Raw genomic sequence first — 144,179 nt, 5'->3', positions numbered from 1 at the left:
ATAAAGAAATAATTCACCGCCGCCTATGACGATGATGCCATCGTCCATCGCGGTGTTTCACATTAGCCATCGTACGATGCCAAATTGGTTGACATCACCCAACCCTAGTGTAGATGCTAATGTTCTATGTCAATAGATTGAATTGCTATCAATTCAATGACCTATGCTAAGCTAAGCTAAAACAGAGTATATAGAGCAGGGATGTCAAACTCAATTCCTGGAGGGCCGCAGGCCTGCACAGTTAAGTTCCAACCCTAATTAAACACAGCTGATCAAACTAATTAAGTCATTCAGTCTTGTTTGAAACCTACAGGTAAGTGTGTTAAAGCAGGGCTGGAACTAAACTCCAGGGCTGCGGCCTCCAGGAATTGAGTTTGACATCTCTGATATGGAGGAATCCGAGAGTAAAATTCAATACCTTTTAAGACCTTTTTTAAGACTCTTTCCATATATTTTAAAGACCTTATAACCACATTTCAACCAGAAACACTGGTGAGATTTTAACTTGCAGTATATTTACTAAATAATAATGTAAGAAATTAATTCAAAACTAAAACATTATTCATATACTGAATAGAAATCTATTAAATCTAGCTAATTCAGCAGGTTGGCGCCTATAGAGCTGCAGAAATAATGGTGTTGCCTTGATTACTGCAGTAAACAAAGCAGCATGATGTCAAATCTAGTATGATTTCATTGATTTCATAAACTACACGGCATCCTGATATTCGCAGATTTAATTCAGGCAGACTTTAGCATACAACCATACATTACATAATCAAAAATTATATAAAATGTAATACCTTTGCAAAATAGCATTAAAGACTTTTTAAGGGCTTTAAATTTCTCTACATTGATTTATCAACTTTTAATACATTTTAAGACCCCCGCGGACACCCTGTAAAAGTGCTCCGGTCTGACTCTGAGATTGGCTAAATAGATTTTTAAAATTGCAAAATTCAAGCGTAGGTGACTTTAGATGTGAAAAAAAAGTGGAGTGTTCCTTTAATGTCTGGACAGATTTCAATAAAACGTCAAAAAAGAGATGAAGAGTGCTCTAGTTAAGATCTTGAGCATCTTTACCCATCCAGGACACATTAAATACAACCTAAAGCAACTCAGTACAGGCCTGGTAGGGTCCCATCATTTAAAGCAAGCATTAATAAAAGCGGATGGAGCCTCAGTGCATAATCACGACAGCGTAAAGTAATGAGGCTACACACTGACTTCACTCTAATTGCTGTGACAAATGCCAAGCTTCCCATTCCCGGTACAGCCTTAAGGGCAGCTACAGCGAATGCAGAATTCTACTGGCCAGCTAAAAACCTTTGCACCCTAAATCCTTGCTTTTATACTGCTGTTATGAAAAGACAGATAAAATTGCATAAATGACTAATATGTATACATTTGGACAGCTTGTAGTTCAGCTCTTACCTCCGTATGAATGGAAAATTGACAGATGGACTGCCAGAGACATTTCTGGGACTGTCCAGTGGACTGCTGCCTGTAGAAAACACACCGTTCATGGTCAGCATGCACATTATCTTTGGTTTATATAGTCATTGGATGCCAAAGTGGTTGAGTATTGACTAGCACTCAGTTGACAGGCTTTATTGACATAGTGATACTGGCACTGGAATATTCAAACAGTGGGATGGATGTGTAAGCATATTACGCTACCCCACGTTTATCATCAGGCACACTGTGAATCAAACATCTATCATTATTTTAATTACAAGAGAAGTAATTATAGCTACCAGTTGGCAAATGAAGGGGTGAGAGAGGTCTTGATAGAGTAGGTGAGGGAGCCAGACTCTTCCTCTTGTTTCGGTTACTGAGGAAAGAAAACATTTGTTAAAAACACAATGTTTACAGCCCTCATTATTATTATTACAGGCTTCTATATGAATGCCGTTCTTAGTACCGGACCAGTCTTAAATGTAGCATTTATATAACTATTTCACAAGTGGTGTAACTTAAGCCAGTGGTCCTCAACCTCCAGGCCTCAATTGGTACCAGGCCGCACAAAAAAATCATGAATTATTTCCATTTTATTTATTATCTGAGTCTGAACAATCTTTTATTTTGAAAAATGACTGTATTTTCTCGCTTACATCTCGCTCACTTGAGTGCCCAATTTTAACCCACAGGCAGCAAAAATAAGTAAGATACAGACGTCTTTGGAAAGTTTCTTTGCGAAGGAGAAAAGGCCCAGAAAACAACCCACAAACTGCCAAGGAATGGATCTGCAACCCATTTGTCAACAAATCAGGTGAATCCACCATGTCTGTGCAAGAAGATCAACTGCTGGAGATCGCAAATGGCGGTGGCCTTTTAGGGGCCTTTCACATATCGCGTCTTTTCTAGAGTTTGCGAAAGTTCGTTATTTTCAATAGAGATGTGCGAGTTAGCGCGGCTTGCGTGCCCAAGCGGCGTGATTTTCCAGACGCACCCAGTTGAATGAACCCAATGAGTGCACCGCGAGTCACGTGACAAGAACTGACCAATGAGCTTCGGCTTGTATAGAATTTACACATTTTGGTCAACTAATTATATCTCAGACAAACACAGAACACCCAAACACTGCAGTGCTTTGTCATTTTATCCATCAATAAACCATCAGCTCGTCACCACCCCCACCCCCACTCATTCTGCCGTAAAATTGTCAAGCAATGACCTAATAAAAAGGTTGAGGACCACTGACTTAAGCAACGTTAAGTGTCTTCAACTTCTTTAAAAGTGTAATCTAATTTACCAACAATGTAGTTTAGACAACAATGTTGTTTAGCTGACTCTATTTTATCCAAAGGCTTAGGGGTTCTAAACTTTATACTGGCACCTATTGGCCTGGATGTATTAAGCTATTCTTTATAGCCAGACTCTAGTCATTCATAAAATAAAACTCAACTCCTCCAGGCACTTTTTTTTTATTAATACACATGGCTCCTGACAAGACACTGGTGTCTAATTAAATGAAAATATTAACCTGTGCAAAAACATTATCTTTAAATCCACACAGATTCAACAAATGATCTTGAGGGCATTCAAAGCAGTCTTGAAAATGAGCTTCTTGTTGCATAATTATGTATTTGTCACATGAGCTGATGCTGTTTGTTTACAAAACAGTGGCTGTGTTGCATTTTTATTAAAACTATACTTTTTGCTGTTTATTCTGGTAGCTCCAACTGACCAAGAGCCAGTTCTCATGTGACAAACACATCATTGTGCAACAGGAAGTTTCAATTATGACCCTAGTGAATGCAATTAGAACCATTTACAGAGTAGGGCTGGGCGATTTGGCCTACTCATCTAAATCCAGATTAATTGAACTTTTTAACTCAATTACGATTAATGAACAATTACTTTATTTATTTCATTTTTTTGCCCTCATAATTCACTGATATGTTTTGTACAAAAAATATTCTCACATGTAATGTTCTCACAAAGTATGCAACCACAAGAAGGCTGCGCCGGACCATACCCATGCGTTCAACGCAGAAGTATAAAGTAGCATTAACACAGAGTGGCGTCATGTGAAAGTAACTGAAAAAAATGACCTGGATAAAATAGATCGATTACAGGTTCTGAATGTCGATTTTAATTACTTTTCGATTAATCGCCCAGCCCTATTACTGAGTCTGTGGATTAAAAATTGTAATGTAAACAACACACAGATAAATTACTTTGCTTTATAAGACTTCAGGGGAGAGGCAATAATTTTGGTTTGTCTGTATGTTTTTTAAACTCTAAAAGTGTAGGTAGCTGTTGACTTACATTTTATGAATATCCAAAGACCAATCTGACCTCCAGCTATAAATCTTTGAGCTTCTACAAAAAACTCATCTGTATCTTGAATGACCAAAGGGTGAGTACATTTTGAGATGATTACATTAATTAGTAAAAAAGTTAATTATTTAGCAGATATCTGCACATTTAAAAATGTTTCTTGTATTAGTTTATCTCCCAAACTATTTAACAGAATGCTGAGCCGTATATTACATTAAATATTAAAACAATAAGCGCCTTATTTAGCCTCAACGCCCATTCAACTTCTGATTAACTTTAGCCTAAGTACTATACACTAACTATACTTAACTTGACAAAGACTTAAAACCAACATATAATTAAATGGCACAGTCATCACAAACCCCACATACAGACGGCTGGACTGTATATAAACATTAAACACTAGCAATCCACCGCCAACAGGACAATGAGGAGCAGCAGACGCTCAGCCGAACATGGGCCACGTTTACTATCGGAAACAAAAAACAACTGGGTGGAAAAACAAAGTATATGCTGTTCACAGGGAGGTCGTTAAAGCACACATTATCTCATATTTCACAAGTTATTTCGTTTTTTAACAGTCTACATTACCAAGCACATTTCTGGCGCTGGCGCCTGTGGAATTTTTTCAAGTTGAGGCAAGTTCTGCGGACGAACATTGATAAATAACCACAATGAAAACATACAGTAATATGTCCCATTACCTTTTAGGTCGTTTGACTAAACCTCCTGAAACGAATTGACTTTTATAACTTGGACACACCGTCCAGTAATTCCGATCAGACATGATGGTGGTGTTGGTCTTCGTTATGCCCGCAGTTCACAGATCCTCATGGAAGATTTACCGCAGCATTGCGACGCGTAAAAGCACTGAAGACGCCTAATGTAATTCCCGGACGAATTCCATGTCGACACGGACTCCATAGCATGCAGTACGGGGGAACAGATAGAAAGAGCCTTAAGTACAGCACAGCCGATGCCATCACCGCGTTATTTTCTCACAAGTGACACATTGCCACATTGCTTTGGAAAAGGCCATCGCCTGGTTATACTCGAGTCCTGTCACGGCGAAACGGACGCGGCTTAAAGGTACCGCAAACACTGTAACTGTAACCGCTTCAAGTTTAGGGCAACAATAAAGGAAAAGCGGGTGCGCGGACTGGAGGAAGTTGTCATAGAGTGTGAGTCAAAGAAGGGGTTATGGAGGGCTTTGAACGTCACCGTGCCGGGCAAATAAACCCGCCTCCTTGAACTCAGCATGCGGAGAGTGTCCCATACTGGTAAAGCAGTGTAATAGGTTAACAATGCTGCTTATGGTTGTCAAAAGTCCCAAACTTTTTGGGATCCTTTCCTCTAATATGGATTTAAGACTAATGTGTGTCCAAGCCGAAAAGGGGGTTTCAAACATTTGTATTTAGCCTATATATTATATATATATATAATATATATTTACTTCATAAATTTCCACATTTACTAACAGATGTATGGTACACAGAGATTTTTCATTGGATATACAAAACAACTTAAACAATTGTGTTTTTATCTCCAATAACTATATATAAATCAAACTGTGAGCATGTATACATTTGACACTTTAAGTGTTTAAATGTATATTTTACCAGTATTTACAGAAGACACCTACTAAAATGTCATTCAGTGTAATACCTTAAAACCCAAAAAATATTATCCGGCTAATTTACGACACAAATCATTTGAAGACATATTAAAACAAAAGTCTTTAGGGATCACAATGCAGCCCTAAAATATTACTGCAATGTTATATTCATTATATGTTATTCCACTATACTTCAAACTAGGTTTTCCACTAACCACAAACCACTGTCAGCAAAAATTTTAATAATATAAGATATTATAAGATGTACCATGATTGGTCATTACTTTTTACTTACTCCTAGGACGTTTATATCGAAGTTGATATTTAGCTGCACCGTGTTGGTGTTTCATATTATCTCATTTTTATGAGGTGGGTCATTAACCCAACGCTCAACCACCAACCTGGAGGACCAGGACATACACTTGACCCAGTGAGCTTCTTGCTGTGAGGCGACAGCGCTACCAACTGCACCACTGTACTGCTTACTTTTTCTTTCATTCATTCATTCATTCATTTTCTTTTCAGCTTAGTCCCTTTATTAATCAGGGGTCGCCACAGCGGAACGAACCGCCAACTTATCCAGGACTTGTTTTACGCAGCGGATGCCCTTCCAGCCGCAATCCAACACTGGGAAACACCCACACACTTATGCACACACTCACATACACTACGGCCAATTTAGTTGAATCAATTCACCTATAGCGCATGTCTTTGGACTGTGGGGGAAACTGGAGCACCCGGAGGAAACCTCCACGAACAAGGGGAGAACATGCAAACTCCACACAAAACTGCCAACTGACCAAGTCAGGGCTCGAACCAGCGACCTTCTTGCTGTGAGGCAATTGTGCTACCCATTGCACCTCCGTGCTGCTGCTAGGCTGAATTATATTTTTATAATTCATTGATTTATATAATAAATAATAATTTAATGATTTATTATTAATCACTGACATTGACCATAGAAAAAATCAATTTTTTCTATGGTCAATGTCAGTGATTAATAATAAATAGAAAGTTTTAAATGACAAAAATAAGAAAAAATATCATATTATTATAAGTATTTTATATTATGAACTGATATAAACAGATAAATATTTACAGAAAAAACAACTTTTTTTGCAGTTTTATTTCTGACAAATGATTTAATGCAAAAAAAAAAACTTTCTTAAATGCTTTTTGGACCAATACAAGCAGACATGTAAAAACGAGTTCTTCTTTGTGTGAATTCAAATTCAAGCAAAAATTTTGAATTTTATGTTTCTAAACCCTTCAATGGAGACAAACTTAATAGTTTTAGATAAATTGTATCCCATTTAATATTCAACGTCTGAAAATAAATGGTTTATTTAAAGTGATATTTCAGGTATCAACAAAGACAAAATACTTGACACAAACCTTTTAAACAAATGTATTCTGGTGATTTTATGTGGTGAGAAACGCCAATATAGAAATGTCCAAATTGAAAGTAATGAATGATGTAAATGCTAATAAAATCACAGTGACAATATAGTGTAAAGAAAATAAAAGTACTCACATATTTCCTCTCCGAGGAAGGCTCAGTTCCTTCTGAAAAGAATAAAGATTGAGTTAATAAAAAAGAAGAAAAAGAAAAACCTCCAGTCACGTTTACCATGCAAAACAAACTTATAGACAAGTGGCCTGGGTTATTTTATGTAAGCGAAGTATTCAGCAATCAATTCTGCATTTAGTGTTCCTACAAAGCAAAGAGACCCTGTATTTCTAGTGAATTAAATTAGTTAAAGGAGTTATTCCATTATCAACTCGCACAATAATTTACTGAACTAAACTACAGCCTTGACCTTTGTGGCATCGCCTTTCAACAGTTAAATGAAATTTGTAAGGGTATTATAAGAGTTTTAATCCTCCAGTGTAAATGAAAGATGTTTTTTATTCAAAAAGCATTCATGTTTTGTTTTTGTTTTTCAGTTCAACAACAACTATACAGTCTAATATAAGCATCCACATCAACACACAATATTGATCTGTTTATGATTGGCTATCCGCTGAAGTTAATATTGCTGAAAGGGTTCATCTAGGTTCATGTCATTATTGTTATAGCTGTGACGTGTGCTCCAATATTCCTTTAAATTTAATAATAAAAAAAACTTTATTAATAACCTTTATATAACCTTTATTGTTATTTATACACTAAAAAAACCTTTTGGGTTAAATGTGTCCTATAAATGTAATTAATTACAAAATGAACCAAGTGGCTGGTTTTGTCTATATTTGACCCAAAATTGGGTTGAAATAGCGCAATATTTTTTAGTTATCAGATGTGAGCAGGTCTTTGATTTAAAGTCTGACCCACATAAATGTGACACAAATTAAAACAGAGCCAGTTTGGCTCGTATTTCTGGATTTTATGAAACCTGTCAGTTTTATTGTCACTGATTTTTGAAGCATTCATTCTAAAGCTTTAACAGTCTAAAGTTGTTTTAACCCAGATTTGGACAAAACCAACCGTTGGATTAAATTTCAAAATTACCAGTTGTTATGTTGTTCATATTTTACCCATATTTAGGCTCAATCAACCCAGTAATTTTAGAGTTAATGTATTAAATCATACTCTATATAATAAGATGATGATATAACGTCATAAAGCTCTGCCAAGGTCCTAGCCGGTTCAGAAAACTGAAGCTTTCAATGTTTCTTTGTCCCTTCTTGGCTGGAGAATCACTGTCAGTGGGCTGAAGGCCACTGAATATTTGGATGAACTTCTGAAAGATTAATCAGGATGGATGAGGCCAAACCAATGCATCATTAGTTAAGGCTCGAGTGTGTTATAATACTGCATGGTACAAGTTATTTTTTTAAAACCTTCCATGTTTACGTGGATAAGATATGTCTGTCCATGCTTTCAGCTCTAAATAATGCTCAGAGCAAATGCAAACCCAGTAAAATCAGAACGATCATTACATTACTAGGATACGCTCACATGAAGGTTTGTCTTTGGATTTAAATCTGCCAGTCTTCAGTTTAGGAGATGTTTGTGTCAGCACTCATCATTTTATTTCATAAGTGAATTTTGGCTTTTACTGGGCTTTCATATCCCAAAGGGGACGGTCAATCTAGAATAAGTGCAGTCGCTCTCAATGAGTGTCTTGTAAATGACCAATAACAAAGGTTGTCTTGTTTATTCTCCAATCATTTCATGCTCAACCTTCCTCAAGAATGTTTACGCTATATGTGAACAAAGGTACTCTTTTGAAAGATCTGCATTCCAAAAATCTGCATAGCTTTTGCAGAACTTAATTTTTGACTATTATTTAAATTATATTTGTTTGTTTAGCTACAGTATGCCAATGAATTTTAATATGAGTACTTTAATATGAATCCTTTTTTATAAGACATCTGAGTTTCAAGTCATTTCACCTTATATTATACTAAAAGCACTTAAAATCAAGTTGAATCTTGTTTAACTTGGTTAAAGATAAGTTTAAACGTTGTTAATGTAAGCTAATAAACAAATGATCCTTAATTTTTTTCAAAGTACTGGCCAATATTTGTAACTTGCTCACTTCTGTGAATGATTGTCTTTAAAATAGTCAATAAAACACTGTTTCGGTCTTGTTTTATATTAGCATAGTTCTAAGAAAATTACAGTCTAACATTTTTGTCATTATCATTAGACATTATACAAAACAGTGCCTTCACACGGTCAATTACTGTCAGCTTGTAGCTGATTTGCCGATGGTTTAAATTTGATCAAGTTTTTGGCCAATAAATATATTCGGCCAATACATGTGCATCTTTAAACACTTATGAGCAATGAATTGAAGTTTGGCTTTATAATAAAAAAGAAAAATCTTCTATAATCAACAAATATATGTACTAATAATATCACTCAATGTTGATATGCAAAAACAAAACTCTAAAACATGATAGATTGCACACTTTATGCTGTATGCAGTTGTGAATGATGCAACGGTACAACAGTATCTCTGTGTAACAGGTTAGACCTGACATACGGAACATCAGCCAAAGTTGCCACTCATTATTTACAATGGGAGGTTCAACTTCAGAACACACAAGTTGAACTTAAAAAAGTACAATAGAAGTAAAATCACAAACATTAATGACCCTCCTCTTGAAGAATCTATAGAAATTGTAATTCAGTGAAGAAAAACATTATTTATTTTCATTTGTTCATTCATTTTCGGCTTAGTCCCTTTATTCATCAGGGGTCACCACAGCGGAATGAACCTCCAACTTATCCAGCATGTTTTACACAGCGGATGCCCTTCTAGCTGCAACCCAGTACTAGAAAACATCCATATACACTCATTCACACACACTACGGACAATTTAGTTTACCCAATTCACCTATAGCACATGTCTTTGGACTGTGTGGGAAACCGGAGCACCCGGAGGAAACCCACGCCAACATGGGGAGAACATGCAAACTCCATACAGAATTGCCAACTGACCCAGCCGGGACTCAAACCAGAGAACTTCTTGCTGTGAGGCGACAGTGCTAACCACTAAGCCACAGTGTGGCCCCATTATTTTTATCATGTTAAATCATACATACATGATTTTTATAATGTTGCATCTGATTTATTTGCCAGATGGGAAAGATTGCAACTTTTTCTAGATCAACTGCTCCCACAAAGACTGAACTAAATGGGACACACACACCCAAACCCAAAACTACACTGTGCCCTTAAAGAACACGTTCTACATTTTCCAAATATATTAAAAAAACACACTTAATTGTTTTTATCTTTGTATATAATTGTTTTTACCTAAATTCTCGGAACAAAATTAGTTACAGCTCAAAAGGGCAAATATTTAATCAGCCAATCACATGGCAGCATCCCAAGTGCATTTAGGGGTGTAGATGTGGTCAAGACGCTCTGCTCAGGGTCAAGCTGACCATCAGAAGAAAGAGGGAAATTTTCATGTATATGTTTAGTGAGAAAATGTCAAGCGAGTAGTAATTCTGTTCGTGAAAATGCTTTGTTGATCCCAAAAGTGTCCTGTAGTTTTACCATTTTTAACAACAGTACTCTTTGTATTGGACATTAATTTACACAGCTAAATTAAAATAAATGATACAAAGGGGTTTTTTGTTTGTTTGTTTGTTTGTTTTTGCAGTGATTATACAGTTTAACCATTTTGGGTTTCACAAAGAAGTGATTATATCTTGAAAGAGCATTTTAATAATCTAAAGAAATTTTTTTTTCACTCGATAAAGAACATTTTGTGGAATGAACAGTTAAACATGGGGATGTTATTTAAAAAATTAAGACACTATAGTTGTCTATACACTATATTTACCATATAGTACAGTGTATATATAGTATAGTACACCCCATTTTGAAAATGAATTTTTTTATCCATTTCTCGGTGAGTATAGGCAATGTATTTTGGTGCATTTAAATAAAACAGATTTATTAAACAGATATATTTATTAAAATAATATTTTAGTAACCAAACATATTTAGATACTGAAAGATAATAAAATTTAAATTCAAGCTAAAATGTACAATCTACAAAATTTCAACTAAATTTATAATTTTTTTGCTTTTCTTGATTTTTCCTCTTTTTAAATTTGTATTTAATATTTTTCCATAACATATAAATTTGGGTGTACTAGTTTTTGGACCGTTATTGCAAGTTATTTTGTTAGATAAGCTCCAGATTTGGCTTGAGTACTGACTAATCTAATGTATATCCACAAATATAATATTGTATAGCTTCCTATTAAAGATATGAATTTAAAAGATGAACTTATATGTACTGAACACTGTATATATACAAATCTAGCACAAAAGCACCATTAGAGAAAATGAAATAAATAGCATGCACTGAAAAAGAACATGCACACAAACATTTCATCGGGAGCATCGTGCATAAAGGAGAAAAGACCCGTCTTTCCATCATAAACAGAGCATAACAAATGCCATAATCACCATGGCAACTGCTGATCAAACGTGTTGACTTCATCTGGCTTTGTAAAAATGAAAACGGGCATAAAACAACCTTTTTATTTAATGTTACGGATATGAAAACATATTTATAAGGTATGTAAATAAAAGAGTTTATTTCTAACACTCCTCGTCACGTAAATGCAAGCCATTGTAAACACTACTACACTATTTTCTCAACAATGTATAAAAACAAACGCATTAACGCGTGATATCAATAAGAGAAACCAACAAAGATACAAAAATATAATCACAAGCTGATTGATACTCCTGAACCACTAAATTTATATTTCATATCTTCTACCAAATTCTTAAAAAACTTGTCTCGCGCACAGTCACTCTTACCTGCAGACCACGCCGCCGAAGTATATTTGGCTCGTCCATTATGCGTATATTTTGTCGCTTTCCTATTGTTAATTTAACCCATCTCGCAGTGATACATGTGTTTGACTCATGAGATCTCTAACCGGGTTTCTAGTCACCCAGTCCATCCCTGAGGCAGCGAGCTCGCTGTCACCTGACCAGAGGATGAGAGAGTCTGCGAGCAACCAATCACAACACGCCAATCTGTGCAATTAAGGCGGAGGCGCCGTCAGTCGGGTTGTTGTTGTGTCGAGAAGTGTAGTCCACATAGCCTATATGTGAATCTGGATGTAAGTATGTCGTTTGTTTTTCATAAATGTATTTGTTAAAGCACACTTCCTCTGTGTAAAACAACTGTCTTACCATCCCATTTAGATGAATAACATCGTGCTTTATGCAATGATATGCAAATGAGACATTACAATTCTTTACTTATAAGTAGGGCCAGACGGAATCTGCGGACGTTTTTTGCTATTTCTGCGGAGAATTTTGGTAAAAATCCGCGGATTTCTGCGGAATTATTTTGGGAGTATCGTAACTAAAATCTTAATATGCGAAATAAAAAATAATATCCTTTTAACTTGTATTTAATGTTTAAAATGCAAATCCAATTAGATTCACTTTCTCTCATATATCTATTCTCTCATATATCTACTAAAAGACAGAAAATATTACTGTACAAACTGCATTGTACATAAATCAGATGAACATTTTCATATTAGTCAATAAATATTACTGTAATTAATTACTGTAATTAATTAATTACTGTAAAAAAACTGAATAAATATAGATTTACACACATTTACTCAAGTAAATAAACAAAAAGAATTAATGATGGGCTGGAAATCTGCGGAAAATCTGCAGAAATCTGCGGAAAATCTGCACGCGCAGATTCCGTGTGGGCCTACTTATAAGATATATATGATAAATTGCGAACTCAATAAGGCGATTGTCCAATTGGGACTCTGTACTGAGCACAAGGGTGATTCTAAAACCTAGACATTTTTTCAGCTTTTACAAAAAGGGTGATTCTAAAACCTAGACATTTTTTCAGCTTTTACAAAAAAATTGTTAGATTTTTGATTATTTATAAAATGTGTCAGGCTTCATATTTTCATAGATCACAAGATGTGATCCATAACAATACAATATTTTCTGTAAAAAGATGTGTCTTATATTGGCAAAAATCCTGATTTCTTAATGGCCAAATTAGTCAGTGTATTTTACCAGCATATATCATGAAATCTAAATATTTTATTTACATTTTCTTTTGGCAATATTATAGTTATTCTAATTGTTTGTGTTTATTCAATGTGGAAGTGTCAAGGTGATAGAGCTTTTTCAGTAGCAGCTCCAAGACTTTGGAACGATCTTCCACTCTCCATAAGAACTTCTCCTTTGAGTCTTTTCAGAGGTCACTGAAAACACACTTAATTTCTTTAGCTTTTAATCATGTGTTGTGAGTGTATGGACTTTGGCTCCTTATGTGTTTGCATGTATTATGTGTTTTTATGAACAGCCCTTTGGTAAAGTTAAGTTAAAAGTGCTCTAGAAATAAATTGAGTTGAGTTGAGTTGGAATGAGGAATAATAAGTGATAGAAAACAGTCAAACTACTTGCTTTGCAAATTGTTTTCATTACAGTACATAAAAATAATATAATAAAATAGTATGATAAGAAAATACAATCTCATAGCAAGAAGGTCGCTGGTTCGAATCCTGTCTGGGTCAGGTGGCATTTCTGTGTGGAGTTTGCATGTTCTTCCTGTGTTGGCGTGGGTTTCCTCCGGGTGCTACGGTTTCCCCCACAGTGCAAACACATGTGCTATAGGTAAATTGAGGAAACAAAATTGGCTGTAGTGAGGAGTGAGTGTGAATGTGAGAGTGTATGGGTGTTTCGCAGTACTGGGTTGCAGTTGGAAGGGCATCCATTGCATTAAACATATACCAGAATGGTTGGCGGTTTATTCTGCTGTGGTGATAATAAATAAAGGACAAAGCTGAAGGTAAATTAATAAATGAGTGAAGTTTGCAACATCGAGCAGCAAATCGTAATATTTCTATATGGCTAAAATCTATGAAAGTCAATGAGAATGGAAGTCTCAACAAGATTTCAATGGCTGCGCCCACTCAAAAGAATAAGGTCAACAATGTACTTTTCTAGTGGTAATTAAGTTATTTTAAATCTAATATCTACTCAGATAGTATGCAGTTTCCACCGTTCTATTTGTTTCTAAATTAAACAGACGTTTTAAATGAGTCATTTGAATAAATGATCCATTTCATCAGGCCAGTGGCAGCTCAAGATCACAGTAAGAGAGGCCAGGCTGGTGCCACACTCTAACATTTATATTACCCTATACTCAGTGCGAGCCGAGTGTGCCTGCATCGTGCTTTTGAAACACAGCAGATAAAATGTATTGATATTAATATTGAAAGTGTGATTCTGTAGTGCAAATTAAATGGACACTTTACTATCACATTTGTGAATAAAACAAATAAAACAGCCACAAATCATATAATAATGACAACATTACGGATGTAGTACATCTGAAGTCCATGAATACAGATATTTAGTGGTCATTAAGGTAGTTCAAATTTATAAATGCACTATTTTTTTAATGAATCAACTGTTTTGAATGAATCATTTGAAGAAATGAGTCAGTTCATCAGGCCAGACAATGAAAAAACTTTAGAAATCATAGTTATTTTAATAAAGCTTTGATTTTTCATTTAAAATTTTTCAAATTAGACATGTTTTGTGTAAGCTCTGGGAGTCATACACAATATTCATTCTTTTTCCACTGCACCATGACTTTATATTGTATACTGTAGCATATTTCTGTTAAGTGACAAGACTTTTGTCTTAGCAAAGTCAGACCTTACTGTCTTAATTAAATAATTAAAAATCAAGGCATGATCATATTTTATTTAGGTAAAATAAGCGTAATCTAGAGGCCTTTACCCTTCATATAAGCCACTTCTGATACCAAATGATCAACTAGAAGTCCAGTTATTATTTGTTGTTCCTAAAATCTGGATAAGCGACAAGACTTTTGTCAGGTAGTGTAGAGTTAATTTACAGATTTCTTCCTGCTTATAATATTGTTTCACATGCAAATACACAGTGTTATTGTTTAGGCTCAAGTCAAAACATTTGGATGAAGGATGTAATTATATATATACAATATTGGAGGCACCTAAGATCAATTTCCAAGAATTTTCCAAGAATTTATGTCAATGTGTTTGTTTTTGTCATGTATTTGAGTCATGGCATGTCATGAATTTTTCGGTAATTTTCCATATGCAGTAGACTTTTGAATTATGAAACATGTTGGGTTTTGCAATTTTTCTAACGAAGTATACACTGATAACGATTGTAGTTTAACTGTAATTTTATATTATGTCACTGTATTTTAAAGTTGCATTGTGAAAATGACTGTATATTTTACAGTAAAGATTTACATACAATTCTGTAAATACATACACAGCAAGATAAATGGTGTTATAAATATAAATACAGTATATTAGCTGTAACTGATTTACAATAAGTTACTAGCAAACTGCTGCCAGTATGTTACTGTAAACTCTATATGACATTTTTAACAGTGTATTCATTTGTAGCAGCAATACTGGATTAATCGGGCATTTATGTTGGCACTATTAGTCATGTGAGATATAGTCTGCTGATTGATTATTGTCTGTCACCAAGTGGCACCACAATGCTTTGATGTAACAATGGCACATTGATTGAAATAACATCACAACCCTGCATGAGTCGCTCTTTGTCTCAGTCTGCTCTACTTTTATGCACAGAACACAGTCTCTAAATGTTTTTTAAGTGACCATGAAATCTCTGATGTTTTTAATATTCATTTACATTTAGTCATTTAGCAGACGCTTTTGTCCAGGAGGCATTCAGCAATTCAACAAGAAACGGCAACACACACAAGAAGTGCTAATTATACAATGGAACTGTTCAATAAGGTGATTCAAATGCTTTTGAGTGGACACATAAAGTGTTTCTTTTATAATTATTTTTTAGGGGTTTTCACCTTTATTTTTGACAGGACAGTAGAGAGAATTGACAGGAAAGTGTGGGGAGCAGAGAGAGGGGAAGGATCGGCATAGGACTTCAAGGCAGGAATCGCCGCGAACACCAGAGTGCATGTGTCAGTGCACTTTCCACTACGCCACAGGCACCGACACACGTTTTAATGAACCAAATGGTTGAATTTAGACTCATTTGAACCATTTTGCTGATTTATTTGTTTGTTAGATTTGTGTATGTGTGGTTATTTGTTGTGGTAAATGAAGGGGAGTGCAGTCTTTACAGTCGACTGCTTTTTGTCTCTTTCTATTATAGCGTCTGGAGTACTGTGTTTCTGGAACAAAGGCAGGATCATTTGTGCTTGTTAGAGTTGTTTGAGCATGATATCCAGCCTCTGAAGCTGAACTTTTCCCCGCTTCCCTCCCAATCCATAATTTATTAATGTCATGACATTAATATGTTTATTTTGACATTCATCAATGTCATGAAGCTCTCTAGCAAATGAGGGTCATTTTTAGTTAAGAAATACAACGTTTTAACAAATGATTTATTGATATTTTATTTTAAAAGAATCTGTGATGGCAATGATTCTTCTTTTTTTAATATTTATTTATAACCACGGTGGCTCAGCGGTTAGCACTGTTGCCTCACAGCAAAAAGGTCGCTGGTTCGAGTCTGTGTGGAGTTTGCATATTCTCTGTGTTGGTTTGGGTTTCCTCCTGGTGCTCTGGTTTCACCCCACAGTCCAAAGACATGCGCTACAGGTAAATTGAGTAAGCAAAAATTGTCCATAGTGTGTGAATGAGTGTTCCCCAGTACTGGGTTTGCGACTGAAAGGGCATCCGCTGCGTAAACATATGCAGGAATAGTTGATGGTTGTGGCGACCCCTGATAAATAAGGGACAAAGCCAAAGGAAAATGAACGAACGGATGAATATTAATTTATTAAAGGAATACAAGGGAACGAAAGCTTATTTGGTTGCAGTTTTCAGAGGATGTACAAGTATACATCTAAATTTACGGAATTTAAAAAATAAAAAGTTGTGTAGTCCACTGTCACAAATCTCTTCATGTAATATGAAATGTTGTATTTTGTAGTATTTCAAAGCTTCCACTAGAGGGACTCATTTATTTGTATTCATCTTCAGCCAAAACACTGTCTGAAATCTGAAAGTGTCAGATAGTGTATTATGTGAGACTTAAACCTTTAGTTCCACAAAATCTCACATAATGTGGACCAAAGGGGGACATATGGGCAAACACTAAAAGTAAATAGTACTTTAAAAAGTACATTTGCAAGAATGAAAACATTATTTACTGTATATGATAATTAAAAACACCCAAACTGTAAGTACACAATCAAAACACCACACCACATTTTGTTGCATTCACTAAATAACAACAAACTTAGGAAGAATCAACACCTGTATGTAATCAGGCTGACGAAAAAACACCCTAAAATGACAGAAACCATACCTGAAAAAATATTTTAACTGTAATTTAATTGATTGATTGATTGATTGATTGATTGATTGATTGATTGATTGATTGATTGATTGATTGATTGATTGATTTACCTGGTTTACATCGTTTGAGCCAGGGGTGTCCTGGAGGGCCGCAGCCCTGCAAAGTTTAGTTCACCCCTGCTTCAATGCGCCTATCTGTAGGTATTGAACAATCCTAAAGCACTTAATTAATTTGATCAGGTGTGTTTAATTAGGGTTGGAAGTAAACTGTGCAGAGCTGCGGGCCTCAAGGAACTGAATTTGACACCTGTGGTTTGAGCACTTCATAACCACCAGGGGGCGATTGAAATGTTTTGGCGTCACTTTTTTATGGAAACGTGAAGCAAACCTGATTAACCCCTTTACTTATGTAATCACACAACTGCCCTGTGTCGTGTGGCTGCCCTATCATTAAGGGTATGTTTACATGGCAATGATGTGCTAAATCTGGGGAAAAAATTCCTTTGGTTTTTTGAAAAGAGGTCAACATTGTCAAAACAATCCCTGTCACGTATCAATGCAAATGACTATAAATATTATATTGTGACTGTCTGCCAGCCAGGCCACATATTGGCAATGCATTTTTGTAAACAAACACCACATAAATATTCTTGTTATCTGCCATTTTCATTCAATTGTCAAGTACTTATGCATAAAATTCAATAACACAATGTACTGTGATAATGAACATGAATGATGTTGTTATGATGGACACTTCAAATTCAAATACTTTGAATAGTTATTATTTTAACATTTAGAGTGCCTTTTAAGAACATTCAGATTTTATATTCATCACAGAATAAAAAGATTGAAGACTCAAAATGTCTTTACTTTTAAAAAATAAACATTTTCATATGTGAATCTGGCCTACAGCAGAAATTGTTATTTATTTTTATTGGCCTAATGTTTGTTAATGCTTTACAATAATGCTCATGCTGTTAAGATTAAACTAAACTGATGATTAAATAACTATTTGTAGTTGGAGCAATAGCCTAGTGGTTAGTGCGCCAACATATGGTGCTGTAGCACATCAGGGCATCCTGAGGTTGAATCCTGTCTCGAGGACATTTCCCTACCGCCTCTCTCTCTATCCAACTTCACTTCCGGTCTCAATACTGTGCTATCTATTTAAGTCAAAAAGGCGAAAAAAAATATTTGTTTGTAAAGAATTCATTATACTTGCGTATAGTAATTTCTTATTTAATACTTAATAACTCATTTAAAATGAAAATCCTAACTGTTTGATTGGAGCTAATAGCTAATTAAGCTAACATCAGCATTGTAACTTCTGTTTAAAAAACAGCTGTTTGTTTTATAACTCTTAGTGTTAGTAAAGGTACTGTATGTAAGTTTTTGACTCTTTTAAATCATAAAAATACCATAATATGTTTGCAGATATTTAAGAAACATGCCAAGTGAACATACTTAATTATGCTGAATGCTGAAGTCAGATATTCTGCTTTGAAAACATGTTTTCGGTGCCGGAACGGTCTCTTTGTTTTGGTCATTTTCACCTGCGCAATGCCAGTTTAGCCGATTATATTTCAGCACCCGGTTTGGTTTGGTGGAAAACAGCGTATTTCATTCATTCAGTCAGAAAGGCTCTCAAAGTATTCGTCCGTGACCGAAATGCGACCTCCGTTGGACAGTAGCAGCCCCTAAATGATTCAGTTCCACATGAGGATATTAATTAGCAAATTATATAAATATTACGAACGTAAACATTAGGTGAGCAGGTTACATTGTAACCCCGTGTATTAACAACACACTACGTGACGAGATTTGCAGTGATAAGCAGTCTGGCCAGACGAAACATGACAGAAATGTAAAAATACAGCTATTCAGAAGCACAGAATATGCACTTACTCGCAAAGTGGTAAGATTTAAAATCTATTAAATACATATTAACCCTCTTTAACATTAATCAGTGTACTTGCTAAATCACATGTTTAGTTCTGAAGTTTAATTTCAAACGGTTTATTTTATTTTCAAGATCTGCTGCTGCTTTATGGCAATGAATGGCAATGAATGTCATGTAAAATGGCATTCAAACTCACATTATTAGCATTTAACACTGAATAAAGCACATGAAGTTTACATGAGGTGATCATTGTCATAGTTTTCTGTTGTTCACCTGTGAGAAATACAAGCTGTCCAAAAATAGAAAACGTAACTGTTAACGTACATCACACTGCTTTAATGGCAACTGCAGACGTGATGACCTAATTAGAAATGCTCGACTCTGTAGTTCTCATGTTATATCAGGTGAGTTCATGCTAACGTTATGCTGAATCATACACATTACTCGTTTTTGATTGCAGAAATGATTTCAGCAAAAACAGTTACATATGGTTAATTAAACTGCGGACACTGAATGCTAAGAATGTAACGTGATCGTGAAAATGTAAGTTATTTACATTGTAAATAATGTAAGTTTTTTTTTCTTCACTTCCGCCATTAGTGAAGTTTTTTTTCCCTCTCCGCTGTCGCCACTGGCTTGCATAGTTCAGGATCTATAGAGCTGCGCATTGTTGGATTTGCTCTTCAGTATTTGGACTCTCAGTAGTGATTATTAAACCACACTGAACTGAGCTAAACTGAACTGAACTTAAACACTACAAACTGAACTACACTGTTCCTATTTACTGTGACCTTTTATGTGAAGCTGCTTTGACACAATCTACATTGTATAAGCGCTATACAAATAAAGGTGAATTGAATTGAATTGAATTGAATTGAAGTTATTAAGGTAAAGTTGGTTTTATATTCACACATTCATTCAGTGACAACTTGTGACACACTCCCTATATTGCTTACCATGGCACTTTGAATGTTCGGTCTGAAATAACCTGCAAGTGTGACTTGAAAACAACATTAACACTGTTTATTTGACTGTGAACAATGTTGCACTTTGATAGTCATTGGCTGCTAATATGATTTCGCTATTTAGAGTTTGCAAATAATACTTATGAAATTATATTATTAAGGAGAAAGTCTGAATGTGCGAATATAAAACCAACTTTACCTCTATGTGTAAGTTCACATACCCACAGGTGCAGTTCGGTGTCAGAATGCAGTTGTTTTGCTTGTTCATGATTAATTACCCAGGGCTTGTACAGTTCCGTCTTTTTTCCTTTGTCTTTTTAGCACTACATAGTGTTGAATCTGGTAACGTTAATCATGTAACATTATTTCTTGCACATGACCACACAGAACAACACTGTTGGCATCCAAAGACTTGTAGGCCTTTAACTTCTCTCTTATAAAATCACTTAGAGCTTCAATGAGATTGTATATTTCGGGTTGGATGCTCATTTCGTCTTATCCAATATTCATTGGGAGGGTGCTATCGCAATAGACCTGTCAGACGAACGCAGCTCACTTTAACGTTACTGGGTGACAAGCTGTTATAATACGCTGAAAGCATTATGTAAATAATATATATAATATGTAATCAATATATCTTATTTCTAAGACAACAACAAACTCTGTACCGCATCACATGTCATTCCCCTCGATGTAAATGCTAGCGCTCCAGGTTTTTTCTGCCACCTCTCTGCGCGCGCATCCCTGAATGTTTACAAATATGGTAATTAGTCTATTCTATTACTTCAGATACATATCTTACTGATTACAATAAAGCATAGGCGTAGCGGACTTTTGTAAAAGTGGGGGGACGGCTGTATGAGATCATACGTTCATATAATTATTAATCACCTGTTTCTAAATGGTCTGTCTCTAAAAGTGAGGGGAACGTATCCCCCCGTCCCCCACGGTTGTTACGCCCCTGCAATAAAGGAATACTCAGAAATGTAGAGTTCCTATATTAAACCAATAAATGTAACCTAATTGCAGTATATGAAAATATTGGGATTATAACATAATAAAAGTCATGACATCGCCATTTTCACAAAATCACGACTGCACAGAGACGACTGGGGTATTGTTTTCAAAAACCAAAGTGCTTTTTAAACATTTTGCCTCCAAACGCATTACAAGTTTCACGTTCTTAGCTGAAACGATTTTGTAAAAATACTATCACAGTGTCCTCATTGATATGTATTATCAGAAAGGCTAGTTTATCTGTGATGTAAATCTGGCGAGGGCTCCTATAGTTTACAGAATTTTGGAATTCAGTGTAAGTGTCTATTTTTGTAATTTAGTTGTAAATTAACTGAACAAATTGACAACGGGGCACATTTGAAAACACTCAAACGTCCCCTTTAACCTGTTGCAGTGGCAACCTGTGTGACACCGAGAGTGTTAAGTCTACCCTATATTTAGGTCAATAAATGTACTTTGTCTGGTGTAACATATGGTGTGTTCTCAAAAAAGTTCATTCTGGGTGTGTGTTGAGTTCTTATGGCAACTTTCCTACATATTTTAAATAGTCATCATATTGTTTGGCTTCAAATCAATGACTCAGAGCGGCACTCTTGGCTTTGTGACAGCATGAATGCCGCAGTGTTTGTTTGAAACATACCTAAAAACCTTTCACATACTTTTAACCTCAGAAGACTCGTCTGACCATGTGATGCAAAACACGTGACTAAGTAAAGCTGTGGCGTTCATGCAAAATTTTCTGCTTGAGTTTTGTTTAGGTCTGTCGTGCTTTATTTTACTTCAGTGAGATTTTTTCAACTGCTGACAATTGTTTGACAAATTGTGCTCAGCATATATACAAGCACACCCCTCACAAATCTCTCTTTTAAATTCATATTTTTATTAGGAAGCTATACAATATTATATTTGTGCATATACATTAGAGTAGTGAGTACTGATGCCAAATCTGGAGCTTATCTAACAAAATAGCTTACAATAACGGTCCAAAAACTAGTACACCCAAATATATGTTATAGAAAAATATTAAAAACAATTTTTTTTTTTTAATAAATTGAAAAATGTATTTGAAATTTGTAGGTTCACTAGGTTGTAATTTATTTTTGCAATATTCTGCTTGAATTTAAATATATTATCTTTCAATTTCTAAATATGTTTGGTGACTAAAATATTATTTTAATAAATAAATCTGTTTAATAAATCTGTTTTGTTTAAATGCCCCAAAATACATTGCCTATATCAGGGGTTTCCAAACTCGGTCCTGGAGGGCCGGTGTCCTGCATAGTTTAGCTCCAACTTCCTTCAACACAGCCCCCTGGAAGTTTCTAGTATACCTAGAAAGAACTTGATTAGCTGTTTCAGGTGTGTTTAAGTGGGGTTGGAACTAAAATATGCAAGACACCATAATTTGGCCACCCCTGGCATATATTCACTGAGAAATGGCTAACATTATTCATTTTCAAAATGGGGTATACACAATTACGCAGAGCGCTGTATCTTGGATCATTTTAAAATGATCATAAATGTCATTATAAGCATTATAATTGTTGTAATGATTATAATCAATGATTATAATCATTTTATTATAACCTCTTGATTGTTGTTACTAGGTTTATGCATTAAATATATATATATATATATATATATATATATATATATATATATATATATATATATATATATATTATATATAATATATATATATATATATATATAGCTTTTATGTTAGTTATTCATGGTCATGTTGTAGCTCACAGTGCATGTTAATTTTCAAAAACAATTTGGATTAGAAATAATAATAATAATAATAATAGTAATAATAGTAATAATAATAATAATAATAATAATAATAATAATAATAATAATAATAATAATAATAATAATATTAGTAATAATAATAATAGTTGATAAGAATACTAAATGTTATCAATCTGAGGTGCCGAAACTAGGACCCACGGGTCAAAGTTGGCCCATGCTAACTTTTGATTTGGCCCACCATCCCATTTGAAAACAAAGGGAGAATGATGGGGAAGTGGTTGGGCAAATATTTTTTTGACAGAGATTGTCATTTTGAATTTAATGTAACCTTTTTTTGTTTGTTTTGTAATTTATTTCTTTTGTAAATGAATCAGATTTTTTTTAAGGCAAAGGTTGGTGCAGCTTAGTGGATTCAGCATTGAAGTACATTGTTATTAATGACATTGCTTATGTTTTTACTGTAATAAATTCATTATAAAAATGTAAAAATATGCTGCATTAGTTAATATTATTTAAATCAATATTTTGTAGTTATTTTTAAATATTAGGAAATTACCAAAGGAAACTTCAATGTAATTATATATTAAATTTAATCTAATATAATATAACAGGCATGTTTACCTTTGGCCCACAGCCCTCAATCAAGTTTGGTTTTTGGCCCTTCATAGGATAAAGTTTGGGCACCCCTGCTATAAATGCATTATCTAGTTTTATTTTATACATGTCTTAAATATTGACATTATCATTATTTGACTTTTTATCATGTAAACAAAATATTTTAAGATATGAAAACTATAAAAAAACAAGTTCAGACTATAAGACAATCAAGAATTCATATCTTTCAAAATGCAGAAGCATAGTACAGGAATAGAACTTAAAACTCTCATACCATGCTTATCTTTCATGACCTTTATGTCTTATGACATCACGGTTATGTATGTGTATAGATATTATCAAACATTAAACATGTTTGAACGCATTTAAAAATACTGATGCTGAACAAATGTGCCAATGAATTTAGTGCGTGTGTGTGTGTGTGTGTGTGTGTGTGTGCAGGACCAAAGTCCCAAGTCCAGGACGAACTTCATTTGGGGAGACATAGGACTCTTCTAAAGTCGTATTGACATGATGTCATTGGCGAGGGAACGTGTGCTTTCTGTGTGGGTGTAGATGAGCAGGGTGAGGCGTGGCCTGCACCTGTATAAATCAAAGCATGTCTGGAATGTCATTCATTGCACTGACCAACACAAAGACGGCACAAACAAAAAGAGCTTGCCATGCAGAACTCAGTCTTTCTGCTTTCCGTCGGGGCTGTTATTTTTAGCTCTTGTCTGAGAGAGTCTACGCCGCTTGAGCAAACATACAAGGGCCTTCAGCTGGAGGCTCTGAAGAGCATTATTCTGGAGTACCTGGGGATGGAAGCGCCGCCGGGACCTGGAGGAAGAGTTTCCCATCAGGATCTGGTCAGGATGTATCGGCAGTACAGGAGGATTGGACAACTGCTGAAAGGAAACTCAAGTGAAGAGCAGGAGATTCAGACAGCAAGAAGAGCCTCTACAGTGCTCTTTCCTACAACAGGTAAGCTGCCAGTGGTTGTGTCAAGTTAATACAGTGTAATTGTCTAAATTAATCAAATATTCTGTGTGTTGGGTGAAGTTAAATGTATCTGAGGACATTAATTTTGTATTTGTACAATTTATATATATTATATATATTTATTATATATTATTATTATTATATATATACTACAGTATTATTATATATATACTACAGTATATATATATATATATATATATATATACTGTATATATATATATACTGCAATATTGAGTTGAATATCGAGTTTTATTCACCATAGCTGTAATGTATTTTATACTGTATAGGCCGCTTATTATATTGCCTTACAATAACCCTACTCCTAAACCCTCAAAGGAAAGCTGTCAAAATTTGAATGTGAGGTGTGATTAAGCGTGATTAACCTATTAAGTATGCTTTTTAAGTATTTTAATTATGAGGACACGAGGTATTGTAATACCTACACATGTCATTTTACAAACATGTCCTCCTAAAGCACATAAAGCAGCACACACAGACACATTGCTTTGGATGATAATTAAACATTAAAACAGCACTGCAATGTTTCAAAATGTTGATGATATTTATATTACATACCAACGAAAACCAACAGTTATAATATTTGTGATATCCATCATTAAAAATGATCACAGACTAAGCCATATTTTCCTCATTTTACAGATTGTTTATAGGGTGTGTGCTATGGAATATATATAAATGTCAAATAAAATAGTTTTTTTTTAAACTAGTTTTAAAATAATTCAAATTTAATAACATTTCCATTTATATATTTATCTTTTATATAACAAAATCTATATGTACTGAAAAATAGTACACTGTAAAAAAATATATGATCAATTAGGCATACAGCGTATGTTTTTAGTTCATTGTAACTTGTTAAACTAAGTTAATCACGTTCAAACTTAATTTTAGAAGTTAGGCAAGCCAGTTTAACATAATATGAGTTCAGCGGTCAATTTGATTCAGCTTAAAAATTTAAGGTAACCAGGATTTTTTTTTACAGTGTATAAAAACTACTTTCACTCAGAGGCTAGTACAATCGGCAAATAAACACTAAAATAATAAAATTTTTATGTAGAAAATCTCAAATTTTTAAACTACTAATTTTTAGCTACTTCACTGTTCATTTACATTGCGATTTACATGTAATTTTAACATGGGATTGCACAACCAAATATGTTTTATTATGTTGATTTACTTAAAATAAGTTAACAATGTTTTAACTTAACTGAAGTGAGTTTAATGTTCTTTTGTATAGGCCTATTTAGCATGTTTGTATTTGGTTATGCATGCATATTAAAGGGGTGGTCCACTGCGATATCATATTTTAAACTTTAGTTGATGTGTAATGTAGCTGTGTGAACATAAGCAACATCTCCACATGTAAGACGCTTAAAGTTTAATGCAAAGGGAGACATTGGCTATAACAGAGTAAGCTTAGCAGAGCTTACTACAAAAAATGCATCTGGGTTAATGATGTCATAAACCCTTCAGGTTACAAGCATATACACTCCGGGCAGTGAAGGGGTGTGGCCAGATATGCTGTAATGTTATAGCAGAGATGCTTCCTGGTGACATATAGCCGATCTGTTAATCACAGCACATTAGCACATGTTAGCTGACCAGTTAGAGCCTCTTAAGGGCAGGATTTCGGAGGAACTAGGAAATATGATTGTCGTTTTCATGTTAGCTCAGTAGCTGTATATAATTAAAGTAAGATATATGGAAAAATAAGTGTAGCATGAGCACACATTGCTTTAAAATAAAAAATACACTCTGGACCACCCCTTTAAAGTGTATCATGCATCACACATTTGTTCTGCATTCTCAAATTAATTCGTTTCTTTACTAATTCTCCAGTGCAACCTCTGAATTCCTCCACGGACTCTAGTCAGCAGTGGATCAGAGCTGCTTTCCACAAGAGCTCGCGCGTCAGGTCTGCAACAAACCTTCAACACGCCAAACTGCAAATCAAGAGGCCGCACGTGCACAGAACAACACCCGGCCAGCCTTGGCTTTCAAAAGACATTGTGGTCAGAATACACAAACCCCCTGCTTTTCATACTGACACCATATTTCACACCAGAGACTCGATTTCTCGGGAAGTCAGTCTGGATTTAACATCTGCGGTGCAGAATTGGCTCAAAGACACAAGTGCTGAGCTTTTAGTTGTCGAAATCTGCCTCCTCAGAAAACAAGAAGTGAGCACACAATCCACGCCTCGCTTTATTTTACAACTCGACCAAACGGTGAGGAGAAACAAGAGAGCTTTGTCTACCAAAGAAGAAAGCGTCGAGGATGAAGGACACTGCAGGCGCAATTCATTGAACGTTTCCTTTAAAGAAATCGGCTGGTCAGACTGGATTATCGCTCCCTCCGGCTACACTATGCACTACTGTGATGGATCCTGTCCTCATAATTATAAACCTGCTAGTATGCATACTCAGGTTAAGTCGCGCTTGCATCTCATGTCCAAAGGAATAACACACGGGCCCTGCTGTGTACCGGCCGCCTATGAGCCGATGGTTCTTATGCACTATGACAGCCGTGGAAAGTTGAAGTTGACACCTTTTAATGATTTGATAGTTAGCAAATGCCACTGTGCATGAAACTGCAGCATGCGCTGGAGGCTGAACATTAACTTGTGAACTGAGAATATGAAAGCGAGTCTCGAACATTCTTACACTCATTTGGTTACATTCCTTTGTTTTATTATACATAGTTTAAAGAACAGATGACGCCTGCTTTTAAGCGAACACTGAGGTGTTAAATGTGTACTGTATTTCATATGATTGACATGCTGTAAACTGCAATGTCATACTATTTATTTTAATTTATTTGGAATGTTTTGTACCGTTCTCACCTGTTTGTCATTGTGCTGAGTTGAGGAAACGTTTTGTGTTTTTGAATGATTGTTAATAAAGGTCACTTGTGTTTTCAGTATGGATGTGTAGTGAAAATGGGTGAATTGTTTTCACCAGTGTTATTTTAGTATAGATTAACTGTTGTAGTTTTTTTTAACAGTTTGAGCTATTTTTTAATTTTATGTTTGTATTTAAAGGGCACCTATGATGAAAATCTACTTTTGTAAGCTGTTTGGACAGAACTGTCTGTGTCCACTATCATATTGGAGTGATATAAACACAGCAAGTGTCTTTTTTAAATTTCCTGAAGGTAAAATAGGACCCAAATCCCAGTGATTATGAGGCTCACTGCAACATGATGTGTAATTTTCTTCACCCATCGAATTGTTTGACAGGTGCCATGTCTCCATAATATCATGTACACACATGTCCACAGAACATTTTTTTGCAAATAAACTGGGATTAAAATAATTGTTCCAACTCTCTGTGATTTTTATACGTTTCAGAAATTATAAATTGTTTTTAAAACAGAGCATGTTCGTAGTAAAGACAGTAAAATCATTATCTAATTCTTAACCGCTATAATCAACATGGCTGCATGGTGTCAGTAAACACGCATATGTGTGTGTTTGTACTGTAAACACATTTGTGTGATGAGACTCATCATTTCAGAAAGGCTTGAATAAACGCCACCACAAATACATGGAATAAAGTGACTTGGTATTTTTGCATAATCAGCTGTATTTCAGTTTCATCCGTGTCTGTCTCTGTCACTGACTGCTGTTTATCTGATGTAATGCAAGAGAAGCAGACACAAGCGGTGGGTGGGAAGAAGCAGCTCATTTGCATTTAAAGCCACAGGCTACAAAACAGCTACACTGTACTCAGACACCAAAATGGGCAGATTCTGGAGGCTATAATAAATAATCTGATGGGTATTTTGAGCTAAAACTTTACAGACAAATTCTGGAGACGCCAAAGGCTTATCTTACATCTTGTAAGATGGGTAAAATAGGTGCCCTTTAAAAAAAATGAACCATTGCTTTTATTTAGGTTTTATTTTACTTTAAGTTTCGTTTTGTTAAATTTATATAACACATTTATTAGACCAAACAAACACACACATGTACAACTATCTTTCTTGGGAACTTTCCATAGACTTTTTTATACTGTACAAACTGTATATTCTATACCACATACCCATAAATACATCCCTTACATGAAACAATCTGCCTTTAACATTTTCAAAATACTTCATTCAATGTGATTATTGAGCTGTTTTTCTCATGGGGACCCCCAAGGTCATGTCTCATGTCCCCACAAGGTCAAAAAGTACTGGTAATACTATACAGTACATTTATGGACAGTTGGCCCTAAACGTAAGGAATACAAAGTACACACACAGATAAAATATAGACAAATACACTCACTGGCCACTTTATTAGGTACACCTGTCCAACTGCTCATTAACGCAAATTTCTAATTAGCCAATCACATGGCAGCAACTCAATGCATTTAGGCATGAAGACATGGTCAGGACTATCTGCTGCAGTTCAAACAGAACATCAGAATGGGGAAGAAAGGTGATTTAAAGTGACTTTGAACGTGGCATGAGTATTTCAGAAACTGCTGATCTACTGGGATTTTCACGCACAACCATCTCTAGGGTTTACAGAGAATGGTCCAGAAAAATAGAAAATATCCAGTGAGCGGCAGTTCTGTGGGCGCAAATGTCTTGTTGTTGCCAGAGGTCAGAGGAAAATGGCCAAACTGGTTTAAGCTGATAGAAAGGCAACAGTAACTCAAATAACCACTTGTTACAACCGAAGAATGCAGAAAAGCATCTCTGAATGCATAACATGTCCTACCTTGAGGCGGATGGGCTACAGCAGCAGAAGACCACACTGTCAGCAGGAAACTCAGGCTACAATTCACACAGGCTCACCAAATATGGACAATAGATGATTGGACAAAGTGCCTGGTGTGATGAATCTTGAATTCTGCTGCAACATTGAACATGACCATGGGTTCACTGTCCTCAAATGGCCTCCACAGTCACCAGATCTCAATCCAATAGAGCACCTCTGGGATGTGGTGGAACGGGGGATTTGCATCACGGATGCTATCATGTCCAGTACCTTGTTGAATCTATGCCATGAAGGATTAAGTCAGTTCTAAAGGCAAACGTGGGTTCAACTCTAGTAAGGTGCACCTAATAAAGTGGATATGTGTGTCTGTGTGTTTGTGCATGGTCTAATAAAGGTGGTGTTCTATAAAGTGTATTTAATAAAGATGATTAATCTTTTCTGAAGATATAACTAATGACCTTGTAATATTTTCAGTGATGTTGAGCTGTTCTGATAACTCAGGTATTGTTAAAAGCTTTGAGTACACATTTAAATTACCATCTTGTGCTATTAAATTGTGAAAAATAGACAGTTTGAATGAATCATCCGTATTACTCATTCAGATCATATGACCAATAAAATGAATTCACGCACAGATAACCGTAAATTACTGTCTTTTACCTTAACATTTTACAGCATCCATTCGAGATAATATTTCAAGGTAAGGTCATGCCATAAAAGACATTCATCCATGACTTCCAATTTTCCATATTTATCCATAAAGATAGGCCGGATCTGTAGCCTTGAAAACACACATATGTGTCATTGGCCTTGACCAGAGGGTGAATGATCTCTGAATCAAACACAGCCGAAGTACAAGTTCATTTGTGACTCAGTATTTACATAATACTTTGTAACTGGCGGCATTGTAGTCCATAAAAAATAAATGTTTTTGATTTTCCTGTGGTAAACATTTTTAGATACAGTATGTGCTGCATTGTTTTGACAATGTAGTCATTTCATCAATAATAATTACAATCACAATTGCACTGATTACAATATTGTACATAATTCAATCATTTCATAGATAATCGTTATAACAATAATGTCCTCTAACTGCTGTCCATAAATATTTATTGTCTTTTGATTTTGCTGTAGTAAACATTTTTATCTGCTGAATTGTTTTGATGCAATGTTATCATTTCATAAATTATGACAACAATAATAATCATAGTTATCACATAGTGAATCATACAGTGATAAAGACTTCTGTGTACTTCTAATCAATATAATTGTAATTTGAGACAAATAAATGACTTACGCAACAGCTAAACTTTTAGCAGGTTTAAATCAAGTAAGAGAAAACAATCTGGTGTAAACAAGAAATGCTCTCTGCTTAAGAATGTGGGTACAATAGGATTTCTGGGTGTGTCTAACATAGATTAGATTAAATGTGTGTCAGTGTTTGAAGCTAATGAATGCCTACAGCAGTAGAAACCTGAAGGTTCAGCTATTTATTATTTATCTGTCTATAACTATTCTGTCTGGTTCTCGAATCTGATTGGCTGATAGCCGTGCGACATTCTGCAATATCAGAGCTCCTACAGCCTCCTCACCCTTCTGTATTACTCCGCCCACAGAGAGCGACAGCTGATCAATAAACTCACTACAGTCACAAATATTGCAGCTGTTGGACAACATAATGCACTTCTGAGGCATTTTAAGGTGTGAATGTAGTTGTTTAGATTGCAACTATGCAGTTAATTTATAAGGATAGTGCCTATTTTAAATATAATTGCAGCACGTCAGCATCCATCAGCCTGTCATTAAGCAGAGCAAAGACGGATGACGTTGTACATCCACAAGACAATAAGCCCTTAGAAAGGAAAGGATTGGCATAATTTCTAACTACAGCTGATCAAATCAATATAAAACTGGTGAGTGACTTTCTAAGTCAATCTCTCTTTTTTGTATGTTGTAGTGCTGTATTTATACCACAGTAATTGTAGTGTATTGAGTGAGTGATGGCACTAGGAATGTATGGATTTTGTGTTGGCCACTCTTTGTATAACCCTGAGTTACTGTTTGGTTGGCCATCTGTTTGTTTTCTAATGAGTCTCCTGTTTTTGTTACTGCAGACTAGTTCAGTAAAGCATGTGTTTAGCATTTTTCCTTATAGCAAACACAACAGTGGTGATTGCATTGCTTTGGCTTTTTCGAGGTTAATTATTAAATAATTAATACTGGGAAATACTGAGAAATCTCTGTAGACTGATGGCATTTCATGCCGTTCAGTCTTATAATCTTAAAATGTGAGCAAAATCATCTGTTTTGCCATCACTTTAGACATTACGCTAGAAAATCATTCAAACACTAGCTCTAAAATGACGTTGGTGAATTAGTAACAGTTTCTGCTGTTCTGATGTCAGCTGCAGATGTAAAGGAATGGCGGAAGAAAGTAGTTCCTCATACAAAAGGGTTTTTTGACTCTTGTGTTTGATTTTCTTTTTTATATACACGATTATGCCATCGAACTGTTGTATAAACGCAATATCACACTCATAGCAGTGTGATGTGGCTGTATATCATTACTGGTGGGACACTATGGCACTCGGCCTGCAGCCTCGTCCTAACGCACGCCTCCCACCAGTGCCGATTTACAGCCATATCGCACTGCTATTCATGTGATATTGCTCATTTATATATATATATATATATACTTCTGTATTTTACATAACAGTTTTTTTGGGGGGTTCTTGTATCTGATTGGATGAGTGGTCTTTATAGTAATTCAATATCGGGAATCTTAATCTTTGCAAAACTCTGCACCTTCAGCTTTGCTCATAGAGAATGTCATGTCGCAGAACCCTGATTGAACATAAGACATATCATTTATTTTGGATATCTAATGGTCAAACTTTATTAATCTTGACAATGCTACTTAAGTTTTTAATTAAGAACTACACTAATTGTTTGTTCCACAGGAAACTTTATATTTTGATGCAGTCTTCAAACTCTTTTATAATATGCAGTTATTTATTTACTAAATATTATTGTTCAATAAATGATATCTTCTGTAATAATAGCATTAAAAACTTTAAAAATGAAATAGAAAAAAGGAGAGTGTAAACAAGGACTTTAGTTTTTTGTTGTCGAAGGAAGTATAAATGAGAGATACTCAAATGGTTTGAGGAAATCGATTGTGGCAAAACATTTAAGTTGACTAACTTTATTCTTTTGAGTTCAGTCAACTTAAACCATTTGCTGCAATTGGTTTCCTCAAACTGAGTAGCTTTACAGTTGTTTGGGATCAATTCATTTAACTGAACTCATACAGATTTAATAACTAAACTTAAAATGTTTAAGTTACTAATAGTCTAAATGTTTGGTGATATGAACTCAAATAGTATAAGTGTATATGATCCAACATATATAAGTTTACAGTACTCAAACCATTTGGTTTCAAAACTCAAATGGTTTGCCGCAATCGGTTTCCTCAAACGGTTTGAGTTAACTTAACTTATCTAGTTTAACAGTTTGTTTATACCACAAGAAAGTATCTTTTTCCTCATAAATAACACTATGCTCTACTTAATACACAACTGCAAAGAACAAACACAACATAGTTTTGTTATTAGTTCTAAAGTGATGTTTTTGAATTAGCTTTTGTTATGTGAAACTGTCAACTTTATACTTGAATCTACGGGGGAAGGTAGTACTTCCTCACACTAAGGCATCTAACGGTTGAATTAGCTCAATATCACACTTGTATCCATGTGATACATGGCATGTGTGAAATTGCTCATGTATCATATTTCATATTGGCCCTATAATAAAACTATTTCATGTATTATTGATATCAGCATAAATGCTATTTAATTAATGGAGTTTGACTGACCTGCGTCATGTTTGCGTCATTATGATAAATTGTAAAACCCAACAGTCAACTTTATCAAGTGAATTGAGTGTAGTGAACTCAACATTTACTAAACGTTGTTTGTACTCATTTGATAAGAGTTTTGAACTTAAAGGTAATGAGTTAATTAAATACTTCATTACTTCAACTTAAATGGAGTAAGTTCAAAGTACTCATATAGATTAGTTTTTGTAACTCAAATGGTTTGTAGCAATCGTTTTTCTTAAACGCGTTGAGTTGCCTTAACTTATTGGGTTTTACAGTACTCAGCTGGTTTGAGTTCTCTTCATTTATTGGGTTTTACTGTCCTCAAACTGCTTCTTTTACTCAAATGGATTAAGTTCACAGTACTCATTAGGATTAGTTTTTGAACTTAAATGGTTTGTTGCAATCGATTTCCTCAAATGGTTTGAGTTACCTTAACTTTTTGGGTTTTACAGTGTAGTATTGAAGCCCCATCAAAGAAACTATTCTCATGCAGGAGATAAGCTGATGTAAATGTGTGTGTTTTGTATAAAAAAATTAAAATAAATATAAAATAATAATATAAAAAATAAATTATAAATAAATATTAAATAAATAATATTTATATATATAAATAAATATATATATATATATATATATATATATATATATATATATATATATATATATATATATATATATATATATATATATATATATATATATATATCGTATGGCACATAACAACTTGTTTTCTTATTCCAGCAGGAATTTTTTGATGGCTTGTAATTCATCACTTCAGTAAAATTCAGTAACTTCGTTAAAAAATATATATACAACTTTATTAATATTTCTATTCTGTGCTAACCATTTTAGAAAAACAACAAGGTACTCAAGGTTATTCTGTTTTTGGGTTTTATCTATAATGCTTCATATACATAAAAAGTTTACAAAGACATTTTAAATAGATGACAAGTTTTATAATTATACAGGAAATGCCGAGACATCCACAAATTTACAAATCCTTTCACTGGAAAATGATGGCTACTTGACATGAATGATTATTCAAACTTTCTCTACCTGCCTGGTTTGTCAACATGTTAGATAAACATACCGCTGACTGACAAGGATGACAAAGATATTTTATAAATCAAATGTTTGCCAGGAAGAATAATAAGACATAAGATGTGGTGCAATGATTCTCTCACACATGAGCCTTGTTTTTGAGACCTTGTGAAGGCAGTGCTGCCATCTGAAATATACAGCTGAAAAAAAATGAACATTCACTGTTAACGTACTTAAGATTTAGCGGACTTCTTCTTCAGGTTAACAATTAAGAGGATTATTAGCTGAAAATGTGGTCATTTTTTATCACAACACTTGTGGAGTCACAAATCCATTTGCGAGGCTCCTGATGATTCTTTGAGGTCTAATGGAAGTAAAGCTAATAGACTATAACAAAAAAACTGAACATTATTTACATCAATGTTGTACATTGAACATTATTATACAACATTATGCAACACTTAAGAAGTCTGGCCAGTTTTCAGAGGATGTGGATTAAAGGTATTAAATGTTCAGTGTTTGCTCAGATCAAGCATTTTGCTTCATAAGACCTCAATGTAGCAATGATAGCATTAATTCGCATTTCATGAACCACAGAGGACCACAAGTTTACGTTCTACTGAAGGAAAATCATCCACATTTTAAACAGCGTGAGTACATTTAACAGCAAATTGTCATTTTTGGTTAACCTGTCCCTTTAATGGGACTGACTCAGTATAATGTTTCTGATGCAATTCTAATGTAATTTGTAAGAATAGCCTTCTCATGACTACTGAGGTAAATTAAAGTTTATTTAAATGATCAACCATCTCATCTAAGATCTAAGAAGGAAATGACGCAGTAACTTGTTAACAGGATATGCAGCAACTGAAAAAAAACTACATTTTAGAGAAATGTTTATGATTAGGTCAAGCTTTCTCTGTCTCTCACTGGGACATTTTGACACCGAACTGCCATATGAGTTGACCTACTGTCTAATGTTCCACTTCTTTCATTTAGTCATCTAAGCTAATTTGTAGCTAACTTTTTTGAGAACGGAAGCCGGTTTCAATGAGTCACAGTGACATAAAGATAAAAAGACACAGTCTGGATGATTATTACAGTCAACAAACAAATATAAAAAGCATGAGAAACAAGATTCTTATGAAATATGTGGTGTGTTACACAACATGGACACTCTCTACCATTACTGCAGTTTGGGCTTAGTGGGTTTTTAATGTTTGTGCACAGATGATGATCTGTAATACAGTAAAAACTGTACTTTTGTGAAATAATATTACATTTCTTTTTTACATAATGCTTTAGAGATCACTCTATGCTGATTTTGAGCTCAAGAAACTTGTCTTAAAACTCTCAATATTAAAATAGTTGTGATGCTTTTTGTTGTTGTTGTGGAAACTGTAACAGATTTACGTAAGGAAATAAGTTTGAAAATATGGGCCAGCATTTCAGGTGGAAACCGCTAGATATGTTGGTCAACCAAGCCAGCATGAACCAGTCTGTACCAGCATGAAATGGCCAGAGACACCTGTTAAACTGTGATCAGTGAGGTCATGATTATGTTTTGCTGTCTCACTGAGTTCAGTCAATAAAGAAAAGGTTTGTTGGTGTAATGTTTGTGAGGGCATTCCAATCACTCGGTTTAAAATGATATCTTGGAATAAATGTTTTCTACATGTCTTTTAAAAAAGTCCTGATACACTCTTTAACAATTTAGGCCTTTAAAAGGTCATATATGAAAGCATTATTTTTTTTAAATGTTGCAAATGCACTGCAAAAAGCAACAACAACATCAAAACACTGCTCTCCTGTATCCATACAAATATCTAAAAGTCTTTAAATCAAGATACACTTCCTTGAGATGCAAAATAAAGATGTTAGATATTGTTTTTTACTAAATAAAACAACTGGTGTTAAGCAAACAAGAACAAATATCGGTTATTGTAGTAGAAATGACTTAAGTTAACTTTCAGAGCCCATTGACAAATATTTGTCCTTGTTTTTAACATGAACTCTTTTAGCATTTCTATCGGTTTCACAGAAACGTTTAGTAAATGTATCAATTTAAGAATCTTTAGATGTTTGCATTGGAAAACAAGATTAAGATCATAACTTGTTTTAGAGCGTGTTCAGGATGTACTGTGAAAGTTATTTCCATATTTGGATCACATTTATTTCAAGTTTAAACTCTTTTATGTAAAATAATGTAAAACTGAATGGCTATCCGGAGTAAGTTGTAACATATCTTAATGGGAAAGTTTACCCACAACTGAATATTCTGTCATTCTTTACTACTCTTTTACTTGTCCCAAACCTTTCAGACTTTCTTTCTTCTGTTGAACACCAAAGAAGATGGTGTTTACAAACCTGAACCATTGCCTTCCATAGTAGAGTATTTGTTTTCCAACAATGGAGGTCAATGGTTACTGGTTTACAACAGTATTCTTTTGTGTTTAACAGAAGAAATAAACTCATAAAGGGTTGGGACCACTTAAGCTTGAGTAAATAAAGAGTAAATGTTCCTTTTTTTTTGGTTCTGGCTGGAACTATTCTTTTAAAATGTTTATAATACAATAAAAGAATGTCTGGACCCTATACATTTCCATTTAGATAACAAAATGATATACAGTGTTCTTGATTTTTCCCCTCTGAAACTAAAGACTTACTATTTCACATCATGCCAGCACAAATGATTCCACTTTACATTTCAAGAAATAATACTGGACAGCAAGCAATGTCAGGCGTTCAAGCGTCTGGCATGATGTAAACATCCTCAGAGATTTCTGTCTGATCTGGGTGGAAGAGGGCAGGATCGTTGCTGTAGATTGCATCATGCGGATCACACTGCAGGTGCGCCTGGTGGACTCTGAATGGGGGCAAAAGTGAAATTCAGCTCATGAAAACCCACCAGCAGTTAACCCAGCAAATGTTACAACAAAATGAAAACTCCTTTCGTGTAACTCTCGCTGACAGTTACCACTATTGCCACACGTTCATGATGTCAGCGCGATCTTGCAAAACAGCCAGCAAATTAAACTTAGCGGGAATTTCCATTCGACTTCAAAGCCTTTGCAGTTTTCTCATCACCCAGTTTCTCACAGTTTTGACTTTTGGGTCACACATGTATTTTGGATTATTAATTTGATGTTCTGTTCACTTCAGTAACTTTGGTATTATGTAGACTCGATTGTTTGTTTATGGTTACTAGAATAATGTCTGTGAAGGGACCATAAAAACAAAGTGTTAGCAAGTAGAGAGTCTCTTAACACTGTAAATGTTTATAATTGGCATTGATGGTTCAATGGGGAACCATTGACCTCCAAATAACCTAGGGTCTTTATAGGAAAAGCGTTCTTAATATTATAAATTGTCCTTCCCCTTTAAAAATGTGGAACCTTTTACTAAATGGTTCATCCATTCAAAATATAACACTGTATAACCAACACTCTTCTTGGCGTCTTTATTTTGAAGAGTGTAATGTCTGCTGGATGTTTAACAGATGAATTACGAACATATTTTGATATTTTGAAACATATAAAATATTTTGAAACATATTCAAAATAGCCTGTTCTTTACCTGTGCTTGTCCTCGTGTTGTACAGCACTCCTCTGAAATTGATTCTGACTGGAGTGTCCGCTCTGAAAGTTCTCATAGATTGGGCTCTGTGGTGTGGCTTGAGGCCCTCCGGCGTAACCACTGTATGGAGAATCCCTGGAATGACCCATGTGGCTGTTATCTTGGCTCTTAAGTTTATTAGATAACTCAACGTTAGAAACCGATTTTCTGCGTCGAAACCACAGTAGTGCTGCTATCCCCACCAGCAGCAAGACTATGAAGAATAAAGGCAAGCCAACAGCAAGTCCAAGAGACGATTGGTTTTCAGGAGTGCAACTGTCTGTAGAATTACCTCCTGAGCAAGTGCGATTTACATCCATGATCTAAAAACGATTGATGAATTGTGTTATTGTAATCTACAGTGAAAGCAAACCCTCAAAATAAAGTGACAATTGTTTTAGTGCAGTTATGTATGCTGAAATTTATCAAACAATTAAATATATTAACTTCAAATAAAATTTTGATAACAGAAATATCCTTACCGTAACGTGTAGGTGAACTTATATCACCTATGTCTGACAGTCTGACAGCTGGAAGAAATGGCCAAACTGTCGTTTGGTGTTTCTTTTTACAGAAAGCCATATAAAGTTCCTCTTTCAATTCAGAAGTCATGCAACCTGGAAATCCTCCCCACAAACACAATCATTCTTCCTGTTGTCTTCCTATAACAGTTATTCGTTTGTTCTGAAAATGAGGTTTGTGGGTTCATTTTAATACGAGCTATAAATGATATGCAAATATCTGTCATGAAGACATGCCAATTGCTGCATATTTTTAATCCAGTGTGGATCACAAAGAGTTTCAATAGTTTATCCAATATATGAACGCTGGTAACAGTGCCAGAATAACGCAATGTGACTAAAAATGAATAGAGAAATGAAAGCTGCTTGACCAGATGAAGGCTTCAAACTGAAGTAGAAAAAAAGCTTAACTTGTGAAAGTAACTCAAATCTTCTTTGTTATGCTGATAGACACTTTATACATCCTCTGTAAAAAGAAGGAACTAAGTTATGCTAGCATTGCAAGACCAGTTAGCTCAAAAATTATACCATTGCTTGCGTTTTTTGGGGGGGTACTATTGTACAATATGTATACGGTTTTAGAAAAAGGGCAAAATAATATCAACAATGTAAACAAACAGAAATCAATTATACAAACAAGCAACAAATAGCTGATCGGTGGAACTTGTATCGCCCCCTGGTGTTACAAATAGTGCATTCACCTTCAAAATTATTGAAATTTGTGTGATTATTTTAGGTTACAATGTGAAGATGGAAGTTCACAAGTCACTTGTTGTGTCACTTGTCAGTGGCCTAGCATTTACATATTACATTTCCAATAGCAGCTAGGAAAACCCCTAACTCAGATCCATAATTTACATCCATGGGATGAGGAAAATTATGCCGGATTCCTTGGAAATTGTGTTTTTTTTTAAGCTGTTATGTAAATAGATCAAACAAAACAGACACTCGTGTTTAAATATTTAGCCTAGTTTAGTAGAATAAACGTACAAACTGGATTTTCCAGTGTTAGCTTTGCTCAGATAAACAGGGGCTAAATTAGTGAGAAAGTTAGCCTGTAAAAACAATAGCTCCACCTTGAGGTTGCCAGGATTTCACTTTTCTTTCTCTCATTTTAGGAAGAGCTTAACTGCCGCTTAAAGATGTTGTTTGATTGATTGACGAAAAAAAAAAAAAAAAAGATAATCTGAAGTAAAACGCTCAAACTAAAAAATATTTAATGCTTGGCTACTGAAAATAGCACTATCAATGAATTAAATAGCAATATGAAAAACACAAGTGTGTTTTTTTTGCCTGCTTATCTCTGTGAAGCTGCTGTGACACAATCTGCACTTTAAAGCAGTATAGAAATATGACATGACAGACACGTCTGCTTGTCTATTATGAAACATCTCGCTGACTGTTATCTCAACTATACAGAACTTCTGTTTCTCTATTACAAATTCCCCAGTGGCTGTATAACACTTCCTTCCTTATATTAGGTGTTTGCACTGATCTGTTTACTTTACAATAGTTGATGTTGATCTAATTCACTGCGTGCTAGCTACATTTAACAAACCAAAAAGCAACAGCCTAACTAAACATCACAGAACGATTTATCTTAGCACGTAAATAAAACTGCATCACGAACAATGAAATATTAAACCTCTGGTAGAGTGCAGACTGAAGTTCTCCCTACAAAAAATAAACAAGCTTTTATCAGTGTTAAAATTAAGCACATATACAATTTTTGCCACATTAATTACTTTTTATATAAACACTCTTACTGCAAGCATAAGCCTATTGTTAAACTATAATGTAGCAAACCATGTTGAATGTGTGGTTTTTTAGTTTAATTTAATGTTTTTTTGGTTTAATGGTTTATATTTCATTTTATTTGACTTTTATATGATTTTTAGATTTATTATTATTATTTGATGTTTTTAAAATTTTTTTGCATTCATGCTTGTGACTTTTACTGCTGCATATTTTATATCTGTAAGGTGCCTTGAGATGCTACTTTTTAAATATATATATTTTATTTAAAGTTTTTCATATTTTAAAGAACAAACCCCAAATCCCTCCCATGCCAGCAAATAATAATAAGTAAACATATTTGAAATGTGAATACATGTGTACATGCACGTCCACAACTGTATAGATACTTAATCATATTTCTCCATGAGAAATCTATACCTGTACCACAAGTCGAGTCAAATATCTGCATATGTACATTACATATAGAGCATATAAACATATGAGAGTACAAATCAGTACAGATAACAAAAGAGGAGAAAAAATGAAAAAGGAGAGATGCTACTTTTGAAGGCACTATATAAAAATAAAGTTTATTATTATTATAATTATTATTATTAATGACAATTTTATATATATATATATATATATATATATATATATATATATATATATATATATATATATATATTTATTTATTTTTTGTTATAGGTAGTATAACTACTGTATTTACATTTTTTAGTTAGGAAAGGATTTCATCTCATTGTTATTTTAGCTTATATTTTAGTAGGTAAACATATACAGCAGGCCTATAGCCAGGGAGGATTTGGATGGTTTGGAAGACCCACTCCTCACTGATAAAGGTCCAGAATTTGTCCCTTACATGATGAGCTCACTTATCCTTAGGATAAATAGTGAAAATAAGCCATCGAAAAAGGCTTTAAGACCAAGCAGAATCCTCTGTTGACCACCACATCAGTGTGACTTCAGCTAATCAGTGTTGGCTAATGCAAACTATTACTTTTCATGAGTCCAACAACCAGCTGTGCAAGAAAACACAATCTGACATACGAGAAGTCGTCTTTTGCTACTGTTTTGTTTTTAAATAGAGAAAACATTTTACAAGTGACTTTTATTCTAAACTTTATTCTCCTTATTCTTATTCTTAAACAAAAAGTGATCAATAAAAAGCACCATAAGCGGACTATATTAAAATGAATGTCAATACTATTTTGGCTTTTGCTGTTATCCATGAATTTTCAAATGTACTTTTTTAAAAGAGAGACTGGAAAATTGTGAAGTTCTACCTTATTATTATGTTTTAATTATTTTTTATTCAGTTTGTTATTTGCCTAATGAATTACAATCGGCTACAGTTTTTAATTTCAAACTTTAACAGATTCCTATTATTTCTCTACTGACATACAGTATGATGCAATAAATTTGTATTTCAAAAACAAATATTTTTTTTTGCAAATAGGAAATGTGGTTGTGATGACCACCCGACAAGCTAATCCAGTTTAGTTCAGTGTAACCTGTCTAATTCTGAACTTCCATGAACCGGTTCATTTTACCGAGTCAACAACATTCACCACGACCAATGTGATTCCCCTAAACCGGTTCTTTTTATACAATCAACGTTCATGGCCAGTGAGATTCCCGAACAAACAACTCTCATGAATCGGCGTTCTTTTAGAGAATCAGCAACATTCAAAACTTGTGTGATTCTCTAACAAATCAAAACACCCATGAAAAAATTACTTTTACTATTTTTTCATCGCTGATGCTACTCGTTTCCAATATGGTTACATTAAGCACACTTTATAGAAAGCGACATTTTTGTTATTATTTATACAAAGCGACCAGGATAAAATATAGAATTGCATAGTGACGCACACCTTTACACTGTTTTGATGGATTCGTTATCTGTTCTGTTCTGTTCTGTTCTGTTCTGTTCTGTTCTGAAGTAGCGTTAATCTCATCAAACGATTGCTCAGTGCAGTAGCATTTTTACTCATATTTCTTCCTCGTATTTCTTCAGCCATTGGATTTACCGATTATAGAACCGACGGAATCAGAAGCAGAATGGCTAAATCCCTGTTTCTAATCTTCATTCGTTCACATAATCCTCGAATCTCTGTGTAGAACAGACGAGGACCCGCGCACTCCAGATGTGCGTGTTCTCAACGCCCACGCGCACGGACGCGCGCACGCAGCAGCGTCTCATTGAACCAGAGCGGAGCCCAAGAGGAGCGAAACATGGCGACCTCGAATAATCCGCGAAAATTCAGCGAAAAGATCGCGTTACACAACCAGAAGCAAGCGGAAGAGACAGCTGCTTTCGAGGAGGTGATGAAAGACCTGAGTATCACTCGGGCGGCCCGTGTAAGTGTGTCTGTTTTCTCTCTTATGACAGCACTGATTAGCAGCCCGATGTGCGGGGCAGATTTTGTGTTGATACGACACGCACTGAACCCGCCTGTCTGGACGTAAACAATAACAAACGCCCCTCTCCAGGGCGCGTTTACCTCAAGCGTTGATGAACGGACCGCTTTCCCGTGGACAGTGTTGCGATATTTGACAATAAGCAGACGGTCACGACGAGGCCTTATAAAAGTTGCCATGCTCACAGCTGCAGCCTGTGAGAGTGAATGGATTGAGCATGTGTGTTTGACAGCCACATTACAGTCTCTCGCCATTATAGCTGGACTGTGATCAAGGCCATATCCATTGCTGGACACGATTTAGCATATTATGTTGCACATACACAAATGCACATTCATTTTACGTGTCTTTCGATGATGGAGGAATAAACTCGAATGATTTATGGATGTTTACATGCACGACGTGAAAAATTAAACCATGCACAACTGTGTATTTGCCCGGTTTAACATTATTGCTCATTGCACAGATGCATACAGGGCTTAAACTAAATATATAGACAGGGTTGTGATTGCACTGACATTGCCTGCAGCACATTACAGACATTCCACCAAGGATTCAGGCTAAATACTAGCCATTTCAGCATGACCCTGTTTTCTCTGTGTTATTGTTTAAGTTTTCTAATTGTTCCTGTCTGAGCAGATTTGTTACTTTTCATGTTAATGCATGCTTGTAAATGAATTATAATGCTTTATTATTCATTTTAAGCCCCTTTGGACAAACATATTTGCAGGATTATTATTTATTATATTTCATTTATTATTATTATTATTATTATTTTAAAATTAATTTAATTTATTTAGCTTCTATTATTGTCTCTTTTTAGTGTTTGAATATTCCACTTTCACCATATTTTAAATCAGCATCATATGCATAATATATGTTTAAATATTAAACTTTTATGCAGGGGCTAATACTGCTGAATGTGTTTTGAACATTGAAGTGAAGAGCAAAGGAGATAATGTCTCTTTAAAAAATCTGTTCTAAGATAAAGGTATTTAGGGCTGGGCAATATGACAGAAATCTTTTATCATATCATAAAATAATTCATATCACAATATAGTATGGTTTCTGTAAATTCAATCAATCAATAATTTAGATATGTTATTGAGCACATGTTAAGGACTGTTTCTTTTTCACATTTTAAAGTATATACTCAGAAATGTGCTCATTCATATGTAATCATATTTTTCACTTTATTTAGAACTTCAGGGCAAATGTTTGATTAAAAATGTAGAAATAAATATTAATAAAACATAAAACACATATATAAATGAAAAATAAAAAACATTGATAAATAAAATGCAAAATTTTAACATTGTTCTTAAATATTGTAATTGTTTTGTCTGCCTAATAGCATGTAATATTTTCAGAAATTCAAGGTTCCTTACAGTCTAAATGTTTGCACCTTGATATTGTTTTTTAATTTAATCATATTCAGTTAGTTAATTTGAGTAAGATCATAAGATAAATAATCAAAAAAAGTTTTTTTTTTTTTTTAGAGTTTTAACAGATTAGTTAGTTATATCTAGGCCTGTCATGATATCAGTTTTTTGTCGTACAATATATTGCACAAAAATATATTGCGATGAATGGCAATACTGTCATTATAAGACCGTTTTATGCCACTCATTATATATAATACCAGAATGACAATATAATATCATGCAAGTACACTCTTCCAAAGAACACATAATATTTTATTCTTAGGAATATTTAATTTAATTGTAGCCATTTTAACAATTTAATAATTAGCCATTGGAATTACAATGTGAAAACTTGTATATCCTAAACAAATAAACAACAACAATAATAATGATAAATGTTAACAAAAAAGAGCAAGATAAAGAATTCGAAAAAAATAATAGACTTGCATTAAAAATATACTATAGTAATTTATAATAAATACTATAGTGTTTTTTTTATCTATACTGACGCCCACACCTCCAGAGATGGAATAATTGTGCAATCAGCAAAAATGTTGCTTATATTGTTTTTTTTTTGGTATGGGTAATATATATTGCATCAGCAAAAATGATTTAGATCACGTCTATGTGCTGTGCGATAAATGGATATATTGATCATTGCGACAGACCTAGTTATATCATAATAAATATCTTAATTGCAACACTTAACAACAATATTACATCCTGAATTAAAAGTTTCTGCAATTTCTGGGTTCATGTAGACGTTAAATCTGTGACATTGCTGTTAGACTTTAAAAATATAAAAACCTACCAGTGCAAAAGTTATATTTCAAGTGGAGGTTGATGTTGATCAACTAGTTCTTACATTGTATTATCATTGCACGATGGCTCAAATGCATATTTGAAAGAAAAATGGGAAAAAAGCTTCCTGAGCAGATGGCAATACTGTTGGTGTTTTGTTTCCAATATGTACAGTTAATTGTATGTACAGTAGCAGAAGGTGCTGTTGCATTCTTGTTATTAAAGCATTCTGTAATTTTTGGTCCTACAGATAATAGTAATACATCTTTTACTTTTTCTTAATACAAATATATTTTTGCATAAAAACATATGGACACAACTGAGTAGGATAAACTTTTTATCCAGCAAGAAAAACAATTGCATATACTATGATAAAAACACATTAACTGAATAAACTACAGCATGTGCATCAAAAAAGTAACTTGATTTTATTTGAACAGATCATGTGATAACAAAAATGGAATAGAAAGGCCTTAATAGACAAACCAGCAGAACGACCACAATGCACAACATTTATTTCGGTCATTCTAAAATGCCTTAGCCAAAGTCCATAATTGATGCAGAACTGTCTTGAGCATCTGTGCTGGCAAAGAGCGGTCTTAGAATAAGCCACCATGTGTTCGTTGCATTTCATCTGAGGTGCAAGAAATTTGTTGCATAATAAAAAAGCTAAAGAGTAGTCTCGAGTTTAGTGTTAAATGCTTTCATCTGTGGAGCAAGTAATTTATTAAATAGTAAAAAAAGCCCACAATGGTTTCTCCTACCGCAGATATTTTTTATTTTCCATTTGACTCATTGGAGGTAAATGGTGCTTTATTCGCAAATTATTCATATTTATTCATATTTTATTCCCTATTACAGTTTTGTGCATAAGTCTAACTCGCATCTTTGGATGTAAACATAGCTATATTCATCTCTTAAGCCAATATACAAAGAAAGGACCAGTTCATCAATAAGCTATTAAGTTGTTAATGCAGCCTACACATGGGTTTTAGTTTTTGCGATGTGAAGATACAAATGCAATGCTGCAAATTGTTTCGAAAGATTTTAGAAATACTGAATATTCAAACAATTCATTTGAGTCTTCTTGAGGAACGTATAATCCGTTTATAGTCAATAATAAATGAGAAGTATCACTCTTGGAATCTCTTGTGTTCACATTTTAAAGATGGGTAATACTACTACTTTAACTTCTGTTTGATTTGTTGCTTGTTTGATTTCTTACAGTTACAGTTACAGAAGACCCAGTATTTACAGCTCGGTCAGAACCGAGGACAGTACTACGGCGGCTCTTTGCCAAATGTCAATCAGATTGGAAACACTACAGTTGACCTGCCCTTTCAGGTGATGACTGAAAAACAAATATGAATAGTTATGTGTAATGCAAGTGGAGTTTCATCTTTTTTATTTTTAATCAGACTCCTTTTCAGAACTCTGGACTGGACACAAGTAGAACGACTCGTCACCATGGACTCGTGGACAGGGTTTATCGGGACAGGAATCGCATCACGTCGCCACACCGCAGACCCCTCTCTGTGGACAAACATGGCCGTCAAATATCCTTGATCAGTCTACCCTTAGAGGCCATTTTTACAACATTTGAAGCCAAAAATGAATTTGTTTAGCGCGTTTGCCAGTTTGTTTTCACGACAATAGCTTTTTTTGTGGCTCAAAACACATGAACAGAAAACAAACTGAATAAAATTTAAAGTATGCCAGTGTAAACACCTTACAACGCGTCTTTGAAAATGATCGCGTCATGCGTGTACATAGTACATGTTTAGGGAGGTGTAGATTAACAGGAAAGAAACACAACAATGGCGTAATACTTGGTTGTGTTGTTGCTCAAGTTCTTGCTAATGCTTCATTCAGCAAAGTGTGGATTTACTTCACATTACAACCAAACACACATGCCAAATTCTGCATACACATCAGTGCCGATCCACCGCAGACATGTCCTCACTTCTCTTCAGGTACTGTTCAGAGCACGAAATATTAGCCTGGCTTATATATCACAAATGTTTTGGTCATTCTCATCATATAGATGTGTATCATTTTGAAATGTTGTTGTGTAAATGTGAAGCTTTTTTAAAACGCAAGGGAAAAACTTATTTGCATAGCCTTATATGCAGACAGGATTTCTGTGCTACAGTGCATTTAAAAACATATTTACATTCACATTTCTGCTATTTATTTGCAACTTTATAAAGTCCTTAATGTTGAATCTCACATTGATAGCTGTCCATATGCCTCTGTGTATCTGTCACCCCCACCTGATACCAGCTGGAGGAGGTGAGAGTTTACACTAACACTGTCTATTTGCATGTGCTGAAGACTGTACATATGTGCAGGTCTAGTAATCCAGACAGCAGCTAAATGCAGTATGTAAATAATTATTTATTAGGCCTCTTCTATTCATTTAACAAAGTTTTTAAATAGTAACATGAATGTATTTGAATGATATATTGTGAATTTTTATTATATATTTTAATAATAATATTGAATACCTCTCCATAGTCTCTTAAAATGAAAGCACATCCAAATTCACCTCAGGTTATTTTAAGTTTTTATTTTTTTAAAAAAAAATTAAGGTAAAGATTTGATGGAAACACTAAAGACGTCACATTCTGTGATGTTTTGATAAGGTTATCTAATGTTAGTAATTTTCCAACATTTGTTTATGTGCTCTTTTTGCATTTGAATGTTGTCGTCTGATATAAACTCGTAGTTTTAGTTAGGGGATGCTGTTGCCTCCTGTTATTCTTTAAAAGAATTGTTCACCCCAAAATAAAAATCAGCCCATTATTACCTTACCATCAGACCATGCTAGGTGAGAACTGATGTCTCTTTTTGGAGTGAATTTTAAACAGAAGTGAGTTGTTTTGGCTGTACTGTAGAGTTGTATTAGCAATCATCTAAAAATGGCTAGAAACAAGTGATGAAGTTTTAAATATGGCTTGGTGGTGTCATTTGAATTACTTTTATTAGGAAGGATGCACTTTTTTGGAGTTTCGAGATCTCTTGCACTTGAAGATGCAGAGTGTTAATTAATCGACCTTTGATTGTGTTTGTCTGAAAGTAAAAAGTCATATTTTTACATGTATATCATTTCATTATGCTTGTTCTACAGGACCAACTCAGACTCTGCCTTGCATCAGAGCACTTTGAACCCAAACCCACAAGATGCATTTGCAGGAGGTTCTCAAGATTTGCAGCCAAAACAAAGTTTGTTTGTTCAATTTTTCTTTATATTTATATTTATTTAAAGCTAATTGTTAAACTATTAAATATAAAACCGTATCCTGTAGAATTCTCCCCACACTCGTTTCAGTTTATGATTTCTTCCCTCTCTGTGTACTAGTTCTTCTTCTCACTATGCCAGGAACAGGGGACCCCGATAGTGACATGGACAAAGAAAGTCAGAAGCAGATATGGGATCAAAAAAAGGTATGTTTTAAAAACCATTTCTTCTAAGACTGGACAATATACCTTTTAACATCTGCAGTAGTCACATCACAGAATCTGCAAAGTTGAGGCGGGATTATAGTTGACTAGGGACCACAGTTGAGGGATTGTGTAAGCGTTTAAATCATTCATGCACTAACAATTATAATGTTTTTTTTTTATAATTATTTTTAGGGTTTTTTCACCTTTATTGTTATAGCACAGTGGAGATTTAGAGACTGGAAAGTATAGGGAGCAGAGATAAGGGAAGGGTCGGCAAAGGACCTCGAACTGGGAATCGAACTCAGGTCGCCGTGAACACCTAAGTGCCATGTGTCGACGCACTAACCACAAGGCTATTGGCACTGACCAATTATAATGTTTTTAACTTAATTGTGTTTAAGTACACACACACACACACACACATACACACACACACACACAATGAAAACTACACTGTTATTTTACATTTGATTATTCAGTTTGTGTACCTGAATACTGCTTTATTCCCAGAATAAAACTGTGATATCTTTGCTCTACTGTTTTTATCTATACTTGTGATTGATTTATTATGTTTAATGTAGATGCGCTATACTAAATCATCCTGATCAATGTAGAATGATGTAAATAGAGCTATTTGTTTCATCAGGTGAAATTATATTCAATATCGCAATATGTATCGCAGAAAAAATAAAATTTCGCAATGTCAGTTTTTTCCAGTATCTTGCAGCCCTAATTTCTTTACTATGGTTATCCTGTGATCTCTTATCAATACGCTCTATATCTCATATTTCATAGAATACTTCACAAAGGCTCAAGACAAACAAAATACCTGGAATCAAGTAAGTGTTTTTTTATTGTATTGTCCTACTGAAGCCTGTAGCTCAGAGTAGAGCTTAGACAAATGGAAACAATAATGCAGCACTTATCTTTCGGAGGTTGCAGAGTGAAATGTTCATTTGAGCAAACGCTGTTGCATTAATTATTCAACTTAACACAGTCATCTATATGTATCAGTTCCTTTTCGGAATCGGTACAGTGAGCTTTTATTGTAGAACTGTTTATCCCAGATTTTCTTATGTCCCTCGTGTCCTTTCTCCAGTATATTTCCATCTCCAGATCAGGAAATTACCGCATCTTTAATCCCAGTGGCACACAACACTGGCGGCTCTCTGCCAGACCTGACCAACATCCAGATTCCTCCTCCTCTCCCCACACCTCTGGACCCTGAGGACTCCTCGTCCTCTCTCAGTGCCTCCAACAGCACTGGCAACCTCGCCAACCCTCACATGGGCCTTACGTCTGCCGGTCAAGGTGATTCTCACAACCATAAACATTAACACTAAAACTAGCAAGGCGTTCATTTTGATTGGTCGTTTTTTTTTTTCATTTTTGCAATTTAATAACTTTGTTGATATAAAACACACACCTATAACACTCTGACTTTCCTAAATGTGTGTATATTTCTGTATAACATGGTCATCTTATTAAAATTACATAACACAAAAGAGCTATCAGTATTTATACCTTTGATTACTATAGCGGTCAAAATGATGCATTTCAGTGTCTGCTAGTTTTACATGTGACTTTAAGTATACATGCCTCTTTTGCCTAGCATCTTCTTGATAACAAAAACAACTTTCTGTTGGCAAAAACATTACTTTACTTCAGATATGTCTTTCTAAACAGCATTTTCAATGCTGCGAAACAGCCTTCTTCTCTGCTTGTGAAAGTGAAGTACGGACATTCTAGCTGGTGGTCTAGTAGCCTAACTACACATTTATAGGCTGTATTACCAAAAAGATAGTTTTTAATGGTAGAGACTTCATTAAATATGACGACAGATATTCAAAGCTTAGTTTTAATATTTCAATGGAGGCTTTGAATGTAAATATGACATGGCAATATGACATCTAATAGGAGAACGGTCAAAATGACCGATATGGTAATTCTGGTAGTTCCAGTGTTAAAACAGAAGTTCAAAAGTCCCTAATTGTCCAAATTGAAATATTAAGCCCCACTTGTAGGCTGAGACCCAGAGTATACTTATTTTTATGTGCTAGGATTCAATGTTGGGTAAGTTACTTTAAAAAAAGTTATTATTTAATTGCTGAAAAGTAGCTTAATTATTCAACAAGTAATTTAGTTACTTGACACAACACTGCTTAAAGTCCCAAAAAATCTCAAAGCATGTAGAATACAAGTTGAACACTTTTAATTCTATAAATTTGATAGGGTCTTTTAGATCTATTTAAAACAAAATTACATTTAAGAAATGTCAAACTTGCTAAAAATGAAAAAATAATGACACCATATTTCATACATATGATAAATTGTCATTAATTGCCTACTAAATTCTTTGTTTCTTAAGCATGTGTAATTATATGGACAAAATCGAGTTACTCTGCACTTATATTTGAATGATATATATAAAGTTGAAGTCATAATTATTAGCCCCCCTGAATTAACCACCCCCTTGTTTATTTTTTCCACAATTTCTGTTTAATGAAGTGAAGATTTTTTTTAACACATTTCTAAACATAATAGTTTTAGAAAGTCATTTCTAATAACTGATTTATTTTATCTTTAATATCAGTAAATAATATTTGACTAGATATTTTTCAAGACACTTCTGTACAACTTAAAGTGACATTTAAAGGCTTAAGTAGATTAATTAGGTTAACTAGGCAGGTGAGGGTAATGTATAAGGATGTTTTTATAATGTATAAGGATGGTTTGTTCTGTAGACTATCGAAAAAATATAGCCTAAAGGGGCTAATAATTTCAACCTTATAATGTTCATAAAAAATGAAAAACTGCTTTTATTCTAGCTGAAATAAAATAAGACTTTCTCCAGAAGAAAAAAATATTATCAGACATACTGTGAAAATTTTCTTGCTCTGTTAAACATCATTTAGGAAATATTTATAAAAGAAATTCAAAGGGTGGCTAATAATTCTGACTTCATATACATATATATGTGTATATATATATATATATATACACACACACACACACACAATTTGCTTCTCTGAACTGATCTATAGTGAACTGTTGAATATATGCACAATATTTTATGGAAGTATATTTTAAGGAACTATAATTAAATGACCTAAGATTATTTATTCAGCTTTCATGTGATATATAAATCTCAATATAAAAAATTGGACACTTATGACGGGTTTTATGGTACATTTACAAATAGTTGTAACTGAAATTAAAAGAAGTTTAAGGAGTTGAATGTTATTTAGGGATCTGACTGAACCAACAAAAAATAACAAACAAATGATTTCTCCAAATATCCGTAATTTAAAAGATAACAGTACAAACTCCCACAATTTCTGCTATAAACATTTTTTTCGAGCTTGGCTTAAAAAAATGTTCTTTGTTAATCTGCCTACGACATTTTTAAATAGTTTTATATACATGTTATATCATATATGAGAGCGATTGATATACGTAGACATGCAGTTCAACTGTTTCAAAGAAAAACCTAGCATTGTATATTACAAATACTGTTAGCTCTTTGATGAACTGCTGTCGCTATTCTTTAGGAAGTTACTTTGAATATAAAGGCATCTGCTAAATGCATAAATGTAGTTTAAAATCATTCAGCAACATTTGTCCTTGAACGTCTAATATATAATCCATTCACATTTATTCAGTTCATCACAAAGAGGCAAATAATCCCGAGAAGTTTTAGTAATACAAATGTTCATCTGTTGTTTAAAAAAAAGGCAAAATAGATGTCTAAAAGCACGATCTCATTCACATAAATGTCCATTTATTCCGAATCTGATGTCTAGTGTTGACTTGTGCTCTCTCTCTCTTTCTCTCTCTCTCTCTCTCTCTCATGAGGTGTAACATCAGGCCAGCCCGTAGCTGCAGTTCAGCGCCGGCATGAGAATGTAGTTCCTCTGATCCTCAACACAGACTCTCAGCAGCTTCCAGGTCTTCAGCAGCTGTCGCCCACCCTCTCACCTCCACTCTCTCTAGCACAGGTAACACTCTGCACAAACCTCCAGGTGGTCAGGTGGTGTTATATATAGGGCTGGGGCAAACAATATACGTTCTTAAATTAATCGTTTTTAAAAAATGCTGATCGGTTCGATGCCAATTGCCGAAAAGCTGATAATTTCCCCCCCTATATTCTCTATTCCAGGGGTTTTCTAAGTGTGGGATGCAAGAGCATGTTAAGATAAGGCCTGGGTGATGTATATTAATGATGAAAATAGACTAAAGTTTATTTGTAAACATCTTTGCAGTGCAGTTCTTCATTATACATATTAATATAGCAAAGAAACAACAGAGGAGTAATTAAAACAATTAAAGAGACACCTCAGCATCTTTGTTAGAGTGCCAAATTTGCTTCTCTTTTATGGGTTTGTGGACAAGTCAAATCCTTGCTTAAGTGTCAACATGGGTCTCAAACTCAATTCCTGGAGGGCCACAGGCCTGCACAGCTTTGCTCCAACCCTGATCAAACACATCTGATCCAACTAATGAAGGTGTTCATGACTCTTTTGAACACCTCGAGTAGTTGGATGAGCTGGGTTGGAGAGCTGCGGCCCTCCAGGAATTGAGTTTGAGACCTATGATGTAAACAACCTGTTAGGTCTAGAGTAAAAACATTAACTGTGTATAGTAAATGACACCAGCTGGAAAATACACTGTTTATGCTGTTCATTTTAATTAAAGAACAAAAGGACAAAGAATTCATTGCTCTCTGCTGAATATGCTTTATTAAAATGGAGAATTCATTTGGTTGATTTAGTATCTATGTTTTTCCATGTGGGTATATCTGGTATATCTTACCTTGGGGACCAAATGTGTCCAAATTGTGGTGTGTGGAAACAATCCGACTTTCTATTCCAGATAGCTGTCTTCTTGTCATTTATGACTTTTAACAAAAAACAGAACAACCTCCGAAAGCTGCTCAGTGACGAGATGGAGAGTAAACAAGCTAAAGAAACGGCACTAATATAAGCTTTTATAAGCCGTCGTCTTCTAAAAATGAGTGTTTAAGGACACAAAAGTAGAGCGCAGCTTGTAATATAAGAGAACTGATGAACGGCGCCTGCAGAGAAACATAATCGATGACTAGAAGCATTCATTATTTTTAACCATGTCAAAGGATTATTTCAGTGGATTTCATGTGAACCTGAGATGAGGAGATATAGAGAGAGACTTAACTGTATTGGTCTATGGCAGTTCTTAGCTTGCTTTTGTTAGACAAATGATTTAACAGCATCATGAAGATACTTGAATATTAATAATAACTGTTTGAATGTTTTGTTTATGTTGTGAATTGAAGAAGTAGGCATTTCATGTATGTTTAAAGTAGAATCCTGTGTCGTTCATCAAAAATCTAAACTAGTGCAGATTTGCACTCAGTTTGAATGCATTTTAGGGGGCAGTGGTGCAGAGGTGAAGGCAAAACTAAACAAAGTATGCAAATGAAGTACAGGAGTCAGCCAGGTAAATGGCATTTCTCCAGCCCGAATCTCATCAACATAATAGTACACATTTAGATGCATTGGTGTTAATCTAATCAGCCATTTGGGACCATGCTTGATTTTCAGGAAGTGCCTATAGACAATAGGTTAAATGTATCCAACACTGGCCTGCTAGAGTTTTGAATGAAATTATATTTCTAAAATACCAAAGAATATAACACGTATAACTTCAGTTGTATATTATTGTTAACTTGGAGGATTTCTGTGTGGAGTTTGCATGTTCTCCCTGTGTCTGCGTGGGAGTCCAAATACATGCTCTATAGGTGAATTGGGTAAGCTAAATTGTCCGTAGTATATGTGTGTGAATGAGTGTGTATGCGTGTTTCACAGTGATGAGTTGCAGCTGGAAGGGCATCCGCTGCGTAAAGCATGTGCTGTATAAGTTGGCGGTTCGTTCCGCTGTGGCGACCCCGGATTAATAAAGGGACTAAGCCGAAAATAAAATAAATGAATTGTTAATTTGGAACTAGATTATGTACATTTTCATTCACGCAGGATGAAACAAGCAGTTAGCTGTAATAGTCACTGTAGCTACAGCACCTGCTAACATAATACTACTGCATATCTGCTTAAATCCTCATTCACACTAGCAGCGACTTTGTAGCTGCCTGTCGCTCTAGGTGGCGACCTGCTGCAAACGCAGGTCTGTGTAGGTCTACAGCACGGAGAATACAACCAGCCTCTGAGCAAGCTGAGAGAGGATAACGTGAGCTCCACTGGTGTTCCTATTGGCTGTCGCTCAAGAAAGTCACTCTTCATTTGCGTAAAGTTGAAGGATTCTCAACTTGGTCACATCGCTCGACACGCTCGTCACTTTCAAGTAGGTAAAGCCTCTCGTCGCTGTTGCTCGTATGGATTATTGTCGCCGGAAGACGCTCGTTCTCCTTTAAAATGAATGGTTGCTTGTCGCTTTGCTGCTGTGAGTCTCTCGTAGTGTGAATGAGGCTTTTGTATACTGCCACAATAGTAAGCTACATCTTATTTTACACAATTTATCCTTAATTCCTGCTGATACTTCACATTTTATTGCCTGAATCCACTTTTATGTCCTCAAACACACATTTTTTTGGAGTCGACAGCTTATAAAAACATAGTTCTTATAATAACTAGCTTGTTTACTGTATGTCTTGTCACATAAAGCATTTAGATGCTGAAATCAGAAATGACGTGGAGGCAGCTTCCTTTAATAGATATTTAATGGAGAGAGTTAGATTGTTTTTCCCCCTAGTGGGCGTGGCTTTCAAGTTATGACATGTATGCATCACAATTGATATTTTTCAGTCATGTGACATGTATGGAGACATGGCGGGCAAAAGACAGTGGGCTGTAATGGCAGCTTTACTGGGATCTCCATAGAAACTTTTAGATTTTCCATCTGTTTCAAGCAAGGAATATTTGGCTCACATATTAATGGAACGAAACAGAGATATGATCAGAAACTGTGCATTTTGGGCACTTGCGATCCATATACTGCACCTGCAGCCATTTTACAGTTATTTAAAATAATAAGAGCTACAATTCAGCATTGTTTACCTATATCTCAGAGATTTAGTCACTGGTGATGGTGTTAAACTGTAATTGCACTTAACCTGCAAATTAGAATAGAAACCATATAAAATGCATGTTATAAATGTACTGACAGTTATAGGTACCATGCTATCGGTCAATGATGCTACCATTCGGCACAAATCCATAAATTTCCTCTCTCTGGCTGTTCTTTCTGTGAAGAAATTTCTGAAGAAGCACAGCCCAGACATTTTACATTTACATTTATTCATTTAGCAGGCGCTTTTATCCAAAGCGACTTACAAATGAGGACAAGGAAGCAATTTACACAACTATAAGAGCAGCAGTGAACAAGTGCTGCAGGCAAGTTTCAGGTGTGTAAAGTCTAAGACATGTATCCCAATATCTATTAAAGGAAGCTGCCTCCTCGTCATTTCTGATTTCAGTTATTATAGAAGCTAGTTATTATAAGAACTATGTTTTTATAAGCTGTCGACTCCAAAAAAATGTGTGTTTGAGGACATAAAAGTGGATTCAGGCAATAAAATGTGAAGTATCAGCAGGAATTATGGATAAATTGTGTCTCAGACGTGTCTCCTCGTCGGTTAGTAATGCTGTATGTTATTGCACAACAATTATTCGTCTTTTTGGCTAAATAAAAGAGAAGTCACTCAGCCCAGCACTTTATTTTTTTGCCCACCGGGGGGGCATTCCCCTAATTGTGTGACGTCATGAAAAAACTATCAATAGGAGTCCACTTTCTTTGACTATTTCATATTATGACTACGTATTCTTTTCATGTGAAAGTGGGGTTTCCTGTTTTAAAGTAGCCATGCAATCGAAATAAAGTGTTCATGGATCATTTTTAGCAATATCAATAACATTTGAGTCAAATTTTTTCACCGTATCGAATCAAGAATCAAATTGAGAGCTTGTGAATCAGAATCTAATCAAACCAGGTAATCTGAATCAATACCCAGCCCTAGTTGCACAGAAGCAGCGTTACTCACTCAGCTGTTAATAGTCTGCTAATCTGAATCTGTGTTTGACAGGCAGTGACGATAGACGCCATGACCCTGGAGCAGCAGTTGGCTCAGTATGCTTTCTTTAGCCAGCCGTCCACTCAGACACAGGGGGTCGGTGGGCTTCCTCAGCTGCCAGCCGTCTCTGCCAGCCAGACGCAAACCTCTGTCGGCATTGATATCAACACGGTAAGATTACATCTCAACACTTGCAGTGGATTTTTTTTAGAGCTCGGTATGGCCAACTGTCAGTCAGAGCATACAGGGCACTAGGAGGTTAAATCATTTTCTCAATGATAATGAATACAGTACCAGTCAAATGCTTGGGGATATTTACTTATGTTTTTTGCATTTATTAAAAATGAAATGAGTGATTATGGGCAGTGTTGGGTAAGTTCCTTCCAAAAAGGTATTAAATACATTATAAGTTGGTGTTTATTTTCTAATTAACTCTGTCTGAAAGGTTATTTAATTACTCCATAAACTTAATTACTTGACTCAGTACTCAGCTTTTATCTTTATTTAAAAAAGGTCATATTTAAGCATTTTAATAATAAACATAGCATTCTTTAATTGCAAAAATGAGAAGTGTTTATGAGTTTTCAAATATTATATGTATCGAAAACATGTAAAGTTTATAAGCAATGACACAATATATATTTCACACATATCGTATATTGTCATTGACTAATTTCTGACATTCATTGTTTAAGCTCGTCTAATAGTTTGACAAACGTCGCCCTCTTCAGTAGAAAAAATACAATTAGTGTTCTAAATATCTGAATAACAAAAAAATGTATTGATTCAGGGTTCCCACTCTTTCATGAACAGCAGATTCAAGGACTTTTCTTAATTCCCCCAGCGTTTGTAGTGCCATGAAACACTTTGCTGTACTTCACATTTCACTTACACTTAATATTTACATTAAAAATAATGTTTTTAAATGTGTATTTTTCAAAAGAAATTACTGTTTTAAACAGTCATGTTTAAAGAACTTTAATAAAATGTGTTGAATTGAATACTGGTACTATTATTGATAAAATGTGCATTATTTATCATAGTTCTTGTACAAAATTAAATGCAAGATTTTTAAATTAAGAATTTATAATTTTTAGTTGAAATTACATTATTTAATTCAAGCACTTTTAAGGACCTATGTTTGTTTTTTAGTATCTTCCAGGCCTTGAATCCGTATGTCTGACATTCAAGTACTTTCATGTTCTTTCAAAAAGTGTGGGAACCCTGTTGATTTTGATTCTTTGAACTGATTTATTCAAAACTGTTGAATTTATTTACAAAATTGAATGCTATGTATAAGTAACTGTAATTAAACGACCTAAAATGAACCGTAATCCAATACTTTACATTCTTCAGAGTACTAGTAGTTTAATTACAGTAACTAGTTAGTATGTATAACTAATATTATGTCTAATATTATAACTAATTACACCCAATGCTGATTGTGAGACATAGTTTCAAAGTTTCAATCTTGTAAAGTGACTGTTTCATTTTACTGATGGTTAAAGCATTAATTTAATTTATACAAATATAAATTCACCATTGTTTTTTGTTTTTATCCTTTAAAAAAAGAGAACAAAATAGAAGTGTTCAGAAGTACACTACCTGACAAAAGTCTTATCGTCGAGCCTAGTTGTAAGAGCAACAAATAAGAACTTGAACCCGCATGGACCCAAGATTCTCAGAGAATCAGTCAAGTTTGGTGAAGTAAAAATCATGGTTTGGGGTTACATTCAATATGGGGGTGTGCGAGAGACCTGCAGAGTGGATGACAACATCAACAGCCTGAGCTATCCAGACATTTGTTCTGCCCATTGCATTACAAACCACAGGAAAGAGCAAATTCTTCAGCAGGACAGCGCTCCTTCTCATACTTCAGCCTCCACATCAAAGTTCCTGAAAGCAAAGAAGGTCAAAGTGCTCCAGGATTGGCCAGCCCAGACATGAACATCATTGATCATGTCTGGGGTAGGATGGAGGAAGCATTGAAGATGAATCCAATAAATTTTGATGAACTCTGGGAGTCCTGCTAGAACTCTTTCTTTGCCATTCCAGATGACTTTATTAATAAGTTATGTGAGTCATTGCAGAGATGTATGGATGCAGTCCTCCAAGCTCATGGGAGTCATACACAATATTAAATATTTTTCCACTGCACCATGACTTTATATTCTATACTGTACATTATTTCTGTTAAGTGACAATACTAGACCATAGGTCTCAAACTCAATCCTGGAGGGCCGCAGCTCTGCACAGTTTTGCTCCATCCCAACACACCTAAATCAAACACACCTAATCCAACTAATCAAGGTGTTCAAAACTACTCTGGAACACCTAGATTATTTAGATCAGCTATCTTAGAATTGGGTTTCAGCAAAACTGTGCAGAGCTGCAGCCTTCCAGGGATTGAGTGTGAGACCTATGGTCTAGGCAAAGTCAGACCTTACTTTCCTAATTAAATAATTAAAAATCAAGGCATGATCATATTTTATTTTGGTAAAATAAGCATAATCTAGAGGCCCTTGCCTTTCATATAAGCCACTTCTGATAGCACATGATCAACTAGAAGTCAAGTTATTATTATTTGTTGTTCCTGAAACTTGGATAGGCGACAAGACTTTTGTCAGGTAGTGCATGGAGGCAGTAAGATTTGTTCATTTAAAAACATGAAAATCATTCAGCAGAAATGCTGTATATTAAATTTAGATCAAATTTAGAATAATAATAATTAATATTATCTAAAACACAAAGTCCAGACTTTTGACTGGTAGTGTAAATAATAAACTCCTTCCTATATAGATTCCCTGCTTGTTCTGTTTTAAACACCTCCTCCATCTTGACATTACCCTAATGAAGAGATACCACTACTTTCTAGAAAAGAAAGATGATCAACAAATATACATATATTTCTATTTATAAAGAGTCAGCAGTCTAATAATAACACAGTCATCCTGCACAGCTGCACAGTTTAAATGGCAGAGTAATCAGAGACACTGTAGTAATCTGTTCCTTGACTAACCTGAGAGCCGCAGGAGTCCGAGGTCCCCTACAGGGGCTCTGTTGGTCTAACTTGGTGTTGTCCCATGTAGGCTGCTTCCCTCCAGCAGTACCGCTGTAGGGTGGGGTCTTCGGCCAATCAGTCTCCAACCTCTCCGGTCTCCAATCAAGGCTTCTCTCCAGGGGGCTCGCCTCAAGTAAGGGCGAATCCAGCAGCCGCTGCTTCCTCCCTGTAGTTTGTTTTGTTTGGAGCCGATCTGGAGCCTGTCCCTTTAGCCCGCTCTGTGTGTCCCAGTCCAGTCGTGTCCCCCCCCCAGTCTCTCTCTCTCTCTGACCCCTGGCTGCTTCGCTGTGTGTCTGAGCACCACGTAGTCGTTCTCTGTGTGTATCATGCTGAGTAGCGATGCAGGCCAGTTTAAATGTACTGTACGCCGTACTCATTGCTGTTACACATCCTTTCACTGGATCATGTGCATATTGTGCGTGTTGAGCCGAGTTGCTGATTGTGTTAGTTTGACATAAAACGATGCTCCTTTGAAAGGTGAATAGGTTTCTTCACGCCTAAATGAATGTTTTCATCATTTACTCACCTTCATGTTGTTCTCAACGTTTCTTCAGAGCACTTCACATGAAGATGTTTTTAATCAGATATGAGAGATTTCTGTGCCTTCATCGAATGTCTGTTCGTCCACATCATTCGTAATGATAAGATATTATTTAGGTAGTTTAATCCACATGTTCTGAAAAGACTGAAACATTTAATGATGAACAGATTTATTTACTGTAGGTTTTTGTTTATAAGTAAATACAGATTACTGAACAGTTTTTACACATTCAAATTTAGGGTTGGGTATCGATTGAGTTTGTAGTGAAACCAGTGCTAAATTTATCTATTAATTATACCACTGCCTGAACTGATATATATATAAATAATTTAAAAACTGCTTCAAAATGATTCAGTCATTATTTTGCCTAAATATGTCAATGTCAATGTCAATTTTATTTCTATAGCACTATTTAACACAACCAGAGGTTGACCAATGTGCTGCACAGTACAAATCAAAACAGATAAAAACAAATGTATATATAAAATGATAAAATTATTGCTAAAACAGACACTTTTCACTGATAAAATGCCAAATCAAAGAGATAAGTTTTTAACCTAGATTTAAAAACAGACAGGGATGAAACAGATCTGATACAGAGGGGCAGAGCATTCCACAACCTAGGACCAGCTACTGCAAAAGCACGGTCACCTCTGCATTTCAGCCTCGACTTAGGTATGAATAACAGTCTCTGGTTAGATGACCGAAGAGACCGACCAGGCTGATGCTCATTTAAAATGTCTGACAGATAAGAAGGTGCCAGGCCATTTAGAGATTTAAAAACCAAGAGCAGCATTTTAAAAGTGACTCGATAGTGCACAGGCAGCCAGTGTAGAGAGCGTAAAACTGGTGTAATGTGCTCATGTTTCTTGGTCCCTGTTAAAAGCCTTGCAGCAGCATTTTGAACTACTTGTAAACGGGATAAGGTTTTCTGACTAATCCCAAAGTATAATGAGTTACAATAGTCCAATCTAGTGGTAATAAATGCATGGATTATTTTTTCTAGATAAAATAGATTTAACTGTTTTTAATAGTCGAAGCTGAAAGAAGCCATATATTGCCATACGGCCATACTTGCCTTTCACTGGGAAAATATGACACCTCTTTTGACTTATTACATGTCTTGAGATTGTTTAAGTCACTTGTTCACCATAAAATTTGTGCTCAGAAGCACCTCGCTATTCTGCTGGCATTTTTTAAATGACAACAGAAAAATAGTGGTCCACATGAGGAAAAAATGTTTGATGCACAAGTGCCCTAATGGTGAAATAGGATATCTATATTACACTAGATGATATGATCCTTTAGGGTCTTAATGAAGTCTCTAACTTAAACGTAATTTTTCACCTCAGTTCACAGCAACCACTTTTGGCGCTTGTCTCTTTAAATGATAATAAGCTACTGCTCATCCCGCCTCCTTTTTTTTTTGTCGTATTACTGATGGTTGGTACCAGTTTATTCTTGAGGGAGCAAAACTAGTGCACCACACATACAATGCTTAGCTGAGTCTCCAGCTACTGCTTCCTCCTGTCTGTATTAATGATATGATGGAATGTCTGAGGTTGCTTCAACATTATAATGACAAAGTCCCCAGTGACTCGTGCACATATAATCATTTACTCGATGTCTTTGAACTCATTTTCATTATGGCTGTCTTGTATTCATTATGATAGTATTCTTGTTGTTATGTCTTAGTTTCATTTCTGACCATGAAACAAACAATGGCCTGGTTCAGTGCTGACATCTTGTGGACGAACTAAGTAGTTATTATTACTATTATTATTATTATTATTATTATTATTATTATTATTATTATTATTATTATAACCGTTATTTTACCAGGAAAGACACATTGAGATTAATAATTTATTTTACAAGATCGTCCTGGCCAAGATTAGGCAGTATACATGTCACAAATCATGGATCACACATTGACAAACTTTTCAAAACATCTACAAACCTGTGTTTCAATTTCTGAATCATTTATACTCTTATTAAAAGCATTTAGTGAAATCAATTCTTTAAACAGCAACTTTATTTGTAGATTATTCCATGCAAAATGTGCTGCACATTTAAAAGCCGTCTTTCCCATCTCAGTCCGCACTTTAGGAACAGACAGTAAATAAATATCCTGTGACCGAAGGCCATAGCTAAGCACAGGTGTTTTTTACAAATGTAATTCTGGAGATATGATGGGAGTAAACCCAATATAGATTTGTAAACAGAGATATGCCAATGCTTGAGCCTACAAATGGACAAAGCAGACCAAACTACCCTAGAATAAAATTAGTTATAAATCTTAGTGCACCATGGTAAACAGTATCCAATGCATGCAGACTCTAAGACGAAGCCTGCATATAGATAACATCACCGTAGTCCAATATTGATATATAAGTAGTGTCAAAACAACTCAAAGGACATGTGCGAGCTGTTCATGCATTTGTATTTTCTAACGTTAAGTATGAATAATTTTGTAAAGCATTTATTAATCATAGTTCAACATTAATTAATGCATTAATAACAGTAACTAATGCGTAAACGAAGATGAATAAATACAGTAATGAATGCAGGGGTGTAGCGGACATATTAACAGTGGGGGGGACGGCTGGATGAGATCATATGTTCATATAATTATTAATCACCTGTTTCTAAATGGTTTGTCTCTAAAAGTGAGGGGGACGGAGACCCCCCGTCCCCCCCGGTTGCTACGCCCCTGAATGAATGTATTACTAATTGTTAGTAAATACATTAACATGAATTAATGGACCATTATTTTGATCTATTACGACTATTATGACGTTTATTTTATCACTGGTTACTGATTTTAAAATTTATCCCATTGATTTCTTCATATAAAGATTCATGTTTCTCACAGGCACTGGTTATTTATGTCAGCTGGTTTCAGTACCCATCCCTATTCTAATTTGCTCACAGAACTCAAGCAAATTTACTGGATTATTGAAAATCAATAGGAGTTATTCTTATGTCACAGCAGTAGTTTATATAGCAATAGTAAACACAGTCAAATCACAGGTTTAAGTTATAACTCAATGGAGTACACAAACTTATAGAGTTGAAATGATGGTGTTAAGCTTCGTCTTCTTGAAAGCCATTTCAAAACAATAATCAAAATTTCAGGCTGAAATACGACTTTAGAGATATGTTTAGGTCTTTGCTCTTGTGTTGCTTTAATAGGATCTTGCATTTATGTACAGGGCAACATTTTTGTGTTCCAAATGAGCCCAAAATGTCTTTGTCAAACATACTAATCAAGTAGTTATAATTATGAATTTTGTGACATGATAAACTTCGATCCTCTCATAGGCTGAATATGTTTCTTTAAGGCCTGTATTATAGTCATCCGCATCTTCATGAATGGTCATTTCTAATATGCTCTTGTTTCAGCACTCGTCCATTCTCGGAAGTGTCTTTGGTGATGCCTTTTACGACCAGCAGCTCTCTCCTCGGCAGACCAGCGCTTTGTCCCAGCAGGTGAACTATTCTACAATCTTTGTTTTGACATGTCTGTCACATGTATATAAAATTGTAGCTCAGTTCTGTCTGTTCTTCAAAGTATAGATCATTTCAATGTGGTCATGTCATTGGCCCATGAACATTTCCTGCTTGTCGTTAAACCATTTCATAACGGTGACAAGAGGCGATTCAATCATATCTTCACGATAAAACAGCTGTCATAACATTATTTATCAATATGTAGACCTTTTGGGATTCTCAGAAGCTTTGAAAATTAAAAATGTAAAGCAGGAAATACGTTAGAACCATTGTTATTGTTTTCGTCCCTCAAAATGGTCAGTAAGAAACCTGTCTCTTTGCATGTTCAAGCCACTAGAGGGCAGCTGAAGGCTTTGAGATGACAGATGCTGGGTTTTCTGTCAACTATTTCACAGTAGTGGCACCGTGAAAAATGCACGTACTCACTGTATGACACAAAAGAGTCATAGTGGGACATAGAGGTGTCATGTTCCAGTCCCATGTTCCCAGTTTCCCGCTTTATATTCTTGTTTACTCTACCTTTTTAATACAACAGACATGCTTTTCCCACCATTTGCTTTTAAAATGTCAGCACTTTATTTTCATTTCAGTTATATAAATATAGCTTATTGACAGAAGTCAGAACATTTCATAATAATGTTTATTGTAGGACAGTGTGATACATTTGAGTTATTTATTCCTGTGGTGCCAAATCACTTTAATTTTGTGTCACTTTACCCTTTTTAAGTCATTCTCCTATTAGTCTCAAAAAAAGTTTGTATTATTATTGTTAGTGTGTAAAACAGTTGTGCTGCTTAAAGGGAAGCCATCATTTATTTGCCATTCTCTGCTTGTTCCAAACCTGTTTGAGTTTCTTTCTTCTGTGAAACACAAAGGATGATATATGAAGGATTTTGAAGCAGGAAAAAAAACAGCCCTTGACTTATCTAGTATTTGTCTGTGGCTGCTTTTTGCTGTTCTTCAAGATACCTTGCTTTTGTGTTAAACAGAAGAATGAAACTAAGAAAAGTTCAGAGTTAATTGTAAGGAATGAAATTTTTGGGAGAACTATTTATTTTATGTTGATTTTTTTTTTTATCACCTAAGTATCTGATATTTCTGGCAAAATGTAATTATTTACATTTCTTATTTTTGAATTTTGTTTTATTTTATGATTTTGTTTTTACTTTATACTTAATAACTAAAGATCAATATCTTAGAAACGCTCAGAATGCATTTATAATTCAATCTTTTATGTTGCAACCTTATAATTCCAAACATTAAAATAAATGTAATTGCTACATTTAAAACCTAAATGCACAATTTCTTTGTTTATAGTAGACAAATGCATTATTCAGATTTTTCATTTTAACACAGTTTCCACAGGTCATGCTATTTCTAAAATATCAAAGAATCATAGATTTCTAGAATATCATAGAAGGACTATTTCATCAATTGAAAGTCTTGCTCTCAGCCATCATCTTCCTACTACAGGCGCGCACGTTAAATGAAAGCAGGAGATGCTTCTCCATAGCATCCTGTCAAATGCGATACCTCGCACAACTTGCTAACAAGTACATAATTAAATTATTTTTATATAATTATTTTTTAGGTTTTTTTTTACCTTTAATGGATAGAATAGTTTAAAGAATTGACAGGAAATAGTTGGGAGCAGAGAGAGGGTAGGGGTTGGCAAAGGACCTCAAGCTGGGAATCGAAATTGGGTCGCCGTGAGCACCATGGCGCTATATTTCAGCGCACTTAACCACTAGGCTATTGGCTATTGACAACTAATTAGATTTTTAAACAATATATTAGGGGTGTGAACCTACACTGGTCTCACGATTCGGCTCAATCCGATATCTCCATGCATTGATGATACTTTCCATAAACAATTTGATATTTTACTTAGCATCACAATAATTCTTGTATTAAAATTCATAATTTATTAATAATATTTATATATTAATATATTATTTGAAATACATTTTGTCCTTTAATACAAGCAGTCAGATATATGTACTGTACGTTTAATTTGACCTGCTCAAAGAAAAAACTCTTTTGAATGATTCAACCAAAACTAAAGTGCATGCACAGACCAACATGAGCATTTATAACAAATAAATAAATGTAAGTATTATCCTACTTGCTTGTTGAGCTTTGTTGAGTGAGTTCTGAAATGCCTATGATTGATCACGTGCTCAACAGAAAAGGCTGCGATTGGCTGTAACGGTCAGCGCAGCTCTGACGCTGTTTAGCAAACATTGACACGGACACTGATGTTAAACGGCCTCGACGATCAGCTGATTTATTATAGATGGTGACGAGGTGGACAAAACTCCCTCTGCAGACTCGCTTGTGTCTGGATCCACAAGTAATGTTATGTTTGCAACAGCCGAGAGAGGAGAAAATGTTACCTCACGAACACGCCATCAGGTCAAAGGGGCCACATAGAGTGAGAGAGAGTTTACAGCTTTAATTTTTTCCTAGCTGGGTTCTGATGTACTTCCCTGTCAATGAAAGACTATCCAGCAAACTCACAAGCAGTGAATTGTGCACGGTTATCTGCTTTTTAAGTAGTTAGAGCAGTTTGATTACTCGCGGTCTCCTCCCCCGCCATAGTAAGCTACGGCAAAATAACGCATATGTGATAAATGACGTCAGTACGTAATAACTGGTTAAGATTATTACTGAACCGATACCGAATTATTTGCGTCTGCCTCGCGGTGCATTGAAGAAACAATTCATTTTGACACCCCTAATATATATATATATATATATATATATATATATATATATATATATATATATATATATATATATATATATATATATATATATATATATATATATATATATATATATATATATGTGTGTGTGTGTGTGTGTGTGTTTGTGTATATATTAGGGGTGTCAAAACGTCTCTCTACTGATCGCATTTGTTTTGACCGTTTCAGCTGGAGCAGTTCAACATGATGGAGAACCCCATCAGCTCCAGCAGTCTGTTCAGCGAGGGATCCACTCTCAACTATTCTCAGGCTGCGATGCTCAACCTGACTGGCAGCCACGGCAACCTGCAGGACGCGCAGCAGCTGGGCTACAGCAGCCATGGAAACATCCCCAACATCATCCTCACAGGTATTGCACCCACCCTGCGGAGAGATTGCATAATATTGCATGTACCTTTTGTTGTGCACATGCTGACGAAGCTGCCGTGGAGTCTAGAGGACCCTCTCCAAGTTTAGCATGATATAAAAACCGTCTTATAGTTACAGGAGAGTCTCCTCAGAGCATATCCAAAGAGTTCTCCAACTCTCTGACAGGTGACGTGAGCTTTGACGCAGACTCGCAGTTCCCGCTGGATGAGCTGAAAATTGACCCGCTGACGCTGGACGGCCTGCACATGCTCAACGATCCAGACATGGTACTGACTGACCCGGCGACGGAAGATGCTTTCCGGATGGACAGGCTGTAATCTTTAGGTATAGAGTGTTCAGTTGTCATCATGTGAGATCCGTTTGATTAAAAAGGGAGTGCAGCAGCACCTCTGGGGGACACTTGACCATGTTTCTCAAACCCCAGATTGCTGAAAATGTTGCCACAGCATGATTTGAGGAGAAAAGAAAAAATTATATGAGGAATCAGTGCTGCAATGTCTAAAGAATCAAGCTTCTGAACAAGCAGCCCATCGTTTCTTAGGATAGGACACTCACACCTCAGTAATTCCGGTTCTTTAGTCTCTATATGAGAGAATGTGACACTACATAAGATCCCTAAACGTTCAATCATGCGTTCTTCCATTTCATTGCCTGTAGATGCATCTCCATCGTACATGCCTGTTACTTTCTTTTTTTTATTTAATATATACCTATATTTATTTATGCACTTTTATACATGCATAAACCACCAAAAACATTGTCTGTTCCTATACAAATGTTTGTTGGTTGTGAGAGCAGGAGTTGTTAAAAAGGAGTGTTAATCTTCCCCCATTTTAAGGGCAGTCCTCATGCAACACTAATGTACTTCAGTGCAGTCTGAACATATGATTGTATTGTTTTCTAGATGTCTACTGTTGTTACGTCATGATAAGATAGTGGTACAGCTTATGAAAAAAAAATGTTCGAAATGAAATCGTAATATCAAAAAGTGCATTTACACTTTTAAATGGATGGTTCACCCAAAAGTGAAAGTTCTGTCATCGTTTACTGATCACGTGTGACTTCTAAACCTGTTTAGCTTCCTTCTGCTGAATTCAAAAGCAGATTCTTGCCACTTTTTTCTAGTAGAACTCAAAAGAAGATATTTTGAGAATCCAAAATCAAACAAAAAGTGCTCGGGGGTAGCTTAAATAGTGTGTCGGTGCTCTTTAGGCAAGAGATTCATCAGAATAAACAGCAAAAATCAGTCTAAGGCACCCAAAAGAAGTTTCCTTCCCCACTGTGAAAGTCAATAGTGTCCAATATAAAATATTTGGACTCTCTTGACTTTCATAGTCAAGGGAAAAATGAATGAAAGAGAACTCTGACACATGAGTGACTACAAACAAGGTCACATTTATTAGTGTGCCTTTTCTTTTATTTCTGAAAGCTCTAAAAGGGATGTCATTGGCAACAAATTCAACCTTTAAATGACAAAAGAAACTGCTTTAATTCAAATGTTTCAATGTCAAATGACCAGATCAGTTTACATACTCCCTGCTTGCACATCAAAAATATATGAGAGGTGGACAGTTGTTAATGGTCACAATTGTTACTAATCAATTAATTAGATATTCATTAATAGTTATTGATCAGTTTATCATATTGTTAATCAATTTATTAATCAATAAATTCATTGAAAGTGAAAGTGATATGGACAAGTTTGGTGACCCATACTTCAATCTGTACTCTGCATTTAACCCATCCAGGTGCACAGACAAAGGTCACCCAAAGGTCACTATTGTGAATAGCTATTAAACCTAAACCAACATAATATCAAAGGTTGTGTGTTAGGGAGGTCTAAGAATAAAAAATGTATTCTCAAATTGCAAGAAAAAAAAGGAATAAGGGGCAGCACGGTGGCTCTGTGGTTAGCACTGTCATCTCACAGCAAGAAAGTCACTGGTTCGAGTCCTGGCTGGGCCAGTTGGCATTTCTGCGTGGAGTTTGCATGTTCTCCCCGTGTTCACGGTTTCCTCCTGTCGCTCCGGTTTGCCCCACAGTCCAAAGACATGCGCTATAGGTGAATTGGGTGAGCTAAATTGGCTGTAGTGTATGAGTGTGTGTAAATGCGAAAGTGTATGAGTGTTTCACAGTAAAGGGTTGCGGCTGGAAGGGCATCCACTGTGTAAAACATATGCTGGAATAGTTGGTGGTTCATTCCGCTGTGGCGACCCCTGATAAATAAGGGACTTAGCCAAAGGAAAATGAATGAATAAATTTCGATTAAAAAGGTAAACTGCAGCAACTTGTAGGCTATTGGAGTGGATTTGCCCACATTTGGGTCCTCGCCCATTGATTTAGGACATGCTCATTACAATTACAAGGTCTTTAAAGAGACTATATTTATTTTTCCATTACTACTTCCCTGTGGCCTGCCTTCTCACCTGGTAGCCATTTCTCAGGCTCCGTCTCCAGAACACTTATTCTCCATTACCAGTGATCGCTATGGGCCTGAAGTAACAATGAAAGTTGATAGGCCAGTTAATCGAATTAGTCAACAATACAACGGAGGCCTCTTCGAATAGTCATCTAAACAGCTGGGAACAGGATGGTGGAACTGTCCTGCACCCCAGATAAGCTTTATATCTGATAAATGCACAGATTCCAGCCACAAGTTGGAATTTCCATGTATACCAGTTGTGAAATTGCCACATTTATCCAGTTAATATTTGGAACCATGCAAAGTTTCACCTAATCTATGAGACAAGCATATGTTACTGGTTGAACCAGGCAGTGAAGTCACACAGCTTTGGAGTGCCATAAATATATGTAAACGATGACAGAATTTTCAAGTCTAGTGGTGGATGAGGAGATCCCCCCCCCAAAAAATGTGTAAAGCACTTTGAGTGTCCAGAAAAGCGCTAAATAAATGTAAGGAATTATTATTAAGTCCAATTTGCTATTGATTTAATATTGAATATCTGCTCAAATCAAGTCCTGAGGGCATTACATGTATTTTCCTAGACCAAGGTGCACAATTTAAGCACACCAGAGTTATTAAAATCAGTCTAATGTGTGGTATGATTATTTTTATAAACATAAATGTGTGCTTAGAGCATACCCTACCCACAAATAACAAATCACTACAGAAAAAACAACCCGTTTTGTAAAAACTGCTTGAATAATAAAAACAGACTTGAATTGTAATCTTTTGACACACATTCACACTAAAAAATGATCAGCCATGGATCTGAGACTCAAATACTAAAAAAATCGAATGAACGTCATTCTTATCAGTTACATACTATATATTTATTTAGATGCAAAAGTTGTACATATAATAAACAAATGTGTCTTTTTAATATATATAGTTTATTTTATTTTATATATATAATATAGTTTTACTTTCACCTGATTTCCATTGTGTTGCTTCCATACTAGAAAGATGAAAATCACCCATGAATAGTGAGGGTTCTCTAATCTAATGCATTCTTAAGTTGAATAATATCAACATTACAGTATATAATATAGAATGCCTACATTCACCACTCTTAGTCTTTATAGCAAGAGGTGCCAATGATCATCTAAGAATGCCTGACTGGTCAATAAAAGCGCTAGAATTAATCTTTTTTTGGGGTGGTGGGGGGGATAGGGGTGAACTCTCCTTTTAAAATGTACAGCATATGCAGCTAAAATATAAAAGACACATTTTTATGCATTAGAAAGCATCATGCCAGTAAAATGCTGGTGTTTTGTTCCATTCAATGTACAGTATGGCGTAAAATCACAACCATGGTGTAACCATAATGATGCTGCATACTTTAGCATTACTTCTAAGTTCGTCTTGGAAAGAAACATGAAGCGCGTGTGTGTGTGTGTGATCATGATGATCATCTGCATTTATGTATCAGAACTAGTCACTGTGATAACCAGATTCTGCCTTACACTGAAGATGCCGTTTTGTTTAGTTTTTTGTCCGATGTGTTCACCGTAGCTAAAGGTGTATTCTGGTACTGTACGAGTTGCTTTAACAGTTCTCATCCACCGTGATATATCACATGCCCAAAAGGGGAGGTTTACTACTCTTTTTAAAGTCCTGTCACATTCATCCTTTTCTCATTTTTCTCAGACTTTTATACTCAAACCACTTTTGTAAGTGTGAGAATTTTGTTTACAAAAGCGAAAGCATTAATACGATCTCAATGTTTAAATTATTGAAATGCTGAGTATATCTCTCTCTATATAAATATATATATATAAAACTATTTTAAGAAAGTTTGTTATCCGTGTAAAATTTCTCTATGTATCGGATTTGGATTCATATCTATGCAAAGCATAATCAAACATACTAGTTGACGAAAATACTAAAGAAAGACTCGGCTTTTACAGCATCTGTGGGTTCTGAGTCCGTGCAGCTGAATTTTACTTATTTCATAGATTTCTTTGTCTTTTGTTAAACAAAAAAAGAGAAGCAGTTACTGCATGGAAAAACTTGATTCTTTTTTTGGAAGGGATCTGATTGCACCGTGTAAATTTCCTGTATAAAAAAGCATGACCTACATGTGCTTTGTCTCCGACAAGTGTTTTCATGAGGATCGTGCTTTGCGTGTTCAAAATGTAACATAATTGACGGGAAGGATGTGTCAGGTAATCAGTTACTGTTATATTCCTTTACTTGACTGCCTCATCGAAAAGAAACCAGAATGTATTTCATCACTTTTTTATGTAGGACCAAACATATTACCGAATCTAGCATTATTTTTGTTACTGTGACGTACTTTTCCACGTGTTTAATAGTTGTTGTGGCCCCTCCGTTTCATTTGCAAGAGGCTGCATTGTACAGAATCTCTGTGAGCGTTTCGTTCTTTTCCGTTGTTTTATTTTTTTTGCATGTCTGACCATCACAAGTATTGGTGATTGATAAGCTGTGCACTTTTTATCTCCTTGATGTTTTGTTTTACAACTCCGTCTATGTGAACATCCTACTTCCTACATTTACTTGGCACTTTAATCCGTATTTTTTCCCCTCGTTTGATTTTCCCACACACCCCTCTGAGTGACTGTTAAGTGCACTGGGTCTATTTCCCCCCTCTGTTTGGCCGACTTTGCCTTCTACTCTAAGACAAGTATTTTTGAAAAGAAAAAAAGGTGTTGTGTATTTATGATTTTATACGTGGTCAACGGAGAAAAAAAAAGACAAAAAAAAACAACTTTTTTATGTAGTGTTAGGAAAGTATGAGAGTTCCCCGATATTAATGAAGGCAGGTTACATTTCTGCGTCTTTAATTACCTGTTTACCTTTTATAAAGCTTCATATCCATGTGTCATTACCCATAAAGAGAGCATGCAGAAAATAAAAAGGTCCTTATTCAGTATCTAATGTATGCACAGCCTTCATGTACATAAATGCTACACTTATACATTTCTATATTTTAAAAAGCATAAAAGAGCAGAGCGTTAAACATCAGGAGTATGTAAAAAAATATAAATATATATATAAAATAAATGAACAATATGGAACTGTATGTTTTTACCTTTTAAAAGCTTGAAGCGGACGCTATACTGTCCCTCCGTTCAGGGGTTTGACACTTTAAATACACAGATCTGTGTTCATTATCAAGTGTGCTCACACTTCTAGCCAAATCATAAACAAATCCCTGCTGCAAATGTAAATGCAGTTTTGCTTTTCAGCCTTGATACACTGAACCTTGTTGAAGCTTCGTAATCTAATCTCCTCTTCTGTCTTTGTTTTGTAGTATTTGCGGTATGAGCTTCTCGTTTCTGGCCGATATTCTTTCATTTGTTTGTGTTTTGTATGTGTGTGTGTGTGGATTAGGAATTTGCTGTTTTAAGTACTGTAAAAGTTGTCTTCACATGCTCAAGGTCTGTTTGCTGCAGTGTGTTGTAGATCTGTGATTTCTTCGCAGTGGTTGCTTTTATTCACTCGGTTTCTAGATTTCCGAATATCTGACTTGTAGGCCAGTTTATTTTCAATTCGAATTGTGTTCACAAGTGTCCTGATAATTCAGAAAAAGGTTTGTTTAGCAGATTACTGTGGTGAAACAGTGGTTAGCGTAATTGTCTCACGACAAGAAGGTCGCTGGTTGGAGACGCCACAGTGGTGAATTGAAGATATTAAGTTGACCATAGTGTGTGAATGAGAGTGTGTGAGTGTTTCCCAGCACTCTCAGTAATCTAATGTATTATTGTGGCTGGATCCGCCGTGTAAAACATATGCCAGAGTAATTGGCGGTCCATTCTAGGCATGGGACGATAGCCGTTATCAAGGGATAGGTTTAGAAAAGTCAAGGTTTTAGAACAGCCAAAATATTTTTATACCGTTCCAATGATATATATATATATATATATATATATATATATATATACATACATATATATATATATATATATATATATATATATATATATATATATATATATATATATATATATATACATATATATATATATATATATATATATACATATATATATATATATACATATACATATATATATATATACATATATATATATATATATACATATATATATATACATATATATATATATATACATATATATATATATATACATATATATATATATACATATATATATATATATACATATATATACATACATATACATATATATACATACATATATATATATACATACATATATATATATACATACATATATATATATATATATATACATATATATATATATATACATATATATATATATATACATATATATATATATATATATATATATATATATATATATATATATATATATATATATATATATATGTATATATATATATATATATATGTATATATATATGTATGTATAAAATTTTTGTTTACAATTTATATTTGTTTTTTAGGACAACAGTATCCCCAGCAGAAAATCTGTAAGAAAATCCAAAGATGCCGTTTTAAACCGTAAAGAAATCTGTGTTTTTGAAACGAATGAAGACGGCAGAAGTCAATAATTCATTTCAATTATTTTACTGTAACAAAATATCTTAAATGTTTCTCAAAATGAAATATATTGTGTTCAACAGTGAAAAAAAGTTTTTGTTTTTTACCCAGACATTTAAAAAAGCACATATTTTAGAGCGGGAATCACAGTACCGTCAAACAATACCATGATTTTTTTTGATAACCATGAAGGTTATCATGCCGTCAGAATCTTATACCGGCCCATGCCTAGTCCATTCCACAGAAGCCCCGCCCATGATGCGAATGAACGAATGAAGCGGATTTTGACGCGTGAATTAAAGCAAACAAAAATGTTCATGCGTCTATTTATTTTTTAAGTCAAAGGGAAGTGAGTGAATGATTTTTTTCTAAATTATTTCTTAAGAATGACATAAACATTGTTTCCCAATAACTTGTACCAGTAAAATAAGTTTATTTTTGTCTCAATAACAAGTCTGGTAAGCGTATTGTATAAATATAATTTTTGGAGCGTGCCAATTGAGTTTTAGACAAAAGTTTTGTTAAAAAAAAATCATATTTTTTTCTCGATATAAATTCTAAACTTAAATTTAGTTTGATTTATTTTAATCAGTTCCAGATTTTTTTTTCGTACCCGATATTTGCCAAACTATGGAAGCTTGTTTCCACCATGGAAAAAATGTTTCCACGTCAATTTTTTTTGCCTTTCTGTTCATCACAGTTTACATCTAGCAATTGTCAGTGGTGGAAAGAGTACTGAAAATCATACTCTAGTAGAAGTACCTTTACTTGCCCAAAAATGGAGTGCAAGTAGAGTTAAATCTATCTGTTGTAAATATTACGTAAAGTATTAGTAAAAAGTAATGCTTTTAAAATTATTCAAGAGTAGTGAGTATTACGGTGGGATAGGTTGATGCGTTTACAATAAATTTGTGCGTCTATGTGTAAACGTAACATTCTGAAGTGCATTTAGTTATTTTGTAAGGCCATTTCGGCATTATACAGAAAACATACGTCATCTTCTCATTAGTGACTTTCAGGGCTCTATTTTGATGATCCATGCGCAAAGACCAAAGCGCAGGGCGCAAACGCATTAAGGGGGTGTCAGTCCACTTTTGCTATTTTAAGGATGGAAAAATCCGCTTTGAGCCGTGGCGCATGGTCTAACAGGGTTGAGCTTATTCTCTTAATGAGTTATAGGTGTGTTTTGACAAAAAAACAATCATTATCTCATCTCCCGTTCCCTTTAAGAGTCAGTTGTGCCGCGCCATTGCGCATTTGCTATTCAAATGGCGGACTTTGTTAGTGGAAAACAGTTAAACAGAGCATCTACAGCACGAGAATGAGAGATGAGCCTCCTCATTCTTTACTTTCACTTTCACTCTCGTGGATAGGGAAACGTGTTTTACGTACAGACATCCATTAGCCTATACATAATTAATTTTGTTTGTTAAGCGCAAAGATTTGTTTTAAAACAATTTCTAAATTCAGTTCTAATTTCCAGCTAATGAATAAATGAACAATAATAACGAAGTGTGTTCAAAAAACTGAGTTATATCCAAATACACATGCTGCACCCCATATGGTCTAAAACCTGACAGGTGGGCAAATCTAAGCATGTTTTTAATAAAACAAATATAAATATGCATATAATAAATAATACTGCTAATAATGATAACATTATACAAAAGCAAATTGTCATGAATAAACTAAAAAAGCCCCAAAGATGAAGAAGGCATGAAAGTATGGTTTTTATATTTATGTAGGCTAGAAAATTATATATTTTTGTAATATTTTATCCTTTAATTCTTTTTCATATGTAAAGATATTTGATATTGCTGTACATCCTGTGTGTATTAAGCAATGTGTAAGCGAGGCTCACAACTAACGCGCTCTGCGCTGGACTATAGACTAGCTTTGATCTGGTCTATTGAACAGCCTATTTAAGTTCCTCAAAATAGCAACGCGCCAGCAATGCGCCTCAACACACCCCCTTTTTTAGACCAGAACGCCTATGGGCGCACATATGAGCGCAAATTCATTTGCTATTTAAACAGCGTGCTGCAAAACATCAAAACGACTCTTGCGCCGAGCTGAAACTAGCAAACAACAATTGCGATGCGCCGGGTGTATGATAGGGCCCTCAGTCTCTGGGTTATTGCGTGTAAAGTATCTTCTTGGACACTTTTAATGCTTCCAGTTTGCTGCATGTCTTAAGGTAGTTCAGTATGATGCTATTTACTTTCTATGTGCGATTTGATTGGACAGGAATCGCAGGATTTATTTTTCTAATTTTCTAATAATAAAGTAGGGACTGCAGGTTGAAGGAAAGTATGGGAGTAAAAGTACCGATACTGCACTGAAAAATGCACTCAAGGGAAAGTAAAAGTACACAATTTTTAAACTACTTACTGTAGTAAATTACATTTTCTGAGAAAAACTACTCAATTACAGTCATTGGAGTGTTTGTAATTTGTTACTTTACACCACTGGCAATTGTAACTTTGTCTTTTGCAATTTTAACTCTTATACTCTTATTGAAGTATTTGAGTATTGTGAGATATAAACTTTATTAACGGTTTTGAGGAAGTGCAGAATTAAAAGTACTTCAATTTTCTTTACCCCCATGGTGGAATAAGCTTCCACCCAAAATGCTCAGATCAATGGGCCAGGTAAATAAATAGTGCAGAAAGTCTGCCTGTATACATGACTGTATGCATCCTTTATAATTGACAAGCCATTGAAAAAATAAAAAGCCAAAGTTTGTTGTTTGTATCTTTTAAAATCGGGGTCTGCTACTGTTATGTCTTCAAGATACTCTCGAGTAACTGTTAGTTTGCCACGATGGCTAGACTCTCCCTAGTGTCTTTTCTACTTCAGTATTTGAGGACAAGACTATTTAAAAGTGAAGCAGTTGTATAATCTCTCCCAGGGCCAACCGTTTATGTGAGACTCTGTTTGTCTTCAGCCTTTAACACTGAAAACCTGCTTTATATTGGGTGAACATTTGCTGCATGGTACTGAATATTAAAATACCCGCTAGTCTCGATGTGATGTCCTGCTTTTTTGCAGTTATTAAGCTCTGAGTATATCTGAACTCTTTGCTAGTGCATTACTAAGACTTTTGCAACTGGAAATATCTCAAGTGGTTTTGTATCTTTTATTTTTCTTTATGTACAAAAAAAAACAAAACAAAAACAAACAACCTTGTTATTGTGCTAAAGAGATGATAATGCAACCCAGTGGAACTGAAACGTATACATGACAAAACTTTAAAATACTCGTACAGTATGTGCATTTAATGAATGTGAACTGTCTCGGTGGTTCATATCTATACAAAGGCAGCTAATTTCTATTTTTTCAATGTATGATAATTCAGATGTTGCACATACATTTGACTGCAAAGTTCGGACTTTAATCCAATTTTTTGCAACAAGACGAAACTTCATTCACCAAATATGCAAACCTAGCTTTCAGGAATATAGCTTTGCAGCTCTGTGGTTTGGTTTATCTGACCCTTTAAAACAAAAGGAAAATGTTCCTATTACTAGATGTTTTCTATGAAATTAGAAAACAAAACAAAACAAAAAAAAAAAGAGTATAAAACATTGTGGGCTTTGTAAGTGTGCTACTTATTTAAAACGAAATGTTATCGAGCTAAAATTCCATTGTCTTTACTGTATTTTTCTGTGTGGAAGCTTAAGTCTTTGTACCTTTGCATTAATATTTGTTTATTGAATTGAATAAAAATGTTTAAAAGCATATGTACTTGTATGTCTTTATCTGTTTACACGAATATTTTATGGAACAATTACCATTTCAATAGGGCCGTGTTTATATTGAATATACACACAGTTTTTAGATGAAATATACAAATAATGTTGGATTGGTTTGTACAATGTATTCATGTATATTTGTGTGTAATAACAATATTTCTCATGATATAACTAAATAATTATATGACTATAATCGTGCAAAATGCATGTATATATGTGCATATATATATATATATATATATATATATATATATATATATATATATATATATATATATATATATATATATATATATATATATATATATATACGCACACACACACGCACAGTTAAAGTCAAAATTATTAGCCCCCTGAAATATTAACCCCGTTATTTCTGTTTAACGGAGAGAATTTTTTTTTCATCACATTTCTATATTAGTTTTAATAACTCATGTCTAATAACTGATTTATTTGATCTTTGTCATGATGACAGTAAATAATATTTGACTAGATATTTTTCAAGACACTTCTATACAGCTTAAAGTGACATTTAAAGGCTTAACTAGATTAATTAGGGTAACTAGGCAGGTTAAGGTAATTAGGCAAGTTATTGTATAACGATGGTTTGTTCTGAAGACATTCAAAAAAATATTTGATTAAAGGGGCTAATATTTTTACCTTAAAATGGTTTTTAAAAAAATTAAAAACTGCTTTTATTCTAGCTGAAATAAAGCAAATAAGACTTTCTCCAGAAGAAACAATATTATCAGACATACTGTGAAAATTTCTTTGCTGTTAAACATCATTTGGGAAATATTTAAAAAAGAAAAAAATTCAAAGGGGGGGCTGACGATTCTGACTTCAACTGTATTTGCTCACATTTTAAGATTAGAAGGCTAAACTGCCTGAAATTTCATCAATCTACAGAGATATCTCCCAGTATTTCGCTGTAACAATCAGGAGATCACAGTATTACTATGGTATAAATACAGAAATACAACATACAAGAGAGAGAGATCGGCTTACAAAGTCATTTACCTGTTTAACAATGATTTGATCAGCTGTAGTTTGAAATTTCGCTGGTTTTCTCTTATGGCTTATTATTTGGTCTCTGTCGTTATCTTGTGGATGAACATCGTCAACTGTCTTTGCTCAAAGACAGGCTAATGGCCGCTGATGCGCCGTCTCTCAGAAATTTATAAATAATTAAAAATAGCCCCTATCCCTATAAATAAACTGCCTAGTTGCAATCTAAACAACTACATTCTCGAATAAAAGAAGCCTCAAAAGTACATTGTCACCCAACAGCAGCAATATTTCATCACCTTAGAATTATAAGGCTCTATCTGACATTTTTTTGTCAAAATTGAGTTATTGACATATTCTTATTAAACGACAACTAATTTACATTATGGGATATTTTTATAAGTTGTTTACATTTTAAGACTTTTTATTTAAAAAACAAATGTTACACACATAATGTTTGCTATGGACTGCAAAAACTTTGAAGCTCAATATCTCAAAAATCATTCAGAACGCAGATAGAACCTTATAATTACAAGGTCACTATTTGTCAAACTGTAGTGTCCTCTGCTTGTTGCTGTATGTGGGCGGAGTAATACACAAGGGGGAAGGGTTAAGAGGCTGGACGAGTGCTGTTACTGGCAGAATATCTTACGACTATCCAGGGGCGCAAAAAGGGGGTATGCAGTATTTGCGGTGCATAGGAGCGCCACACATGGGGGGCGCCATTGTGCCAAAACGATTTTTGAAATTATCCTTATTAAAAGTTTCAAATAATAAAAATAATAAATATGTTTTGCATTTTATGGGAGTATAATATTGTATTTTATTAAATAAAAAATGATTCCATGAGTTGCATACATTGACACACATTTTAATTCAAAATCATTTAACAAAATAACATGCAGTCACACAGACAAGTGTAAAGTGTTCATGTAGATGTAACTTTAGATTTTTTACATTTTTATCTGAATAAACTGTCAAATCATACATACAGTACAGTTAATCTGTTTTTTTTCTTTATTTATTATTAATTAATTAATACATTATTTTGCCAAAATAAGAGGGATCACACAAAATGTATGTTTATGTAAGTACAGACCTGAATATATTTCAGATAAAATAGAAAATAATATTTGGATTAAAAATTCCCCTATATGAATTTTATATACTTGATTATAATGATTTATAATAAGTCATAATGAGTCATAATATTCACATTTTTTTGGAACTGAAATTTTTATTAATCTTTATATCAAGATCTATTTTTTATACCATATACATATTTTTATACATTTGTTATTTATCATATTGATACATAAGACCTTTTGGTAACTTTTTTTGCTCAAAACTATTTTAATTTTAGTTACAAAAAAAGTTTGCCCCTAAAGTTTTAATAAAATAGAACATTTCAGGCAGTTTGTCTCTGTTTATGTTTTACACTAAACATTTTACAGTCTTTTTTTTCACTTTGTGAGAGGTGTAATAGCAGTTTAAGCCAATTGTTAATGCAAAGACGGACCTTAAACCTCGCATATAAACCTCGAAAGTGATTGCATTTTTATGTTCTTTTGGCCTTTAGGACTCCCATATCTATCATTTTGTTTTCACAAATGTACAAAAAGTACAGAAGTAAGGTATGTCAAGGTGCTATAGTCATTAAATATGATATATATATATATATATATATATATATATATATATATATATATATATATATATGATATATATATATATATATATATATATATATATATATATATATATATATATATATATATATAAAACCATATTACATGCGTATTGTAATTATGCATATTACCATGCGTCTGCGTTCTACATCATTGTTTGTCTGCCTGACGGATTTGAACCTGCGTGATGGCGTCACGCGGCGTCGCGCTCTCCCATAATGCAGCGGGCCTGAGGTTTTGATCCAGTGGAGTTCATGAGATCGGTGAGAGCGCTCGACGCAATGAGGCGGAGAGACACGACAGCCGTCGAACCTTCATCTCCCAACTGAATACACACATTCACCAATTCTCAAGCTAACAATCACACCAGAAACATGTGGTTTCGCCACTTCTCACTCCTCCCGAGAGGTCTGTGAGCTCCTGCAGTCCATTAAGCCCTTGAATCCGGAGGATTTTTCCCCCGTCGGCCGATTCGCACCGAGCAGGCAATGACAACGGCCTCCGCAACCCCGCAGCAGATGAGAGACCGGCTGCTGCAGGCCATCGATAGCCACAGCAATGTGAGTAACCCGCTCACTCTCCTGCCGACCACAGCTCACTTTCCCCGACACGAGACAGTCAGAGTCGCATTTCGAGCCGCCAAACGAGGTGTGGAGCGCCGGAGCAGATGTGGAGCTCCCGTTAGCAGTGCGCTAACTGACGGCAGGCACATTTACCCCGCGCCGCGCTCACAGAATAGCCGGACAGTGCTAGAAAACCCTGCTTTCAAACAGAAGTACACAGTGAGAGCTGTTAGAAAAGCAGCCATTTCGATTTTAGCTGTAGGCTGTGATCAGACACAGATGACATGTTGTGTAAAGGCTGTTGTCCGTTAGCCGTTTCATGCCAAGCTAAGTGTGTGCTATTGAGCGCTGGAGTAGATTTCAGTCAGCCTCTACAAGCCTTTTGACTGTTTAAATGCATCTTTGATGCTAATGTCTGTTGTTTCCTGTATAGGTCTTTGGTATCTGGGTTAATTTGAGCTCGTTAGATGTGGCTAGCTGGCACAGTGGCATTAGCAAAAGCGCTAGCAGAGGAGTTCATGCTGAGAGTGGCGAGTTAACGTTAGTTTGAATTTGTATCACCTAACATAGTGAGATTAGAGTAGTTTTGATGCATTTACGGAGTCATGGTCGTGGTTGTCCTGGGTTTTAATGTGTGTAGACTAACCTGAACAAACAGCTGGTTGCTGTTCCGTCGACGTTGCTGTGCTAACTAGGGACGCAGACCTATTGGCTGACTGGAAAATCTGACAGCCACATTGAATGTTTTACTAGGCTAACACCTCGCCATAAAATGACTAAGGGGAGAGCAGGGGATAAATAATCAGTGTAGAGGCCTGTGGAAGTAAACAATGATGGTAATTCAAATTCAGAAGTTTAAAAATTAAGTTAACTTCTCTTTAAGTGCAGCTTTTATTGTAGGTAAACTCTGGTCGTGTTTGGTTAACTCTTTCATACACACTTTCACCTTTCTAAACACTTCTGCTTGCTGTTTGGCTTTGCATGTCCATACATCGTTTATTTCATTGTTACTAGTCTCTTGGGTTTAAATTGTTAGGTTAAGGTCAGGAGGGTCAGAATGCTCCCCTAGAGTAAGTGGAGGTTAAACCTGTTGTCTATTGGTTGAGGCACTAATGAATAAGCTGAGCTGCTACTTCAACCAAAAAGTTTTGGGACTTTTCACACTTGTTGTGAGGGACTGGTGAGATGTCCGACATCATTAACCACTTTTGTAGTAATATTCTAAGTCTGATACTTATAAGAGCATGGAAACATGAGCATGTGTATCTTGCACTTTTGAGCAGTTCCATACACTTACTTGGATGTAAAGGCTGAGATAGGCTCCACTACTAGGCATTATATCCTTGCATAGTTTGTATAGAGTTATAGAAGAAGAAAAAGGGCATCATACTGTAATAGACTAAGGACTACACACTTTATTCTTAAAGTTTTTTTAAAAATTTTATTTGGACTGAAGGGTCAACCTTTATATCCATTTAAAAATAGTGGAAAAAGGTTATTTTGATTATTAATGTTTTTCAAGTGATCACTTAAAGATTTACCAGGTACCAATAACTGTTCTTTAATCTGGGATGTTGTTAAAGTCCTTTTTGAGAAATGTTTATTTTTTGAGTGTATTACCAAACATAAACTCTCAAACACAGAAACATTGTTGCTTAGAGATTAAGTGATAACAATGCCTTTGTCTGAATATGTCTACTTATTAAAATCAGTATTATAGTAGTAGTACACCCAAATTCACAGTGTTTATTAAACAGTTGTTAAGAAGTGCCCAGATGACCTACTATTTCCTGTGAGATTTGTAAGTGTCTATCTGATGGACACTACTATCCCATGAGGCCTCAGGAGAGCACAAACTGCATTGTAGATCACATGACTGTGAAAATACAAAGGCTGTAGTATGTCAGAAATTCATTCATAATACACTCATTTATGTTTTATGGAACACAGTTTATTTCAAACCAAATGTAGTACCTAGAGATGCAACGATTATAGATTTTGGTTGTACGATTATAGTCTGAGAAAGAATCACGGTTATCACGATTATTATGCATGTATTAATTTTAAAACGCTACTAGTTCAGAAAATCACACGAAAACTTCTTATATTTTACAGTGTTATTTATTGATGCTCAGTAACCAATTAATATAGCACATAATAATGTTAAAAACAAACAATAGTCCACTTCTCTCTTTGTGCTTAAAAATAAGTACAATTTTTGACATTTAAACACATAATTTTTGCACTGTAAATAAATGATAGAACAATTATTAAATAAATGAAAAGAATAGTATTTGTCTAATGCATGGTTTGAAATTAAGTTAAGGGAGCACCATAAAAATTGAGGACCACCCACCAAAAATGAATGAGCACCACTGCAAATTGTATATTACAGATTTATTGTATTTTAAAACAACATCAATCAGAAACAACTAACTAATTCTGTTATAACTTAATGATATTTGTGCAATAATTTAAAAATGAATGTCCAATAATTATAAAAGAATAATGATGATGATGACGACAGTAATACTAACAATAAATAACATTATCATTCTGCCTTGAATGCGAGTTATTTGCTATGAAAAGTCCTGCTTTAACTTTATGAGAAAAAAATCTACGGTTTGCATCAAACAAAACTGAAGCATTGCAGTAAGAAATATACATTTTGCATATTGTTTTTATACGCATGCCAATATAATAACCAGAAAGATTGTCAGTCTTGTTATTTTCATTTTTATGTTTGTGGAAAAAAGCAGGCGAGTCAGCCAACCCAATATATGCGGCGCAGAGTAGCTTTCTCGTGATGACCACCTGCACAGTACTGTTCTTTGTCATGAGCCGAAGTTTCAGTATAAACTTAGTAAAGTCGAGCTTCTTTGGCAAAGATTTATACACTGTTAGATTTTACATTTAGCTTCTATTTGCGCTGAACACGCAGTGAATGCAATGCATCGAAATTCGGACCATTAAACAGCTGATCCACTCCGAGTCTTTCTGCACTCTCTCCGAAAACACTCGCTTGTTCTTGGCTGGCGGATCGATTAGAGCGATCATGCAATGAATATTGCAGCCAATATTTGTAACTTTAAGTGGGTTTGCAAACCTGTGTACTTTTCATTGCTTCTTCCTCAAACTTCATCCGTTTGCAGTTCCCGCGGTCACAAGAGCCCCATCTTAACTAGTGTGCCTGAAAAGCGTTATGTCGCATCCCTCCATTGGAAATGAACGTGCACGAGCTTGCCTTAGTTAATAGCCTCAGTCATAATTAATCCAGTGTGCATGGTTATTATTCTCGGTGTATAAACTAGAATTTAATTGGCATAACTTTTAGTTCCTGCAGTTTTGTTCTGTGCAGAAACGCGGTGTTGAGAAGCCTTTACGATTAATTAACCATGACGAATTAAAGCGCGGTTAATAGTGAAACCGGTTAATCGTTGCATCCCTAGTAGTACCTACAATATACACGTTTGGACACTGCAAATGTGTTAAAATCAGCTCAATTCAGCAAATTCTCAATAGAATCATGGGCTGTTTCTCAATTCCAAGAATGCTGAGAATGGATTCTTGTTCTTGTGGAGAACGTTCTTGCCAAATTACCTCAGAAGAACGAACTCGGGAGACAGCGAGAACACAACCCGTCCTGTGAGAAATTAGACGCTGTGTTCTTCCTGGTGGTCACATGACCTTCACACATTTTTAATGGAAAATTATATATTAGTTATTCATACAACAATTTGTGTTTTCCCCTCTTTTCACAATATAAAATATACATTAAGACCTTACAAATATGTGTTGAGCAATACAACAAATTTTAATACAAATTTCAGCAAATAAACACTCTTAATGTGTTTATGCCTTTATTAAGATTTTCATGGTAATGTTTACTTTCACCGTCTCATTTAGGGATACTCCTGAGACAAATAAGTTATATCTCAACTTTAATAAGAAATCTATATAAAATGCTGCACTACCCACCTCCTTTATTTAGCCGCAATGACTTCTGGGATCTCTTGAGCGAATTTTGCACTGAAGTGTGCATTGATGCGTCCTTTATATCAAGAGTGCATCCGGAAACTTTCACGCGTCCTCTGTTCTTGCGATCTTGAGTTTTGGAACTGAACTTTGGCAGTTGATGATGACATTACACGAGGACGCAAGAAGACGCTGTAGAATGCTTATTGAGCCATATTCTATAAAGCCATATAACAGCCCTAGTCTAAAAGTAAAATCTCTTGATTGTGCCCGTCATATACACTGATGTTCTGTGAAATGTAAACTCTGACTGTTAACAATTTGTTATTAACAACTTGGCCAGTAGTTCTGTAGAATATTCGATTTTTGAGGACTTCCTGACTTCAGAAATGGATTCCAAAGTTCTTCTGTAGCCATTATTTTAGATATTTTGTAATGTCATTTCAGACTGGTATTTTAAATAGTTTTTCTTCCTGAACAGATCTGTAACATGGTTGCAGTTCTTGATGTTATCACCAATTTGGAGAAGTACCCTATCACCAAAGAAGCACTTGAGGTTAGTACTGATATTATCGATAATATAACATGAATCTGTTTAACTCGTGGTGTAATGAATACTGTTTCTAAGTCAGTGCTCAATTTCAAGTGTAAATACTATCTCAATCGCCATTTCTGAGCACTGTCCATTAAAGAAAGTACCCTTTAAGCTACACCAGTATTTGGAAAAGAGAAATTTGATTTTTATGATCAGTATTAAGATCATTCAATAAAAGTAAATCAAGTAATGAGTAAATTTTCTTTTTGTTTTTTAATAATCCCTTTAACCATATCGTCTTTTTCATTGCTCTCTGTTTTCTTCCTGGAGTTTAAAATAAATGGGAATGGTGTTAGTTTTAAATGGTACCAAAAAATAGGATGTGTGATATGACTAATAAAACACAATTTTGAGACTTCTTCCATTTGTTTTAAATGCAGGAAACCCGCTTGGGAAAGCTAATCAATGATGTGAGAAAGAAAACAAAGGATGAGGACCTTGCCAAACGTGCCAAGAAACTCCTTCGGAACTGGCAGAAGTTGATCGAGCCTGGCCAAGGTGACACTCCGGTGAGAGGACCACCAAATGTCCCGGGATCTGCCAATGGTGGTGCTCACCCCTGTCGGACAGACACTCCTCCGGCAGTCCCCCCTCCAAGCAAGGTTGCTCCCGAGCTTAAAACCAGGAATGACATCCACAACACATACTCTCCGAAGGCGGAGAAATCCAGCAGCCGAAAGCGGCGGGCGGAGCAAAGGGATAGTCCGCATCTGCCGGCTAAAATGACAAAAACTTCCCTTTACGAGCCGGTGTATTCTTCTTCTCCGCCATCAAATGGAATTAGGGGGACCCCCGAGCCGCTCCTAGAGAAAGATGATGAGGTACCGTCTGACAGAATTCGCCTGGAGCATCTTGATAATGACAGGCACAACAAAATCCCCGTCAACGCTGTCAAGCCTCATCCAAGCTCTCCAGGACTTACCAAACTACCTAGCACTTCCTCCTTACTCAAAGCGTCAGTGTTACAGCAGGCGAGAGTGGACAGTGGTGGGCAGCATCAACCCAAAAGCCCTCGGTACTCCTCAAGTCCGCGCAGCGCAACACATGAGACGATGGCCAAGAGGTCTACGACATATGCACCAAAAGGGACTCTCTCGAGCCCATCTTTGAATTCTGCCCAAGTGCCCTCTCCTTTGCCCACACTGCAGCCTTTAACGTCGCCGGCACAAGTGTGCATCAATGACGGACCATCATCTGTGGGGCTGGAAGACTCGATGCACTTGCACAGATCATCAGATAGAGTCTCTCAGCCCCCACACAGCACTGCAGCACTGGAGCCGCTCTCTAGTGCCCTGCTCGCCACACACGGCCTGGAGGGTCTGGAGACCAAGGTTGAGCGGGAGGGAGCGTCCTCCAACTCGGAGGGCAAAAAGAGGAAGAAATACAGACCCAGAGACTATACTGTAAATCTTCAAGGGCAGTCCTCCGAGGACAGGACCAAACCACGGTTAAAAGAGCGTAGGTTAACATTCGACCCGGTGACCGGACAGATTAAGCCCCTCACTCCGAAAGAATCCCACCAAGAGGAAGAGTGCCAAGGACAGCCAATCCCAGAGCCATCAGTGAGGACTGAGATACCGCAGCAAAAGCCACCTACGTCGGTCCCCAACCCCTTTCAACAGACGAACTGGAAAGAGTTGTCCAGAAATGAAATCATTCAATCGTACCTTAACCTTCAGAGCAATGTTCTTACGTCCTCTGGAGCACAGACCCACGGGGCACACTTTTTCATGACTGAATATTTGAAACGAGAGGAACACGATGTCAAAGAGCCCCGGAAAATGCACGTTTTGGCCCCGGGCAGCTCCACAACAGAATTGCCCGGGGTGTCTCGGGACGTAACGAATGAGGACCTTCTCAGAATACACAATGAACACTGGCCGGGTGTGAACGGCTGTTATGACACCAAGGGAGCCTGGTTTGATTGGACAGAGTGCATATCGTTGGATCCTCACGGTGATGAGAGCAAGTTGAACATCCTGCCATATGTTTGCCTAGACTGAGAAAACAGGGTTTGGAAAAGTTTTCATTGTTCCCACTGTGAGTCCGAGGAGGTGCAACCCACTCTCCTTGTCGCTCTGTACTAGGTTCATCGTACAGGTGTAACAAACGAACCAACAGCGGCTGTTCTGAGTACGGTTTTCCATTAGAAGGAGCTGAAAAGATGTCCTGTTTGTAATGTGCTGCTACCAACAAGAATTTGCAAACAAGGGTTGTATATAATGGCTCGCAGGGATTTAACTGGGCCAGTTCTTGCACAGTGTGTTAATAGGAGGGTCCGAGCAAGCATTGAGCAGTGCAGAAATGTTTGAAAGCAAGTCGAGAACATTTTTTGGCAGTTACGAAGAGCTTTATGTGACAAAGAATAAATTATAAAAAGTTTCTTATCATGTATGCATCTATTTATTTGAACTTTTTTTTTTTTTCGTTTTTTTTTTCTCCTAGCAGAAGGTTATCCACTAAGATGTGCAGAGATGTTTGAGGCTTTTCTGTTGGCATCACACTTCTGTCCCCTTATTTGTGATGTACATGAGGCATATATAAATGCATTTTTCTCACGGCAGTTCTCACCTTCGTGTGCTAATTGCAGTAGATACCAACATTCCATTCCGAACTCAACGTCATTTCTCGCTTAACATTTCGTTTCTCAGTTTATCTAATATACGTGATTTTCATATGAGAGAGAAGCAATCTATTTTTAGATGTGTTAAAACAATATTTTAAATAAATCTGTTTGCCAGATAATTGTAAAAAATAAAAAATATGGGTCTGTCAAAAAAGAAAGTATTCATGTGCTCGAAGGAAATGCAGTGAACGGCCACAGAGGGTGCTACTTTACATCTTCATACTGTGAGGACAGGAAGGCAGGAAAATGTTAATATGCTGGAAATATACTTGCTACCATTCCTTTAGATATTGTTTGCCTTACTAAAAAACATTCAACAATGACTTTATTTGAAGAGCCTTAGCGAATGTACGGCATTTAGATCTTTTGTTTAGGCGGTAAAGAAGGAAACACCTCTTGGCATCTGCCATATGGTCTTTTTTTCTCTCAGATGGGCGCATTGTGCTATAAATGTGTCAATAAAGATGCGCGTTATCCTGCTTGTCTGTACATACTTCTTGCAATTCATGTAAAACCTTTTTAAGTCTTCATTTTTTTTTTTTTTAGTGTGAATGTAATCAATTTGGGAAGAAAATAAGCATTTATAAAAGGCCCAATCGTTTGTTTTGCTCTTCACAGGCATCTTTAGACTTCGGTTTATAGACTGTGGTCCTATTCATTCAGTTTGACATCTTATTTTTCTCATTCAAAATTTTTTTAATGCCTTGCCATTGTTTTGAAAAAAAAATGTCTTGTGAAGGGGATGAAACCAATTTGCTGCCGACTTGCAAACACTGTGTGCTCTGCTACCTTCGTCCTACCAATGTGCCTTTGATGTAAAAAGTTTGGAAAGGCTTCCGCTAGCTTCTTTTGGTTTCTAAAGTATGGCATATGTTTTCCTAAAACCATGTCTGATATTCCAGGGATATGCATTGTTTCTGAAGCAAAGGCCATCTAAGAGCTCAACACTTGGTTAGGGTATTGCAAATATAATTTGCGATTTAAATCTAGAGGAGAGACTTCTTTGATCATTTTTGATCAGTATATTTGTTCAGTGTTTAACATCACTCATTTGTTCGAAAAAATAAAAATGATCAAAAATCTATGCATCATGGTACCCTTTCTTCCAACAAGGTTGTTTGTCCCAAAACTAAACCTACACATTCATTTAATGTTTTTTTTTTCTTCAGTCAACTATTTGCAGCTGATAATGAATTACAGCAGGGGTTAAAGCTTGGTCTTGGAGGGCTGGTGTACTGCATAGTTTAGTTCCAACTTCCCTCAACACGAGCTGCCTGGAAGTTTCTTGTATTCGCTTTATTCTTTGCGTATGAGCGGGCGCAACCATTTGAATCTTTTTGGCTTGAGACTTCCGCTCTCATTCACTTCCATTCATTTTTAGATGTTTAAAAGGGCTTGTTTTGCTGCTTGATGTTGCAAACTGATTCTACTTTGTCTGTATAGTCATGTAAACACTTGTTTTTAGAGCAAGTAGTTTGACCGTTTTCTGTGGTTTATTATTCCTAGTCATTTCTCCTATAGGCAACTGAATCAGATGTTCAATCGTTAAAAAGAGCGCACTTCCCCATAGATGAATAAGGTCAGTACCTAGAAAGAGCTTGATTAGCTGGTTCAGGTGTGTCTAATTGGGGTTGTAACTAAACTTTGCAGGACACTGGCCCTCCAGAACCAAGTTTGTGGTTGAAGTATACTTGCTTCAACCCAAAATTCCAAAATGTATGTAAAAGAATACCACTTCAAACCTGCATTACTTTTTTGTCTACTTCTGAACACAAACTAATACGTTTTTGCTGATTAATGGCAGTCCTGTCAGTATTGTGGAGATCAGTGGAAACTGAAAATTCGAGCTGTGATCGTCAGCAGTAAAAAAAATCAATTTTGGAACAACTTGAGGGTGATAACAGAACTATAATGTTGGCACAACTATTCTGTTAAAGCAGAGATGCCCAATTTAGGGCTCGCTGGCCAAAGTTGGCCCATTGTAACCTTTGATTTGGCCCACCATCCCATCTGAGAAGAGATTGAGAAGGATGTTAGAGGGTTGGGGCCAATGTGGGTTGGGGGTCATTTCTAATTTGATGTGACCTTTTTTTTGGTTTGTTTTACTGTTGAGCTACAGAAATTCAACAGCTAGGAATTATGCTGTATTAGTTCATATAAAGCAGTGTTTTCTAGTAATTTAAAAAATGTATATTATTCAATAAATTAGGAAATTAACAATGGTAACTATATTTACCTTCAGCCCACTAGCCTCAATCAAGGATGGCTTTTGGCCCTTCATAAGAAAAAGTTTGGGCACCCTTGTGTGTTAAAGGCTGTTTACATAGAAGACATTTTTTGCATTAAAAAACAAGATGCAAACAGTAGAATAGGGAAATGAAATGCAAGGCCCTTTAGGTTTTATTTTTAACACTGCACTTTTAGAACATGCTATGTGTCTCTAAAGGGATGTTCATAGCACACTTTTTGAAAACAACTGGGTGGGTTTTCATTTTTTGTTTATTTTCAAAACACAGACAATAATTATATTTATAATTTTAATCAGGTCTAAATTTAAATGCTTTTTTTAGGCAGCATGAAATGAATTTGTGAGCCTTCTATTTCTTCATTTGTCACATGCTTCCCAATAAAACAGGCTTTTAAATTGTGTCCATTGGGAACTGTTGGTTGTCATTTGCTATTTCTATATTACATGAAGCATGATTTAAAAATGAATGAATGATTATATGCATGGATAAGCATAATAAATGCAAAAGAAAGCGCAATTATAATTTGGCTTTAAAGAAGCAGGCTTAAATCTTTGGCACAGTTAATATTATTAGCCCTTGGTGTGGACACCTTTATATTAATCATTATAGTTATCTTTTTAGGAGTGAACACCCTATATAATAATGTATAATATATAGCTACTGCATTCAAATAGCCTATTCAAATTTGAATAGGCTAAATAAGAATTGCCCACTTTAATTTCATTGAGACATTAAAGTGGCAGACTGCATGACTTTAGTGGACTTAAACAATGATTTGGGCCTTAACGTGAACACAGATATATGTGTTAGTACTACAGTTATTGTTTCAGGTGCTGTCGTGAAAATGCTTCAGATCATTATGGTGGTCGATAAAGAGACTAAGCTGAAGGAAAATGAACGATAATATAATTATTGCAATATTCACATTTAAGAATGCTCAGTTCTAGTTTGACTAAAGCAGGAGGCTACAGAGCTCTGTGTGGCACATTTACTGTTATTGGCCCTTGCTGTGGACACCATTATAATTATCGAAAAGACCTTTTGTCACAATTATTTAAATATGTATAGTGTAATGCTTTCAAATGTGATTATATAAGAATTGTAAGTATAAGAATTAAATTTAGACGTTAAAGCAGGAGGACTTAAAATGTTTTGCCCTTTAACGTGGACACCAATGTTACTGGTTATCATTTTAGGTCTAAGTTTAGTCACAATGCAGGGCAGCAATGTGATTTTTTGGGTTAGTTATCTCCCCTAAGTCGTTTTCTATTGTCTGAAGTCACATTTACTCTTACATCACTCTTTCGAGCCGGAAAATACTACATTTTACTGCTGAATTGCTTGAACTGTTGCGTTAGTAGGCTACCAACGTCATTCGATTGCTTGCATGTATGACTTAACCTGTATTACACCAAGATATCCTATCTTACCTCGCTTCCTCATCATTTCAAGAAATATTTCACGAATGTTTGTGACATAATTCAGCAGGCTGCCGTATTCCCAGAGGTAACTCATTCCTCAGCTACCGCGAGTCTGGAATACCAGGATGCACTCAGGGAGACTCCCATTGTAAAGGAATTCGGTACTTTAGTGCCATATATGGAGTTTTTAATATCAATCACGGCCAAAAAGGAACGAAAGGGGCGGGGTTTGTAATTAGCCTGCGCTCTCATTGGTGGACAGGAAACTCGGGGGGAAGTACTGGATGTACCTAAGTTAAAATAGTAAAGCGGACAAAACTCAAACTTTAGCGAAGTCATTTCTTTCAGTTCCCGATCATCTGTTTGGTAAAGTTGGGTTTTGTTGCTGATAATGTCTTCGCAGTTCAACAGAGGCCCGGCATACGGGTTTTCAGCGGAAGTGAAAAGCAAGGTACGTTGGATAATTTATATAAACGATTTTAAACCTGTCGTTAAAGCATAAACGTATTTAATTTAGCACAATGTTACTTATATGTACCTGAAATCGCTCCTAATAAATTGACAAATCATCATGAAGCTTCCTGTAGTGTTAACGTGTAACACGCATGTAACTAAACTATGATAAATGTCAATGGCGCTTCATGTAACTTTAATACGTATTGAATCGTGTTATTTAATAGAAACCGAAACTAATGGCAAAGCCAGTAAAATGCTAAATAAGTCACGAAAACTGTAAAGAAAGTTCTCCAGAGGCTCTCGGGGCGTTGCCTCTAGTCCTCAAGTATGTCATTGTAATCTGGCCTGAAAAACACACAGCTTGTGTTCACACAGTAAAGCTGCTGCTCGTTCACATTCCTCTTCCTTATTGGTGTTGATGTGTTTGTAATACACACACTTAGTATCGGTTTACAGCCCTGACACCAACAGACAGACGGTGTCAGACTTCCTATATCTGATGTTTGGATATTTATAATGCCATTATCTGATTAACCTTTATTAAATCAAATAAATAGTTTTTTAAAAAGGGACACTAAGCTGTTAGGCTATTGTTAGAATGACAAAATGATGACTATAGGCTGCTTAGTGTATTGACAGATCATGAGACAAAATTATTACAAATATTGAGCGCTGAGCTGTAACCTCTTGATTCTTGTGTGATTATTAATCATCACCTTCATTCTTTCATTAGATCGCACAGAAGTATGACCCACAGAGAGAGGAAGAATTAAGAATCTGGATTGAGAATACTACTGGGCGATCGATTGGAGATGACTTCCAGAAAGGATTAAAAAATGGTGTGATTCTCTGCGAGTAAGTGTGCCGTCGTGTATGCTTTCAAAGTGACCATTTCTTTTCAGAGACAGTTTCACAATACACATTTGCATAACCTTGAGGTCTTGGTGTTTCCCTAAAGGCTCATAAACAAACTTCAGCCAGGCTCTGTGAAGAAGATTAACCAGTCCTCCCAAAACTGGCATCAGGTGAGCGCACCTTTTCAAAAGGTTTCCCCTAAAGATTTATTGATGTTCTGACATTGAGAACACAGTGCTCATTTAAACTGCTGATAAGATTCTCTCTTGTTGTGCAATATAAATGAATGTCCAACATAAAGGTTACATTTGGCATTTTCACATTCAACTCTTTTACTCCACTTTAGCTAGAAAACCTGACCAACTTCATTAAGGCGATCACCACCTATGGCCTTAAGCCTCATGATATCTTTGAGGCCAATGATCTGTTTGAGAATGGAAATATGACACAAGTTCAGACCACCCTCCTGGCACTCGCTGGCATGGTAAGTCCTGTCCAATGATATCATTTCACAGGAGAACAGCCTAACCTTGATATTTCAGACTGTAATTATAGATTCCTGCTGTGTTTACAGGCTAAAACCAAGGGCATTCATTCAAGTGTGGACATAGGGGTGAAATATGCCGAAAGACAGGAGAGGGCATTTGATGATGAGAAAATGAAGGCCGGGCAATGTGTCATCGGACTACAGGTATGAGTCATTATTCTGAAAAATCTCTGTCAAAATGATTTATTATTCTGTAATGGAGGTTTCGAGATCTGTGACAATAGATCAATTATGTCGCTCACTTTGCAGATGGGAACAAATAAATGTGCAAGTCAGGCTGGAATGAACGCCTATGGCACTCGAAGACATCTGTATGATCCTAAGTCACACATTCTGCCACCAATGGACCATTCAACCATCAGTCTGCAGATGGGCACCAATAAGGGCGCTAGTCAAGTAAGTATCACCCTTCTATTGTCTTAAATAAGTAAGAATATTTCGAACATATTATAATATAATTATAATATAATATAATATAATATTATTATAATATAATATAATATAATATAATATAATATAATATAATATAATATAATATAATAATATAAAATAATACAATATAATATAATATTCTCATATAATAATCATTTTCTACTTTATTATTCTCTTTTTGATCAGTTTTGTTAATTTAGCTCATTTTAATTTGTATGGAATGTTGTATTTATTATTGTATATTGTAGTCCATGGACATAATTTTTTCAATCTTGTTTTATTAATGTTGTTTGATAATCATCAAGTACAGTAAGATAGAATATGTTCACCAGCATCTTACATTGTAAATATTAAAGAAGGCGTTTTATTTTGGTAACTCTCACAATAGTAACTTGAGTAAGTTGAGTTGAAATCTGTGTTATTTTAGTATCATTGAGATACTGTGGGGACTTTTATTTTTACACCATCCTTTTCAATGAAATTTTACTATTATCATTTTTATTTGACTTCTTTTACCACATAAAGTTAAACTAAATGAAAATGTGAAATAATTCCTTGCCGATTAGCTGAAATAGAATGAGCTTAATGTTTTCTATGCAAAAATGGTTTCAGATAACTGCTGTAAATAAAAATGAAATGGAAATATTAGATAAAAAAAAAGTAACAAGTTTTGGTCAGTGAACTGAAATAAAAAATACTAATAAAGCTACACACACAGACACACACACACACACTTGTATATTTATCTCTATGGTGACTTCCAATTGACATAATAAATCATAACTTCGTCCTCACAGGCATAATTCTGCATTTTTTTACATTTTCAAAACACTTAATTCTGCATGATCTATGAGCCATTTTCATAGTGACCAAAAATGTCCCCAAAAGGTCAAAGGAATTGTTGGTATATTTGATCTCCACAATGTAAGGAATAGGTACACACACACACACATTAAAACAAGTTACAAAATAAAACAACTAATAAATAATAATATACAAATAAATAACAACTAATATTTCATCCTAAATTGTGGTGTTAAGTACTAACCTTTCTCAAGGATGTGTTTTATATCCAATTTTATTTTATATTTATATAAATGATATAACTGGACAATGAAATTATGACACTTATCAAGTATGCAGATGATACAGCACTGGTGGGATGTGTAAGGGATGCTCAGTTGTTTTGTCAATTTTGTCAATTTCATCACAAGTTGGACAGCAGAGAATTCCTTGCAGTTTAACAATAGTAAGATGAAATAAATGTGTTGTGGGACAAACAAAATACAAACATTTTTTAATCCTTTGCTAATTAAAGGAGAGGAAGTTGAACAGGTGAGTTCTTAAGTATTTAGGTGTGGAGATTGACTTTCAATTCTCTTTTGATAAACACTCAGAGAATGTTTTGAAAAAGGCTCAGCAGCAGTTGAGTTTGTTGATAAAACTGAAAAGTTTTAATATTGAGAAGGACATTTTGATTGTCGTATATAAATCATTTATTGAGTTTGCTCTTACATTTATTATTGTAGCCTGGTTTAACTCCCTTTAAAAGCTGTTATTCTATTAAAATAAACTTTTAAGATTAGCAAATGTAGCGAGTAAAATGCTTGGTGAGAGACAAACACCCCTCACTGATTTATGTATAGCAGCGACAAATAGGAAAACCTCCACTATTATGGAAGACTCTTCCCTTCCATTACTTCCATCTGGCAGATGGTATAAAGTCCCTTTAGCAAAAGAATCTAAGCAGACATTTATTCCCATTGCCGCCATTTTTTTAATATGATTTTTAAAATAATTGTGTAAGTGTATTAATGTTTTGTTGTTGTGTGTGAGCCTATCTAAAGACAATTGTCTAACCCCTGTAGGATAGACAATAAAGTTTATTGAATTAAATTGAGTTAAACCAGAAAGTAAAAACAACAATTCAATTTATCAAACAAGTACTATAATTGTAAAAAAAATCTCTGTGTTTTTTCTAGGCTGGTATGACAGCTCCAGGCACTCGCCGTGCCATCTACGACCAGAAAACTGGCACAGACAAGTGTGACAACTCCACCATGTCTCTGCAAATGGGATACTCTCAAGGTGCCAACCAGAGCGGGCAAAACTTCGGTCTTGGCCGCCAGATCTACGATGCCAAATACTGTCCTAAAGGTGGAGCTGTCGCAGCTGAAGAAGGAAACGATGGTCAGTACACAGATTTCCAAGACGAGGGTTACCAGGGCTATCAGGATGACGGCCAAGATTACTAAATCCAAACGAGTCTGAATAAAAAAAGCTAAAGGGAAGTTGATACTTCCTCGAAAACAAAAAGACCCAAAACATGCCAATACATCACAGTAAGCGTGCAATCTGCCCGATAGTGATGACAGTGACCAATATAAAACATATCACTTATGTTATAAATATAGCGTCGTTTTAAATTTTTATAAACAATATGTTTTGTTGACCTGAAACCATAGCCACAAAACATCAGTGTAGTGTTATCAGTGTATTGATAGTGCTTGTATTTTTATATGGTTCAAGTGACATTCATTTTATTGCACAACCACTATAATAATATTTAGTATTTGCGTAGTTGTTCATAGTGTTTTTTTTATTAGTTTTGAATGCTGAAACACAAGTGTGACGGGGGTTATTGTGAAGTTTCATTTTCATAATCCCAAACGATGAATTGTATTTTATTTCCTGCTCCAATCAAACTGTTGTGAAGAAAATAGCTGTTGAGTAAGTAAGTGAGCCTGATTTTGTACTGATTACAATACAGAACATGCTCAGGGGTTTAAAAATCACTCTTTTTTTGTCGCTTGAGCATGTGAAGGTGATTTTTGCTGTTACAATTGAAAGATGCAAAGTTAAAATAGTGAGGTTTTCCATGTAGAGTTGTTCGTCGTGTTAATTTAAGAGCTTATTTCCCCGGTCGTATTTTGTTTTCGTGTTTTTAGGCTGGAAAGTGAGAGCACATTCTTGACATGCACAAAAAGGAACGACTTCTCTATCATTTCAGCAGCATTTCTGCTTTCGCCATTCTAAACATTACACTTCCTCGCTTAGTGTGGGGAGATGAATGCGGTTTGTGTTTTTATAATACACTTTAGCGTCTGACGTGCCGTCTGTAAGGAGTCTTAAGGAGTTCATCTTTGTATTAGTGTTTCATTTCTCATTGAATATTTTAGCGCTTGCAGAGCCAGATGAACTGGAGCGTGTCTTGTTTTCGTTGGATCTTAGTATTTTGAAAGGAAATTGAAGTATATCATTGTGAGCCTTGAACATTCCAAATTAGGAACTGGATTCACTTCTTTCATTCCACAGTATTTTATTCTCATTCCAAAATACGCTTTGTACTAGACATCGGAGATTTGAGGTCTGCTCAGATAAATCACTTACATGATGGATGTGTTTGTGTGTTTTTCTTGTATTTTTTTGATGAAATATGATGGTTGGACAGTGAAGACTGGGTTTATAATAAATGATTATGAACAGGAATTGTTGTTTGTTTAATTTGAATACTGTCATTGAGTATTTTATCTCTGAGTCTTGGACATATTTGCTTACGTCCTTATGGATCCATTATAAAAAAGTGGCACTTACGTTATAACTATGTCCACGTTTATAGACGATTTGGTTTTGTTCATTTCAGATGAAAGCTCTACGCAACATATCAGTTCAATATATTGATATTTCTAGGCTCTCGAGTCTTGGACAAGAAGCTGATGTTTGAAATTATTTACTCACTTCACAATGGAAATCCTGCATCCGATCATTCATTTAATTAGGGATATTTGAGTTGGTCTCACCATCAAGTTTTTTTCAAACCTGCTTTAGTTTCTGTTGAATACAAAAGAAGATATTTTGAAAAATGTAGGAAACCATTATTCATTGACTTCCAAAGTTAAATATATAAAGGCTTATCAAGGTTTGGAAACACTTTGGGTGATTTAATGGTAATATTGATATATTGCTCTTTATGTACTAGAGGGCAAGTTGCTAGAGGGCAAATTTTGCCTATAAATGGACAGTTTTAGAAACATATCAAGTTTTGGAAACACTTTTGGATGATTTAATGTTAATATTGATATATTGCTCTTTATGTAAGTACTAAATCAATTAGGCAAATTTGCTAGAGGGCAAATTTAGAATTTAAATGGGCAGTTTTAGAAACTTATCAAGTTTTGGAAACAGTTTTGGGTGATTTAATGTTAATTTTTGGGTGAACAGTCAGCCTTTAGTGAAGCTGATCTACTGATTACTCAGTAGGATGTCCTTATTATTGGGACTTTTGGAAGAGTGGACGTAAAGGAAAGTAAATCTAATAATAATCATCTTAATGCTGCCATCATCTGGCCGTGAACGAAAATGACAGCATGGGATAATTAGATGCACAATCTTCATGGATATTTTTCTTGTACATATTTATTTTTGTGAAATGCAGTCAATTTGTGTTCGTGTTGTGTTTTTATTTAAATTATTATATTTCACACCTGAATTTCTTTTCGTTCATTGTTTTAAATAGTTTCTCTCTAGATCATTTTTAGTGGGGAAACTATCCTCACTGAAACCCAATATTTCATCCTGGTGCAATTTAAGCAAAAATGACATTTTCTTTGTAGACATGTTTCTGTTTTTGTGGCAAGGCTTCACATTTACTGTTTTGTTTTTATGTGACACTGTACAAAATCATAATGAATCAAAATTAATGTTGTTTCTGATCATTGACTGACCCAAAACTGAAATCAATTAAATAATTAATTAATAATCTGCTTAGGCTTTATTATAAGGAAAATAATAAAAATTACATATTAATTAATAAATAAGATTATTATACTGCCATTAATGAAAGTGCAGAATCAGTTCCAGGGGGCAAAATTCAATTCAATTCAGCTTTATTTGAATAGCGCTTTTACAATGTAGATTGTGTCAAAGCAGCTTCACATAGAAGATCATAGTAAATTGGAACAGTGTAGTTCAGTTTTCAGAGTTTAAGTTCAGTTCAGTTTAGCTCAGTTCAGTGTGGTTTAATAATCACTACTGAGAGTCCAAACACTGAAGAGCAAATCCATCGATATATGTCAGATCCCGAACCATGCAAGCCAGTAGCGACAGCGGCGAGAAAAAAACTTCACCAATTGGCGAAAGTGAAGAATTAAAAAACTTTGAGAGAAACCAGGCTCAGTTGGGCTCGACCATTTCTCCTCTGGCCAAACGTCTTGTGTAGAGCTGCAGTCTAGGCGCTGGAGAAGCTGGACCTCACCAAAGACTTGTCTGTCCCTGGTAGTGGACAGTTTTAGACCCCTGGATTTTAAAGTTAACTCAATATATTAACTGGTTTTGTATAAAACCTTTTAGAACACTAAAATAGACATTTTTAGTTGGCTAACTTTCCAATATTATGTAATTTCACATATCCCTATACACTGCATTATGTTCTGTTAAACTGGTGTGTGAAACAGATTCCAGTATGCAATACTAATGTTTTAATCTTCAACATACATGTGACCACCACATAAGTTTACATCATTAGAGATGCCTGTTTACTATCTCAGAAAAAGATATTTGTATATTTATCATCACTATGTGTTATAATTTTGCTAATTTTACTTTGTAAATCACCTATCACCTGACTAATAGTAATGGCATTAAGTCATATTTAATAATTTAATTCAAAATTAAAATCAACTGCACTACCAGTAGCAGAAAATAAAGCATAAATGCTTACAAATATTTAAATTTAACAGCATTCAGATATATTCAGTACAGAAAAGGGAACTAAAATATAAGCATATAATTATACAGGGGAGAGCGGGGCACAAAGTAACACTTTTTGGTTTTGGTCAAATAATGAACAAAGTAATGGTGTTAGACAAAGCATATTCTTTTGCCAGGAACACACAAGCCTTTCCTACAAATGAGCACTGAAATTCTGATCGCCGGACCTGTGGTTTTTGTGCAGTATTGCCAAAAGTCCCAGGAGTAAAAATGTTACTATTTACCCTACCTGCGGGGCAAGTTGTAACAGACAGGGGGTTAGATGTAACACATGCATATAAAGGCAGATTTCACACAATTAACTAAAATCCAGCTTTCTTTCAATAATAGCTATATTTCCTCAGTAATTGGCTCATTTCTTTTTTTATTCTACATAGCACAGTATGTTTATGTATTTATTTGTTTATTGGATAAACACATTTGAATCTATTTGCATAATTATCCATTTATCCATTATTATGCAATGCATTTATTTGCATTATTAGAATTTTTTTTTATTTCCATTAAAACATTATCTTCTGTTAAAAAACATTTTTATTTAAAAAGTTCTCAACATTACACTCAAAATTCTAAACAAAAAAAATGTTAGTTTAGTCGGTGTCCAACAGTGTGTGGCTTAACTGTAACACCCTGTTACAACTAACCCCGCTGTGTCGTGTTTTCCTCAAAACTGGCTGGCAGTCACTGTGTGTGTTTTACATCTTTCAAAATGGTTTCATCTTTTAGCCTAGAAGACGGTAATCACAACAATATAAGATTTTGCATTCATATTTTCATAGATTTATTTAAATAAAATAATATCGAGTATAATAAAAATACTTTATGCTGCAAAAATGGTTTCTCCTGTGTTTCTCATCCAAATTTCGCCAAACTTTTTTAATAACTGGCTTGAAGACGTCTGCCGACACTGTGGTGAAAACCTCAGAAGCATGCCATGGTTAACCCTGAGCAAATACCTTAAAACTCCGTGTTACATTTAACCCCTCCGTACTTTGTGCCCCGCGCTCCCCTAGTGCCGTTCACCGTAAACATCATTTCACCTGGGTGGATTTATTTAAAACGAAACTGATGCTTCTTTTTCTTTCTTTCTTTCTTTCTTTCTTTCTTTCTTTCTTTCTTTCTTTCTTTCTTTCTTTCTTTCTTTCTGGATTTCTGGATTTCTGGATTTATTTAAAGTGAAAGAAAAGGCTGTAGAAAAAGGTTGGAGTACATTGTATAATTTTTCCTCAAATTAAACATAATTTGACCTTTGTTGTCTGTGGGTTTAAGGCTAAGCAGAGGATGATAGACCTAATAAATGTGTTTGTTTGTTTGTTTTACATCGAAAACAAACATCTAAATCAGGATAAAAACATGCTTTTTGTTAGTATCAATCAGGACTGATGCCAGTTAATAAATGTGTCTAAGAGAAAAATATATATATTATACCTTTGACATGGACGTATATCTATCTACGTGTCAATATTTTAAAATTCCGACGTAGTTTTTGTCCCTGCCACCAGGTGGCGCTGCTTTACCATTTCTTTCAGGTTTCTCCTGGACTTTCCAGTTTCTGCTGCCGGGGGATGGAATTTGCTTTTACGATCTAACTTTATCGTCGCATGTGCAGATTTGTTCTTTTAAGGCCTCACAAGGCCTCTTCTCATACAAACCAAATTCGACTCTCTTGTTAAATTCCAAGTTGACGCGACTCAACTCCTGCAGACTGATTTATCTACAGGACTCCTGTTGAAGCAGGTAGACTGCAGATCAAACTGTCATTCAGACAGCGTTATGCAAACATTAAACATCTATTCTGATCATTTTTCTCTTAAAGGAGAGTCTGCCTGAAAAACAGAGTTCAGTCATCGCTTACTCAACCTCGTGTCTTGAAACACAAAAGAAGGTATTTTGAAGAATGTTTGTTACCAAGCAGTTTTGGTTTCTATTGACTTCAATTGTGTGGAAAAGTGAAAGGTCAAACGGGGGGTTTTGGAACAACAGCAGTGGGCCAAACACAGAATGTTTACTTTTAGGTGAACTATAGATTTAAACAAATGTACTTTTTATACATTTAATACACAAACTTTTAATACCCATACTAATACACTTACTTTGCCTAGAAGGTATTTTCTGTCTGTCGTGTTCTGCTCCAGTGGTTCTTAACACGGTAATACATTACGTTAATAGGCAGGATGACTGTTGAATAAAGCCCCAAGAATCATAATGGCTAAACATAATGGCTGTTGACTTATGAAACACACCTTTATGTTTGTGCGATGGCCTCATTTTTTCCTTATTATCTTATAATGGCCTCAGTACTGTACATAGAGGAAATGTATACAGCAATCTTGTTTCATAATATCAAAAAGTTCAGCTGGATATATGGCAATTCATGTGCTTTTGTCAATATAAAGTGTGTAATCTTGCTGTCATTAAACATGCGAGGAACAAACACATCTGTATTAGTTGAAAATCAAGATCTCTTTATCCTGAACATATATAGATTTTTTTTAAAAATTGCAATTCCAGTTAAAGCACCGGTCAGATTACACGAATTTGACACAAATTCAGCTCAATTTCCTTGACGTGGGGATTCGTAAACAACAAATGGGCGTCATGACACAAGATTCAATTGTTCTTCTTGTGTAATGTGGCATAGTTCACGTCAACCGATACCATACATGCGACGCCTCTTGACACCATCGCAGAAAGTGTATCATGTTAAATTTTTTATTTTCTCGTTCTTCGCGACGAGTTCCATTACGTGGGTCACACTGTGCAATAGGAACACATAATTCCTCGGTTATCTCAGCGGGTGCTGCCGTTAAGTTCAGGTGAGGAAATGTTAAGAAACCCATGGATGCAGACCTGGTGCAGTGCAATCTGGGCTGCATCCAATGCTTTTTTAATGCACTCACTTAACCCCACCCCTAACCCTACCCCTCACAATGACGTCACTCGCTCCATTTGAGTGCATTATGTCTGACATTGCATAGATAAATGATGCAATCTCAGCTTGCATCATAAAGGCTGCATCCAGATACTATTGGAACCCATGGCAGGAAAATATACGTTTAGATTTCAAAGAAAATATCTTAATATTAAAAAGGAATCATAAGTTTGATCCTATCCATGTCGTAACAAATGGATAGAACAATTAAATAATGTAGTTATAAGTTGTCTGCAAGAGGGCAACGCAGTGGCGCTTGCTGTTGCCTCACAGGAAGAAGGTCGCTGGTTCGAGCCTCGGCTGGGTCAGTTGGCGTTTCTGTGTGGAGTTTGCATGTTCTCCCTGCATTCACGTGGGTTTCCTCTGGGTGCTCCGGTTTCCCCCACTGTCCAAAGGCATGTGGTATAGGTGAATTGGGAAGGCTAAATTGTCCATAGTGTGTGAGTGAGTGTGTATGGATGTTTCCCAGAGATGGGTTGCGGCTGGAAGGGCATCCGCTGCGTAAAACATGTGCTGGATAAGTTGGCGGTTCATTCCGCGGGGGCGACCCCAGATTAATTAAGGGACTAAGCCGAAAATGAATGAATGAATGAGTTGTTTGCAAGCATTAGTGATGATTGAGATTCAAGTAAGATAAAAAAAAATGAAATTGAGATAAGAAGTATTATTATAGCAACACTTGTGACTGCTTATAATGCTTGTCGTAGATGTCACGGGATGACTGATCGCGAAGGAACGTGTAGTCTGGCACATTTGTTACCCACGACAAGTCAAGAAGTCAGGATCTGACCGGGCCTAACTTAAAACATTCTGTAGGACACCTTAAAAGCTGTGAAAATTAGAACTGCACAATATATCGTTTCAGCATCCATATCGCAGTGTGTTCATTCGCAATCTACTTATCGCTAGTATATGCAATGTTGAGTCTGGATTAAACTTCATCATTTGCATGTGTTTTTGATGCCTGTAATTGTTTAATGACCTTAAAAGCATTGGGGCACAATAAAATGTACCTTTTGTAACTTTAATGATTAATTTAATTGAATTATTTTTATTTTTATCATTCAGTTACTGTACTTGAATACCGTTTGAAAACGCTTTACCGTTTGAAAACGCTTTATTTCAATTGTATCTTTTTCTTGATTAAATTTAAAGATAGTTATGCATGAAAATACTCACAACACATGCAAATACGGAAATGCACTGCAAATAGCACAGAACACATCGAACGTGTCGAGGGACCCCAAAATGTTTATAGATTGTTTTTGAGATTTTTGGAAAACCATCCCAGTCTATCTAGCATTATATATTCTTTCCAAATGGAGATATTCATGTCATCTGGGCAAATTGTATTCATATCGCAATATATATCACAAAATAAAAAATAACGCAATGCTAGATTTTCCCAATGTCATGCAGCCCTAATGAAAATGTTAGAACATTATTCACATGTTTTTGAACATTCCTGTGATGTTAATTAAAACATGTTCTTAGAACAATAACATAATGTACATGTTAAATAGTGATATAATATAAACGACTTAAATATGTTCTGAGAATGTTACTTTAACATGTGACTGAAATGTTATGAAAATGTTTTGAGCAATGGTATTATAACCAAAAAATAACATGAATATATTGTCTTAAACGCTGGACATTTTGAATGTTTGGTTCCACTCTATATCAGAATCAGAATCAGAATCAGAATCAGAATCGGTTTTATTGCCAAGTGTGCTTCACACACACAAGGAATTTGTTTTGGCTACAGAAGCTTCCAGTGTACATAAAGTGACAAGTGACAACACAAAATAATCTGAAAAAATAAAATAATAATAATAAAAAATGATGAACATTAAACAGATGCGGTTAGTGAAGAAACCTGGATGTTGAGTTGTGTGTACAGATTGTTATAAATATACAGGTTATAAGGTGCTGTGTACAAGTGCGAATGTAGAAAGTATTGCATTGTATATTGATATAAGGTGCTGTGTACAAGTGCGTATGAGAAAGTATTGCACATATTTATTGCACAGTAGGGGAATATTTAACTGTTCATAAGGTAGACAGCCTGAGGAAAGAAACTTTTCCTGTGTCTGGCTGTTTTTGTGCTCGGTGCTCTGAAGCGCCGACCAGACGGTAACAGTTCGAACAGGTAGTGTGCTGGGTGTGAGGCGTCCAGAGTGATTTTGCGAGCCCTTTTACTCACTCTGGAAGAGTACAGTTCTTGAAGTGTAGGAAGGGTAGTGCCAGTGATTCGTTCAGCAGTCCGGACTATTCGCTGTAGTCTACGGAGGTCAGTTTTGGCAGCTGAGCCGAACCAGACGGTGATTGAAGTGCAGAGGATGGATTGGATGACAGCTGAGTAGAACTGTACGAGCAGCTCCTGTGGCAGGTTGAACTTCCTCAGCTGACGAAGGAAGTACAGTCTCTGCTGGGCTTTCTTCACAATAGAGTCTATATGAGTGTCCCACTTCAGATCCTGAGAGATGGTGGTGCCCAGGAACCTGAATGACTCTACTGCAGCCACAGTGCTGTTCATGATGGTGAGTGGGGGGAGTGCAGGGGGGGAGTGGGGGGAGTGCAGGGGGGGTGGGGGGAGTGCAGGGGGGAGTGGGGGGAGTGCAGGGGGGTGACCTTAAGTACCATATTAAGTGACCTTAACTGCTATGTACTTTCATTAGATATTATGTATAATGCACTAATTGTGTTCATATTGTATTGCACAACACTTATGGTGCTATTGAGGTGGATTACAGGTAAGGTTAAGGACAGGTTTGGTGGTATGGGTAGATTTATGGGTGGGTTAAGGTGTAAGGGAAGGGTCAGTGTAATTATGCTTAATAATTGTAATTACATACTGATTAGCTTTAAAAAGTACAATGTAAAAACATGAATGTACGTAATTACTACATTGTATCAAATTATTCATTTAAATGTTCAAAGTACACAGTAATTAACACCACTTAAAATAAAATTGGACATGTTCTTCAAACAATAAAAATGTTATATAACTTAATGAGAACATTATGAGGAGGAGATGATGAGACTTCTATTCTTACAGCGTGAAAAGCTGTAGCTGTTAAATACACTAAACTCATCTGGATGTAAGCACATTAGTGCCGATTTGGCTTGTTAAGACGTTCTCTCAGGTGTGAAACATTGAGTGTGACACTGGCAAGCCAATGCAACTAAGTTACTCAGTGTAGAGTCAGAAGAATAAGCTGATTTCCACTAAGTAAGGTTCACGTGTGGTTAAGACCATATGTCACCACACCTGTAGGGACACTGAAGGACATGTGCTTCAGGTCAGACAATTTTTTAAAAATATATATGTTATATATACACATGTTTTGACTTATGGGTACATTTGCAGCCATCTGCTCAGTTATATTCACATTCATTTATCTTGTCTCTAGGCACTTTGCAAGCTCAAGCACCGTCAGGAAATTCCAGCATCATCTGCCATCACATGAGAGAGTGTATATGCATTTAACCCTGAGGTCTGATAGAGCTGCATACATCTGCTTAACACTTCACATTAACTTGATCTAGTGTTTTTGTGTTTAATTCAAGAACTCCAGAGACACTTGTTTTTTTTTTTTTTTATAAAATCTATTTTTATTGGTCTCTGTTAGACCAAACATTTTTTATAAAAACAATAACAAAATCCTTTTCTTTTTAGCAAAACATAAATTATAAAAACAAAAGATAAGAAAGATATACATAATGATTTTTTGTACAACATTTAAATAATATGACAATCAGAGCAAGAAAACAGCTGTAACGCTACAAAGAAAATGCATCTTATTTACAGAGACGTGACGTCTACAGATGTTTAAAGGCAGTCAATGTGACTGAGAAAATCAATCTCCACAGGAACATCTCGTTTGATTTCAAAACAAGACAACACACAAGCAGACTCAGATTATTAAAACTTGTGGAAGAAAGCATGCGAGTACCACAAAACAACGTTGATGTTTGGATACTTGAATCTTGACTTTGACAGGAAACAGATCTTTCAATGTTCTGCAGATCTACTAATGTCTGTGGGTAATGCCTTAATATACACAGTGCCTTTATAATAAGCATTCTCGAAGAGTACTGGCTCAAGCTTATGTAGCTTATTTGGTCCGTATTTTAGTGGCAAGGTTCTTTCATTTCATCTCCAAGCGTAATAGTACACGCGATGGTGCTAAACCATCAGGTCTTTTGACGTCACCCTGCCAGATTTGTCTAAACATGTTGCAGATCCTTACAGTGGCCTGCACCATATAAAACATGCAGCTGCGTGCAGAGCTTCAGGCACATTCAGTTCTTTCCAGTCTGATTAAATAAAACAGCCTATTTTAGCCCAGACTGGGATTTGTCTGTCCATCACATTCATGATTTAGACTTTGTCTGATCTGACAAACACTCCTAATGGAGTATTTTCAGCACCAGTGCGTTGTTTTGGCAGTTTTTCAATGGCTTTTCAGCACATGATGTTGGTTATGGTATCATGTGTGCATGTCCTCTATGATTTGTTCTCAATCTCGGCGGGTGCAATCATCATGGTGGTGGTTTTCAGCGGGTAGTAGCGGCCACGCCAGGTTTTCCAAAACACTCCTTGTTTTCTCTGGTGTCGCTGTTTCGGAGCAGGAGTAACGAAATACCTGCCGTTCAAGTTTGAGCGACCACAGTTGCTAAACCACCAACCACCTGGAAATCCAAAAAGGAAATCGATTAAATAAGAAAATCACCTATGTTGAAGAATAATTTGCATAGCCAATAGGATCATGACGTTACCTGATAGCTGTTTGGCACAGTTGAGGTCATTCTTTTGGTCGTTGTCTTTGTCGCGGGTGGAAAACGGCACTGCTGATGTTTCAGTGGGCAGAGAGCTCTCCGTGTTTCCAGCAGGACTTTCTAGGATGCGAAGGGAATAGTTGTTCTCCTGACCGTTCAGATGGAAGCGGTAGCTGATGCTTTGAATCTCATCCCGCCAATCGGAGAACTGCACCTTGAGGATATAGTTGCCACCTTTGGACACAGAATGGATCTTCTCCAGGCCGAGCCAGAACTCGCCTGAAAGCAACATTTAAGAAAGATATTTAAGAAATGCGTACTAAAGATTTAGTCACTCTACAGGGAAATCACTTAAAGGCTTTAGGGATACAGGATTTGTCAATGTTTTTGGTACTGGTCTTATCCTCTATCCTTAATCTGCCACTCTACATCCCTTATTAGTGGGTAAATCGCTTTGCTTTAATCAAAGTCTACTGGCAGAAGTGGCTGTTTACTCAGAGCCATGCAAAATGGTGGTGGTTTGCATTCGATTCTTACCATTTAGGCTTCCAAAGCCATTCTGATATGCCTGCCACAACTGATCAAAATCAACAGATCCATCCTGGCGTCTCTGAATGACTGTCCATCCTCCTTCTGTGAATACATGAAGAAATCAAGAAAATCACAAGCTGCTCAAATTATATTATAAGGGATGTGGTGGCACAAACAAAGTAGCCTCAGATGAAAAGTGTAACGAAATTGGTTTTCGCCACTTACCGGGTGTCATCTCGCAGTAGACTTCAAAAGACTGAGAGTCACTTGGTTGGATGGTGTAGAGCCCGCTTGACGTTTCGCCCCTCAGAAACAACTCATGACAGTCAGAAGCCAAAGCTGAAAGACATAAACACATTTTCAAGAATCTGCAAATGACCTTTGCCCAAGTCTGTACCCAAACAGAGATTTTAAAGATGGCAAAGAATGGAAATCGCTCACACGTCTAGGATAAGTGTTTATCTTATTGTTTAATGGTGTACTAAATCCTTATCTCAAACACTGGACCTTGAACATGTCACCCAAGAACCCAGAAGCCAGCATGGAGTTTGTTTTGAACTCTAGGGTATAGTTCAAATCCACTGAAGTGTTGTTATTAAACAAATGCCACGTTGGTATACTACACGCAATTTTTTTTGCAACAGTCCACAAGGTGCGTTTGGTTAAACATCTGCTAACCAAAGGCAGATTCACATGTCAATTCTGACCTGACTGGAACAATTGAGGGTGTAAACATGACCTTTCCCCCAGTTCCCAAGCAGAGACTTTCCTCAGTCCCTCAGTTGCCTCAGAGCTCTACAAGCATTCTTTCCTCCCTGCCCCCCTTTAGTCCGGCTCTCCACGCCTCCTTCACGTGCACAGCACCCCTCTGATGACATCACAATGCATGGACAGCGAGTGATCCGGGAATGCCGTGGCTGCTGCTGCTATTTGAGGAGCAAATGCACATGCCCTCAAGGGACTATGTGGGATAGGAGAAGACAGATGCCAAATAAATAGTTTGGCAGTGGCTGTCCTGATAAATTGGGATGCCCTGTATCAACTGACAAAAATAAACAAATGAATTATATATATATATATATATATATATATATATATATATATATATATATATATATATATATATATATATATGTGTGTGTGTGTGTGTGTGTGTGTGTGTGTGTGTGTGTGTGTATGTATATGAAGCAGATATATGAATTCATTTCTTGAGCTTAAAGTATATGGCCTTAAGTGAAGTGGTCTTCTCCAATCTGGCAGGCACACGTCTAATTTACTACAATAAAAGGGGTGGTCTGTGTGGATGAGTAGAGGCAGGGGAGTCAGCGGGGGATAGTCTGGCTCTGACAGATCTAGGCTAAAGGTTACACGTTTTTCTGAGAGAAGTGACGCTTTTTTAGAGCAAACGCCACACAACAGGGAAAGTCTGTACAAAGTTCGCAAGCCAAAAATATGCACTCAGTGCTTTAAGGTTTTCACTGGATTAGTGCCAGGAAATCTAATCTAAGGTACAGGATATACTATATCTGAAAAAATAAGCCTCCCTTTGCTCTTGGCCAGATTTGAAACAATCTCTGCATGCTTGTGACCCTGATTTAACACGGTCTGAGACCGATGAACTCTCACACAATTGGAAGGCATCCAGGGAAATTGTTTCTTTTAAAGCATTCTTTGGATCCCACTGATGTCAGAACTCGTCATGAGAGGCTTTATTGTGCTGGCTTGGATGACTGTTCTGGCCCATGTGTTTCTGCTAGGTCACCTTTCACCTACTTGGAGTCAGCCATCGCTCTAATATAGTTCCTTGTATTTCAATATAATTTCCAACCCTTGCACTTCGACAGTATAAAAAAACTCTCGAAATATTTGAGACCAAACCTTTTCCAAATGTTATTAGGATCTTTCCCCTAATTGGACATGTTCCATCATCATTATGAAGCTCATAACATCACTTAAGGAGCAAAACAAGTGGCACAAGCCCCAGCATGCACTGACAAAACTTCTCCACTGTGATTTTTTCTTTCCATTTAGATGCAATTATTTGTGAGTTATGGGACTTTGTGAATTTAAGAGCGAGATATTCCATTCGTATATGCGAAGAGCAGAATTTGGATTTATTGTTTATTAAAAAAACTAGTTAGAAATAATACAGATTTTACATATTCGCTTTAACCTTTGTATTATGTTCTGCACTGTATTAAATAAAATAAACTGCGGTTTTGAAAAACATTCAGATTTTTTCATTCAGATTTTTTGAGAATAATAACCTATTAATGTTATCTTCTACTGTTTTTAATTATTTTCATGTGATTTTCATCACGGGATTCACATCGAAACTAATTTGGATTAATTTGACCTACAACGTAAAAGGTTTATCTAATTTAAACTAATTTTAAACATTATCAACGATGATAAAAACTGACTTACCAACAGGGGAATCTCGCTGTTCAGTGCTCGCGTTTAGATTTACGTCTTCCTCCATCCTCTTCAGAGACAATCGCTCGTTTTTCATAGTAATCTAAAGGACATCAAATTAATATTATGCTTAAGTTTTCAGTCATTGGTGTAGCTGTAATACCACACTACATTTGATACTTCATAGCTTGTTTACCTGATTTTGCAGGGTCCTAATGCGGATGTTCTGTTTGTCCAGTTTTTCCTGCTGTTGCTTGATGCGCTCGACCAGGTCATCAATGCGCTTATTTTGCGCCTCCAGCATCCACTGAAATCAGAAACAGTTTGAGGTCAGTCTTTAAGTCAAACACAAAACAAGGGCTTGGTAGACCGAAACGCTAATATGGTGTTGTTGACAGTTAAATTAACGTCCTCCAGTATAATTGCTTCTGTATAATCTGTTCAATCGACACGGCTTTTCTTCTGTACATCATTATGTAACAGAAGCGTGAACCCGCGAAACTTCGCACAGGCTAAACTAAAAGCGGCAACATGCTTATGAAGAACTTCAGGATCCCTTAAAGTTGTCTCGCGCTGAAACATGCTTTAGAGAGCGAAGGTAAAAACACTTCAAACTTTCCAGGAGGTCAGTAAGTCATTTTTCATTGTCTCAACATGGGCATAGCAACCTTGCACGTACAACACGGCTTTGAGTCCAGTGAAGCGGCGTTCACGCCCACATGTCTGCCTATTATATGCTATTGTGTGTGTCAAAAGTCTGTTTAAAATAGCTTTTAAGGCACTTAAACTTATTGATGTCATTCTTTTTTAGTCTCATTTAAGTATTTAGAGTGGTATTTAATAATTTAAGCAAATACAAACCAAACATTATCATAAGCATGTAAGACATAGGCTAGCATACAGTATGTATAAAATAAAGACAACCACTTGTTTTAATCCCTGAAATGAAGTTTCTCCATACCTGAATGATTCGGGCATCACTGTAGTTGCCGTTGGCAGCTTCCAAACCCTCTCCTTGCATCAAGCCATCTACTTTTTCTTCCAGCTTATTCATCCTCTCATGGTCCTTCTGTCTGTCTTTGAGCAGCTCGTCTGTCTTCTGCCGCAGGTCCGTGGACACATTTAGAACCAAGCTCTCACTGTCTTCAAGACTCTGGGCTTTTGCTTTCAGCAGCTCATTGTCTTCTTGAAGCCGCTGAGTCAGCTTTCCAAGCTCGGATACGGTGACATTAAAGACCTTCATCTTAATGGTGATGTCTCTCACCTGGCCTTTGGTCTTGTCCACATGCTCCTTAAGACCCTGACCAAGCTGCAGCATCCCATGTGCGAGCACGTTCACATCATCCCAGGCTGCATATTGCACTCTCTTCTCTTTACCGGCTGCAGCTCCTCTCCTCTCCATTGGGAAGCTCGTCCCGGAGCTCGCCAGGACTGTGATGCACAGCAGATTTGCCAGTGGTACCTTCATCTTGCTTGTTTTGTGTCTGTAGTGGTTTTGCTAATCTGACTTGTAGGATAGACCGGTTCGCTGTCGCAATACTCTCAAGAGCACAGGCTCATGCTGTTGAAAGGCTAACTCCTTTTTATACCCTTTGAGAGCAGCCTAGTGCGATCTCATTGGTTGGCCATCTGGAGGGAGTGTGGGAGTCTGCTCAGGTTTCACCCTCCTCCCCCTTAACCGTATTTGCTTCTAATGTGGACCATGATGTAAGAATGGACCCGGTTGCAACCAGAAAGCACGTTGATTTTTCTTTAATTTAACATTTAATGAAAGTTGAGAGTAAAACAATAATGGATTTATGCTTGTATGATGTCTACATGATCAATCTGGCTTTTGATAAGCGGTTTCATTGATTATTCTTCACGTTCTTTCATTACATTAACTCAAACAAACAGCCATAATGAGAATATTTATAATGTTATTCAAACAAGCAGCCATAATGAGGTTATTTAGGCAGATGCTGAAGTATATATTGAATTTTATTAATCAAAAACGAATCACTTCAGTTTGGTGCATTTCCTACATTTTCAAGTACTGGTCATTAATGAATACACTTTTATATATAAACAAACACATAGAATATGCTGTTGAATTGGTCTGAATGGATGTCAGGGTTTTCCTGGTATGAAGTCATTATCGCGGCAGAGGCTTTGTGTGGAGCGACGAGGTGAACGTGCTGCAGTTGAGCGCTGAGGTCTGAGGTGGTCTGTTCCACTGTGAGAATTAGGGGAAAGTTCATGCTCACAAAGAGACACCATTTGCTGGAGGTTTGTGAAGACTACACTCAGTTACCTTTTGAAGAGGTGCCTGGGAATTTGCCTCACCCATAGAAAAGCAATTCTCCTCTGGATTTCCTTCTCCTTTTTTACATTTTTGGTTGTTTTGTCTTGTGATACAAAGGACTAAGTGTTTACTTCTGTTAGGTGATATCAAAGTACAAGTGTTACAGAGTTTACCCCTCAGCATTTGAGAGCTTTTTGTTTTTGGGGAAAAGATTTGCTTGTTTTTTTTTACCGTGGACTTTGCAGACTTGGTAAAAACAAGATTTGCAAGGATATTTGTAAGTGGAGCAGAAGCCAGGAAGTTGTTTTGTTTGGTGAAAATGATCTCAGTCACGTCTGGAATTATATGACTCATTAAGCCAACTTATAGAAATGAGTCTGTACATCATTTCAAAGAAAAGGCTTTTAAAACAAAGTTCTTAATTGCTTTTAGTTTCATGAAAAACATTTAACATCCATGGAACTTTTCCATCACATAATATGTTTCATTACAGAGGAAAAAGTTTTCTTTAAATGTTTAATGTTCTTTACATGGTGGCTCAGTGGTTAGCACTGTCACCTCACAGCAAGAAGGTTGCTGGTTTGAGTCCCGGCCGGGTCAGTTGGCATTTCTGTGTGGAGTTTGCATGTTCTCCCCGTGTTCGCATGGGTTTCCTTCGGATGCTCTGGTTTCCCCCACAGCCCAAAAACAGGCGGTACAGGTGAATTGGGTTAACAAAATTGGCCATAGTGTATGAGTGTGAATATGAGAGTGTTTGGGTGTTTCCCAGTACTGAGTTGCAGCTGGAAGGGCATTCGCCGCATAAAACATACGCTGGAATAGTTGGCGGTTCATTTCGCTGTGGCAACCCCTGATAAATAAGGGACTAAGCCGAAGGATATGAATGAATGATTGTTATTATAAATGTCTTCAAAGAACTGTTCACTGGAAAGTTGTTTTGGGAATCTAAAAAGATTTAGGTGAATATTATGAGAATGCCATTGTTTTAAAACTACTCTTTTATAATGAATAGTCTGTCTTAGTGAAGCTTACTAGCAAGGTTGGAAAAAAATATATAAAGCATTTTTAAAAAAATCTTTTAATTGTTACAATAATCCCCAGGCTGTCGCCTCACAGCAAGAAGGTAGCTGGTTTGAGCCTTGGCTGGGTCAGTTGGCATTTCTGTGTGGAGTTTGCATGTTCTCACTGCGTTCGTGTGGGTTTCCTCTGGGTGCTCCGGTTTCCCCCACAGTCTAAAGACATGTGGTATAGGTAAATTGGGTAAGCTAAATTGTCCGTGGTTTATGAGTGTGAATGAGTGTGTATGGATGTTTCCCAGAGATGGCTTGCAGCTGGAAGAGCATCCGATGCGTAAAACATACGATGGATAAGTTGGTGGTTCATTCCGCTGTGACAACCCCGGATTAATAAAGGGACTAGAAAAGAAATTGGATACCTTTTCTGCTGGAGATAGCGAACAGTATAGCAGAAAAATTTGGCAGTTTAAAACCTTGACTTTCCAAAGCATGGTATACCTTAAATACGGTTATCGCCTCATGCCTATGAAAAATACGTCTGTCCATAGATCCTTGTCTCAAAGAAATCAGAAAAGGACAAAAGAGACAGATTCAAACAGGTGTTCATGAAAATAAGGGTTTCTCATCTGCTTGTGATCATATTGACCAAAATGCGTGGGTTTTCTTCCAAGTGCTCCGGTTTCCCCCAAAAGTCCAAAAATATGTGGTATAGGTGAATTGGGTAAGCTAAATTGTCCATAGTGTGTGTGCGTGAACGTGTGTGTATGGATGTTTCCCAGTGGTGGGTTGCAGCTAAAAGGGCATACGCTGTAATAAAACGTGCTGTATAAGTTGGCGGTTCCTTCCGCTGTGGCGACCCCAGATTAATAAAGGGACTGAGCCGAAAAGAAAATGAATGAATGAAGGAATGATGATGATTATGAATCATTATTAATTACATTGGTAATTATAGTTGTTTATTAGTATTATTAGTAGTACATTAGTTTATCAAATTAATGTAGCATTGATGAGTACAAGAGCTTTGTTTTCTTTCAAAAAGAGCAGTTTGAATGGTCGTGTACAACTTAAGCTTTACTCAAACCTGTGTTGAAAATCCATCTACAAGCCATCCAAACAGATTTAAACTCCTTTAAAAGCCCTGAAGGGTGTTTCATTTTGGACTTACAAAGCATTTTCTACTCTTTCCAAAGCTTGTAAACCAACTTTCAGCAGGGTGTGTTAGCTTCTCAATGCCAATGACGTGAAGCAAACAATAAAACAAACAATTATTCAGTCAGTTGTTTCAGCTGGTCACATAATACCACACACTCCCTTTAGTGGATCACTCTAATTGAGTCACAACAATTGAGTTGTTTTGACACTCTTTATATTTCGATATTGCACTTAGATAATGATATCTCAAACCAGTTATTGATGACCTACAGATCTCCATAAAGATGGGTCCTAACATTTGGCATGAAATTTTAACGTACATATCATCAGCATGACAGTGTGCATGGATCTCTCCTAGCTGAAGTCCTTTGAGATGCTGAGCAGCCTTGAAGAAAATCATTAGCATTTGAATGGCTGAGATATTCAGTATCTGCCCTGTCTACGAATTTCCCAGAAACCCCAGTGACAGCAGTTAGTCATCCGCCCATAATCGCACTGCCGGAACAGCTGCATTTTTAACTCCAATATGGTGTCACTCCTGGCGGGACGACCTTTTACCCAGATTCTAAATACACAACATCTGCATCACAGAAGAGCATCCAGATCTCTGCGAAAGAGGCGTGAGAGCTGTATAAAGCGATGGATGTTGGAGGAAATGTTCATAAATCATAGCTGAATTAAACTTGTTACATTTCTCTAATGGAAGATGTGGAGCATGTGGGTTTATTTTTGGCAATAGACAAAAATACACTGAATAGGTCAATTTAGAGACCATTTTTATGCCAAAAATCATTAGAATATTAAGTAAAGATAATGTTTCATGCAGATATTTTGTGAATCCTATATCTAAATGTTTAAAAACGCAAGTTTGATTAGTAATGTGTGCATTTTCTTAATACTTAGTTTTTTTGAACCCTCAGATTTAGGGCTGCACAATATATCGATTCAGCATCAATAACACAATGTGCGCAATTCGCAATAGTCAAATCACAGAGATACCAGGGTGTCCGCGGAGTCTTAAAAAGTATTAAAAGTTGATAAATCAATTCAGAGAAATTTAAGTCCCCTAAAAAGTATTAAAAAGTCTTAAATTCTGAGTTGCTAGGTATTAAATATTATATCATTTTTGATTGTACAATGTATAGTTGTATGCTGGCGTTTAATTTGTGAATAGTGGGATGCTGTGTAGTTGATGAAGTCGATAAAATCCTGCTAGATTTCACATCACGCTGCTTTGTTTACTGCAGTAACCAAGGCAACACTGTTATTTTCTGCTGTTCTATAGGCGCCGACCTGCTGGATTTGCATTTTTATTCAGCATATGAATAATGTTTTAGTTTAGGATTAGTTTCTTACAATCAGTATTTAGTAAATATACTGTAAGTTAAAATGCCGCCAGTGTTAACGGTTGAAACCTAAAGGGGCGAGAAGAGTAAAGAGTCTAACCTAAACCTAAAGAGTTGTGAAAAAGGTCTTAAAATGTATTAAATTTCGCTCTCTGATTCCTGTATAAACCCTGGATACATGGTTAAGTCTGCATTATAGTTGACCAGGAGCTACAGAATTGTATTTAATCACTGTGTTTGAATGGAATTTATTTGATTCATTGTTTCTAGTCCAAATGTCTACATTTCAAAAAAGCAAAAATAAAGATTATTTAACGTGCCACACTGGCAGATTATTTAGCTTGTTTTAAGGAGAAACATTTAAATGTTTTTCTTGAATTTTTCTTTGCGATCATTTAATTTCTGTACCTGAATACTGTTAGACTCTCCAGAAAACCATCAAATAGTGCTATTCAATTATTTTGTGAAACTATATTTTTATCGCAATATTTAAAAATAAAATATTGCAAAATTAGTTTTGTATAATATTGTGCTGCCCTACTCAGATTTCAGATTTTCAGTTTCAGTTGTATCTTGGCCAAGTGTTGTCTTATCAAAGCAAACCATACATCAGTGGAAAGAGTGTTTCTGTTTTATTACTTCACATAAATCTTAACTTAAACAGGGTCAAGGGTCACATATTAGCTATTTCATGAGAAAAAAATATTATCTACTATATTATATTTAAATATTACATTAAGATTTACCTTTATTGTGTAAATAAATCTGAAATGTTTTTTAATTTGTTAAACGCACTGGGGGTATTTCATATGTACAGTAAGAGATCATTACTGTCTGTTTCCTTGTTGACGCTTCGTCACTATTTTCAGAGTAATTTCATTATAACAGTGGACATATTTTCATATACTGAATGTGTGACTCAGTTTTAACACCTGTGTTACTGATAAGAGCACTGTAAGACAGGAAATTCCCCTGTGTGTTGTTCACAGCAGAGAATCAGATGAACAATGGCATATGAGCATGTCTTTCATGCTCACCAAGGCTGTGTTCATTCATTCATTCATTCATTTTCCTGGCTTAGTCCCTTATTTATCAGGGGTCACCACAGCAAAAACGAATCACCAACTATTCCGACATATGTTTTACCTAATGGCCCTTCTAGCTGCAGCCCAGTACTGTGTTTATTTGAATACACAAACATTATTACTGTGAAATATTTAAAAATAACTGTTTCTATTTTAATCTATAGTTACATTTCCAGCATGATAGTATTCAATTCTCCATAAACCATTCGAACCTTTACAAAAAAGAAGATTATTCCCTATTGCTGTAGAATACTTATACTTATCTAAAAATACTTATACTTATTATCTAAAAATAAGATATAGTTACTGTCAGCATATTTGCTCTAAACCTTTTCTCAATCTTTTGATACACTCGAAAGCATTTTAGATATGCTTGTTTTGTGCTTGAGTTTATTCTGCTGCATGAGTAGCCTATTACATACTTTGTTCCACATAGTTTACATACTGTCTTATAAACATCCTGAGGTTTACACAGTCATAAGGAACTGAACCTGATCTTCTTTGTGAACAGTGATAATAAACCACAGACCAAAAATGGCTGATTTTATTGACATCTCTTTTAACATGCGCAAGTATTGAATATATTGATTTATGACAATAACATATATGCTTGTGGGATTTTGTGTGTGTAGTTCAAATGTAGTATACATAGGAATTTACTTTGTCTTCTTAAAGTATAATTAAAGTTATATTTCTTGAAAATGATAATCTGTAAGATACTTTAAAAAAACACTAAAAAGTGTTTTATTAAGTGGCCTTAACTACTATATACATCAAAAATAAGTACAGTGGTGTGTTATAACACTGTATGGTGTAAATAACACTTATTGTGTTATTACAGTGGGATAAGGATAGGTAAGGATACGGGACAGGTTTGTTGGTATGGGTATAGGTTTAAGGATGGGGATGGGTCAATGGTGTAATTATAATAAATATTATTACAGATGTCATTATTATACACAGATCATTTAAAACGTGAATTTACAGAAAGCTAAAGTATTAATAAATTTATCTAGCAAATTATCTATATATCTATATTTTACTCAAGTGTACTTAAAATGAAGTATGCATATTTTTCTAAAGGGAAACTACACTGTAAAGAATTTGACCTTATATTCACATTAAATTACTGGCTAATATTTGCATTACTTTCACAGTAATATACTGTATGTAAATTCACAACAAATTACTGTGAGGTAGTTCACAGTGATTTATTGTGATTTTGTTACATTAAATTACTGTGTAACTACAGCCATATAGTGTAACTTTACAGTAGATAGCAAAGTCCATTACTATGACTAAGTTCTGTGCACTTCACAGTATCTTGTAGAATTAACTATATTTTACTATGAAGCAGGCTTTCCTCGGCTAGTCATTCTGACATTTACCCTGACTTTGAAATCATTTCGGGGTGTTTAACAGTGCTTGGTTTTATGAATCAATTACTTTTGTTCCAGTTTATTAAGTTTTTGGCCAAGCACAAAGTTATGTTCATTAAAAACTATTTCATATTTCCACGTTAACCTTATAAAATAAAATAAAAGTGCAGTGCACCCAAAAATGAAAATTTACTATGACATTCATGTCGTTTCAAAACAGGATGATTTTCTTTCAAGTTAATTTTGAAGATGTAGCCAAAATGTTTTTGGGGCTGCAATAACATTCAGTTATTTCTAAATATCAAAAAGTGCCAACACTAGCATAAAAGTTCATTTGTATTAATGACTATGTTGAATGAAATAAATAGAGTTTGAATTCCTATAACTAACATGCAAAGGATATGGCTCTTTTTACTGTAATTTGCTGTAATCGAGCTAATTTGATCAATTTCACAATAAAATTCTGAATGCAACACATTACTGTAAATATTTACAGTTAAATCCTGTAAAGTGATACTAATGGAATGGAAAAGAAGTGCGGTGTAGCCCGGCTCTGTGTTTGAATTATCACTCCTTCAGTCACGATATCTACGTGATATTGTGAGTATTCTCTTCTGCGTGTATTTCAGTGAGTGGGATGTTGAGGACTGTGTGAAACCACAGCTCTTAACCACACCTGTTAAAGTGGGAGGCAATGCTTTAGGAACGTTTTTAGGACAAGGCACAATTTGTTCCTATCACACATACCCAATGCTGATGATGGTTTAGTGATAATAAAGCAATGAAGAGATACACTGAAAGATATATTTTTACTGAAAGATGAAACTTCTGTGTTCACAGCAGAATTTAAGTACTTTCTAGAACAGTTTGTTCTGGTTGGACACGAAACCACATCTGGGCATGTGTTCATGTGTTTGGGACCGTCCAGAGAATGTTCTTCTGCCTCCTTGTGGCCAAAGATAGAGTTTAACTGTAATTCTGCAGATCTGTGCATGGTGTTCATCATCAGCTCAAGGTCTGTCATTCAGACACTGACAATTTAATGGAAATGTCATGTTTTATATGGTGAAAATGGCCTGCTGACACACATCTGTACAAGGACAAAACATTATTGCCCTTATGGAATTCTTATAGCTTATATAAGAACTTACTCATACGGTACGTGCCTTTGTTTAACTTTCACATAAGAAATTTCACACTATAAGAAATGTGTGTAAAATGCAATGAATTAATCTGAATAACTTTTCTTTTTTATTTTGACTTATGTATTGCATAACTGTGCTCCTACTGGTAATTTACCACCAAGACAATTTCACGTTTTATATATAAATATATATATATATATATATATATATATATATATATATATATATATATATATATATATATATATATATATATATATATATATATATATATATATATATATATAAATGATTTTTTTTCTTTTTTAAATATTTGCTAAATGATGTTTAACATAGCAAGGAAATTTTCACAGTATGTCTTATAATATTTTTTCTTCCGGATAAAGTCTTATTTGTTTTTATTGTTTGGCTAGTATGAAAGCAGTTTTTAATTTCTTAAAAACATTTTAAGGTCAAAATTATTAGCCCCTTTAAGCTATATATTTTTTCTGATAGTCTACAGAACAAACCATCATTATACATAAAACTTGCCTAATTACCCTAACCTGCCTAGTTAACCTAATTAACCTAGTTAAGCCTTTAAATGTCACTTTTAACTGTATAGAAGTGTCTTGAAAAATATCTAGTCAAATATTATTTACTGTCATCACGGCAAAGATAAAATAAATCAGATATTAGAAATGAGTTATTAAAACTATGTTGGCGCCAGTGGTGTAGTGTTTAGTGCGTCGACACATGCACTCCGGTGCTTACGGTGACCTGAGTTTGATTCCTGCCTCGTGGTCTTATATGCTGATCCTTCCCCTCTCTCTGCTCCCCACACTTTCCTGACAATCTTCTTTAGTGTCCTATCAATTAAAGGTGTAAACATCAAAATATATATATATAAATAAATAAATAAAAAAAATTATATGTTTAGAAATGTGTTGAAAAAAAATCTTCTCTCCGTTAAACAGAAATTGGGGAAAAAAAATAAACAGGGGGGCTAATAATTCTGGCCTTAACTGTATGTCTATATATATATATATATAATTTTTACCGTGCATTGGGGTCCTACAGTGATTTTTGTTAATTCAAAATTATTATCAGCAAATTAGAAATAAGCAAAATATTCTGAGAAGCATCATAATTTCTTGGTATTGTCTTGGTTTCACTTTTGCTTTATATGTTGAATTCTAGTCTTAATCCCATAAATAAACCTTGAGCCTCAGAATTTGTATAGCTATAAATGTATATCTTACATTTTAAAGTTTAATCATTCACAACACAACTCTGCAAAAAATATATATATTCATATAAACCAGTAGAAAATAAAATATATCTGCATAAAGTGCAAATAACTCATAATGAATGTGGTTTTATTTCATCGCATTAAATTAAAATTATATAAAAAAAAAAATACAATTCTAATCTTTAAGTTTACCCTTATTTCCCACATAGTGGATCATTCAAACTTATCTAAAAAGGATCATTTGTATATTTGATTTTGTCACGTAATATCTGTTATGTCAAATGTCTTCATTTGGGCAGCACTAAATAAAGACACCACTAAAGTGTCTGCTATGTCTTTATCAACAGCTTGATTAATCAGCAGAGGACAGTATATCGGCACCATCATTTAATATGACACTCGATATAACAAACTGCAGCAGCTGTTGCGTATTCATGTTATGAACTCTTGAGTGTATCTGATATTTCTTATGTCCTTATTAGTAGGTCATATTCTGGTTGGTTCTGAGTGGCATTCAGAGACGAAAAGCCTGAAATGAAGTCTTGTATTCTCATTCAGACTGAAGTATGCATTATGCATAACTGGGTCTGTTAGTTCAGAGCTCTGGAGACTAGGAAGGGACAGGATGTTCATACTTTGCAAATGCAGAAATGTCTTCACGGTTTTGACTGCAGCTGCCTGTCTGGACTCATATTAAAAGTCCACACAAGTTTAACTGTGAAAGTTACAAACTACTGATTTTAGACAATACAACACTTATATTTTATATTAAATATATACTTATTTAGGATTTTGATTTAGAATAATACACTTTCACTCTTGCTATTGGTCAAAACAATCAATCCACAACGTGCAAAGCATTTATTTTCACATTATTTTCTGATGCTGATGGCACAGCTGGGGTTTTATATAAGCTATTTACTGACTTGTTCACTATAGACAGTACTGTGTAGACCCTTTAGACCTTTAGATTTTGCACCAACAAAAAAGAACAAAAGTTTTAAGTCAGTTATTTAAATTTTTGGTGTAATGTGTAAGTAGGGAAAATTCAGTTTACATTTCCGAACACTATTTTTGTTATTAATCCAGTGAGATTCCTTGAAGTGTCTTGAAGATGTTGCCACAGCTCTTCTGCATTTAGTTTGTCACAGTTCTGTTTCTTCATGAAGATTCTGAGATCTTGAATATGGTGAAGATGAATGAATGACAGCTTCTAAAAGTGTCTGAGAGGCATCCCTTTTTTCCACACGAGGCCTGCTTTGTGTTTTATTTGCTAATGTTAGCTATTTTTTAAATATAATATAGAAAACTTTTATATAAATGGACATTGCACAGATGCTGATGTTTCTTAATGTTTTGCTCTGTTCTACATTTTGCACATAGCATTATGATAGCTGTGGGTGAGGGGAATATGTTTTTATTCACTTTATTTTAATGTTTACACACTTTAAAGTTTTTTTTTGTTCTGTACATTTACACTACAGTATTTGAATCTAGCAAGCTTAGTTAGCAATGTTTACATTGTTCTACTTACATTATATCCCAAATATTTTAGAAATGACAATAGATTTATTAATGTCAGTTTTAATGTTATTGACTTGCACTTACTTGACAGATTTCATTTATTCATTTTCCTTTGGCTTAGTCCCTGATTTATCAGGGGTTGCCATAGCAGAATGGACCACCAATTACTTGACAGATTTATGTATTTTTAATTTTAGTTGGTCTCTGTAATGTGTTTTATGTTTGGTAAAATAATCTCTAATCACATCTTTTGTGATTTCTTTACTAACTGTCTTATTCCAATAGGTGGATTTAGAGGTTTTTGCAAAAAAAAGCACAAGTGGATTTAGCTGATTTTGACACAAAAGAAAATCTACCTTGTTAAAAACCAAAGAATTGTCTAAAGTAAAATTTATGGAAAAAAACTATTTTATTTACCAGCCAATGACCTTATCATTACCTATAAAATGAAAGTGCTGAACCTAATCAGAGGAACCTGATAGAAAATGCTCATTTACAAGAAAAGAGGTCGGTTGGATTTAGAGGGTTTTGTATCTAAACCAGAGATGCCCAAACTAGGGCCCGTGGGCCAAAGTTGGCCCATATTAACCTTTGATTTGGCCCCCCATGCCATCTGAGAATGGTTTAGATATTGTCATTTCAAGTTTATTGTTACCTTATACTTGTTGTTTTATTGCTAAGCTACAAAAAAGCAATCTGAAATTAAATGTTTCAGCGTAAATTGTGTAAATTAATCAGATTTAAGTTTAAAATGTACATACAACAGATAAAGGACAATGCAGAGACTTTGGTGAGCGGATCAAGGCAAAGGCAGATTCTGCTTGACTAGTGTTATCAGCATTGAACTCCACTGTGTTATAAAATGTGATTGTTTATTTTTTTTATTAAAGTTCTAATTTAAAAAGGTGTGCTGCATTAGTTAATACAATTCAAAGTAATGCTTTCTATGTATTTTTTAATATTATGAAATGAATTACAGATGGCAATTTTTATGTAAAATAGTTTGGTATATTTATCTTTGGCCCACGGCTCTCAATGATGTTTGGCTTTTGGCTCTTCATACATAAAAGTGTGAGCACCCCTGATCTAAACTGTTTATATGCAAAATAGTTTTTGTGTGTGCAATAACTGCACTTCTCTTTTCCTGGAGAATGAATCATAGGCCTTTTTAATTTCCTCAGAAACCACTTTTAAGATGTTGTCCGCAGGACCAGTATCAACCAGAAATTTCTGTGGAAATGGTTAGTGCTACCCATAATGCTTCTCAGTAAAACACATGCCAGATTAACCATTTCATAAATCATTGGCATTTTAGTTATATTAATCCAAAATTTTAGTCACATTGAGCTTGTCATCTGTATGTCTGTAAACACTGCTATTTATCTTGTACATTCAGCCTGTCAGATCTAGACTGTCACGTAAAATGCCTGCCAATGTTGTTTGATTGGATTTCAGCATGTTATAAAACCCTTTTCTGGATGGGACCTATTTAACTTTGTGAACATCTGCTGTAGGCAACCCCCTGTGACTTTTAAAAATAAATAACATTAGGGAATTGTTAACCTTGCATCCCAAAGGAGTCCTACACAAGAGGCAAAATAACTGGAAAACTGCGAGCGTGCAGGCAGTGCATTTTTCCATGATCTGCAAAGACGATATGCCACATGTCTATACATATTCCAGAAGCGGAAAGATTTTTAACTCTTTGGGAACTGAGAATGTGTGCATTGCTTAGATTAATGACATGGGATGTACAGAATATTTCCCTTGCATCCTGAAACACTGGTGCCTTTTTCAATTAACCCAAAATGTCTTATGAATTTCCAGTCAACAACATCTGGGCTGGAAAGTGTAAGAAATTAATCCCACAAATGATCATTCTGTGTAATGCAGGAATGTGTAATGCACTTTGAAATTTAAGGATTTATAATGCGGTAAACACAGTAACTTTCTGATGTCTTGTGCAAATTATTGTTAAAGTGGACAAATAATTATGTTCTAAGTTTCATATGCTTGGTAGGAGGCTTCACAGAACATGTGTTGCCATGTCCACTTATTATAATAATTTTTTGACTTGGTTCTTTGGGATTGGCTCTAAAGCACTCAAGTGTATTGAGTTATTAAAGTGGGCAAGTCCAGGCTGCAATATTTAGGAATGCCGCATTTTCTTTTGGTTGATTGTGGGATTGTTCTTGTTCCTCTGACAACACTAAACCAAAGTCTCATACCTGATTTTGTTGATTTTGAGTTAGTAGCACCCACAATTACCAATACACTATTGATTCAGTTCGGTTCCATACGTGCAACAGTACATATCATTTTAATTGTCAATAACGCCTAAATTTATCACGACCTTCTGCAAGGTGCGTCTCTCACCACTATCAGAAGTGTCTCTTCCTTGTAAGTGCACAATAATAACCAACTGCTCAATGGAAGAAATTAGAGTGAAAGAAGTACAAGCCTTGACCATTCTTGCTAGAAAAAAAACTAGATCAATCCCATTAACTTTATTAATCAATGTACATTTAGGAAGTTTAATAACTCCATAAACTTGATTGTCAAAGTCAAACAAACAATACGAAACTGTGCTCATAATGCACAATTTTAGCACAGATTTTTACTCGCCGACAAGTATTGTGAAATTGCTTACAAATCAGAGACAAATTGGTTCACGGGACTGACAGTAATCAGAGAGAATTGCCGATGTGTCATCCGATGCCCATGAAATATTTGGCAATATATCTTTACCTGTCTGTGATTTAAAATCCTGCTGTGTGGGAAGAGTTCTGACTGAAAAACACATCAGCAATAATCTACAGCCAATGAGAATAAGATACATGGCAGCAGGGAGTATTAGGAGGAGTGTTAGACCACAGTATCAGACTCGAAAAAGGCTCCTGCTCTGCCTATTTAGGCCCAAGAAATAGAGGAAATTTTGGTCAAACTCATGTCTTTTTGAGGTTTTGTCTAAGCTATGCAAAAACAGGTTACTATTTCTATTCCTGCTCAAGACCTCTTGATCACGGTGAGTGATCTTGCATTATTCCCTTACCATTTCTTGCATGTGATTGAATCAGAGTCAGAATCAGAATTGAGTTTTATTTGCCAAGTCTGCACAGACTTTTTGGTCACACTTTATTTTGATGGTCCGTTTGTTGAATTTAAGGTACATTTGCATCTACATGCCAACTAATTCTCATTAGATAATACAGTGCATCCGGAAAGTATTCCTAGCGCTTCACTTTTTCCACATTTTTTACTTCACAGCCTTATGCTAAAATGGATTAAAGTCATTTATTTTCTTAAAATTCTACACACAAAACCCCATAATGACAATGTGAAAAAAGAGTTTTTAATATTGTTGCAAATTTAATAAAAATAAAAAACCTGAAAAATCACATGTACATAAGTATTCACAGCCTTTGCTCAATATTTTGTTGATGCACCTATGGCAGCAATTACAGCCTCAAGTCTTTTTGAATATGATGCCACAAGCTTGGCACACCTGTGTTTGGGAAATTTTGCCCATTCCTCTTTTCAGTGCCTCTCAAGCTCCATCAGGTTGGATGGGAAGCGACGGTGTAGAGCCATTTTCAGATCTCTCCAGAGATGTTCTATAGGATTCTGGGCTCTGGCTGGGCCACTCATTTACATTTACTGAGTAGTTGTGAAGCCACTCCATTGATATTTGGTGGTGTGCTTTGAGTCATTGTCCTGCTGGAAGATGAACAGTCACCCCAGTCTGAGGTCAAGAGCACTTTGAAGCAGGTTTTCATTCAGGATGTCTCTGTACATTGCTGCATTCATCTTTCCCTCTGTCCTGACTAGTCTTCCAGTTCCTGCTGCTGAAAAACATCCCCACAGCATGATGCTGCCACCACCATGCTTTACTGTATGGTATTAGCCTGGTGATGAGCGGTGCCTAGTTTTCTCCAAACGTAACGCCTGGCATTCACTCCAAAGAATTTAATTTTAGTTTCATCAGACCAGAGAATTTTGTTTCTTATGGTCTGAGAGTCCTTCAGATGCCTTTTGGCAAATTCCAGGCGGGGAGTGGCTTCTGTCTGGTCACTCTACCATACAGGCCTGATTGGTGTATTGCTGCACAGATAGTTGTCCTTCTGTAAGGTTCTCATCTCTCCACAGAAGAACGCTGGAGCTCGGACAGAGTGACCATCGGGCTATTGATCACTTCCCTGACTAAGGCCCTTTTCCCTCAATCACTCAGCTTAGATGGCCGGCCAGCTCTAGGAAGAGTCCCGGTGGTTCCAAACATCTTCCACTTATGGATGATGGAGGTCACTGTGCTCATTGGAGCTTTCAGTGCAGCAGAAATTTTTCTGTAACCTTCCCCAGCCCTGTGCATTAAGACAATCCTGTCTCTGAGTTTTACAGACAATTCCTTTGTCTTCATGCTTGGTTTGTGCTTTGACATGCACTATCAACCCTGGGACCTTATATAGACAGGTGTATGCCTTTTCAAATTATGTCCAATCAACTGAATTTACCACAGGTGAACTCCAATTAAGCCAATTAAACATCTCAAGAATGATCAGTGGAAACAGAATGTACCTGAGCTCAATTTAGAGCTTCACGGCAAAGGCTGTGAATACTTCTGCACATGTGATTTTTCAGGTGTTTTATTTTTAATAAATTTGCTACAATTTCAAAAAAAAATTCACATTGTCATTATGGGGTATTGTGTGTAGAATTTTAAGGAAATAAATGAACTCAATTCTTTTTTGAAGAAGGCTGTAAGATAAAAACATGTGGAAAAAGTGAAGTGCTAGGAATACTTTCCGGATGCACTGTAAATGAGATTGTTTTGTTTTTACTTTAATAAAGTTAATTATAAAATCTTTTTTAAAAATAACTGTAATAGTTAATATAAAGCAATGTTTTTCAGTAATTTTTAAATATTATTAAATAAATTAGGAAATTACCCATGGCAACCTATATACCTTTGCCCAACTAGCCTCAATCAAGTTTGGAAAAAAATTGGCTCACCTGATCTAGATGGTTTATATGCAACATGTGCATTGTTAACTGTTTTAACAGTTTGAATAAGAAATTAAATATAATATTAAAATATGTATTTCCAATATGTGTTTGCAAATAAGTGGTTTTAATAGTTCCAGAAACCATAAACGGCAAGGGTACTGTGTTATGGTCATAAAAAACAGATAGTAACTGATGTGATAGTGGATAAACTGTTTCTCATTTGAGACAGTTTTTGGACCAGACAAAGGATTCAAGTGCTTCTTCCTATGGTAAAGTCTTGCTTTGACTTGCTGTTTTTGAAAATTTTGAAAATAATGCATATCAAACAAATCACGATGCCTCTGTCATCAGTGTTTGTTTAGTTTGCAGAACACAAGGAATTGTAGCAATAACATAAAGTTAGTCCAAAATTGAAGAAGCACCAAACATGTGACTCACTTTAAGGCTGTCAGTCATCACAATTTCAAGAGCGAGTCAAGTTACAGATTATTAATAAAGCAAAGTTTTGTTAAATAAATGAATCAGTTACTGAACTGATACTGATCTAATACTGAACTAACTGTGTTTAAAAGCAAATAAAGTACATGCAACTTTTACAGTCAAAATCAGTTCATTGATGCCCCTTTGAGGAAACTGAAAAGAAAAGAATTAGAGCAAGAGCGACAACAGATGAGTTTATGGGTGAGTTCATGCCGTCTGCCATCTAACGTCTTTGTGGCCTTTGTTTCCAGTCATTTGTTGCTTTTTGTGTCCAGTAACTTGTTCCTGAAAACAAAACAAAGACTGACCACAACCAAGCTCATATGTCAAATAATAAAAGAGCTTGTGTTTGAACTACAGAGTTGCATGACGTGCTATTATGCAACTGCAGACTGTGGTAAATAACTCAATTACAGCAACACACAATTATCATCACAATATCGATCCTGTTTTTTGACACACAGGGCCAAGCTGTCCCTCAACTGTTATGAAAATATAGTATAGCTAAGTTAATTTTATGAAGTATACTCAAATAATGTTGAAGTATATATTCAAGTATACTTAATATATTGAGCATTCACTGCTAACTATTTCCTGTAGAATCTACAGTAACTTGCTCAACCCAGGCTCATTCTGAAAACGTACCGCTATATACATTTCTGGAGACTGCCAAATACATCCCAGGAGCTATGTTTTTTTATATTTTTGTTTTCACAAATCCACCAGAGGGCGCTGTGTACGCTTTTTCAGATCTCAATATTCTCTCGTGAGAGCCATTCGCACCTGCTGTTCTCACGTAAATCCACCAGAGGCTGCTGTTGACTGACTTACTGACTGACTGATCGACTGACCCACCCTCCTGCTTCCCCAAACCCAACAGTTACTGTTTTCAAAAGCACAGATTGACCCGCCCACCCACTTCCCTAAACCCAACTAACAGTTTAAAAAAAATCCAGAAAAAGAAAAGCACCATTTTTAGACTTTACCACATTCTCACCCTGATATTTACTTGTTTTCTTTTATTTTTGGCTTTTGTTTTTGTCTTGCCTGCTTTCTGGACCCATTCTTCGCTGGACTCAAACCCTGTCATTGTGGTCAAGTTCCTCTCTGCGTCTCAAGTTCACCAACGTACATGGCGAGCTAACTGGACAAACTGGTAACAGCGGGAAAGCCATCCATACGGAGGTAAGCGGTCAGTTGGTACTCACAGAAAGGAACAACTTCATACCGCCACGTAGCATTTGTTTTAAAGACAAAATGCAGCCATACATACCTCTGGCTACATAATTCGCAATCTCCAGAAATGTGTATAAGACTACGTTTTCAAAATGAGCTATGTTGAACTTACTGTAGATCAATTACAGCAAAAATACTGTATTTACATTTACAGCACCATTTATCTTGCTCTATATGTATTTACAGTATTCTATCTTTACTGTAAATTATAGTCATTTTCATGAATCAGCTTTAAAATACAGTAATATACCGCATTACTGTCCTACAGTATTCAATTCAATTCATGTTTATTTCTATAGTGCTTTTACTATGTAGATTGTGTCAATGCAGCTTAACATAGAAGTTCTAGTCAATTGAAAATGTATAAGTCCAGTAAAAAAGAAAAAACAGTTAAATACTGTGTAATTTACAAAAATCGTTAACAGTTTACTAACATCTCTGTACTACACTTGAATACTGCTAAGGACCACTTTTTAAATGTACTGTAAGTGTAACAATAGTAAACATTAAGAGCACAAATAGTTAACCTTTAGGTTCTCCATTTGTACTGCAAGTGAACTTGCACTAGTTGTTTACCTTAGGAATACTTGTAGTAAATAATCAGTTTGTGAAGGAAGTAAAGTCATGTCATGTGGCCAAGTATGGCGTTCCATGCTCAAAATTGGGACTTTGAATTTAAATTTCACTTGAACCGAAATTTGCTGAGACCTTTATTTCAGTATGTTGATGCACTTTCAACTGAAACAGAATATAGAGTAGGGTGCGGGGCTTCCTTTTGTGCATCATTCCGTCATAGCAAACTTAACGGTAAGAGAGAGTATTAATATGCAGTTGCTATGGAATCATTGATGTCAACAGGTCCAAAAGTCCAACATTGAAAGCAAATGAACAGATTTCACTGAAAATTACCAAAACAATGAACCTTTTTCAGTGCATTAACTTGCACAGATTAATTATTCACCTTAAGAATAACAATGTGCGCTAGCGAAATGAAGATTGTACATTTTGATTTCAAGTGGACTTTAACCCATCCAATCACACAAAGTAGAGATTTAAAACAAATACACTAAATACACAAACAAGTATGTGTTACTATTATTTAATTGCAATAAAAATATAGAAGCATTATTTGTTGTTCCAAAATAGGACATTTGAAGTTAAATAATCATTACCACAAGTATACTGACAATTTGTCTGTAAAACAATTAAATGCCTAGAATACACAATTATACTTTTAATTGTATGTCAATGAACAAGTATAGGCCAAATCAGAATACGTATAAAGTTTATTTCAGAGAAATAAATGAAAAGCAGATTAAAAGTATTTCTTTAGAGAAGAGCAGACTTGAATAAACATATTTCCGAAGGGGAAGTCATGAACTCTCTGTGAAATAAAGCAATAACAGTAAAGTGTAGATAGCAGACTTGTTTACCACAGATAAAGCAGGTATTGTGGTTCATACTTTTCTTTTGTGTAAGGCCATGTATTGTCTAATCAGTCCTGTTTGCGATTCACAAGCCCAGCATTGCTCACCATAACATCAGAAGTGCCCTTGAACCTTGTCTTGTTTCACTTCTGTTGTCTGAGCTTTGTGAAAAACACATCGCTGTCGTCTTCAGACAAAACAAGTTGAACTGAAGAGCAGTGCATTTGGTTCCTCAGTAAAACAACAGTACTATAAATACTTGTAGATATTTTGCTGACATGACTTTAATATACAGTTCTTTTAAGGTGTTCGATTATAAGATTTTTTTGTCAATATGGATTTTATGTCAATATTTGATATGCCACAGGACCCCTAATATGATAATCCTTTTGTGAATGCTAAAATGTGGAAAATGTCTTGTATTAAGAATCTATTTATAATTCAAAAATATTATTTCTGCTGTACTTTAGTACTGTACTTTCTAAGAACTTCAATCTTTGACTAAATTTCTATTATTATATTATTAGCCATTTTGGATCATCTATATGCAGTTGAAGTCACAATTATTAGCCCCCCTGAATTATTTTTTCCCCAATTTCTGTGTAGAGAGAACAACACATTTCTAAACATAATAGTTTTAATAACTCATTTCTAATAACTGATTTATTTTATCTTTGCCATGATGACAGTAAATAATATTTGACTAGATATTTTTCAAGACACTTCTATACAGCTTAAAGTGCCATTTAAAGGCTTAACTAGGTTAATTAGGTTAACTGGGCAGGTTAGGGTAATTAGGCAAGTTATTGTGTAACAATAGTTTGTTCTGTAGATTATCGAAAAAATATCTTAAAGGGGCTAATAATTTTGTCCCTAAAATTGTTAATAAAAAATTTAAAACTGCTTTTATTCTAGCTGAAATAAAACAAATACGACTTTCACCAGAAGAAAAAATATTATCAGACATACTGTGAAAATTTCCTTGCTCTGTGAAACATCATTTGGGAAATATTTTTAAAAGAAAAAAAATTCAAAGGGGGGCTAATAATTCTGACTTCAACTGTATTTTAATCTTATTTAGTCATTTTTGTATTCAGTCTTTTAGAATTTTGGATTATATGGATGTGCACTCATCTTAAATAATGTTTTATTGTTTATTTGAATCTTATTTTTATTTTAACAATTGAATGAATTACTTTTCATTTAAAAATATATGCATTTTTTGTTTCTCCAAATTGTTTTAATGAATAGAAAGTAAAAAGGTTTCCAGAAATAGAAATTTACTGTCTCTTTAGACTGATAAAAGATTAAATTAGTTAATTAGATAAATAAAATTATTGATCCTGGTGGTGTATGTGAAAAAAGCTTTCAAATATCTGAGCCCAATTGTATAATATAATATAATATAATATAATATAATATAATATAATATAATATAATATAATATAATATAATATAATATAATATTACAAAATCAACCCAATGACAATGTACTCTTGGAGATTTATTGCCCAATTTATAAAGGTCTTTTTGCGCACTATTTTTTTTGCTAAGGTCAAAGGTTGCTCCAAACGTCCAATAGTAACCTCAGTGCTCTGCAAAGATGATTATAACTGTCCTTGGAGTCTTCGCTACTCAAAATGAACATCATAAACAAGGGTCGCTCGGGCAGTAAATCACTGTGGTTTCCTGTAGTACAGCGGCGTTATAATGTCTGTCCTGTCAGCACAAAGGAAATAGAGAAGGGTCAAACCTCTCTGCTCGCTGACCCAAGTGAAACCCAACGCTCTAGTGGCCCAGTGCTGTTATCCAGCAGATGGACAGCTGCCCTACTTACATCGAACAAAGGTTGCACGGCTGTGATGTAACAGGTCACGGTCAATTCTCATATTAATGGTGCAAGAAAGAGTCTGTTTACTTAATTACTGGAACAAAAGTGTTACTTTAACTTGTTAAGATGGATTTGTTGCGTTAAGAATTGCAGAAAATCTCAGTGTGCTACAAGTTATCTAAAGGATTTCAATATGCCAATTAAACATTCATTAAATATATGCTAATTTGCATATTTTGAAATCTCAATATTGGATGAAATCTTATTTATTGACGGACTAAAAGTTTTTTAAACCTTTTGTTTTACTTCATAATTCAGCAAAATAATAGAATAAAAATAAAATGAAAAGGTATTTCATGTGAACTCTGAATTCTTTCATTTTTATCATCGAAATAAAGTGAATGATTGAAATGAATGAAGTGTTCAGATACAAAAGCCTCTGAATACCATCGAAAGGCAATGAAAATAACCTATTCATCGACATAAAAAAATGACTGAACCTACATACTAAAGTCTGAGAAAACATCTCAGAGTATCATTTAGAGGCTTTTGCATCTGAATAAATTGTTAGCCTATAATCAGGCAAATTGTCTATAAACAAATCCCTTTGTTAAAACTTTCACAGTAGAGATTTGAAAAAAAAAAGGTAAATAAAAGTATTTAAAATCCTGGTTGCTTCAACTTTTAAACTGAATCAAATTAACCGTATGAGTCCATCGAGCTTAAATAATGTAAAACTACCTTTAATCAGCTTGTGTAACATAAAACTAAGTTAGAACATGATTAACTTAGCTTAATAAGTTACAATGGACTAAAAACATATGCTGTCAGGACTAATTGATCATATCATTTTTTACAGTGTAACTATTGTTTTTAGTTATTGTATAGTAGGGCTGGGAGAATAATCAAAAAGTAATCGAAATCGACATTCACAACCTTTAATCGATCACATTTTTCAAGGTCAATTTGTTCAATTACTTTCCCTACTGTGTGTGGAGTCTTGTGACCCGCTCTGTTAACGCTGATTTATACTTATTATATTATGCCGAAATTATACTTCTGCCAAGCATACGGTTTGGCGCAGTCTTCACATACCTGTGCATCTTTCAAAAAAATGTAACTACACATCACAACGATGCGTAGCGCAAGCTTTGTGATTGGTCAGTTCGGTGACGAGGTTAGGTGGTGCGTAGAGTGGCATTTTAGGCAATGTGTGTTTTCATTTCAGTTGTTCAGCGTTGATCTTCAATAAAGAATCACAATTGATAGTGTGTGTTTACCTCAAATATTTTAAAATCTAATATCACACCCTTCATTCAGAAATCTCTCTCTTGTAATATGAGCATATTTACTGTACAAAACTTGTGAGTGAACTATGAGGGCGAAAACATAAAATAAATCAATAAAATAATCGTTCATTAATCGTAATCGAGTTAAAATGTTCAATTAATCAAGATTTTGATTTTAGGCCAGATCGCCCAGCCCTATTGTGGTGTATTTAAGTGCTGCTAAAGTGAAGATTTGTGGCTCAATGCAGGAGAAGTTTCACTTTTTAAAAAAGATGTATTGTAACGTTTACAAAAGTAACTCACGGTAAAAGAAACGAAACAACTTAACAATTTGGTTGTTTTCATTTATTCGTTCATTTTCCTTCGGCTTAGTTCCTTATTCATCAGGGGTCACCACAGTGGAATGAACCACCAACTATTCTTTTACTCAGTGGATGCCCTTCCAGCTGCAACCCAATACTGGGAAACACCCATACACTCTCACATTCACACACTCACACTCATACTCTATAGTCAATTTAGTTTATTCAATTCACCTATACCAAATGTCTTTGGACTGTGGGGAAAACCGGAGCACCCGGAGGAAACCCATGTGAACATGGGGAGAACATGCAAACTACACACAGAAATTCCAACTGGACCAGCCGGTACTCGAACCAGCAACCTTCTTGCTGTGAGGCAACAGTGCTAACCACTGAGCCACCGATAATCTCGAAAACTGACATGCATAAATAAAACTGTGTAACCTAATGCGCAATCTTTAACTGTTAATATAACAGGACCACTTAATAATTAAACCTCAGGTCTTTGCTTTTCTTCTGCATGTCTTCATTGTGCATGAAGTTGTTTACTGCAGTTGACAAATGCTGGTGAGTTTGTCCGACAGTCACCTCTGTTTTTTCCCCCTGCGAGAAAGATGAGACCTCAGGGACATGTATCTGGGTAATCTTGTATCCGAGTAAACACTGTTCCCTGCACGTACCTGATCTGAAGACTCCTCTATGCAGAATCACAGTGAATCAGATTACAAGAAATGCTTCCCCAGTTCCTCTTTTTAGAGACTGAATGCAAACTTTGATGTCTTTTGCATGAGTGGTATGACTGACTTTTTCTTTAGGCCAACAGTCATTGGGCAACACACTAGTTTAGCTGAGTCGGGGCAATTTGAACTTGTTTTAGTAAGACTACAGTTCATGGTTTGATACTTTAAAGGGGCAGTTCACCCAAAAATGAAAACTGTGTCATCATTTACTCTCCCTTGTTGCATCACAGTTTGAGTTTTATTGTTCTGTTGAATGCAAAAGATGTTTTGAAGAAAGTTGAAAACATGTAATCACTGACTTTCTATTTGTTATCGGAATTTTGTTTTAAAGATGATTCCTTGGACCTACTATTTTTTAGTCAAACAAACATATTAAGTTGAACATTATTAAATTTAATTAGTTTGCTTAAATTCAGCCCATATGAATTGTTTGCAACAATTTTGCTGAATCATACTGTGAATGTCAATGATTACAGTTTTTAAAACATTCTTCAAAGTATCTTCTTTTGTGTTTAACAAAACAAAAACGTCAAACTGGTTTGGAACAAGTTATGGGTGAGTAAATTATGACATTTAATTGAACTATCCCTTTAAATTAATATAAAATAATAATATACTATAACATAATATAATATATATATCATATAATCTAAAATAACAGAATATAATATAATGTAATATAACATAATATAATATATAATTATTCAATTTAATTTGTTTAAATTCAACCCATATAAATTGCCTGCAACAATTTTGCAAATCATTTTTCAGTGTGCTGTGGATGTCAATGGTTAAAGGTTTTAAAACATTCTTCAAAATATCTTCTTTCATGTTTAACAAAACAAACAAAAAAAAAGTCAAACTGGTTTGGAACAAGTTATTAGTATATTAAATTATGACATTTAGTTGAACTATGCCTTTAAATTAAATAAAACGTGTTGTGGCTATTTCACCATAGCAATTCTTGCTGCCTAATTTTTGTTGTTGAATCAAATGAAGTTTTATTTTATTTTATTTATTTATTTTTGTATTGCAATATAAGAACAAAGAACATACAAAGGAAATAAAAACATTAAATTGACATCAAAATAAATACAATATAAAAAGAAAAGAAAAAAATACAATTATTCAAATTAAGAGAAGATTTAAGGCTTCAAGATATATATATATATATATTTTTTTTTTTTGCTTTGGTATTTTTTGATATGTAATGACCTATTTTTATTTTGAGTAAAATGTTGTTTTTTTCACTGCCCATTATATTTATGAATACAATATTTTCCATATATAATGAGCAAATTAACAATATACCGAATTTTGAAGTCCACTGTATTCTCATAAAAAATAAAACATCTTTTTCTTTTAATTCCAATGCAATATTCGTACTCTGCTTTACAAAAAAGAAAAGATCACACCAAAATAATTGTGTGTAAATACAATCATAAAACAAATCTTCTTTACATTGTTTAATGATGAAATAAAACAATATATTTTGAATATACTGTGATTTTATAAGAGAAGTTAAAGGGATAGTTCACCCAAAAGTGAAAATGTACTCATTTATTCACCCTCAAGTGGTTTTTAGAGATTTATGAGTTTCTAACTTCTGTGGGACACAAAAGAAGATATTTCAAAGAATGTTGAAAGCTATCAATTTAGAAAGGAACAATGAAGTACCGTGGAAGTCAATGGCAGAGTTCTTCAATATATCTTCTTTTACTCACCGTCTTTACAAACCTGTTTGAGTTTCTTTTGTTGACCAAAAAATAAGATACTTTGAAGAATGGTGGTAACTCTAGTTGACATCCACATTTATATTAAAAACATTATTACCAAAGTCTGCTGGTTTTCAGAATCCCTCCAAATATCTTCACACATGTTGATGAAGGTAAAAAACTATGGATGCACTTGGGGATCAGTACATTTTCATTTGGGGTGAACTATTTCTTTAAATAGTCATCATCTTTAAACGGGGCGCTTTATAAAATGTGAAACGCAATATTGGTTCTATTAAAAGCTGTAGTCATCTCAAATCTCCAAATTATGTTGAAATGACCTAGTACTTTGATCTAGTTGAAACCACTATTGCTTTTGAGTAAATATTAGCAAATGCTTTTATTTGATTCACGCTTTAGTTTGCACAAGTCATGAATAAACCAAATATTTGCTGAAATGCTTTCAGTGGAAAAAGTACATTTGTACAGTTTTTGACCCAAGATAACTAAACTAAACTAACTAATTGCATTATTTAACTACAATAGTTGACCTACACTGAAACGTGATACTGTATTTTCGGGTAAAAGGTGAAGGCAGCGAGCACAGATGCTCCGCAAACAAACATTAAAACATGTTTTATGTTGTGAGAAGACAGTAGGGGGTGGCTAAAAACTGTAAGCAAAATACACCATGGTACTCTGACCTTAACATCTGCTAATGTGTTCAGTGGTTATAAGCAGAATCATTATTCGACAGCTGTTTTCCTTACACCAACTATTTCAGATTATCCTAACAAATCTGTGCAACGCCGCCCTCTGGTGGTCACACAGGCAAATGCATGTGTTGCATACTCATATATTTTCGCGGGTTACTTCACCCGCAACTGAAAATTCATTTACTCATCCTTTCCTTGTGTCAACCCTTTCTTCTGTGAAGCTGGAAACCAGTAACCATTGACCTCCATAGTATTTGTTTTTCCTACAATGGTTACAGGTTTTCGGTTTGCTTCAATATATCTTCTTTGGTGTTCAACTGAAGACATTCATAATTGTTTGGAACCAGTTAAGGGAGATGAAATTTGTCTTTTTGAGGGAACTAATGACAATTCTGCTATCGTACTCATCTGTGACTTGTTCCAAACCCATCTGAGTTTCTTCTGTTGAACACAAAGGACGATATGCTGAAGTATGTTGGATGAAAAAACAGCCATTGACTTGCATTGCGTATTGTCCCTACTATGGATGCCAACCATCTCTAGAACATCCAGAAATTCATTAATGTTTAAAACCACTTGAGTGTAGTGGTGAGTATTTTTGGAAAAGGGTATAAACTGAGCCAGCTTTAAATGGGTGGGACTTGAGCCCCGATACTTACTAATTTTGGGGTGAATTATACATTTAACTTAAAGACAATGAGATAAACTTCCCAGAACTACACCCAAATATGCAATATTAATTTAACAATGACTTTGGCTAAATAAGGCAGCTATTATATGAAACCAAATTGAAGCAAACTTTTGATAACCAACATACTTCAAAATATCTGCTTTTGTGCTTTGCAGAATACATTGCAGCAACTGAGAACCACCAGAGCACACATCCTTCCACCATAGCCTTTTCCAGGTCCTGCAGGCACAGAGTGCTGTATATATTTTACATAAAATAAATAGCTTTTATTAGACTACAAAAAAAAAAAAAAAGATTTTAAATAAATATCCTGCATGCTCCCCTATATATTGGCAGCAAACAATTATCAGTATGCAAGTATCAAAAAAAAGTCTTTCATGCCATATATTTCAAGCATTCAGTGTGTGTTTGCTGAAAAACAATTTCATTATTTAACCAAATTCTAGACCGTAACAATTTCTTTAAACACTCATCTCACGTCTGAGTGTCAGAAGAAAAAAAAAAACCCCAGATGCATCTGGAATGTAGTTCGCAATGCAAATCTCATTGATTGATCTCGCTTTGCACAAAGTTTAGTTCACCAATCAGTTAAACTGGATCATTTATTTCACCCTAAATGAAAATGGTCATGATTCACTGATCCCCCACTTGTTCATTTGAGTTTCTTCTGATCAAGTCAGATTTTTATAGCGTTCAGCATGGTGATTTTCCCCTCAGTTTCACATACATATACAGTAGTCAACATTTCAAGTGGTTCAAAACCTCTCATCAAACATGTACTAAAACTATTTAACTCCGATTTACTATCTTAGGAAAATTCTGAAAACCTTTTTTGATCTGCTTCATATGCTGACTACTGTACATGCACATATATGGCTGTTTTTTTAACAGCACTCTCCTTAAAATCTTGTTAAATATAATTTTGTGTTGAAAAGCCCAAAACAGCTTGGAACCACTTGAGATAAATTTATTCTTTGGGTGAACTATCCCTTTAAACTGGCATAATGTGCAATTAATACAACAGAAACTACAATTAAAAATAAGAGATGGAGATCAACTTATTCACAAAGTCAATTTATTTCAATCTGCACCCAAATGTTTTTGTACTGCCAACTGTAGAGCTGGTGTTGATGTGCTCCACGAGTACAGCTTTGGCCATAGCAGCTCTTCATGTGCACTGCAGAAACAAACAGACAAACTGTTAAACCCTGCAGAAAAGCAAAACACATGACCGGCTGGTAAACAGACCATTGTTATCATATTTACATGGGTTATCAAGCAAACTACAGACAGTCAGAAAAACAGTTTTAAATCAGACTGGAGATAATAAGCTTACATTTTTCACACACAATTCCTTTTGACATAAAAAAGGAGAGGTGATGACTATTCCCAGCAGTAAATGTTGTTTACTGACCTAGCGAAGTCTCCTGGCCTCTCTTTCAGACTCCAGAAGTGTCAGCACATCTCCTTCTCTGACCGGGCCCTTCACGTTCCTGATGATGGATCGGTTGCTGTCATCCATGAACTCAACACGCACCTTTGAAAACATGCACAGTGCAAATTGGTTCATTTAAAGCCAGAAGACACGCACAATTCTGGAAAAATTAAATAGATTTAAAACCATTAAAACTACATTTTTAAATACAAAAGCCTCAAAATACTCTTTTCAGAATTTATACAATTATAATTATTATTAATAAGATAAGCACTGCGGTCATTTGGAGTAATTTAGAGGTCAAAATCGGCACTTTCTGTAATTATCTAGTAAATATTTCCTCAAAACGTTTGTACAGTATATTTATCCTTTCACCCATCTCACATGAGCGTGAACTGTTAGTTATCAACATGTGCGCCAACTAACAAAATATTACAACGCTTTGTGAAAGTTTATTTTCCAAGTCTGAAATTGAACAGTTAGTGCAAAATTTCTGAGAACTTGGCAAAGAAATGCAAACTACAAGGCATTACAATTAAGGTTGTTCTGGTGTTGTTAAAAAGAAATGCATCTTTCACGGAGTTGGATTGTTTAAAAATAAATAAAAACCACCTTATATCATAAGTTTCTGAAACCTGAAATACACATGTGCATTCCACTACAGCGTTACCACTTCGATGTTTTACAAGCAAGAATTTAGAAAAAGTCAATTTAAACATTGAAATTTACATCAATTAAAATCCTGCTGATTAGATTGAATGTGGTTTAATTTTATTCTGAATTATACTTTATAATATAGTGGTATTTTAAATTCTGACAAATCCCATTTGTTGTCCTACAGTGACTGCATCATACAAATGTCGAAATAAAGGTCAACTAATGATGGTTTGTATTCATTTTATCGCTGAACAAAATTAAACAAAACAAATTTCAAAAACTTTTAAAACCACTATAGTGACGAAACAAACTACGACCTGGGTTAAATGAACAATACTTTAACCCATTTTAGAAATCAACACAACGTATCTTCCTGAGCATCTCTGCAGTTCCACATGACACTTAACATGTGTGGAGTAGGAGCTTACCTGGGTACATTGTCCCTGCGAGCCAGTTCTTCCCAGCACTTTTGTAACCTGTAACAAAGATTTACCACATTATTAAACGTGTCAGGCGACAAAATAATCATATGTTAGCTGATCGCCAAGCAAACTCTTGTATCGCATGATGCTAACGCTAACCAAAGGCCTGGCGCCCAGCACCGCTGTATTGCTGAGCGTGGATGACAGGATTATACGACTATTAAAGGCTCCTTTATCCCGAAAAAGACTTCAACGTAACTGAGTTTCATCTCATATGATCTGAATAGCAACATTTGTAAGTAAATGTTCAGTAAATTGTGTTTTACATACTCTGGCGAGCTTGATGGGCTGCACGCGGCTGGCGTCCATGATTTCAGCTTCGTTCGGAAAGGAAGTCACGTGGTCCTGGTGGATTATTTATACAAACATACAAAATGCGTTTTTTCAATTGATCGGGGTTTATTATGAGTTATATGTTGAAACAATTTATAAAAACACAAGTAGAATCTAAAAATAATTACTTCTTAATTATTAAATTGCTTTTATATTTACAAAAACTCATTTCCGCTTCCGGGATCATGAGGACTTTTTTTCAAATCGCAGATTAAGGAGACTTTTGTGTTGGTGTTTGAGTATGACAGCAGCCCACTTGCTTTAAAACGTTAACTATAAATGTTATATTTTATAGAAGATTATATGAAGGCAGGTTTTGAATTTACATATAAGAATGTTATCTTTGGTTTTCATGAATGTGAAAAAGAAAATAATACTTATTTCAAAAGCCTTTTTTGTTGTTGTTGTAGTAGTTGGCCAAATTTTTTATTTACTAAAGCAAGTTTTGTAAGTTTAAACCTTTTTTCTAAATTTAAAACTGAAAATTAAAAGGTATTTTGAGTGTATCGAGGAATCAACAAACTTAAAAGCAATACAAACAAGGACTTGGCACTTACTGTTTCTCAACCACGTTCCTTGAAGGACCACATCCTCTGCACATATTCCATGTCTCCTTAACCAAACACACCTAATTCAGATCATTAGCACATTAGCAAAGACTGAAAGAGCTGTAATGGGGGTGACAGACAAGGGAAACATCCAAAACATGCAGTGTTGGTGATCCTCCAGGAACGTGGTTGAGAAACACTGAATGACTGAAAACCCCTGGATTGTTGTTGTTTGATTGATGACATTTGTTGTTAATGTTTTTCAAGCATTCAACAATAAAAACCTATAAATATTATATTTTTCAAAGCGTCAAACTTTCCGCAAAAATCCACATATATTTATAATTTATGTATTATTAATTATTGCTATTATTATATGTATTTATGTACTCTGAGAATTTGTCAATCTAATGAACCTGAACTAAAATAAATAATTGAAAGGTTTGTGTCAGAGAAATTGCTTGAAAAGGAAGATATGTTTTTTAAATTTCTATTTCTATTTCTATTTAATACATTTATTTTTAGGGTGGCATGGTGGCTCAGTGGGTTGCACAATCACAACACAGCAAGAATTCGCTGGTTTGAGCCCTGGCTGAGTCAGTGGGCATTTCTGTGTGGAGTGTGCATGTTCTCCTTGTGTTTGCATGGGTTTCCTCCAGGTGCTCCAGTTTCCCCCACAGTCCAAAGACATGCGCTATAGGTGAATTGATTAAACTAAATTGGCCGTACTGTATGTGAGTGTGTGCAATGTGTGTTTCCCAGTGTTGTGTTGCGGCTGGAAGCACATTCACTGCGTAAATAATGTGCTGGATAAGTTGGTGGTTCATTCCGCTGTAGCGACCCCAGATTAATAAAGGCAATAAGCTAAATAAAAAAGAATGAATGGCATTTCTTTTTAAAACACATTTGATTGGATCTGCATTAAAGTGCATTAAAGGTAGTAAATAAAGTCAAGTAGGCTATAAAAATACATTTCTTTCAACATTTCATTTGTTGTATTTTAAAAAGAATTAGGCCTAGATGTCAACTTTTTACCGCCACAATACGAACTGGCTGTTTTTAAAAAACAAAAAAACAAAAAACACTTTAACTCTAAAAGTGCAGCGCTTGTATAACAAAACTATAGTAATAACGGCACAGAGGAATGTTGCTGGAATTACTATCACAGAATATAGAAAATATTTTTGCTGCTCGTTCAAACTAATTATTAAAAATGAGCTGAATCAACACAATTCTTGGGTTTTTTGGGGGGCAACTTAATTATTTTATGTTCAGTCTATTAAAATTGTAAAATCAATTAAGTTAACATAATCGATTTGTGTTGGGACAACATGAAGGAATTATGTGCATATTTACAGTGACCAATAAAAACAAAGACAACCAGTCAGAGTTCAGTCGAGTATAAAGCAGGGAGACATTCCGCTGTGGCGACCCCAGATTAATGAAAGGAACTAAGCCAAAATGAAAAAGAATTAATGAATTTAAGTTTTGTGTTTTGTAAACCTAAACATATTTAAGTTTTCCAGTGTTCTGAGGGATGTTTAGTGCATTCTGACTTAAAGTATCCTCTCATTAGCTATTTTAGAGGTTATTGTAGGTCAAACTATACAAACTACACTTAACATTTAGGCTATATATAGAAACCAACCCCTATTTCATGAGAAAACAGTCTTGTGAACACTTCTGTTGTTTATTGGTGCTCTAGATCTGCCATTTTTAGACTGATGAATGAATATTTTCTTGCATCGACTGATTGGCGCGATTATGCATCCACAATGGTATGAACTGATGCAGGGGTGGTCAAATGTATATTTATACGATCTATTTTTAAATAATTACTATTTAAGATACAGATCAGAAAAACTATGTCCTGCTATTAAAGGGCTGATGGGCAACTTGTACTAATGTCCTTCAGAAGGGATCAAAAGTTACTTGGGGGGTCGATCCGCCCCAAACCTCCCTGTAATTCGCACTCTAGTTTAAAGTGCTTGAGCATATTTATAATAATTCAATGCAATTCATCTTTATTTCTATAGCGGTTTTACAATGTAGATTGTGTCAAAGCAGCTTAACATAGAAGTTCTAGTCAAATGAAACGTTGTCAATCCAGTTTTCAGACTTGAAGTTCAGTTTTAGTTCAGTTCAGGTTAGGTTGAATTTTACTGCTGAAAGTCCAAACAGTGAAGAGCAAATCCATCCATGCACAGCTCCACAAGTCCCGAAACAAGCAAGCCAGTGGCGACAGTGCTGAGGAACAAAACTTAACCAATTGACGAAAGTGATGAAAAAAAAACTCAAAAGAACCAGGCTCAGTTGGGCACGACCATTTCTCCTCTGGCCAAACTTCTTGTGCAGAGCTGCAATCTAGGTGCCAGAGGTTGGAGAATGCTGCGGACGTCCATTGTGGAGAAGCTGCAGGTGTGAGTAGGTCACTGGCGGGTGTTCAGGCTGGCCCATGGGATCAAAGCGGAGGCTTGTCTATCACTGGGGTCTTTCAGGAATCAGTCTCAAGCTCTCTGCTCCTCCATGACTGCCACAGCATCTGCTCACGATGCGGCCTGGTCCAGGATTATGGATACCATGGCCTCATTTCTTCACAGGTATTAGATCGCATCAATGGCGCTGCATAACCTCTAGGGGCCTCGGGATGAGTTTCCCCTGGTGGAAATAGAGAATAAAGAAAACAATTAGCATAGCTGCTGTTTATAGTGTACTTAAACACAAGATGCAAAAATAAAGTGTTAGAAATGAAAATAGTAGTTATATAAACAAACATAGAAACAACAATGATGAACATAACAATATAACAATGGCGTGCGTGATAAATTCATTGTTAATGTTATAAAGTAATTGTAGAACAGACACCTGGGATCTGTCAAGAATTTAAATGAAATTAACCTGAGCTGCATAAAATGATTGCATTTTTACAGAACATACTGAAATTGATGTATTGATATTTTCCATTGGCCTAATAATTTTAATTTCAAGACAGAAATGCAACTGTTCTCACTGTAATTCAACAGCTGGTTGAAAGTTATTTGCAAGACTGTAATTATATGGCCACAGCCATCACCCTGCAGTCCAAGACTGGTTACTTACTAAAGCTAAGCATGTCTGAGCCTGGTCAGTACCTG

At 35.3% G+C, this 144,179-nt stretch overlaps 7 protein-coding genes across 12 annotated transcripts in view; 4 read left to right on the top strand and 3 right to left on the bottom strand.

Annotated features, from left to right (window-relative positions):
- mast3a (microtubule associated serine/threonine kinase 3a) overlaps nucleotides 1-4,966 on the bottom strand; it is a 50,434-nt gene extending 45,468 nt beyond the window's left edge. For all 3 annotated transcript variants that reach the window (XM_056475737.1, XM_056475753.1, XM_056475746.1), the window contains exons 1-3: nucleotides 4,491-4,966; nucleotides 1,758-1,834; nucleotides 1,435-1,504 (exon numbers count right to left, since the gene is read on the bottom strand). In XM_056475737.1, coding sequence (XP_056331712.1) covers nucleotides 1,435-1,504; nucleotides 1,758-1,834; nucleotides 4,491-4,573 — 230 coding nt within the window. In that variant the 5' untranslated portion in view covers nucleotides 4,574-4,966. The remainder of the gene's footprint in view (nucleotides 1-1,434; nucleotides 1,505-1,757; nucleotides 1,835-4,490) is intronic.
- An 18,984-nt stretch (nucleotides 4,967-23,950) lies between these two features.
- LOC130236022 (bone morphogenetic protein 4) lies at nucleotides 23,951-27,802 on the top strand. The gene is made up of 2 exons (XM_056466565.1): nucleotides 23,951-24,449; nucleotides 26,328-27,802. Exons 1-2 carry the CDS (start codon nucleotides 24,149-24,151, stop codon nucleotides 27,074-27,076), a joined length of 1,050 nt encoding a protein of 349 aa, XP_056322540.1. The 5' UTR covers nucleotides 23,951-24,148; the 3' UTR covers nucleotides 27,077-27,802.
- A 14,431-nt stretch (nucleotides 27,803-42,233) lies between these two features.
- Nucleotides 42,234-72,742, top strand: crtc1a (CREB regulated transcription coactivator 1a). 4 transcript variants are annotated; one of them, XM_056475708.1, is made up of 14 exons: nucleotides 42,234-42,378; nucleotides 45,891-46,007; nucleotides 46,094-46,221; nucleotides 46,896-46,955; nucleotides 47,794-47,888; nucleotides 48,025-48,110; nucleotides 48,906-48,949; nucleotides 49,210-49,421; nucleotides 51,966-52,108; nucleotides 56,182-56,340; nucleotides 59,259-59,363; nucleotides 63,177-63,263; nucleotides 66,221-66,401; nucleotides 66,587-72,742. In XM_056475708.1, exons 1-14 carry the CDS (start codon nucleotides 42,253-42,255, stop codon nucleotides 66,736-66,738), a joined length of 1,695 nt encoding a protein of 564 aa, XP_056331683.1. In that variant the 5' UTR covers nucleotides 42,234-42,252; the 3' UTR covers nucleotides 66,739-72,742. The 4 variants fall into 4 exon arrangements, with proteins under 4 accessions (XP_056331683.1, XP_056331693.1, XP_056331674.1 ...); XM_056475718.1 differs by having other exon boundaries at nucleotides 46,082-46,221; nucleotides 51,978-52,108; XM_056475699.1 differs by having other exon boundaries at nucleotides 46,082-46,221.
- A 7,347-nt stretch (nucleotides 72,743-80,089) lies between these two features.
- On the top strand, nucleotides 80,090-88,692 carry crsp7 (cofactor required for Sp1 transcriptional activation, subunit 7). Its single transcript, XM_056475686.1, has 3 exons — nucleotides 80,090-80,409; nucleotides 84,869-84,943; nucleotides 85,363-88,692. Exons 1-3 carry the CDS (start codon nucleotides 80,338-80,340, stop codon nucleotides 86,983-86,985), a joined length of 1,770 nt encoding a protein of 589 aa, XP_056331661.1. The 5' UTR covers nucleotides 80,090-80,337; the 3' UTR covers nucleotides 86,986-88,692.
- Nucleotides 88,693-91,559: 2,867 nt separating this feature from the next.
- On the top strand, nucleotides 91,560-97,057 carry cnn2 (calponin 2). The gene is made up of 7 exons (XM_056475675.1): nucleotides 91,560-91,729; nucleotides 92,468-92,589; nucleotides 92,693-92,759; nucleotides 92,936-93,073; nucleotides 93,164-93,280; nucleotides 93,386-93,532; nucleotides 95,551-97,057. Exons 1-7 carry the CDS (start codon nucleotides 91,670-91,672, stop codon nucleotides 95,821-95,823), a joined length of 924 nt encoding a protein of 307 aa, XP_056331650.1. The 5' UTR covers nucleotides 91,560-91,669; the 3' UTR covers nucleotides 95,824-97,057.
- Nucleotides 97,058-105,919: 8,862 nt separating this feature from the next.
- On the bottom strand, nucleotides 105,920-111,567 carry angptl4 (angiopoietin-like 4). Its single transcript, XM_056475665.1, has 7 exons — nucleotides 110,962-111,567; nucleotides 110,197-110,307; nucleotides 110,013-110,103; nucleotides 107,811-107,924; nucleotides 107,592-107,687; nucleotides 107,055-107,333; nucleotides 105,920-106,967 (listed from the first exon to the last, which is right to left on the bottom strand). The coding sequence occupies exons 1-7, from the start codon at nucleotides 111,466-111,468 to the stop codon at nucleotides 106,783-106,785; spliced, it is 1,383 nt and encodes a 460-aa protein (XP_056331640.1). The 5' UTR covers nucleotides 111,469-111,567; the 3' UTR covers nucleotides 105,920-106,782.
- A 27,081-nt stretch (nucleotides 111,568-138,648) lies between these two features.
- Nucleotides 138,649-140,500, bottom strand: rps28 (ribosomal protein S28). Its single transcript, XM_056466542.1, has 4 exons — nucleotides 140,435-140,500; nucleotides 140,111-140,158; nucleotides 139,005-139,127; nucleotides 138,649-138,767 (listed from the first exon to the last, which is right to left on the bottom strand). Exons 1-3 carry the CDS (start codon nucleotides 140,471-140,473, stop codon nucleotides 139,005-139,007), a joined length of 210 nt encoding a protein of 69 aa, XP_056322517.1. The 5' UTR covers nucleotides 140,474-140,500; the 3' UTR covers nucleotides 138,649-138,767.
- Nucleotides 140,501-144,179: the final 3,679 nt, after the last annotated feature.

Source organism: Danio aesculapii, chromosome 2, assembly GCF_903798145.1.
Source record: "Danio aesculapii chromosome 2, fDanAes4.1, whole genome shotgun sequence".
NCBI classification, from domain to species: Eukaryota; Metazoa; Chordata; class Actinopteri; order Cypriniformes; family Danionidae; genus Danio; species Danio aesculapii.
Note: the sequence above shows the minus strand (reverse complement) of the source record. Positions and strands in the feature narration are given on the sequence as shown.

Bases quoted from the DNA above. Each gene is read 5' to 3' on its own strand.
- crsp7 (XM_056475686.1), top strand. From the start codon at position 80,338: ATGACAACGGCCTCCGCAACCCCGCAGCAGATGAGAGACCGGCTGCTG. The intron at 80,410-84,868 runs GTGAGTAACCCG...CTTCCTGAACAG, and splicing joins CCATCGATAGCCACAGCAAT to ATCTGTAACATGGTTGCAGT. The intron at 84,944-85,362 runs GTTAGTACTGAT...TTTTAAATGCAG, and splicing joins TCACCAAAGAAGCACTTGAG to GAAACCCGCTTGGGAAAGCT.
- LOC130236022 (XM_056466565.1), top strand. From the start codon at position 24,149: ATGCAGAACTCAGTCTTTCTGCTTTCCGTCGGGGCTGTTATTTTTAGC. The intron at 24,450-26,327 runs GTAAGCTGCCAG...CTAATTCTCCAG, and splicing joins AGTGCTCTTTCCTACAACAG to TGCAACCTCTGAATTCCTCC.
- cnn2 (XM_056475675.1), top strand. From the start codon at position 91,670: ATGTCTTCGCAGTTCAACAGAGGCCCGGCATACGGGTTTTCAGCGGAA. The intron at 91,730-92,467 runs GTACGTTGGATA...TTCTTTCATTAG, and splicing joins CAGCGGAAGTGAAAAGCAAG to ATCGCACAGAAGTATGACCC. The intron at 92,590-92,692 runs GTAAGTGTGCCG...GTTTCCCTAAAG, and splicing joins AATGGTGTGATTCTCTGCGA to GCTCATAAACAAACTTCAGC.
- rps28 (XM_056466542.1), bottom strand. From the start codon at position 140,473: ATGGACGCCAGCCGCGTGCAGCCCATCAAGCTCGCCAGA. The intron at 140,159-140,434 runs GTATGTAAAACA...TCTTTGTTACAG, and splicing joins AGCCCATCAAGCTCGCCAGA to GTTACAAAAGTGCTGGGAAG. The intron at 139,128-140,110 runs GTAAGCTCCTAC...ATGTTTTCAAAG, and splicing joins CGCAGGGACAATGTACCCAG to GTGCGTGTTGAGTTCATGGA.
- angptl4 (XM_056475665.1), bottom strand. From the start codon at position 111,468: ATGAAGGTACCACTGGCAAATCTGCTGTGCATCACAGTCCTGGCGAGC. The intron at 110,308-110,961 runs GTATGGAGAAAC...TTCTGATTTCAG, and splicing joins GTGATGCCCGAATCATTCAG to TGGATGCTGGAGGCGCAAAA. The intron at 107,925-110,012 runs GTAAGTCAGTTT...TATGTCTTTCAG, and splicing joins ACAGCGAGATTCCCCTGTTG to CTTTGGCTTCTGACTGTCAT.
- crtc1a (XM_056475699.1), top strand. From the start codon at position 42,253: ATGGCGACCTCGAATAATCCGCGAAAATTCAGCGAAAAGATCGCGTTA. The intron at 42,379-45,890 runs GTAAGTGTGTCT...GATTTCTTACAG, and splicing joins GTATCACTCGGGCGGCCCGT to TTACAGTTACAGAAGACCCA. The intron at 46,008-46,081 runs GTGATGACTGAA...ATTTTTAATCAG, and splicing joins CAGTTGACCTGCCCTTTCAG to ACTCCTTTTCAGAACTCTGG.